A 144,179-nucleotide genomic window follows, 5' to 3' on the forward strand; every position below is an offset into this window, starting at 1 on the left:
CTCATATTAAATAAACACATAGTGATATGACTTGTTAGTGAAAATTCCAGCCAGATGACTAGTGTTAATCTTGTAATACCATTAAACAAATCTACTGTCAGGAAGAGCTTCTCAGGCTATTCCAAACAGTAAAAATGCAGAAGGAAAAACATCCTTGCCACTAAAGAACAGGTTTGTGGTCCTGAAGAACTGACTTCTGTTCCTGACTTTGTCACGTAATGTCTGGGTGACCTTTAATAAAATAACTCCCTTTTAGTGAGTCTCAATTCCTACTTTGTCAACTGGGAATAATGAAACATTTCCTTTTTTCTAAATAGATGAGAGTTTCTTTGGTGGACAAACCACAACTGACATGTTAAATAACACAAGAGGAGCCTCAAAGAAAGGCTGAAATCTTCCAACATCTTACCAGAACTAACTCATAAAAATAGCAAGAAAATGATCACTGTTTCCATCTGGGGTGGAGGGGTTGTTAATTGTGGAAGTCAGTGAGCTGCTAAATGACCCTTTTCTCATTTGATGCATTCCCCAGTGTCAGTGTCTCAGACAGACTGACCCATTCAGCTGCTGTGGTGTTTGCTGCTGCCCTGCTCTGAGATCCAGCCTTCCTTCTCCTTCTCCTTCTCCTTCTCCTTCTCCTTCTCCTTCTCCTTCTCCTTCTCCTTCTCCTTCTCCTTCTCCTTCTCCTTCTCCTTCCCTGCCCTCCCCCAGCTCCTTTACCTCTCTGTCCTCAGCTCTATTCTCAAGATTGTCAAGGCTACAAGAGGTTCACATTTGAGAACCTCTGGCACACTCAAGTCATGAAAAGAGGATGTCTGCCTTCTGCAGAGAAGCAGATAATCTATCATTTTCCTTAGGACAGCAGTTTTAGAAGAACTTGCTTTAACACACCTTGTCAGCTACTGGGATCAACAAATCTGTGCGAGGGAAATTCTGTTACCAAAAATATCTTAGAAAATCTGACTGGCATCCTTTTTTTTTTTTTTTTTAATTTAAGGAGGAGGAACAGAAACCTAGCCAAACCCTTTGCTTACTTGACAGACATGCTGAAGGAAAGAAAAAACGTCTCCAAAAATGAAGTTCTGTTGAAAGGCAGTACAACACCTCGCAGCTACAGCGAGTGGCAATAGGCAGCGTGCAGGAAAACAAGCTTGTCTTGAATTCATGAATTGACAAACTGGTTTCTTATAACAATTATGAATCATCATCAACTTTAAACTTCTACCTCATTATACATTATTAACTGCATATTCAGCTGTTCTCTTTCTTGTCTTTTGTCTCTTGGGAGAAATGGGAAGGTGTTTCAGAGTTTCCTTGGAATCTCTGCCTTGTGGTTGATTACTCCAGTGCTATTCCCAGGAGCACCTAGTTACCATCTCAAACAGGGCTATTACTCTAATTTAGAAGAGTACTAACCATTCTGTTAATCTGTCTGTGCTGAATAAAAAAAAAAAGTGTCCAGATAGCAACTGCACACACTGATAAGGAAGTTTTTATAGAAGAAATATGCTTTCATATCTATTATTCTATTCTGAGCTTCTGAGGGCAGGGCAAACCATGGCTTTGTTATGGTATTGAAATAGGAAATAAAATATTTACTAAGCAAAGGTAAGCCTTCCTGGTACTATATACTGTTAATCATCAAACCTCACCCTTGTTCCAGAGCAGCAATGTCACAGAGCAGTTCAGGTTCTGTTTTAGGGACAGCAAGGCACAGTCAGGGACAGGAGGCCTCCCAGAGCCTCAGCAACATCCATGAGCTAAGCACCACCTAAGCCAGTAAAGTGAACAAACACAAGTAAACAAAAGCTATCCTTTTTACTACAACTGAATGTATTTTCTTTAGAGGATAATTACTTTTAAGCTGAAGTTAGAGAATAACTACTTACAGGCTGAAGTTAGAGTCTGTAATTTTTGTATTTTAAAAAAACTTGTCACAACACGTACACTCACAAAAAACCATTTCCTACCAGTGAAGTGAAGCAATAAAGAAATATTTTCCAGTAATTTCAGAGAAGACAAGCTAGTCCTAAGACCCAGATGTTACATAAATTTAAGCATCTAAGTCCAAAAGGGTTCACATTTGAGTGAGGTTCCTAAAAAAATAGAGCCACCAACAGAAAGTTTTCACAAATCTCGAGGAATATGTTTCTGATGAGGGAAACCAGTCAGGTTCTTTCACTACCGATATTGTCTTGTCATGTTTTGATAGCAATAATTGTTCTTAGTGCAAACCTGGTTGGAAGTTCCCTGGAAGATCTGGAAAGAAATTCATCAGCTTGATTTCTTTGGATCCTGATTAAAAGAAGACAACTCTTGTAAAGTGCCTATTTTTATAAAGTTATAAAGCCTAATTACAAGCATTTATCCTGTACTGTTAAAATGAGTATAAAGTGCTCAACCCACCAACCAGAAAACAAAATTAAAAAACCTCACAAAACCTCGTTAGTTCCTGAAGGCCATTTTGCAAAGTAGCACATGAAAATGTAAAGAATTATTTGGAGTAGAGACTATAAAATTTTAAATTACAATTGAGGCAGTGTTGTCTGGGCCAATGGCATGAGCATGGCCACCGACCTACAGATGAAGGAATGAGGTGGTGTTTTAAAGGCCCCATGACAGGTAATTTCTATTACATCAAGATGAAGATCAATCTCTTTCATATTGTATCCATTAGTCTGTTCAAACAGTCCATAACAGCAAAAAGATTAGCTTCAAGAGAGTGTTACTCATTTAAAAGTGTTAACACAATTAGTCAAACACTTTCATTTCAAACCCTGTAAGTATTTATCTGACCCTAAACATATCCCTGAGACAAGCTAGCTCCAAAGGGATGCAATGACATGTGGAAGCTTGGTGAAACAGAGAGAAACAAAATTCCTTTATCTCATTGTCAGCGTGTGCTTCAGCTGGATCCTGTCACAGCCTTGCCCACCTGTGCCAACATTTCTGTGAGTGATTCCTAAAAGTCCTCACGTGCTATGAATTCCCATTCCTTTTAAATGCAGATGTGAACTAATGGAAGGGCTGCACACTCCTGAACCAAACTCAGGGAACATATTACTTGCCCATTCAGTGATTTGAAAGCTTTTATTCTTTTCCTTAACAGCCTTTATTTTGTTGTGTGTATTTTTTTTTTTTTTTAATTTAAACAACATGGGCTTTTTCCACACTCTGTTAAAAGAGGAAGGGGGGAAAGAGCTAATTATATCTGAACTGAAGTGTAACCATGGCCCTATTAAATAGGTAGCAGTTATGGGCTATTGATCGCAGTTCACAGGAAAAGCTTGTCATGTAGTGTCAAGAGGTTAATGTAATTACAAGAGTGGGCAGCAGGATCAGCTGTGTCCTCCAATAGGCGAATAACTAAAAGCTGCTTTAGAGACACATAATGTTGTCAAAGCATAAATAATTCATCCCAGCATTCGAGAAGAAATTACTGCTCTGTTCCAGCGTATTATTCAGCCATTAAAATCCTGCCCTTGTAAAGTCTTTTGATGTAGTCATATTTTCAGTTCTAAGAGCAGTTTTGGAGCATTCAGCTTTTATTAAGCCTTATATTGTGCAGTTTTCAAAGTAGTAAAAAGGATATGAAATAGACTTACAATTTGTTTAATAACTGCATTGCGATTCAGATAAGAGGGAGAGAGCTGTGCGGATTTATGGAGTGCCTGTGCAGCACGAAGAGGAAGCTGTGGTGTGATGTGATGGAATTTTTAGCTCCCCTAAGCTGGACAGAATTAAAAGGGCTGCAGCTATTTACCAGCACTGATAGCTGCAGCAGTGTTCCAGCATTTGGTGACCCATTTCTCAAGAGCCAGCTAAGAGGAGCCATGAGAAGGATCCATGTGCCAGCTATTCTTGACTCCAGCTCTTTGCTTGTCCTTATTAAAGTCGTGGCACTTTGATGTTGAATGGCTTCCAGGCTACATTCCAATCTGCATTCTGAACTTTTTGTTGGATTCGAGTTGCCCACTTTTACTGTCAGGGGTGTGGTGCTGGTCTATGCTGAATTACAAGACTGTCCCAAGTCATGGCTTCTCCACCAGGTTCCAGGCAACCCCCAAGCACAGGGAGAGGCTGGTGGAACAACAGAGGACACAGAGGAAGGACAGGGTGTCACCAGGGCCTGTGTTCTCCTCAACTCTTCTGTCCTCACACAAAATTAATCTGATGCCTGGACAGTCCTGATACACAGGCAAACCCCCAAAGGGCCCATCACTAATAACTCCCAAATGAAATTCCTAGATAAAATTTACAAGTAAAACACCTTTGAGGTCTCAGCCCATCTATTCACAAACTTAGGCTTGCTGTGACCATGCATGTAAAGGAAAAAAAAGTCAAATCTGAGTATATAATCCTGATCTTTCTGATTTTTTTATTTTTGTGTTCAAAGAGAAAATAAATTACTTGTTTGAGAATGGACTAAACAGCTAAGAGCTTTAAGGAGAAAGGATGTGGCTTGGCAGAGAATACAGGCCATCATTTCGAGCTGACCAAAAGGAAAGGTGCCCTTTCCACACCCTCAGCCTAGCTCTCCTCACCAAAATTATTTATCCTGCTCTCCTCCTATGCTTTCCCTGCCCACAAAGGTGTCTAGAGCTGGAAAGCTGCAGCTGGAGGCATGAGCCTTACCCTCACCTCTGCAAGAATGCTGAAATATCAGGAGTCTATAGTGAGCTCTCAGATAGTGATGGCTGTGCACCACTGTTCACTTCTCATCAAGCACAACAGCAGCCTGTATTTGGTGTACAATTACAGAAAACAATCATGGGAGGAAATATTGCAGCTCTCAGACACTACAGGGATCGGCAGCAATCTGACCAAGAAAGGAATTGAAAATCTAGTTACAAAGTCAGTACAGGAACAAAGGAAAATAAAACAGAAACAAAAGGCAACCTTGAGAAGACCACAACTGTGTGGAGTAAAAGCTGAGGAACAGTTTCAGGGGAAAGGTTCACCAGAAAAGGGAAAAATACAAAGAAAACACCAAGAGGACAAAAAAACCTATCTCTGTTATCTTTTGCCTTATGAAAGTCCTTATAACACCACTATTCTGGCACAGCAGTTACTACTCAGGCTTATTTTCAACACAAAAACCCAGGTGAGTTCCTTCCAAAAACTTATATTCTAATTTTAAATCTACTTTTGAACAGAACATCCCCAAACAGCAGATATTTTGTCAATGCCACCTTAAGAGACCACATTTCTATGACAAAGGGGGTTTGCTTTTACCCAGTCTTTTTCTTCAGCAACAGAAAAAGAAACAAATTTTCAGGAAAAATACTCAGATCAAGCAAGTTACTCCTCCCCAGGAATATGCTCATCTTTGAGCCATGTACATACTGCTTTTCTGTGCCTGTTTCCTGTGCAGCCATGTGCAGCTGTGTGCTGGGCTCTGAGGGAGTTTGTCTTGGCTTTGTGTGGATCTGTGTGGTGTTGACAGTGGGATTTTGATGTTCCTTGCACTGTTTCAGTCAGAGCCTGAGGAACAGAGCCAAGTTTATTCCTAAGGGAAGTTGAATTCAATTTCTTAAATTCAGCATATATGAGTAAGATAATTAGGAATGTGTCAATATTCTGCATACACAGGTTGCAACTTCACATAATAAGGAGGCTAAGCTTGAAACTGCCAAAGCTTGAATAGCAACCTAAAAGCAGCTTTCTGTTCAATGGTTACAAGGCATGGGAAAAAAGTCCACAAAATATGCAAAATAGGAGCTTTATGCTGTTTTTCTGTCCCTTAAGGTTTGTGTGGCCTGTGGCACCTCTGAAATCTCAGCAGTGGTGCTCAGGGACAGCCAAAGGCCAATCCCACCTTGACTCCATCAGGTAGAGATTTCATCCAACCAAGGACTGCATTTTTGTCCTTCCTGTCATTAAATCTCATCATCCCCCATCGCCTGGCCTGGTTTACACTTTACAGTAGTGTTCATATTCCTTGAATTTATCCTCTGATAAGCCAGGATCAAGCACAGTTTCCCATGCACAGCACGCAGTGAAAATGAGATGTGTGCATGTGCTCCCGTGTTTGTTAGCAGGAGGCCCTGTGCAAACACAGCACTCATTGCTGGAGGCTGGACACAGACCCAAACTCTTCTCAGGAAACAAGCCAAAAGCTGAAGTTTTCACCTGGCTTGGATTTGAAAATTTTGCAGTTCAGCAGTTTCGAATAGTAGCTGTGAAAAAAGCACCAACTACTAAGATTAGACAAAGGCTTGTTTGGAAGGTTTTTGACAATTTCTCCAGAGAGCTAGTTCCACATTTCTAGTTCCTAAAGCAGTCTGACCCCACTCCTCCCCCAGGGAAGAGCTGGCTGAGCCCGGTTCTTTTGCTGTTCAGAGATTCACTGGGTAACTGAATAAAATAACACACAGGTTACAATCTTTCTTCTTTTGAAGACAATGATAAAACTCCCAGTGGGGCTGGGATTTAACTTGAGGATTACAACTGCTGTGAATCAATCCTCTACCAACTTTAGAGGAGTTGGACCAATTAACACCAGCCAAGGGCTCAGTCCTTTCATTCTACCCAGAAGGCAATAATATCCATTATTGTTTTCCCCAGCCAGAACTCTGTCATTCTTTTTCATCACAATTTCCCCCTCTATCTCCCACCTTTTCTCATTTCCCAGCTCTGACACTTGACTTGCAGAGCCCCCTGAACCCTTAAAAATATTTGTTCTCTAAAAAGCAACAGAAAGAAAAATGTTTGGATTTTTTGCCTTGTCAGGAATCTGCTTTACTTCTGTCCAATTAAAACAAATATAAAAAAAATCTCCTCATCTTCAGTGAGGAAGGAGCTGGGGCTCTTAAAATATACAAATCAAGTGAAATAACAGCACAGACTGCCAGCCCCAGATCAGATGTGCATGGAGGGACATATGCAATGCATTACAAACATGCACTCCTCAGGCCACACCCAGGGATGTCTTGGGTCCATTGTCTGTGTTCTAAACTCCTTTACACACAACAAACTTTATGTTCTTGGATTGTTTTTTCTTTTGACACTTAGTAAACATAGATATATGATTTTAATTCATCCGAGAAAAGTGAATACTGTTAATTTGTGCCTCCATTTTTCATTGTGACAACTCTAAAAATGAGCAAATTCTCCACTGCGAAGAAGTTTATAATGTGTTTTTTTCCATGTTTTTGTGTTAGAAGTTTTTCCTCTGCCTTTTTTCTCCTCTTCTTTCTTGGCCTCTCTTTTGTTTCTCAGCCTGGCTGCAGCTCTGCTCCAGTTGCCTTCTATTTTCAGACCAACTTTTCACAGCCTGGAGACCAGACTGAAGCAGAGACAACCTCCCCACTCAGGGCTGCTCAGATTTATACCTGCTCACAATGCTGGGACTGCACTGAAGTGCTGTAAGACAAACTGCACTAACTGTGCTGTTTCATGCCAGGAAAACTCCAGCTGACTTCTTAAGCCATCTTTAATGCTGCTTTGCACTCCTAAAAATCCAGGCCTTAGAATATAAATAGGGTTTTTCAGTTTTGTGTGTTTTCTTTTAAATTACAGTTTCTCACTGAGAAAGTTTGATTGATTCAGGCAACATAAAGAAAAAAAAAATTCTATGGAACTCAGTTGATCAGTCACACACTGAATTTCAAACAGCAATGAATCAAAGAGGACAGTTCATGAGCTGAATGCTTGGCTGTGCTCTTCAGCAAATCCATTAAAACAATACCATTTAGTTTACAAAATGATACATAAACAAAAAGAGCAGCGCCATCAATATCAGATATCATCCACAAATGAGCACACAGCTGAAAGGCAGCTGCTTTAGCTGGGTTCCACTTGAAGCAAAACCCCAGGACACAACACTGATGCCAAAGAGGAGGAAAAAGCTGCAAAATGAAACAAACAAAGCAAGGCAGCTCCAGTCCCAGCAGTCTGATATTGCCCTTGGTAAGTACTGCACTGCAAGTCACTGCACCTGCAGGATGGATGCAGGTTCTGCAGTCACCTATGGCAGAGGCACAGGGGATTTTCTGCACGGATTCAGACTTTACAATGAACACAATTTGTTCACAACTAAGACCTTCAGTTGCTCAATTTAAGATTCCATATGCTGTTCCTGCTGGTAATGAGATATTAAAGATTATGAGATAAAGCAACATGGCATTCTGACTCAAAAAGGTAAGCTTATAAGTCCATGGAAATCCCTTTTTAATACAAACAGAAAGGGCTTAGCATTAGTACAAGTTTGTTCAACAATCAATAAAATTAGACCCAATAAGGAAAAGGATGAATGAACAAAAACATTTCTGTTCCAGCAAGAAAATAAGAGGTAGAATTACAAAAATCATCTGGTGACTTCTCTTGTGCTGGGGAGCTTTTGGGTTATGTGAACACTTGGAACAGCCTGGGCAGCCCTGTGTGTGTTGACAATCCCACATAATGCTCCTCAGTCACACAGGGGGGCAAATTCCTCCTCAGGACACGAACCACACACAGCAGAGTGTGCCTGGTGTTTGACAAATGCTTTGTTAGAGAGCAAAGGGAGGAAGCATTCCAGTGCCCAGCAGCACATTGTCTTCATTTCCTCAGTAATTTAAGGAGAGCTGCTTTCCATTTTCTTCCTGAAATGTATCTGTATCCTCAGTAGATGCTGGAGTGATGCCCTCTGCTCATGTCATCCTGACAAGTACAAGCCCCTGAGACTGCTGTGGTGGGGCCAGCCAGAAAATCACAATGGTTCCAGGTCCTGGGGAAACTCCTCGCCAGCAGAGAGTCAAGAGTGAGGGATGAGGGAGGTTTGATGATGGAAAAGAAAAAAGACAGACATAAATGGGAGCTGAAGAACAGGAAATATGATTAATTTGGGATGAATGTAGCAAGGAAGCAATCAGAAAAGCAATAAACCAGGACTTGAGCAGGCAAAGCTTGACTTGATGTTGTCTGCATCACAAGTGCATGGAGGGACTGGAGACCAGAGCACAGGTGAAGAAACTCAGCTTTGGCACTGCTGGTAACAGTGTGGGGAGCAATTAAGAGTTAATGTAATGAAAACATGCAGGTTTCTGGGGAGAGGAGAATGTCAAGCCAAACCTGCCAAGTGCACCTACCGACTCTGCTGCCAGCCCAGCCCAGGCCTGGCTCTGTCTGCTGCTCTATCTGGTTTCTTTGATCAAGGCAACACAAACCAGAGCTCAGGCCCAGAACTGGCTGTGATACTTTTAGAACACAAACAGATCCTGCTCAACTTTTCTTCCTCCACCGTGAGCAACAAAAGCTTATTTCAGTTGGCTCAGGGTTTGACAACAATTAACTTTGGAAGGAGGGAATGGAGGCCGTGTAATTTTTCAACAAAATGCAAAACTGTATGCCAAGGAAAAATTTGCCCCCACTTTCATTTAAAACACACATCCAAAGCCTGCATAATTTCACAGGTGTTTCTGATTTAAGCCACACTTGTTTGTTGTTTGCTCCTTTCCCCGAGCAAATGCCAAACCAAAGGCTTGCTGTGATACAGAACACACCTGCCACAAAAGCAGCAGGACTGTGGCTCCCCAGCACCTGAGCCCAGGAACATCATCCCTGGGGATGGGCAGGACACACAGCACTGGGGTGCACCCCTGGCCGAGCCTGGGAGCACAGTGTGGCCAGCAAGGACTGAGTCAGCTCAGCTGTTAATTCACATGGGAACAGCATTTGCATGTCCTGATACTGTAACAACTCCCAGACCTGCTACCCAGCCCAAAGAGGGAAAAATTGCCTTTTATCCTCAGGGAACTGGCTCCTTGTGAGTTCTTTCTCCCCTTCCAAGCAGCTGCTGGCTGGGGAACCAAGAGCAGGGGAGCAGTAATTGTAGCTTGCAATTAAAAGATGCCCAGCAGCTGAGATACACCTTGGATAATTCCCACAGCTGGCAAAAGCTAGATACACATTGACCACTGTTGATTTTACACCTTGAAAAGGGCATGTTGAAGACAACTTGTTGTATTTTCCACAGATGGAAGCAAAAAAAATGCAGCTGAAAGTCAGGTTAGCAAAAAGATACAAAGTCAGCAGTGTATTTGTCTTTTTCCTTAACCAAGCTACCCCTATTCTCAAGTAAAAAGTGGCCCCAGAGAAAGTATTTTGCTAACTGAATTTCTTTCATTTTAATACATCAACAGTACCACCCCAGCTCTCAAGCCAAGCTCAGGAACAGATTGATGTGACTTATTTACATTGTTTTATGATAAGAAGATATTATTTTTTTATTAAAATACCCCCAAGGAATTTTTTTACTGCTATTAGAAAAAAGAGGTTGACCCAGGAACAATTCTGTGCCTTACAGGTGATTGCTCTTAGGGACTCTGAGTGTTTGTGGTTAAAATTCCCGGGTTCATAAGCATTATTTAAAAAGTTCTCAATCAAGCCACAAGAGCCTTGGTCCCAGCCCATCAGCAGACATGTCTGAGACTGAGGGTGATGACTGAGCCCTGTTCAATGAGGGCTTGTACCTTTATTTGGGTCTGAGTCACCTTCTGACAGGTTGCTCTCTATCACACCAAAGGCATCCCTGTGCACTGTGCACATTCGTTGCCAGCTGGAGTTGTCTTACTGTGTTGAAAATAAAAGAATAATGACATTAATGATCTGCCCTAGAACACATTGCTGAGGGAGTCATACTTCAGGACTTGACAGGTTCATTTTCAGTTGTGCGAGTAGAAGTAGCTGTCAGTGAGGTAAAATACCAGGAAAAATCTGACATTGGTGTTCCAAAGCCTACCTGAATTGTGTCCTAAGGACAGCCCTGGGACAGATCAGCCTGTGCACAGTGAGCTCACAGCCCATCCTCCCCTCAGTGTGCCAGGGCAGTGTCCCCAGCAGTGTCCCCCACAGGGACACAGCTGAGAGCTGAGGAGCAGTGCCCAGAGCTGCCCCGCCACAGCCAGCCACAACAAAGCCCTTCCCATGCACACGTGTGTGTAAAAGGCAATGTCACTGACAGACAGACACAGGTAGCTTTTGTGCTGCTTTGTTGGGGTGAAGGGAGCCTCTTGGTGAAAACTCCATTGCTAGATGCTACTAGGCATCTACTAGGAGCTTTTAACTGGGAAAAACTCCTCAAACTTTTTTCAAGGGATCCATAAACCTATGCCTTCCACCATTTAATTTGTTCCTAATCAGGAGGAAAAACCCACCCATTATTCCAGCAGAGCTCTTGCACAGCCATCTGTATACTTGGCTTATGACACACAGTACTGTTGAAGTCAAACACAGGTTTAACACATCACTTACAAGTTATTCTGAGAATTGAAACACTTGTGTGGACTTCCTTGGGTTTCAGAAAAGCTCCTTCATAGAAATGCCACAGTCAATCAATTAAGAAAGCTAAAAGTAATCAGTCACCCACGGTTGATTGGATTTAATACTTGGTGAATGCTTTTTTGTTCTTGGATCAACTACACCCACTTTCAAAGCTGATTAAAAAATTGTTGATGATCTCTTCCACCTGTTCAGAGTGATAAACTGGCTCCAAAACTAATAATTTCCAAAACTCTGCATAAGTCAAGAGTAGTTCCTAACAGGGTGCAGCCTGGGCTGAAGACAAAAGCAGGTGAAATGTGAAGCAGCATCTGTGGAAGAAAAGTTTACAGACATGACTTTCTGAATCCATGTTAGAGAGAGCAGTGTCTCTGGGCACAGGAAGAGTGGAGTGGTTGCCTGCAAGTGCTCAGCAGCTGCCACTGCTCAGGCTCTCCCCCCTGCCCTCCCCCGAGCCACTCTGCAAGTGCACGGTGTAGGACAGCATCAGTGTGGGTGAATCTCCAAAACTTGAAACAACACTGCCCTGCTGGTGCTACTGAAAACACAACAGGGCTGCTAAGACCCTGAATCCTGGCTCTGCCATCCCCAGGGCTGCAGCAGGCACACAGAACTCCTGCCTCTTCAGCAGCCACAGCAGAACACTGACAGAGTCTGCAGAAATGACAAAAACAGTCTCCGAGGATGTCGTGTTGCAATCCAAATGGTTTGGGCAAATAAAACCCATCTGCCATCCTAACACGAACCTGAAAACAGAAGCTGACAAAGCAGGAGTTGCAGGACTCCAAGGAAACACTCCTGTCTGTTGTTGGATACCATTATTTTGTATTGTTCAACAAGTACTTCAAATATTTGTATGAGTAATGACCACAAAAAAAGAATCAACAGACAAAAAGACCAGCCTAAATGTGCTATCACTGCTTGAGTCACTGCCAAACCACACTTTAAAATATATTTTCTGGTGAAATATACAAACAAAATTACCTAAGTTTCATGTGGCATGTAGATAAGGACTAGATCTTTAAGCTGATGCAAGTCAGGGCACTCCCAGTAAAATCAGTTCATACCACCTGCAGGCTCAGATCAACTCATTTATCCCTATTTCCTTGTCAGTGTCACCTTTCCTAGGCCATTCATTTATACTGCTTCAATCAACCCAGAAGCCACTTTAATTGTGGAAGAATATCAACATTCAATTTTAACCCTTTTTTCTAGAAGCATTTTTTCAGAACAGAATTTTAACAATTTTTCTAAAAGGTGGGAATAAATGATCTTTTATACTTATCACCCATTGTGAATCTGCTGGCTAGGTAAGGTCTCAGACACAGGTTAATGTGCTCAGCAGATGAACCAGGCACTCCCTGGGGACTCCTGTGCTGAATTCTTACATGTTGAGTTCACAGGTAGTTCCATATCCACATGGCAAGGAGGGGGCACAGGCCTCCACAGCATTCTGAAAACTTGAGGCCAGAATCCTCAAAGGGCTCTTGGATTTAAACCTACTGAAAACTGGCACTTCCAATGCCCACTCCCCTCCTGCTGCCTGCATTTCCAGAGCATGAAAGATTTGTCTGCCTCAGCTGCTGAGCAGCCCAAACACTGATAATGTTCCTGAGTGAAGGACCTGATCCCAGCCTTCACAGAATCACAGGATCACTGGGTTGGAAGAGACCTCCAGGACCATCAAGTCCAACCCAACCCTAACCTCAACTAAACCATGGCACCAAGTGCCACATACAATCTTTTGTTAAACACATCCAGGGATGGTGACTCCAGCACCTCCCCAGGCAGACCATTCCAATACTTTTTACCCTTTCTGTAAAAAATATTTCCTAATAGCCAACCTAAATTTCCTTTGGCACAGCTTAAGACCATGTCCTCTTGTTCTGTCAGTTGCTGCCTGGAGAAAGAGACTGACCCCACCTGTCTACAGACACCTTTCAGGGAGTTATAGAGAGTGATAAGGTCCCCTTCCAGTGAGCAGGAGCTCAGACATCTCCTGTGGCCCCTGACACCTTGCACCCTGCTCAGGCCCGGGCACACCTTGGAGGCTGGTGAGGAGGAGGCAGGACACGACATTCCTCCATCCACCATGGTTATGGTGAGGAAGGCCTGGCACAGAGTACGGGAGGCTGGCAGGAAGAAGGGCTGCAAGGGCAGGACCCGCCTCAGGCAGCTCATTCCACGGACTGCAGCAGGATCCACGGCAGGAGGCACCAGCAGCACAGCTGGTCCCCTCCAGCCCCTCTGAGCTCACCTGGCTTCTTGCTGTGATGGTTGTCTTCTGAAAAGCCCTTCCTCAAGGAGATTAGAGTGGAGTTTTGGTAATTTCATCAGCAGGGTGCCTCGTGCAAGGCTGAAAATCCAAGTGGGAAGCGGGAGTTTATTACCTGAGCTGCTGCACCCCTTAGCCAAGCAGCATCATTAAAAATTGGCAGTGGGCACCTACCCACACCTATAAATGCTAATTGACCCTGGGGGAGGCTGGTTACCTGGTCAGAAATGGGAGGGGAGCTGGATTCCTTATGATGGCTTTTTTCTGCTTACCAGCATTTTTTTCATTTTAAAACTAGTCTTCAAAAAATGAATGTTTCAAAATGCCTCAGCCCTTTTAGTTAATTACAATTAATTACAAGATTTTATAGAAGGGAGTAATGAGTAAGTTCAAGAGCATTATAAAAACAAGGATTTATATCATCTTTTTTTGGTCAGGTTAAAGGCTAGTAGTCCATAGCAGATTACTAGAACATAATTGCCCCATATATATAAACACATGTATATGTATGAAAGTAAGTTAATGCAGCATCTCCATCTACCCATGGAGAATACATTTTACTAAACTGATTGGAATAAAATGCTTTAGGTTTTAATTTTACTTTTTAAAGTCAACATATTCATGTAACTTTCTCGGAAGCTCCTATAAACAAAGAATTATGTTCAGGGCCACTGCCAGAAATAAGATATGTCAGGGGTCTGTAACCCATTCAATAGAGGATCAGCCAATGGCCCAAGGGTACTTCCCTGTAAGGGAAAGGGTAAAATAACTGAGGTCAGGGCCTCAAACGCAGCTCTAGTTTTAATCATGTTGCTGATTTAGAGCATAACATGCCTTTTTTTGGGTTTTTTTGCTTTGCAATTGTCAAAAAACATTTTGTTTTTCCTGACATGTCTGCAGTGGCCCCACATCTGTTTTTTGCACTGCTCCATGCTCAGCTCAAGGACAGGGATGTTCACCATCAATGAAATGCAAATATATAGGCTTTATGTGGAAATTGCCTCATGTTACTGTATAAATATGTGGAAAGAATGAGGGGCAGGGCAAGAAAAAATGTCTTTTTGGCCAGAAAATCTTTCAGTAAAATCCATATACTTGGAAGTAAATTAAACCATTGGGGTAAAAAGTTTCTAGAGGATGATTTCTTAGATTTGCGAGATAGAAGGGAAAAGAGCAGAGAATCAGCAAAAGGAGGGGAATGACCCAAGTGTTCAGTCCTCAGTGGACATTTTGAAATATTTGTTTCTTAAAAAAGATATAAAGGTTCTTCTTTCATTTCACAATGAAGCTAAACAATTTATAAAACATCTCTGTGTGGGAAATGGAATCTGTTTCTCCACCCATGACACATTCTCTCTTAATTCCCGACTGGCTGAATCCAGGCACCTCAGAAACACCCAGCTGGCTGCCTTCCTCACCCAGCCACAAAGGTGAACCTGCTTTTCAAACACAGCCACCCACAGCAGCAGGGCTGCTGGGCACCAGCACTGCACAGTACTGCTCTGCTGATACCACTGGAGTCTTTACCAATTAGCTGGGCTCAAAATCATCTGCAAGTGGCTCAAAACCTTAAGGAAAGTGCTACAAGAGCCGCCGTTGTTTCTTTGCCTCCCACGAATGGTGCATGTGTAATTTGGGTAGTTAAAAGCCTGTGTGTCCCAAAATAAGCAGCAGCCTTGCAGAGGTGATGGCTGAGGCCCTTGGCACCCACACGACACAGCCCACGCCCATGTGCCCATCACACAACACCCATGCTCTTGGCTCCTGCCCTGGAGGCCTCCTCAGGGAATCTGTCCCCATTTTCTGCTGCTCCTGACAGCTTTCCCCTTCTCCCTCTCCGGCCATGAGTCTCCAAGAGGAGCCCATTGACACAGGCAAATGCAGCCCCTGAGCAGAGCAGTGCAGGCAGTAGCTCAGCAGGAAAGCCACGGCTCCACAGCAGAGGTGACGGCCTGGCACAAAGGACACTCTGATAACTGCAGGGTTTCTGCCAAGGATATCTGACCTCAGGCAAGGTCCAGGCTGGGGAGCAGGGGAGGGACACCATCCCTAGCCAATCCCAGTCATGAATATGAAAAATGATGGCCCTGTAGGTTTTTCTCAGGCACAGTGCCCATGGATAGCACGTGGTGTCCAAGGGAAATATCACTGATATTATTAACAAGGTGAGCCTGGCTGCAGCACCTTCCACATCACAAACCACAGCTCAGCACAGCAGCAAGGAGCAGCAATGTGATTTAAGGCATGCGCAGGAGCCACACAGCTCAAAGGAACTCAGGCAGTGCACTCCTGTGAAATCTGCTGAAGAGAATAAAACCCTTTGGGGCTAACACCAGGATTGGTACTCTGAATTCTCTGCCTGTATCTGTTGTGGATAAACTCCAAATTAAAAAAAAAAGCAATAATTAGAAATAGTCCATTTCAGGTTTGTACAGCAACTACTTTATTATTTTCAAATGCAAATGTTTGCATTGTTTGCTATTTTACAATTTTACAAACTAGGTATAAAAGACCATAAATAAATGACATAAGTTATGTGTACCTAAAATTCACGGAGGGAGAAAAAAATTACAAATTAAAACAAAATAGAAAAATCTATATATCTAACCCAGAGATCGTTCAAATGCACAAACCAACAAATGCTGTTAGAATTTTTCAGTATGAACTAAATTATAATATGCCTCATACATTCTAATTTTAACCACAGTCCTTGCATATTCCAACATACTTGCAGTGATACAAAAAAATAAATGCACTCTCTTTTTATTTGTCTGATTAGTATTTCAGATTTTTTTTCTTTTCTGGTTATGAAAATGTCACATAAAAGAAAAATACTGCTTTTTAAGTCCCGTTTACTGGTAACTTACCAGCTTTTTTTTTTTTTTTTTGTATTTTATACATATATATTTTTAATACATAAGATCCATCACAAAATTAGCACAGCAAGAAACCCGGACAAACATCAACCACTGGTGTGTGAGCAGAACAATTGAACACACTCGTCGTGGGGGACAAGCCGGCGGTGGCCTGTCCCCAAGGGCAGCAGTGCAGTGGCACTTGCCTTCTTCTTGCTCCAGCTCTGTCTGGAGCAGCCCATGGTGGCCCATGCCTGTGGTGGCACAGCCCATGGTGGCCCAGGCTGTGGTGGCCCAGGCCTGTGGTGGCACAGCCCATGGTGGCCCAGGCCTGTGGTGGCACAGCCCATGGTGGCTCAGGCCTGTGGTGGCACAGCCCATGGTGGCCCGACCTGTGGTGGTCCAGCCCCATGGTGGCCCAAGCCTGTGGTGACCTGGCCCCATGGTTGCCTGGCCTGTGGTGACCCGGCCTGTGGTGGCCCGGCCATGGTGGCCCGAACTGTGGTGACCTGGCCCCATGGTTGCCTGGCCTGTGGTGACCTGGCCCGTGGTGGCACAGCCCATGGTTGCCTGGCCTGTGGTGGCCCGGCCATGGCCACCATGCCAGGGCACAGCCAGCACGTCCTGCTGCCCTGCCATGGCCAGCCTCAGCTGCCAGCACAGCTCCCCTCAGCCCCCTGCTGCTGCTCCTCTTTCAGATCAGGCAGAATTACCGGGGGGAAAGAGCAAACCAGCCCAGACACCATGTCACAGCAGGGCCATGCCTCCAGACTGCCCACATGTCCCTGTCCCACGGCAGGGACAGCTGTGGGGAGCACGGCCACCTGCCCCTGCCATGGGTGCAGGCACTCTGCTCCACTGGGCTCCCTCACGCCACCCTAGGGGAATTCTCCAAACACAGAAAGCTCTCCTCGGTAGCTCAGCACGCTGCAGCACTGCTCCTGGGCCGTGGAAGAAAGAGTGTCCTCTACTGCACTTCAGCTGCTCTTCAACTGCACAAGGAACAGGACACACTTCACAACTCTTGCTAACTGTAACTTTACAGGTCTCGTTGCATTTTTGTTCCTTATCTGTGCTGGGAACCAGGGAAGTGTTCTGATTATTACGTTGCACACAGAGCAAGGTGCTTGTGTGAATGGAAGAACTGCATATATTTGCTAGCATTCAACAAGTCTTTAAAATCCTGTTTTTGCAGATAAAAAAGGCTACGTAAGAATTCAGCTCAGGATTACCAGTGGATGGAGAGGCAGGTGTTGCCTCCACCACCTTGCCACTGAGAAACTGGTTGTTCTTGGTCATGAGCAGGGCACTAGTACAAATAAAACAACACTTAACAAAAACCTTTAGCACCCTGTAGATCCTGCAATCCAGTACTCCAAAACTAACCCGACATTGCCTCTGTTTCAGGCTGCAGAACTACTCAACAACATTAGTGTGGCAGATCAAAAATACACTTACAGATACAGAAATTTCACCACTTCTTAATGTGTGTGTTCTTGCTACCATTTCAGCCATGAGCTGTCGGCCTGCTCTTGTAGGACAGGGGACTCCTGCACTTGCAGAGGTGTTGGGGGCACACTCACAGGCAGCTCCACACACGAGGTGAACCCAACACACGTACACAAGCACACGTACGCACCTTCCGGAGGAGATAATAATCCGTTATCCATTCAAGGAAAAAAATATATTTATATCACTGCAATGGCACCTTTAGTGTGAAATGTCACTTCAGCAATGTACACAGGCAGCTCACAGGAACTGGGTTCTTTGCTGTGGCACCTGGCCTGGTGTCCATGGTAAGATGTGTAGTGCTCTGTCACCTTCACTCGTCCGGGATGCAGCGGTGACAGCCAGGGGAATGAGGAGAGACAACAACAAAATATATAAATAAAACCAAAGGTAGGCAGAGAAAGCAGAAGAGAAGAAAAAACAAAATCCAGAAGTCTGTAGGGCTTTGACACAGTACATTCCTCAAGTGACAACTGGGTGCTGAGTCTTAACGAGTTAGTTATCACTCAGTGGAGAAAAACAATGGAGTGGGTGGCCCAGAAAAAAAAAGAGAAAGCAGAAGTCACACTCTCTTCGGGGACTGATGGCTGTTCAGCATGTGTGTTCCAGAATCAGTGCTATGGAAGACGCAACGGTGGGTCCAGAAGGCTTCACGTCTGGTCTGTGTTCCTCCACGGTCAATGTGATCAACAGGACACGCTACGAGGCTGTGAAAGCAAAATCCATTTCCCTGCACAAAAAGAGAACCCAAATTAAATTTATTAAACCACGTGCACCAGCACGAACACCCAGACCTGCCCTAAGGGCAGCGCTCAAAGGGTGGGAACCCTTCACCTTCCCTGTCCTCCTTCCTTCCCTCACACTATTTCAAAGCCTTGCTTCCATGGCGTACCCTACATACAGATATGTAATCAACCAATCTATCTTTCTATCTATATTTACATGGGCCACCTTTTTTTTTCTTCCATCTGCTCTCTTCAAGCTAAAGTCACATTCCAGTGGATGCCCCTCATTGGCCATATTTTATCACAGGAAACAAAACCACCAGTGGCAGTGCTGAGAAGCCAGCATCTGAGCTGCCTTCACAGTTTTCATTCTATAGGGACACAGTTTTCCATTCTGTGTGGAAAATATTGCACTGTTTTGAATTACCACTACTAGACTCCAAGACAGCAATTTAACAAACTGGCCAGAAAACTGGGTGTATTTTGGTTTTAGATAAAAAGATGATCTCAACAGAACGCAACAGATTTACAGCAAGGATACTTCAAGTATCTCTGCACTTGAGAGGCAGAAGACTTTTTCCTGATGAAAGTACAAATGTCAGGTCTTTAAAATGAGTAACTACTTCTTATGTTGCCTGGCAAAGTGACATTAAAACATGCTGGTTTAAGTAGATTTTTTAAAGAAATCTTAAATTTCTTGAAATGGAAAAGCTTTTATAAGTAATACTGCAGAACAGTTTATACTGAGCTGTCATGACTTGACAGGATCCAAATTTAGCATCTCATATTCAGAACAAGTTGTTCTCTGAGAGAGTTGGGAGTGAGGGAGAGTTAGTGGTTAAAATCAGCAAGTTATTGTTAAAAGTGACAAAAAGTGATATGAGTGACAATACAGTATGTGTGATTTGTCCAACTGAGTGAACTGTTTTGGATTTAGGATAAACTCAATTATTAAGAAAGTTTGACACATAAAGCCACTAAATCATTTCTGAATTTGCTGTCAGGTGTGGAGTAGGACCAAAATATTATAGACTAAGGAACCAGTCTGAGTGCCATTAAGCCATAAATCTCACCTTTCTGACATTGTGCCTGGCACAGCTGAAATGCAATGTCAGTTCTAAAGGACATGTCATGAAAATCCTCCTCCTACTCAGCACAGAGTAAGCGGCCCATCTTTTTTCTAAGGTCATCTCATCACTTTGGCCCTCAGAAGGACTATAAAGGAATCTAACTTACATACTCTGCTCAAAAAGAGTAATAAAAGCTTCATGACAAATAAATTCAAGATCTGTGTTCAAAGCTTTACTGGATAGAACTTTATCCTGTGTGACCTACTGAGGACAACCACATTGCCATAGCAGTGTCCTCCACCTCGCAAGCCAGGGGATGCTTCCAGTCACTCAACCTCCATCTATTCCCTAGAGGAGGCAGAGGGCAGCTTTTCCATGCTCCATCTTGTTGGCCATACCTGCAGAGGGGCAGCTGTGCAGTCTGCACCTGGCACTCACACACACAGCTGCCCTGATAATCCCAGACAGCCACCCTACAGGGCTGGTTTCCAAACACTGCTGCACTGCCAGAGCTGCCACCGTGCCTGACACCCAAACTGCACAAAACCTGCAAGGCTGCATGCACAATCCCATGTCTTTCTGCTCACCTCCCTATAAAACCACTGACACCACAACTAAAACATGTCTTTCTAAACCCCAAATATTGCTTTTACTGCTGTTCATGAGAGTCCAGGTAAAGTCTTTGGTTCTTCTTGGTGCATTTATGAGTATTTGTACTTTACAGTATGGCATCCATTTGTGTTGAATTTTTCCAACCACAGCATAAGGGCATCCCTACTGCTCTCAGTGTGAAGTGGGGTCAAGCTCTCAGCACTGAGCTGTGCCCCAAGACACTCCTACACCTTGTCTGCACACCCTACCAGGCAACAGCTTGAGAGCAATTTGAGATAGTGCAATTTTCACTGCCATCAAATGGAGCAAACAACAGGAAAGGCTCAGCACTTAGTATGGAAAACCAGCACAGATTCTTACAAACCAGTTAGGAACCCCAAATAACACATACCACAGCAACTTTTATTTTCCCCCAACAGTGATGAAATCCTAGCACAGCTTACAAAATAAAGCACCATGAACATGTTGGACACTGTAGTTCCACTGACCTTCCATGAGGCAAAGGGAGAAAGTTTCTTGAAAGAGAAAAGAACTCTGAAAGCTCCACAGCCACGATTGTCACAGCTGACTACTGGCAAGATGGTCACAAAAGTCATTCAATGGTAGGCTTCAGCACGGCACAACAGCCAAGAACCTTCCCAGAAGTCCAGTTTTGCCCAGTAATCCACAAGGTGGGTCACTTCATGTCTCAAGCCCATAAACGGGTAGATCACTAACTGGCAGGCACTGATTAGCCACACGATATTCTCACTGAGGTTTCTGCAAGGTGTTAGTGATGCATCAAGTCTGCAAAGAATATCCTAGGGCAGGTTCTTCATTCCAGTGAAAGATACACAACGGTGGTTTCACCCACAAATAAAACACTATGGTTGTAATCCTACAGGTCACGGGGAGAAGGAAAGTAATGGTGGTGTTTTTTAAGCACAGTATCTGGCAGCAAACATAGCATCAAAACTTGAATGTGACTTTATATTTATATAGATACACGTATTTTACATATCATTGATCAACAGAGAAGTATGTTCCAAGAAACAATTTGTTCCAGGTCTGGTTTCAAATGACGGCTTGTCATTTCTGGAGGCCCCCCTCCCAACACACACGCTCGGGTTCCGCAATCTGTACATCAAGCAATGCTGCAGATCTTTATTTCGACGGGCGAGGAGACGAAGTAAAAAAAGTGCAGTTCTTCAATTAAAGTGCATGGATGAGGTAAACTAATTTCAAGAGTTTTGAGTTTATTCAGTGCTGGCTCAGACGGGAACCATCCTGCCGTGCATCTGTTGCATTTGGGTGCGCATCGCTTGGACGCTGCTCAGGATCTTGTTCTGGTGTGCCAGAGCTGTGATGCCGATCCTGGCCAGGTCCCTGTGGAAAGCAAGAGAACAACGAGGGGCTGAGAACCGTGGATCAGATCCTGGTGCAGAGAAAAATATTAAGAGTCAACCGCAAGCAGCATTAGCAAAAGCAAGGCAGATGTACAGAAATGTTTAATTAAATAAGTGGAGGCATCGTGGAGGCATTTTAAAGTTATCCTCCATCCAAATGAAAGGCATTCCATTCCTTTAATGAGTGTAATGATATGCAGCACAAAGCAAAAGAGGCTGATTAAATCCAGATTTACCAGTTTTTCGTTATATCGCTGAGTACTTACTCCTGGTTCATATGCACCACAGCCTCTAGGGTGGTATAGCCAGCAGCTGTGAAGTTATCCTTGTATCGCTCCATTTTCATGGCTTGGAGCCAGTCACTGACAGAAACAACCGCCGAGAACTCGGGGGAGCTGGGATCCAGCAGGGCTGTGCTAGGTCTGGATGCCAAACAGTGAAAGGACAGAGGAATAGTGTCAGCTGGATCATGAACCACAAACCAGAGTTTGGTCTCTGCAACAATTAACCTCAATGATGAGGGAGAGCAAGAGCAAGAGGCTGTGCCCAGTGAAACTGGTGGCTCTGCATATCAACTCAGATCAGTGCAAGAAAATGAACAAGATTCAAAGTAATGGGCCAACTTTTGCTAAGAATGAGTTTGACCTGAGGTTTCTATTTTTGGTTTGAGATCTAATTTGAACCACAATACAGCTTATGATTGCCATCTCAGATACAACCAAGTTCATAGAAAATTCTTTTACTCCCCAAAACAAAGAAGATGGCAGTGCTGGAAGGCATTTTGCCTGCTGGGTCTGTATCTCAGGGGCAGCAATGCCAGACCTTGCCAACCCTGCATGTGTCAGACTTCAGCTCGGCAGCTATAGAAACACTACTGAAGTATGTGCAAAGAACTGGGAGCTCACACCCTGCCAGACTGGTTTGGAGAGCAAAACTCAGGGCGGGTTCAGATAACTCCTGTTGGTAGCCAGGTCTGCTCAGTGCATTCAATCAAACTCAGGACAGCAGGGAGTTAATCCCCTCTTTAATCAATCCATTCCTGACCGAGTGTGTGCCAGGAGTGGCAGGAATCACACGAGCTTTGATCTTAGTTTGCATTGTGGAATGTGCTTCTCATTTTGCCTTGGACAGTTTTGCCAATAATTATTTTTACAACATTTTCTTCTCGTATTAAAATAGCATTTATTATTTCATATATATCATAAGTCACAGTTTCATTAAAGCACTATAAATTAGTGTTATCTATCTAATCAAAACTATTATCATTTAGCAATTTATTTGAAAATGCACATCATCAAAGACTAGGTGTGCAATAGCATGGTTAGGTCTTGCCTGAGGCATTGAGTACATGCTGGTAATACTTGGTTCAACTCTTTTATTGCATTATCTAACACAAGACCAATGATGGTAACCTATTTATATATAATTATGCTTTATGTATAAAGTCATATATTAATAATGTTATATGCATATTTGAAATTCCTATTCTGAAGACAAGAAAAATATTTATAAACAGCCATGAATGTGAAATGACCTTGAATAGGCTGTTAACTTACACACACACATATAGAATGATAACCTTGAACAGGTTATTAACTATTGGAAGACCTATATATATTTTCAAAGAGCACCTATAAATTGAAAAGAAAGCAAAATGGAGGAGTTCATACTGTGATTCTTCAATCAAATTACCACAGCAGATCATACTGTGATTCTCACCACGTAAATTATTTAAGCCTCAAGGGAGAATATATTTTTGCCAGGCTTCCAGTGCCATTAGGGCAATCTGGAAGAGGCAGTGATAGTGGCCTCACAGGGTTAATGATCCCTCTTCTGGTGACATACATTGTAAGCAAGACTCACAAAGGGACACACAAGTTTAAAAAATGGATGTTGTACTGTTGGAAGCTGAGACAGAATCTCTGTTACTCCCTCACTGATTTTGCATTGGCTAATGCATATTTTTGTACCTTCCCTCCTACTAAAAAACTTTTTCCTCATTTCTTTTAAGCTTTTTTTTCCATATTTGCTGTAAGCAAATCTACCTGACAAAGCACAGACATTTGAGAAAAACAGACCAAAGATGGTAGAGATCAGTAAAGCTCCTATTACCTCAGCAGTGTTTCACCAGCTTAAACAAACTGCTGATCTGTCCCAACAAATGTATTTTGGTTTTACCCTACAACTCTGGGAGTTCCCTTCCTGCTGTACTTCTCTTGCACGTACCAGGTACACCGTGCTTAGCAAACAAAACAAATGTAATGCGGGATTGGTGGAGACATGAAACTGGCTTTCCACAAAATTAAATTCAAATTCACATAAAAATTAATCCACACCTTCCCAATGCCCGGAGGCGTTGGCTGTAATGCTGGAACGCTCATTTGCAAATCCTACACAAATCTAGGGTTTATAAAACTTGATGATGTGCTTTTCCTGCAGAAAACCACATCACTCCTGTTAGCTGCACTGACTGAGGTGACCCTACCCATTCCAGCCCTTTCACCGGGGGGAGAGGGGGAAAGAAGCAGCAAACTTGGCCTTTCAACAGAGCTTGCCTGCGTCAGGACATGCTTCAGGCTGTGCTGGAAACTCGCTCAGCTTTGGTGAGATCCAGCAGCAGCTCTGCTCACTCCCCTTTCCTGCTGGCAGGGCTGGTGAGCCTGCGCACCCCAGGGGCTACAGGGAGCCAGCAGAGCCCTGTGCTCACCTGTGCTGAGCAGTGGCTGCTGTGCAGGCTGGCCCTGAGGAGCTGTGTGCCATTTGCACTGACTCTGTGTGCCACCTGCACTCACTCTGTGCCACCTGCACTCACTCTGTGCCACCTGCACTTACTCAGTGTGTCACCTGCACTCTGTGCCACCTGCACTCACTCTGTGTGTCACCTGCACTCACTCTGTGTCACCTGCACTCACTCTGTGCCACCTGCACTCACTCTGTGCCCCCAGCCCTCTGCCTGTCCCCTCGCACGCAGCCAGGCTGACCTGGAGCTCTCGCTGCCCGTCCTCTTGAGGCTGTTGGGGTTGCGGATCAGCTTGTCCAGCATGTTGACGATCTGCCCGAACTTGGGGCGGTCGCTGCGCTCCTTCTGCCAGCAGTCCAGCATCAGCTGGTGGAGAGCGATGGGGCAGTCCATGGGCGGGGGCAGCCGGTACCCTTCCTCGATGGCTTTAATCACCTAAAAATGGCACAATCAGGAAGACGTTAGACAACATCAGACGCTGCTCAGTCTACCAGCTGAGCAGCATTTATCCTAGGGCCATCCAGACTATGGTGACAAATCCCCGGTTAAGTGATACAACATGGAAAATTGCACTCGGACTCAGACAGCTGGTGGTCTCAGAACTGTCATTTCTCCTCAGCAATTCGAAACTAAAAGGGTACAGCACCCAGAGCAGACATCAGATACGGCAGGGCAATTTGTCACAAAAAAGCACACTGGATACAAGGATGACAGAAAAGGACTGGTTAGAAATAAGCAACAAGCCTCGGTGGACAGAGGGCTGGAGAAGCAACAGCTCTACAGCAAGTCTTTACTATCTGTCAGTTTTGGGTGCAATATGTTGAGACTGTATTTTCCCCATCATTGTTAAGGTACAGCAGATCACTCCCTGCCCCCTGTTCTCCCAGGCTAGCTCATCTCTGTCAGTAATAGAGGCCTTGTAGAGCACCTCTTCTCTCACTGCTGTATGCTCTGAGCCAAGAAATGCAGAGGTGAGAACCCCTTTGTGCAGCTTTACAAAAGTCCAACACATCTTAAGTATGTCTTTCATATTTAACAGCACCCAGAGAAACTCAGATTGAAGTCACTTTAAACCCTCTAAAAAGCACTCCAGAGGCTCTAATGGCTTCTTAGCTCTCTCAGGAGAATGGGACACAACCAGAACTTAATTCTGACATGACAGGGACATGACCCAGGAGCCTTCAGATCTGAATTAATCGATATGACACTGCTGGCAGGACTCACCATGAGACTGCAGACTAGGAGTGCTCAGAGACTGAGTCGCACTAAATTCCTCCTTCTGGACTTGTCCAATTAGTGGCTAAAATCCACTGGGAGGACAAGGTGAGGGATATGCTTGCATTATTAGCAGCTAGTCAGTGACCACAAACGAAGTGGCTCTCACTGCTCCAGAAAGTATGAAGATCCTTTTGATTTCTCTTGATTCAACAGACACTGAGTATAATTTGAAATCCTCCTCTGCTTTGTTGTGAGAAGCACTGCTCTTGCCATCATTAAGGAGGAAAAAAGGCATGTCTATGCTACAGACTGTAAAGAGTGTGCAGAGACAGTAATATTGGTTTTCCCTGTCTTGTTCAAGCCATCTTTTCAGCATGGTCTGGCAGTGCACAGTCGCAGTGAACCCCAGCCCAACACGAACAGCTCTAACAAAAACAGCTGTTTGCTGCAGTGAGCTCCACTGTGCTGTGCAGACATGCCTGATAGAACCAAGACACATCTGGTGTTTTATTTTCTTGCTAAGTCTTGATGACTTCCTGTTAGCAAAAGGAAGGCAAGATTGGGTGCCAGAAGAGACATTTCACATCAGAAGGAAATTAAAATTATATCCCCCATTTAGATTAAATGCCATCCGCATCTAGACACTCTTTGAAAACGTTCAGCTCTACAGAAGAAAGCAGATGACTTGTAAAATGCCTTAACCACTCCCATGGCTGTATATTCAGATTACCATTTTCTTCTTCCTTTATTTGCTTGTAAATCCCCTGGGAAAAGAATTACGGATAATCTAGGCCTCATTTTCATTGGGATTTTTTTTTCATTTAATAAAAATTCTATTAGCAAAAGCTCTTATTAGCATTATTATTAAATACTCTTCTGGAACAGCAGCCATTGTGCACAGTCCCTCTTGGAACACACTGAAGTAGTCCAGATGGTATGGTTAAACAGGACATGCATAATTTAAGAATGGTCATTTACAAAAGCTGCTTTTTAATGCCCTCAGGGGACAGCTATGCCATTGTCACAAGGATGCTCTGACTGATAATCAGAATTGGATATCCTATGTGTTGATTTAGATATCCTCCAAGAAATAAAATCTACTGAAAGAGTTATAAACACAGTAGTGCTTCAAGAATTAACTACCAATAGGAAGCCCTATCAAATTCAAATGTTTTTCTCCTGAAGACATTCAGTAAACTCAAGATATAATAGGAACATTCAAATCTTCCTCCTCTTGACAGTATTACGATTTGACAGTTTAAATATATTAGTTTCCCTTTCCTCCATTTTCCTTTAATTGCTTTTTTTTTTTAATTTAAAAAACCAAACCGAATAAACCCCATGTAAAAGGTGTAGACCCTAACTTGAGAATAACCTATTCCATGAACTTCGACAAAGCTTGAAGGAACTTTAGTTCCAGAGAGGTTCCCTGAGAAAACTGGAGTCTACCACCCATGACATCCTTTAAAACGCCTGGAAATAAACATCTCATGGCCATATAGCAATTGCCACAGAAACACATCAGCAGACATCTAAGGACAAAGACAAAGGCATGGGGAGGGGAAGGGAGCGAAGATGCAGGGGAAGCTCAGAAGGAGACTCACATCTTGGTTGGACATGTCCCAGTAGGGCCTCTCCCCGTAGGACATCACCTCCCACATGACGATGCCGTAGCTCCACACGTCGCTGGCCGAGGTGAACTTGCGGTAGGCGATGGCCTCGGGAGCAGTCCACCTGATGGGGATCTTGCCCCCCTGCCACAAGGAAAAGAACCACAGGCCAGTGAGCCACTGATGCCATCCTGTGTGTGGCTGTTCTACACAGCCCAAATACAAAATGGTTTTTTGTGTACAGCTCCAGGACCCTTCTTAAAAAGGCATCCTCTTTCTCTCCTGCTTGCCATAAAGCTGTCAGATCCAACCAGGAGGCAATGCTGCCCATCTGTTTTCTTTAGTCACGAGGAGGAGAACCAGTAAATTGTTAAATGTATTTCTATCAGCCCTCCAAGAGATCTCTGCTTAGGGCTATGCTGAAGCCTGAGAACGAGCCAGGGGTTTTACAAAGTATACATTAGAGATTTATTTGACAAAACAAATAAGTACATGCTGTTAATTACTATTTCCTTGCTTGCCTGTCTGACCTGTTTGGCCTGTTTCAGAAAAACGGGATTATAAACATTTTACTTTTCAAAAAGGTAAAATAAAGAAAGGATAAACTGCGAAGACGTATGAATACAGTGGTGTTTCCCATGGGCAATATCCCAACTCCTACCAGAGATGTGAGAGGACATGCAAGCCCCGTGGCTCTCCCAGACCCTGGGGGAGCAGTTCAACACCAAGCAAGGATACAAGGCTGCTTTTGATACCTGCTGGAGAAAGCTGCCTCTTCTTACAGTACTTCTTTTTAAACAAATAAAAACACTTGGCCATCTGATTTGGGCCACTGAGGCCCAGTGTTTAAAAAGGAACTCACTCCATCCTGTTTATCTGATTTTGCCTTAGCTGAGTGATCCCAGGCCAGAGATTTCTCCTTTTGTTTATGCTAATATGCAAGGTGTTTTTAATTGAGCTTTTGGTTTCCTGCAGTTCCATCTGGGGAATGACTTAAGCTGAACAAAGGTTTTCGGGGGTTTTTTTCATTTGCTTTTATGCTTTTTTGATTAAGTTTATTTTGGTAGTTTTTTTTCCCAGCCATCTCCTAGATAGCTTTTATCCATAACTGAGTGCAGTGTGTGCATACTTAACAGTATATTGTTCTACTATATCTCTCAAGTGTTTAATATGGACTGGTTCCAAAGCCAAGGGAAATCAAAAGAGGTCCTTCTCCTAGCTGCTTCATCCTTTGCATCAGGCCCTTTGTGAATCAGGTTGTGGCAATATGTTCCTTGGTGACTGCAAGATGCTCTCACTTTAATGAGTTATTAACAGAAGCAGAAGGCATCATTCTCTTAAAAAATGTTGCTTTAAAAATTGCATTCTACTGCAGCCTCTCTACTTATGCAAAAGCTTTATTCCTCCTTTCAGACACAGATGCATCGACATTGTTTATACATGGCTGTCATTCTAAAAACTGTCAATAAGCTCTTTATATTTAGCTGCTTGAGCACAGTGGAGTTAATCCAAATATTCCTGATCCTTCATTACTGATACCAAATGAAGACAATGACTGTAAAGCAAATGTCATTGACTCTCTCTAGTTTACTCCTGAGAGCCAACAATACCGTGTCTCCACTTGCTAAATTCAAAGAGAAGCTTTTCAGTCATTTCTGTCTTGCCCTTGTGTGCTTGTCTAAACTCTGATTTCCCTGAATACAGCTTTTCAGACCTCTGCTCCTGCTTCTTCCACTTGCCACCCTTATGAGTGAAAGATACCAAGGCTGGCCAGCATTTAATAGTACAGGAGTCTTATCCTTCCCTGTAATGAGCTGTGAATCCATTAAAGGATGAGTGTTGGGATTAAACAGCAAGATCTGAGTGCTGCAAACAAACTCAGCACTAGGGAGAACAGATGGAGAATGGCAGATATTTTAAAACGAAGAAAATAAGCAATTAAAAAAGGAGACTTTATAAACCGACATTTTTCTCTTTACATGCATGTTGGTATCAGAGACATTGGTACAAAGGCTGGTAATGGCTGGGATGTTGTTTTGTGGTCAGAGTACTCGCATTAGCCCTATTCCATGTGCAGCATATTAAAATGTCTTTAGCAAAATTACCTAACAGTGGGATGCTGAAATATAGATAAAATGGGAAGGAAATAAAAAATGGGGACACAGGCCTAGCCCCTTTCCCAGTCCAAATAATTTAGGTCAAATTTATGACTGGCTTTGCAATGGGCAAAAGTGGATGCATCTTTTTTATTTTTTTGTGGTGTGTCTACACCTGCCATATCAAATGTGAGTAGGACCAGCCACTTGGAAACCACATTTGCAGATATCAGAAGGAACAGAAGTCCAGGCTCTAATTTCTGGCATCAGATTCCTGTCACGTGCTGTATCATGGTGAAGGAAGAAGAGGAATATACAGGTCACATCCTCAGAAAAGAAATACTGCTGTGGCCACTGCTGTAGCAGCAACAGCGCATCAATTTATAGGAGCTGTGGAGCCCGGGCCAATGTTTACTTTTAGGATGTGATTTGAGGTTTTCACTTGTGACTGAAACTATTTTAAAACAAACCACTGTCACCTCCCACACAGCCACACAAAACCAACCCGAGGCACGACAGCATGGCCATTTTTGTCCCTCCTCACCCGCGTGGTGTAAGCTGCCTCAGGGTCGTCCTCCAGGACCCGGGACATGCCAAAATCAGACACCTTGCAGACCAGGTTGCTGTTGACCAGGATGTTGCGAGCAGCGAGATCCCGGTGCACGTAGCTCATGTCAGACAGGTACTTCATCCCTGAGCCAATGCCACGGAGCATCCCCACCAGCTGGATGACTGTGAACCTGCCATCGTTCTTCTGCATAGGGGGAAAGGAGAAAAAAAGCACAGAGTGTTAAGCTAAAAGCTACATTATTGCCACTGCTGAAATTGGCAAAGAGCAGAGCTGCGGATTCCCATCTTCTCTCAAATAATATGCAATGTTATTTCCTCACTCTCCTCACCAGGTCTATAAGTCACCAGTAAAGCAAAAACCCAGAGGTTCTGTCACAGCTTTCAGTGATGCAGTACCCCATTTGAAATGAATCTGATTTTAATGAGTCTACAGCACTGCAATGCTTTCCAAAATGGAGCAAGTCAGAATTGTTCACATTAAACATGGATTATTTAAGATCCTGCTATTTTAAAAAATAATTTATTTTATATTCTTCCACTTTACATTTATTCTGGTTTTTGCTAGAAGCAACACCAGAAAACAGAATTTACCAAGTACAAACATGATTTCTTTAAAACTGTGCAAGTTTCAGTATCTTTCTGATAAAAGAAATAAAGAAAAGAAAGAAAGAAAATCAGAAAATGTTTCCCGGTATAAAATCTCCTTAGCTTTTGAAGAAACCACGTACCCTGAGGAAGGCATCCAAGGAGCCATTCTCCATGTACTCAGTTATGATCATTACTGGTTTACCTAGAGCGCGCAGAAAGAAAAACACAATTCCTTGATGAACACCAATGTTAATGGGATAAAAATGGTTTGCACATGATTTTACTGCCAAGACACCTGGCTTACACAATCTAATTTAATTTGAAAAGCACCAAGCTTATGCCTCAGCTGTGGGGAGCAAGAGATGAAATATTATAGGACAGAAACATTTAAAGGGCCCATCTGGAAGGTTAACCCTTTGGTTGACTCATTGACAAGGTCTTTAACTAGAGTGGCTCCGGTTCTCTAAGGAATATATGAATTGATAATTGAGAACTAAGAAACAAAGATCTGTCTAAACCTGACAAAAATCTTCAGTGTAATAAATTGCTCGCAGAGCAGAAAATGGAATTTGTGAATGCTTTGGTCTTTCTTTTTTGAAAGATTGATGCTTTAGGCAAGTTGGACGCTGCCAGGAGCTACAAGGTGTTCCAAGACAACTGGATTCAACAATAAAAAATACAGGCTGTTCCTCTCAACCTTCTCTGCCCCAAATTTGTATTCTGTGTCTCCTGTTATTTATAAATGAGCCAAAGCCATTTGCCTCCTGAAGTCAGCCAGGGGCAAAATGATTCAGTGCCCTGAATACAGGGCACAGAACTCAGCAGCACCCAGCTCCCTGTGCTGCAACAGGGGCCAAGCTGGGCAACAGGAGGAGAAATGCAATGTTACTGACAGGGGGATGCTTTCTAGGCACTCTACTGCCTAAAATACAAATACACAAATAAGGCTCGAGCTTGTCTTTGAGAGTTTTAGAAAGGTGCTGAAACAGAACATTCAGGTGCCTACAAGGAACACTAATTATTTCATGGAATTAAATCCTACTGCATATTTGACATAGAGGTATTGATAGAAATAGGTCTGATAAGATCTCAAAAGAGCAATGGCAGAAGTACAGAAGTGACTCATCAAAGGTTGAATGGCAAAAGCCCAGTCCCAAGATGAGCCCTGTTAAGATAAGCACCTGACAATCAGTGCTCCCTGGCACGGCAAACCTTTCTCTCTCTTATGCTTTACCTACAGGAAATATAGAGTTTTCTTCCTAAATAAAAGAAGGTGTCCCAGAGAAACTCAGCTTTTACTTCCTGGAGTGGGTCTGAATAAGGGAACATTAGAGGGAAAGAAGGCTTCAAAGGCTAGGTTACCTAGACTGTACACAGCTCAACCACATCTTGGTATGGGACGCATCAGAACTATTTAGTTTTTCCTTGCTTCTGTCACCAGCAAGGATCTGCTCCAGAACAACCATCTCTAAAAATTACCCTACCATGAAATGTTGCAGCATTTTAAGTTCCCCTAATAGTTTCTACCTCAGTGCATCTTTCACCAAGATTCTTTTCTCTTCATTTGTCAGGGATTTCTGGTTCTGAAGTAACCTTTTTTTAATTAGAAAACCATATGCTATAAGGACTGACTGTAGGAACATTTTACTCCATTTCACTTAGGCCAACATCTATGTGCAATGCATAACTTATTTCACTCATTACTTACTTCACCTTTCTGGTCCCAACCTATCCTTTACAGGCCTTTTACCACTCCTGCTTTTAATTCCCTTCCCTGCTGGTATCCAAATTCTTTCTGTTTTGGTCTCATGCAAGCTGGCATGCCTGTGAAGTGCCGTTATTGAATGCTGCAGAGAAGCAATGGCATTGCATAAAGCAAACTGCTCTGGATGAAGGGCTGAGTGACCTTGGCTGAGCACATCCTTAAGTAAAAGGGTGTGATAAAACATCATCCTCCCTCTATAAAAGCATTCTTTGGTAGAAAGGGGAAAAACTTCAACCAAATCTGGATATGGCACTGTTTCATTTATACTTTGCAACTGCGACAGCAACCCTTCCACTGAACAAATACAGCTAAATGAGTATTAATTAACCTTCTTCAATCAAAAGATACTATGTCAACGTAGAAGGGAAAAAAGGAAGACTCTTTCAGTGCATTAACATGTAATTTCATTACTCATGCACTTCTATAGCAGGGGAGGGGGGATAGAGAGAGTTACCATCAGCGAGTCAATTATTAAAGTACTTGACTAGCAGCCAATAATTTATTCATGGTTTTCTGCTGCCTCTCTCAACCCCCATCTATACCACTATTTATCTCACATTTTAATTTTCAGTTTATTAAATGCATTCATTTATCACAGCATTCAGCCAGCCTATGGAGCAATGGAGATAAATGTGTTCTCCAGCAGCCCTGTCTCCCAGGAGCACAGCACGAGGGGACGGAGCATCGCTTACCGGCAGCCAGGTCACTGCCACCTCCTCCGTGAAAATTCCCAACCTTTCTAATTCACTGACAACTGCATTATGCAAATGCCTACGGTCATTTGTAAGTGCTGGAGCTGTGGCAGCTCAGGGGCTTCCAGCCTCAGTGGGATTTCAACACAAAGATTCCCCTGTTGTCTTTTACTGAGGTGCTGAAAGAATCACTGTCTGAGGCAAACACTGTGGCCTGATCACAACCCTCCTGCCCTCTGCTATAACAATCACCGAGAGAGACACTGAGACCGCCCAAATTTAAACAGAGTACTGGATTTTAATTTTAGTTTTGAGGGAGGCACTCAGTAAAGGATGGCAAAAATTAGTCCAAACTGCTCCTTAGTTTAAAAGCAAACTGCCACACACTGTATGAGCCATTTTCCACTGTTGAGAGAAGGCAGACCAGGAGACAGCAACACAAACAAGCAGGGGTAAGATTTCCAGAAACAAAAGTGGCAGAGTAAGTATCAGCTCTCACTGACATTCAAGAGAGACAGAGTTTTACAGTGGAACTGATGGTTTTGATAATTCTCTATGAGAGGCACTTTGTTCTTCTAGTGATATTTTACTTTTTAAACTTTTCATCCATCTTGAATTTTAATTGCTCCCACTATTAATACCCTGCATTCGTGTTGCTCATGCTGCAGAAGGTGAGCTTCACAAAGTCCACTCTGACAGCAGCTCACAAGATCACTGCCTGCTTTCTAAGCTACCCTGAGCACGAGCCCCAACATCCAAAGGGATTTTTAGGATTAGCAATGAGAGCCAGGCTTTGGCGCCATGGCAGCTGGAGCACAGACAATACCCACACCATGGCAGTGGCACCTCTTCAGGTCAGACTCTGGTGTCTCACAGGTGCATTTTCAGCTGTAGCCTACAGACAGCACCCAGCAAACACTGTCACTCTCCAAAGCACAGGGAACTTAAAAAACCCCAAACCAAGCAAACAAAAAGATCTCCCAGGTAAATTCTGCAGAGTGAAATTATCACACCTGTAAATCAGAGAAAACAAATAAGCAAGTTTCCCACTAAAATAGTCTGCTTTATTTCAAAGGCTTGCTCCTTACATCTGTGCTTTGTACTTTAAACATATGACTGTGGAGTTTTGTTTTGGTGTTTTTCCCCCATCATTTTGAATTCTTCGCTCACCATCTGCTTTTGCCTATCCTGTAACAATCATCTCAGTCTAGCAAAGATGTGAAAGATGCCTGCTTGGCATAGCAAGAAGGGATAAAAAAAAAGCCAACCCCTGCAGTATTAATTCCCTCTACAAAATCCTGTACAAGCTGCCTACAGATAGAGTATCAGCTGAAACTGTAAACCCATTTATAGCTGACAACAAGATTAATGACTTGTCCTGCACTGATTTCCTCCTATTAGCTATCAGTGGATCAGTTCCATCTGTCATTTTACAGGAAAGAGGGTAAGAAGGGAAAAAAAAAGCCAGCACACTTCACACAGACTTAATTTCTCAGTGACTCCCAAATTGGACTTGTCATGAAAATGACCTACTTACATTTAGTAACAACACCTTCCAAGTGGATGATATTGGGGTGGTCAAATTGTCCCATGATACTGGCCTCACTCAGAAAGTCTCTCCTTTGTTTATCAGTGTAACCAGCTTTTAAAGTCTTGATAGCAACACAGATCTCTCTTTTTCCTGGCACTTTGAGACGTCCACTGCACACTTCACCAAACTCCCCTAAAAGAAGAAGGCACAAAAATCCACGGTCATGAGCCTGAAGTGTGCACTTGTGTTGTCAAACTGTTATGTCAGTACATTTGGGAGAACTGTCATACAAAAATCATAGGATCACACATTCCCTAAAAGCAAATTTAAAAGTGTATTTACAGAAAAAAATGCAAAAGTTCTGGCACTTACCCACACCAATAACTTTTTCAATCTTTATGCAGGAGGCATCAATTTCTTTGGCAAATTCCCTCACAGCTTGGTTTGGATCCTCATATGTAAAAGGATCCACATATGTTCTAACACCTGCAAGGCAGAAATGTTTTATTTGAAGTCACTGATCTACATGCTGCTGAACACAGAACATATGAGACTGAAGCCTTAATGATATACAACAGTAAAGAGAGTGTACAATAAAAATGTACTGTAAGCCAGGAATGATTGATAAGGAAGGAAGGACTTAAGTATTTCCCCCCCCCAGTGCAATATTTTAAAGTGTAAACATTTAATATTTCCCAATATTGATGTAAGGAATCAGGCTTTTGCCAATTAATGACCTTCACAAATCACTGCCATTGTGAGCACAGCCTGTCAGGGACCTGTGAGACTAAAACACATCCTTTTTTCCATGGGAGCCAGGAAATTCTGAGCTCAGGTGCTGGGTTTGGGACATGGAAGTAACAACGGGATTCAGTGCTGGAAAAAAGGCAGCAAAGTTCACATTCCCTTTCCTGCAGGATTGCCTCTGGCCCATTCAGAAACTGCTTTAGCAGAATGTTATGGGGAAAAATCTTGCCTAGAAATCAAGTGGCTAAGAACAGGCATCTTTCAATGGCAACAAACAATGCAAAAATTTGCTAAACCCTTCTCCTGTCTGTAACTCCAAAACATTTTACCCAGATACTTCTATTTTCCCTGTTAGTAGAGTAAATTAATTTTGAAGCAGGATGTTTGCAAGAGGAGAAACCAGAAACTGATTTGCCTCAAGAGGAATGCAATCCCTTATTTCCCAAGCAGCAGAACATGAGCCATGTTTTACAACCCAAACCAAAACCCCCAAGCAGCAGGGCCTTTTACCTTGGTTCAAGTGTTTCTCCTCATCTGCCTCTTGCTTTGCCTTGCTGTACTTACTGCGCCTGTCAGAACAAAACACAGCATGTGAGCTCAGAACCAGGACCTCACTCTGAATCAAGCTCGCCCCTCGTGGCCTGCAGAGACTTGAGCTGCTGGCACCTGCCACAGCCGTGACACAGCCACAGCCAGGGCAGGAGGCTCCTTTCTCCTCTCCCTGTTCTTAGCATCAGCAGAGCATCAAAGGAAAGACAATTCTATTTGAATCTCAGCATTTAAAGAAAGACAAAAAAGTTCGTGCTTTGGCTGCTTTTTCTTCAAACTCACTTTCGCAATTGAGGGGCCAAATTGCTTTTTAGCCCTACCACACAGGGATTTAAATGTTACAATGGAGGTGTTCTGGTAGATTGACTTCCAAACATCATTAGGCAAATACCAACATCAATACACTTATTTAACTGCAAATTTAAAACTGGAAACAAGTCTCTTAACACAGAAATCAGGATCTCAGCAGAAAAAAAGAAAAACCACCAACCCTGACCATCAAAAATTAAGATCCCAAGGATTTTGCTTATTCTTTTAATCACTGCTTAATTGAAGGGGCTGAAGAACTGATGGCAGAGCTCCTCTACTAACTCTCTGAGCTGGAGACAATAACATAGCAGAGTGTGTTAATTCTATAGATTACTACTTCCACACCTACACCTGTGATACTGTAATCTAGTTATGTATTTAATTAGTTCAGCTTTCAGCTTCAATGGACAAGGACCACTGTGAAAAGCTAACACAAGAAGTTAGTCCATTAGGGAGGACATTTAGGAGTCTGCTCAGCCAAATGTGCAGGAATTTGAAGCTGCCCAGCATCCAGCATTATGTAGATGCAGAGAAATGATTTGGGCTTTTACCCATCCATCCTTGAATGTTCAGGATCAGGCACAGAACAGACACTGCTGAAGAGATGGGCTTACCCCTACTTACTCTCAGTTTGCCTGTTCCTGGGAAATCCAAGTTTCCCAGTCAGACCAGGAGAGCAGAGGGAAGGCAGAACTGGGGACCAGGAGGTGAGACTGGCACTGCCAGCCATGTGCAGCTGCTGCCTGGAGTGGGGCAGGGGACAACCAGGCCTGCCAGGGACACCATGGTGACACTGGGTTAATTAACAGGCTGAAATGGTGAGTAAGGAGAAGAGGAAAGTGGAAGCAGGTGCAACAAAATCCTGTAAGATGTGAACTAAAAGGGGTCAAGAAACTCTCAGGTAACAGGAAGAAAAGACATAACTGAAAGCCTCATGTGCAGCAAATCTCCCTGAGTCTTACCATACCTCTCCTGTCATCAAAAGCCCTCTGCCCCTTAGCAAAAGGCATCTCACTTCCCACTCTGCACCTGCCCTGTGGGGAATGGCAGCTTCCCACTGCTGTCAGCTGGGAGGGCCTCTCCCAGCCTTTGCCTTTAGAGTCCTTGTGCTGGGTCATACAACCCACTATGACAATAATAAAAAAAAATATAAATTAACCATGAAACAGAAAGAAAAAAATCCTGTTTGACATGTGGAAACAGCCTGATCTTTGAACCAAGCATCACAGCTCCCAACACTGACAGGACTTTTGTTCAGACAGAAAAAGCAGGTACACATCCAACCATAAACCAGGGGGAGCTTCTTTTCTTGACACAAGTAACTGAAACACAATTGGCTCCAGTCACAAGGAGAGCATTAGTAAAACCCACACTGGATCCAAACAGCCATTTAAACAGTTTATTTGCCCCAGAACTTACAGCACTGGTATAACAGAGCTGAGTAAAAAAATGGGATGATGTTCTGCTCCCAGCTTCTGAACTGAGTAAGAAGGAAGAGGCAGTACAAATCTCACCCAAGGCCACAAAAGACCAGGCCAGCTAAGGGGACTGCAGAGATGGGTTCAGGTATTATACAACTTCTCTCAGAAAAAAGAAAAAATAGGAAAAAGAAGATTCTGCATTTTAATCAGGATCCTTCAAATTAATTTTATTAATGTTCAGGCACAGATGGGAAATACAAAATGCAAACAGACTTCGCATGAAAGCATTTTAAGTATGAAAAAAATTCTCTTTATCTTATTTTTTACAAGTACAAGCACCCTCACAACAGATTAAAAAATAACCTTCCCCCACCAAAACTCAAAGACAGCAAAAAGCAAAGGGAAACAAAGGGATTACTGTTCAAGCAATGTAATTGTAGCTTATTAAGTTTAAATAATACCTTCTAAACTAACTACCTACTTCCACCTCTCACCGTGTCACCTGCTGACCTCTCCTGCCTGGCTTTGGGCTGGACACTGCTGTGTGCCATTGTCCTGGAGAGCAGCCCAGGAGCCCCACGCCATGGGGCACAGGGGCTGGGGCTGCCCCTGGGGCAGCTCACCTGAGGGGCAGAAGGGAGCCTTTGTCACAGGCTGAATCCCCTAATTACAGGGATTTGGGCAGTGGTGATTAAGTTGCCAGCATTCAGGAAAAGAACACAGAAGCTTTCAGGAGCTGCAGGGGTCAGAGACAGGCAGAGCTACAGGTGGGGCTGGTGATGGAGAGGAGCTAACAGCGAGGGGAATTAGCAGGCACTGAGGTGAAACAGCAGGAGCTGGTTGCCATGCCCCTGCTCCCACCTCCTCCTTCCCACACAAAGAGGGGCTGGGGGGGCTCAGGCACCAGGCTGGCACAACACCTGCTCCAACACCACCGGCAAAAGATGGGCAAATGTGTCACCAGAGCAAAGATAAATCAATCTGTCAGCTGGAAGAATTTCTGAGAGAAGCTTTCAGATGACCACAGGACTTGGTCAGAACATCTTACTCCACACAAGCCCTTTTAGGTGTCTCTCTCTGTTTTACATTTCCCCAAACCCTTTACAACTCACTTTGAGATGCTGCAATTTCCCTCAGCATTCCTTCAGAGCAGGGTTTGGGAACACCCACACCATGTCCTGCCTGCTGCTCCATGGATGTCCCCATCCAAACCTCAGGAGGTTTAAACAAGCATTAGGCAGATTGGTTCTTGCATCACAGGACAGGGTCAAACAGCTTGAGCTGCCTGAAGGCAAAGTCCTTTGACTAAATCCACTGTAAAAATGAGTTCTGGGATTCAAACAGTGTCTTGAAAAAAATCTGAGGCTAAATTACCAGTAATAACCCAGTGCTCAAAAGTGGAGAGCCACAGCATATGCCCAGTTCCCACATTTGGCTCGTGGATGCAGCGAGGCCATGTCTGCAGGCCAAAGCACAGGTTTGATTGTACAAATATGACTTTCAGGTCATGGTTAGATTACAAAACCTTCTCATGGGGACTGTCTGAACAAAAAAGCTTTTTCTCATCTGAAGTAATTTTGGAACAAAGTATAATTATTTTGCTATTAACTTCTGCTGGCGTAGGAAGATCGTGAAATATCTCCAAGGTCCACACCTCTAAATGACATTGTGACAGTGGTTAAAATCACTAGAGTAATAGTGAATGTTAAAGTAGGTTCTGTTTATTGAGAGCTACTTCCAGCTACTGGAGAGCTGTGTATTGAGGGCTATTAATTAGCAAGGCACCACCATGTATTAGCATGCACAGAGCAGTTTCGCTGTCCTAGTATTTCATTCATCCTGCTGTCTTTCCCCTTCCGTGGCCTCTCTGAGAGATAGCAGTGCAGAGCCATGGGACACTGCCGAGCCCGTGGCCACCGGGATGCTTTTATCTCCACTGCCACCAGTGCCTGGACTGGGCTTTTGTCAGTGCTGCCCAGCTGCTCCGGGGTGCCTTTGTGGGCAGAGATAAGTGAGCAGACAGCCCTGGGCAGACCTGTCTGAGCCCAGCAGGTCTGTCAGCACCTGGCTCCAGGCAGCCTCTCCTCTGACAGCTTTATGGCCGATCCTAACGAGAATCGATACCAGGGCAAGGGGTTGACAGTTCATTTTCTAAAGAGTGATCCATTGAGGGCCGATCACCAAGCAGTGTTTATCAGCCTTGGGAAGAGACATTTTTTTATAGGGGGAGAAGGGGAAGGAATCATCTCAAAGCAGCTCGACAGGCTCAATTCTCCAAGGTGGCGACTCATAATTAGAAATCCAATGCATCCTGCTATCAATCCTACCTTAAATAATAAAGTGATCAATAAAAGCGGAGGGGAGATTAAGTCATCAAGCTCAGTGATGCTATTTTCTGTTGCAATGGCTTTTAATAAACCTGTCTCTACACGCCACATTTTCATATGTTCTGCTCTTCTCTCCTCTTGCCAGCATGGAGGCTTTGAGTTGAACACCCACAGAAAGGGATCACAATGCATGTCTACTTTCCAGATATTACAGCCATAGTCACTTAACTGCTCTCTAGGACAATTCAATGGGAGCAAATGAAGAGGAGTTTGAGCGCATTTACAGCTGATGTCATTAAACTGACCAACAGAGACTGACAAAATGTGCGTCCCTCAGATCCCAGGCTTCAGAGGCAGTAATGATACAACCAGTTTTATCTCAAAATTACACCGAAGCAAGATCACGCTGATCTTTTTAAATGAGATTGAACACAAAGATGAAGACAGAAACACTCACACTGTTTCTGCTACACTGTCCTCCCACTCACAGGATTGTTCCTGATGCCTGGGTTGAATTTGGGAGAATGAACACTCGGTAGAAGATTATGGTGCTGCATTGATGAAATAACCATCTCTCCAGTTCTGCTGTGTTACTGCATCTGATGCTGAATGACTGTGGCTTCCATTTCACAGTCAAATCCCCTCACACAGGAAGGACTAGTACAGACTCACAGACTAACACAAAAATCACCAGCATGGCAGTCTGATGGCTTGGTTAACAAAACCGCTGTTGTTTATTCCCTGTCTATCAGGAGTCAGTCCAAGAAAATCTACTGTACCCATACCCATTAAACTTAACTTCAAATTACACTAACCACAAATCTCTAGCTGGCTTGCTTCTCACTGCCAGTTATTGGGATCAGCTTTGCATTTGAAGGGCAAATAGAGCTGGAACTATTGCCATTACATCACATGCTGCTTGGTGCTAATGTCGAGAAGATCAAAGCTACACGGGAGAAGGCTTGTAATGCAAATGTACTGTTTATGATGCTAATCAAGAATTTAGCTTTGTTTGGAAGAGACAAAAAGCTCTCTGATGAAAGAGAGAGAGGGAGAGAGAAGCTTAAGTTCTTACCTCCTGCTGATGACAAAGGCCGCAATGAGAATGACCACAAGAACAACACTGCCAGCCACTGAAACAAGAAGCACTGTGGGATTGGTACCATCGCCAATGATGGGGGAAGGAACTGGAAACAGAAAAGGGAGCATTTGCGTCAGACAACCTCAGGAAATCAACCTAGGTAGCACTCAATGAGCTTTCTGGCTTGTGAAGGCAGTTTAGAGTAGCACTCAAATCTACTTTCAGGCCTTTATTATATAGTCATTTGACACAATTTTCCAACAGGGTGCTAAGGAGCTGAAGACATGATGTTTGATAATGATTTGGGGAACTTCAGCTCACCAGGAACAAGGACTCCCTCCCCTTCTCCCCTCCAGTGCTGCTCAGAGGGTACAATGACATTATTTTTTTGCCTTTCTAGTTGCTTTCCACACTTCTTTCCAGCTCCTTTTTCTCTAAGGGGGGCCAGATGATCACAACTGAAAGTAGGAGAGTAAGTTATTTTAAAATGTCTACTCTCCTCCTGATGGATTGTTTTCACTTGTTAACATCCTGAATGATATCGCCTCTAACTGGCATGACCTTAACTTGATTTAAGGAGACCTGCATGTCCAAAACAAAATAGTCTTGGTCACAGTGCCTTTCTGCCACTGAAAAGCAAACATTTTGGGGGCTAAATCTGCATGTTTCCTTGAGCAAAGTGAAAAGCCCTACTGACAACACAGTTTGAACATTCTTGTCTTTATATAACTGTCTAAGGGAAAGTGCAAATACGGGAGCTGATGTAGGACACCTAACTGATATATGTCGACAGCTTGTAAAGGGGAGTAACAGAGTTCTACTCATAAGATATTTCAGAAACGTGCAAATGTGTGCTTTTACGGAAAACAAAATCTCTCAAGCATCAACGGCTTCCAAGTGTTTACGGGGTGCCTGTTCCCTCATGCCACAGTGAAGTACTGCCATTGCTAAATCTACAATACAGCACATCCAAATAGATGTCTCCACAGGGTCAGCTTCACGGCATCACCCACAGCCACGTGGCCACGGAGGAACATTTGCTCAGAGCAGACACAACACAGCCCGAGCGTCCAGCGGGAAACCCCGGGCACACAGCCCAGCTACACCTGCGCTCTCTGCTAGAATTCAGTGGGAACGTCCCTACCTGTGTTGGTGGTGAACTCGAAGGGCCCGCTGAAGTCTCCGTAGCCTGCTGCTGTCCTGGCCCTCACGTGGAACACGTAGGAGGTCAGGGGGTTGAGGCCCTTGATGTCGGTGTTCCTGGAGGCCGTCTTCACGATGCGATAGCTGCGCTCGTTCTGGTCCTGCAGGGCGAGGACACGGTGAGGGAGGGGACCTGCAACCCCACTGCCTCCAAGAGAACACTAACAGCAAAGGAATTCTCAAAATACATCCCAAGGGCTCCTGCTGCTGGCCTCGCCAATCCCCCAGCGCTGTGCGCCGTACGGGGCTCTGAGCAAGCCAAAAAAGGAGGATGAGGCAGTAGGTGTGATGCTCATATATCACCGATTATTTAAGAAGTCACACAATGAAAACCTTTGGAAAACAGCCAAACATTTAAATAGGGTCCTCTTGATGAACAAGCACATTTTACTCACACATGCTGGCACTTTCTTTTTCTTCCTACCAGCCAGAAGCCATAGAAAAAAAGGATAAAAATATTTTTAAAAAGAAAAGACATAGAAAACGTCTTCCAGAGAGTCCATTATTAAAAACTGTTCTATTTTTGGCTGGAAAATCAATCAGAAAATGTCATAATCTAGCTTTCCTGCAAATCAGATGCCTTTTTCTGCATATGGAAAGCAAGTAAGAGATTTTTTTATTAAAAAAATTAGAAGTATGCATGTGCATATGAGAGACAGCGCACACAAGCAAGAGCAGGTAATTGTTCATTTTTGCAGAGAGCCTTCAAAGAAAATAGCTCTTTTCATAATTCCCTACTTGAGAAGTTATTTGAAGGAATAAAATCTCCCTCTAACTTGGAAAGTATGAAGAATCTAATTTTCTCTCCTTATTCTCTATTAAAAGCCAGCCAGTCCACACTATCACTCTAAGCAGAAGCTGTCAGCAAACAGATCTTATTATTATGACTCTGTTATATACTTCATTATTATACTTCTGTCTATGAAGTAAAGCTAATGTCTCACTTCTGCCCAGCATTATCGACTCTCATTATAAATGTGATTGCTATAAAAGCTCAGTTTCTAGGTAGGAAAGAAATAACAAAATAAACTCATACCATACAGCAGGAACAGCCTATGAGTCTTACTCTTTCAAGCAACCATTCAAGTGCATGAAATCCTTAATTGGATTTTATTAAACTGAATCTATTTGGTTTCAAAGGATGGAATCCTATCTGGAAATAAACCACAGTGGAATGAAGCAAAAAAGCTCTGCCCAAGCCCAAAGGGAACTCCTTGCTTGTCCATTTTTGAGCAGTACCTTTTCATAGTATTTGACCTCATACTCCAGGATGACTCCATTTGGCCTGTCAGGTTCCAGCCATGCCAAGGCAACGCTGTGTCTTGTTATCTCCTTAGCCTGGATCAACGCAATCGGGGACGGAGCTGCCAGAAGAAAAAATAAACATTATAAACAAGAATTTCCTTTTAATGAGGAACATGTATTTTTAATTGTAACTTTCACAACGTGAGCACTTTCAGAAACCGTGTTTTTCTTGGGGAGTGGGGGTGAGGGGAAATTAGAAGCATTAAAGATTTTTCCTGTTTTCTCTACCAAAATTACATTTAATCATCTCTAACAAAGATTGGGTTTGGATGCTGAACAGTACCAGATAGGTGGGTTTTGAAGTAACAACACAGTTGTCTAAACACTGCAATGTTCATGATGCCCAGGTAAGAACCTTCATAAAGAGATCACGGTACTAAAAGGATCTCTTATTTTTGTCCTGTGTCATTTTGGCCCACAGTCATTCTCTTCTTCGATCTGCTAAAATTAACTGATGTTATTTCATTAGCTATTTACTTTAAAGGAACTATGAAGTTCCTGAGGTCCCAATCTGGTTTTCTATACAGCTGAGAAAATGCTGCCACTGAATTAAGTAAAGCCAGAGTAAAGCTGAATACATATGAATTTGGGCGCTCCCACTAAAACCAGGAAACTTGTATTTCAAGAGTCTGAGCCAATTTGTGCCTCATAACTTGCCCTGCTTATGCCCAAATCTGTGAGCAGTCCCTGGAAAATGCTCAAGAGCCAGATTCTGGCTTTGGTAGCTCCTTCCCAGCCAAAAGATACGAGAGACTGGCCCACTGTGGCACCTCCTGACCCTGTCCCACGTGGCGCTGCACTGATGCCACGAATGGAAAGAGCAGGATTGCACCACCAAGGGCAAGGGCTGCAGCATTTTTGGAAAAACTCTACCTAGCAACCAGCTAAACTCCAAGACCCTTTAAACTGTATCTGTGTCAGTCATAAAGGCTGCCATGAAGAGGATAATGGAAAACATCTCTTTGTGCACGGTGCACTGTCTAAAGAGCCCCTGCTAATGCTGAAGTTCAGGTTTCTGACTGGCTGGAGGACAATGCCTCCTCCCTTTGCTTGTGATAGCAGCAGATTCATGGCTGCACAGGGGAATGGGTTTTCTGAAGATTTATGAACCCGGCTGCCCCTTTCTTGCTGTTGTGTTGCTGTGTGGTCACATCTCTAGCCAGCTGTTATCAAGCTCTTTTGATGCTGACAATAGCTGGTATAAATGGCGGAGTCTCCAGGGATAAAAAGGGACATTCATGAAATTTTTAATCTTATCTAACAAAGCTGTCCTGTATAACTAGAGATTAGAGGTCTTCCTAAATTGAATATATTTCTTCTTTTGTCCCCTGATGCTGTAGCTGCTCTTTTTTCCCCGTTTCCCTTTCTTTTTGTTTCTTTTTCTACCTTTAACTTTGGGATGACAATCCATGAAAAAGTTATAAAGTTTAAGGTACCCTTGAAACAGGTATCCTTGAAAACTACCAAGAAAGCCAAATAAATAAAACAGTCACTATAAATGAAAGGAAAATTGAATGTTGAAAGCCTCAAACCTACTTGACCATATCAGACAGTTCTGATGGAAGTGAAAATAACCGGTAGGTGCAGCAGTCACAAAAGGGTGTCTCCTCTTGATGTGAAACCATCAGGGAGCTGCTTCCCGATTTACTATTTGACAGTTTGGCATCTCTGTTAGAAATGCCTCCAAAACCTTTATCTCTTTTTTCCTTGTCTGTCTCTCACAGGCAAAGGCAAATACTGAATGACAGAGGAGACTATAAACACAGCCAACAGGGAGGATCCAGGTGTGCTCCATCAAATTATATTTGTGGCACGACTGCAAACTCGCTTAATAACCTCACACTTCCTCAAGAGAGAATCAAACCCTTTTTAATTCCCCTCTGCAATAAGAATACTGCTCAGTTAATAAATTAGGAATTGGATTTGTTACCCTAAAACACACACGCACACGCCATTACTGATAAACCAAGCGGAGAGAAATCTGCTTAGTTAATCGCTGCCTCATGCAGGGCAGACAAGCAATTCTTTTTACTGAGAATCCATCACTTATGCTGGTCTGACCTCAAGAACTGTAGAGAGAAAGTTCACTTTCTTTCCTTTACCCTCTCTTTAACCTCCTTGGTTTCCCATTTCATTTCAGCAGGCATCTATATTGGAATTTAGTGAGTCCTTCAATATTGGGCTGGTAAGTGCTGTATGAAAACACATTTCTTTTCTGGTGTAAAATGGCTATTTGCAGCAGAAGAATTTATATTAACTAAGCCTTCTTATGAAAGACTCTCAGCTTTATATAGCTTAACAAGTGCTTTCTCACATCTCTCAAAAACGGACAGCTGATCTTAGGCACTACACCATACTGGAAAGAGCAACATGCTCCTGGCCCCCAGGACACAAAAAGGACTTGTACATTAATGCTTTCTTACTCCTTACACTTTCAAAGTTCGAAGTTATTCCTCACACTTTTAAGAATGGCCCTATTTTTTTCCCCCCTGCCCTTTATATGCAAATTCATCCTCCTTAACTTTTAGTATTTTCTTTTGTCCTGGATTCTGCAGATGAGCTATGTGTTCCTAGCTTTGTTTTGACTGCACATCCGGCCTCTCCATGTGCTGTACAGAAATCCTAAGAATGCCAAAGTCCAACTACAGAAGTGCAAGAAGCTCTTGAGGAGTGACGTCCCTGCAGCACAGGCCTACAACTGTCTGTGCAATAGGATGGTAAGCTGAGACTCTGAGCACCTTGAGGAACTGGACCCATGGGGTACTACAGCCATCCCACTGCATGGATACAATCCTCAGTGACCAATCCCTTCTATTTCTGCAAGCAGCCCTACAGATCAAGTTCATTTTCTCCCCTTGTTTTTCAGGATCCACCATCTGACCAAGACTGGACTGCTTCGAAGAACAACAGTCTCTTGTATAGCACATGTATTATCAAAGGGCGTAAGAGTCTGATCAATATTGTCCAGGACAAAGAGGACATCAGCACTGCCAGTTCAACATGGCACTCCAGGCAGCAGACACAGCCTTCTGAGTGAGCCTGTGCAAAATATTTACATTCTTTGTTCTGCCTTTTGCCTTTAAATTGCCTCTTAGGGATGATGTCAAGATAAACGTGTAACAAGTTGGAAAACAGTGCTTTGATCACAAGCAGAATAAAGGAATATTCTCTTCTATGTGCGTGGGCTAACTGTTCATTAGATGCACACATTCCTACATAAAACAACTGAGGACAGCTTGACCAAAAAAGAATAAGGTACACCATTAAGATGTTCACAGTAAGATCCCATGAAACTTATGGAAGGGAGTGGGAGACCACTTTTCTTTCACTTTTTGCACTTTCCTCTCCCCTGCTCCCTCCTTATATTTGGAAAGGAGCAGTAAGCAATGACTTGTTCCTCAGCCATCACTGCTTACAACAGCAAGCTTCCTGCCACACGTGCACAGACTGCACAAACCAAGCACCAATTCCACCAGAACAGCCCATTTCACAAAATGAGGTATTTTGGTGCCTAAAAAGGGGTCTCCCCTTGAACAAAAGCACAAAGTGTAACTTCCCTGAGTTCAAAGCTCAGCAGTTCCTCTCCCTTAAAAACCCCACTCCCTACTGATGCGAATGTTGCAATTTTCTTTCATCTACTTCCTCAATAACCTGCCATTAAACACCTACTAGTAGTTTTATTACCTCAGTTCTGAGCTTGCAGCCTACAGAGAAAGAAAATGCACAGATGTACTACAAAAACTTCACCCAAATGCCATAAAGCCATATCCCAAGGCTAGCAAGTGCTGAATTGTAGCAGTTTTGGGGCACTTTAAAGGATAGCAGAGGCAGAGTGTCAGTTTTGCATTACTGGTTCAAATTAGGAGAGGTGGGGGGGAATGGAGAGAGGAAAAAAACAGGAAATAAATAGATGCAATAAAGTCTCTGGCATGTAAGCATCCATGAATGAAAACAGCTCTTTATAAAGCTACAGCACGAGTACTCAGATATCAAAGATACACAATGCCCAGTGTTTTATTGAAGATGCCTTCTTACCCACAGCAGGGTTTACTTTCCACTCCCCATGATTTGAATTTAAATGGATCATGTTTACTCAAGGGGTCTTTCACTGACTGAAAAATATACCCACAGTTTGTACATTATCTCAGCTAAATTCAAATAACATATTTAAATTTAATTACTTGAAGCTTAGGGGTTTTCATGCTTTTCTTTATTCCCTCAATTGTACACAACACTTATTTGTTCTTATCAATGGCTATGTGCTTTGTCAAGCATCAAAATTAAATGCTTGAAAGCACTAATGATGTTACTGTGATTAAGGGTTTTTACCTTCCAGGGTAGATACTAAAAGCCTGCTCCATTATTAATTACTTAAAAGAAAAAAAAAAGATTTCTGAGAATCTAACACTGAAGAGAAGTCCTCCTAGAAATCAAAACAAGAAAATAAAAGGTCTTCCATTAAAAAAACCCTCCTGATTACGACACAACATATTTAAGGGAACCTGACACATTTCAGGTTCTCTTTGATTATTTACCTTGTAACACTGTGGGTGTTTATGTGAGATTTTGTAAATTATATTAGTAAATAATCTCAGAGCAGGAAAAGGATATACAACACAAAGAATCAAATATGGTTTTAATAGTTTCTAAAGGCCCATGCTCTGGGGCAGATTCTGTTCATTTTATTCATGTAAGAGGGCATCTTAAATGACTAGCTGTCACATAGGCTTCAAATCGAGGGGAGAAATGTCCAACCCTCTCTAGTTACATATACCAGAATAAATTAAAAAGAAGGCAGTTCTCTTTTTAATTAATCACAGAATTGTTAGGTTGGAAGGGTCCTCTGGAGATCATCCAGTCCAATCCCCTGCCAAGGCAGGGTCACCTGGGCAGGTTACACAGAAATGAATCCAAATGAGTTTGGAATGTCGCCAGAAGGGGAGACTCCATGACCTCCCTGGGCAGCTGTTCCAGTGCTGTTCTTCCTCGTGCTCAGGAACTTCTTATGTTTTAGTTCATGGCCACTGCTCCTTGTCCCATCACTGGGCACCACTGGAAAGAGCCTGGCACCATCCTCTTGGCACCCTTTTGAGTTCTCATTATTGCACTGATGAGATCTCCCCAGTCTTCCCCTCTCCAGACCAACCAGGCCCAGAGCCCGCAGCCTCTCCTCAGAAGAGAGCTGCTCCAGACCCCTCATCATCTTTGTGGCCTCCACTGGACTCTCTCCAGTTGCTCCTCTTTGTTTTGTACTGAGGATCCCAGAACTGGACACAGAACTCCCGAAGTGGCCTCACCAGGACCAGAAAGCATTTTAGCATGACCACAGTTCTGAACATATGAAAGCCTGTGTAGAAGCCATGTATGTCCAAAGGCTCCTGCAGATGTGTGAGGCGACGTGCACTCCCACATTAGATGTCTGTGCACGTCTGAAGAGCCAAGCTGGAGTCTGGCATTCCCATTCCTCGCTGTCAGCATCACAGCTACGCCTTCTCCCAGGGACCTGACAGAGTCTGTGGGCTGCCTGAGCACTTTAAAAACTAACCACATGCATATTTGGGGTTTTTTTCATTATTCCCTCTGTAAAAGTGGAGCAAACATTTGTACTAGTGATGATTGGACCATGTTAGGACTTGGACAAGGATCTAGAGGCCTGATTGCTCAACCAAGCCACTGGAAGCTTCCCAAGACATTCCCGAGTCCTCTGTCTTCCCACCGTCTGCCTCTCCTTCCCCCAGGAATGACGGCTGGCGAGGAACACCTCCCAGCCTGGAGAGAGACACGCCAGGATTCAGGCCAGCGTTTTCACGCCTTCAGCGTTGAAAGCAGAGACTTTACCTCTCTGCCTGTGGAGTAAAGTGCCCCGGGTTCTCCACCCACACGTGACAATCCTGGCCAGCACGCTGAGAAGCAGTGACAGCTGAGCTTGGCCTCCTTCTCCCAACCCCTTTAACAGCCCTAATGCTGCTGAAATGAACTTTCCCTCCTTGTTGCTAGAAACCACACTGCTGAGGGAAAGCACCAACTTGGCCACAGGATACCCTCACAGGACACCTTTGTCCCAAAATAACAGGCACAAGGGATCTTCCCTTACATTCCAGGCTCTGCAACCCAGTCACAGACCTCTGAGAAAAACAAGTGACAGGCTCTCAAACCTAGGGACCAGCTCACATGAGTTGTTTGTAATCATGTGTTCATAATGAAAGGGGCTAGAAAATGAGATTTTAAAGACTGTTAACACAGTATTATTATGTTTTAAACATTTCCTCTGTTTTAAAGTTTTCAATTTTTGCCTCTCCCAAAAGAACCTGTGCTGCAAATCTTGCCAAACCACAAAAGCTGGCTCTGACTTGCATCGACTCAAAAGCTTGAAGGAAAACCCAGGCTCTCAGCAGCAACAAACAGTAGTAGCTGAGGATTATTAGAGTGCTGTACTTCTACCACCTAAGTCCAGCTCCATTTCTTGGCAACTGGCAGTGGCTGCTGAGGATCCACAAAGAGCCCGTGTGTTTTCTGGACTGCACATCCAGTTCTGTGTCTTTTAGCACAGACTACTTCAACATTTCAGAACTCCTCTAATTTAGATCAGAACTGTTACAGGAACTGAGATGTGACCACAGTTCCCTGTGGTTTACATCAGAAATGAAGGGAGGATGAAGAAGATTTTGCATGTCCAGAAGATGGCTTGTTCTGGTGATCAAAGAGGGCCAGCTCTTGACAGCAATACATTCTCAGGTACTGACTACTTCAACTTTGAAGGCCAAATAATGATGTCAGCTTATGCAATGCAGGTCTGGAATTACTCCAAAGATCTGAATCTGCAACCTACAATCCCTAAGATTGCCTTAAACCAAAAGATTATAGCATCTACATAGCATTTAGCAAGAGATTTGTATTACAACTCAAGCATGGGGTCTGTTTCGTCTGAAAACTGCTTGTTTTCTTTCTGCTAGCTTGCTAAGAAATCCTGTTGGCATGTTCTGACAAGGATAACTTAATAGTTGCCAACAGAAACATGGCAGAATACTGTGTATTTCCTGTATATACGAATGCCAGTTTAAAACAAACAGGAAAACAAGCCTTTCAGTTGGAAGGCAATTTATAAAAATCTATCTGAACATCACAACCACTTAAAAACCCCAGCACCGAAACATTTCTAAATGCTAGAATGATTAACATGGAAGGGTGAGCATACTTCGAGCTGGGAGTTGCTCTAGAAACTCTAGAGCTATAAGTAATTTGTTAAGATGGGGAATTAGTCAGCAGCTGTCTGACCCGAGCAGGTTTGGAGCCACTGGTCACAAAGCAGGTCACGTTGCAGTTACTCTTCCCTCTAGTTGAGCTTGGAATCTGACCCAGTATAAACAACAATAAATTTTGTAGCCTGAAGAAGCCAACACTGATGCTCCACTGCATTATATTAGCTTGAGAGAAGCAGAAAAAATGGGCCAGGCAGTCCACACAGAGAGGGACTGCTGTGAGCCAGAGCTGTCACACTTAGAGGTAGGACCCCAGGACCTGAATTTGGGTGGGACACTTGTGGGAAAGGATGTACTGTAATCATCCTCTTACTTCTGAGATGCTGGGGCAAGCAAGCACAGACCAGCAGATGCTGTGACACCATGTACAGCACCCCTGAGGACAGTGGCTCTGGGGGAGCTGAAAGGAGGAATTAGAGACCATAACCCCTAGTTATTAAAGGGGATAATAATGTTGGAAATGGAGCATTCCCCAACTGCTCAAAATAAGCAGTCTGGAGCTTAAATGCCCCACTTAGTATCCTTCCCTCCAGGCAGCTCTGCCTCAGCCACACACCCTGCTGTTCCTCCCAGGAAGCCAGAAGTAGCCACCAGAGTTAATTCCCTCCCAGAAATAGCCTTTCACCCTTGCACTGCTGCACAGGAGAAAGATCTGCTGAGCTGCCTTTTCTAAACCAACTCCACACCCCCCAGCCCCTTCCACCAGGAAATCAAAGCTGCCCTTAAAGGAACACCAGTTACCCTCAAATGAGACCCCCATCCCATTCTCTCAACCCTTTCTCCAGCCAACCACCATCCAGCTACTCCTCCTTCATTTTGCCATTCTCCTGCCCACAGTTAAGACATGTTTGCACACAGGTCATGACTCAACACACAAGAGGGGAAGAGCTGTTCTTAAATTGTACAGAACCAATGAAATAATTTACTGTGTTTGCCCTGCAAACCACTTGTTGTGTGCAGCTTTCAAACCTCTTATAACAGTGTTTCAATAATCCATAAAACAACATAAAAAATATTGACCCTGCTGTTGTAATAGCCCAAAAGGGCAACTCTTTGTCTCACAGGGCATAGGACAGCTCTCACCTGATGCCCCATATCTGCATTAATTAACAGAAAGCTTCATTTCTGGTCCCTGGTCCTTTCTTATACTTACCACCAAGTCACCTGAGCATGTGGTTACCCCAATAGTTATGACATAATTAATCCACTATGGGGCAAATGTGTGATTTGGCACCCAAGGCAACACATCTCCTAATGCTGCTCTCCTTGGTTCTTACACAGCTATCTTTTATTTACTTGAAACACAGATGTCTAGATGATGTATATACGTGTGCTAAATAACGTCCTTGGTCACTTACCTTCAACATTAAGAATATTAGATTTTGTAAAAAGTACTGCTTAAAAGCCTTTTTAAAATCCAGGCAAACAGAAGCCTCTGCCCCATTTGCCACTTAGATGCCTTGGAAACACTGAAGTATCTTCTGAACAAAATAAATAAATAAATGGCATGACTCATTCTGCTAAAGCAGCATTTGCTATTTTAATAAATAGATTTGGCCACATTGCCTCATCCTGGCTTCTGAAGTGCTTCAGTAATAGCATAGACTTAGACTTTGCCATTTGGGTTTCTCAGATCAATCATCTAAAGTCAGAAATGGCAAGATTCTTGGGGAAAGAAAAAGTAATAAAATTATAAACATTTTACTTCCACTGTGATCCACAGCTCCGACAGCAGCTGAGAGCTGTGTCTCAACCATGCCCTCCTGAGCCTCAGCACCCAACAGAATCCAAACCCAGGACTCACTCAACAATAAAAAATCCCAGTTCTCAACACTTGAGAGCATAAGTTGTTTCAAAGCCACCAAAGATAAGGAACTTCAGCCATATTTAGTTTCAGCTCCATCACATGGAAAGAGCTGGTGCAGAAGGTTTGCATTTACATATTACATTTCAGCTGAAGAAGCTATAAATTTTAATTATAGTTGATACGCAGAGCATTCAGAGAAGTACCTTCTGCACAAAGGTTAGATGGATCTGACATGACACCATCACTGTCTCTGTCTGTGCTGTTGAGAAATGCTTGAGACTGAATCAAGGTTTGGGTTTTCTGGGCTCAGGTTAGTGGCACTTTGTGAAGGACACTGCTCTGACAGCACTGGGAGATCCTCATTCTTCCAGGATGCTGCAAGACACTCTGCCATACTCCCCCATCAAAGTATCCCTTCTCCAGGGAACAAAGACACTCTGTGCTTTTGGAAAGTACCACAGAGAATCGGACTGCAGCACACTAAACTCACACTTGGAGCTCTCCCACCAGGTCCTTTCACTGGAGCTGAATTAAACCCCCTTCCCTTCATCCACAACGGGCAGATTTGTTCAGGAAATTAAAAATCATTAATAGACCCGATGAGAGAGCAAAAACTCTGCACACACTGTTGCTGCAAAAAGCAAAATTACCTATGTTTGCCAATCATTAAAAAAAAATAAATGATGAGGTACAAACTGGGGAAGAGTCCTAAGCTTCCTGAAACACATAAACCTTAAAATTAAAATCTTAGTTCATGATGTCAGTAGCCAATTACATCATAGGTGACACATAATTAAACTTATAAAGGGGTTTCATTATTTTGGTTTTATGCTGGATACTGAAAACCAGTGCATTATTTGTTTTAAAATTGTGTCAACTGGAAAAACCCCAAGTGGAATCAGCAATTAAATATTAAAGGTGACGGCCTCAGTGTAAAACACTCCAAAGAATAATTGGTTTCCTGTGCAATGCAAGTGCCATTACAAAGTCTGAAAATTTTCAATTCTAAAAATAAATAAATAAAATTAAAAAAAAAAAAAATTAACCTTGTGAGGTTATGAGGATGTTGAGCTGTTCAAAGAGCAGCCAGATTCACGTCCTGGAAGAGTACTGAGCTACAGTCTGGTCAGATAAAAGCCCATGAAAACAATAATTTGTGCAACAGTCGAACAGACTGGTGTGTGCTCTGAATTTGGACCTTGTTTCCAGTCCCACATTCCAGCAGACAGGATGACACTGAGGGGAGCCCATCCTGGCTCCTGAGGTGATTTCTCCAGCAGGCCTTTCCTCCCCACTGTGGCCAGGGCTCCTAAGGGTACTGGAGGGTGGAACTGAGACCTGCACAGGGTATGCACTGAAAGTTAAAACAATCTTCCTTCAAAAGCTGCAATTCAAAAATAATTTCTTCTTGCAACAGCACGCAAAGCATTTTTCAATTATTTCTCTCCTTCCTGAAAGGTTCACTGTTACAATTTTAGTTAATTTTTGTCATCAAGGTCCAATTATTTTAGCATCATCTTCTCATTTAATCCAGGTGAAGCTGGTACCTTCCCTTTAAGGATCACTCAGACCAAAAATAAGCTAGGGAAGTCCTGTGCTACAGAGCCCTTCTAACCTGCAACAAATATGAATAAAAATATTCTCTAGTTAAAGCAAAATGCCGCTTGTGCAAGCAGGGTTGAGAAGTCTCCTTTTGAGCCAATCCACCCTTTTCACATCGTTTTTTCCCACTCCTTCCACAATTGCAGCTTTAACCTTCAGCACATTCAGCAGTGAAAAGCAAGAGGCTCCTGCACAGGCACCGCTGGGTCTGCAGCCCTGCCTGGAGTGTCACAGGGAGCCCACAAATCCCTGCAGCCCACCAGGACTCCCCTTGGCTGCCCCATCCCTGAGCGCCCAGGGAGCTTGAAAAACACGGGATTTAACACTCAGCACTTACACATTCCAGTCACTTTCTGCCTTATTTATGTGCATGCACAATATCCCGATAAACTGTAAGGGAGGCTGCGGCTACTCCATCTGCATTCCCTTTTATGCTGGAAAGATAAATTGGGGCTGATTCAGAGGACAGATTTAAAGAACGCAGTCTGTTACCGAGACAAACGCAATCTTCCCAGGGAGCCCTTGTAGCGGGTTGTCTCCAGATCATGCCTTGATTTGTTTGCTAAAATAAATGGGACAGCACACAAAACTCAATTCATATACCAGACACCTCTTCCAGCCCACTATACTTTCCTATTTTGCTTAGTCAAAACTGTCTTGTTCTGTTATCTCTCGATAAAACCACTTAACGGCAATGTAGAAAATTAAAAATAATAAAAAGCTAATTAAAAATTTCAGTGCTTTCCTTTTAGCCATTAGTAATCTGTGGAATTGGAAGACATTTATATCGAAAGCACTTTACAGTTTAAGGGTTTTTCTGACTGTAATAAGCCATGTATACTTTCAATGGATTTTAATACAGACAAAACCAAAGATATTTTATGGAGCAGTAGAAGAATTTAATAAAAAAATCAGAATCAGTCAATCGTCTTTTTAAGACTAGGTGATAGAATTCAATAGCAGGGATAAAAGTCCTAATAAACTCTGCAGGAACAGTTCAGAAGGCTGAGACAAAAGCTATAATTTCCTTTTAAATTAACTGTAGGATTTTTCCGTAAGGGACGGTTTGAAATACAAATGACCACAGGAATAAAATACAAATGCTTGAGCTTCCTACATCTCTTTTGACTGCATTTAAAAAAGTAAATACAAAGCCACGGTCAACTTTCATTATCACCAGTTTCCAAACCACAGCTTTCAGAGACCCTGAATCCATTCCCAGAGTGCATTCGAAGTTCTGGGGCTCTGGCTCTTGAATTTAGTAATGAAGGCAGATTACCTTAATCTAAGGAGACGCCATGAAATCCTCCAAGTGGGTGCAGAGAGAGGCTACGCGTTTGCCCACTTTGTTTGGGAGGGGAAGCCCACTGGAGCCCTGCCACAATAATAAAGCGCTCCCTCCACACCAGTTCACATGTGGGGCTAAATCTGAAGTGACATTTCCCAATGAAAGAAGCAGTATTCACTCGTGTGCTCAGCATTTTGATGTCCACCAGAATCTGGCAAACATGATTACAGGGAGCCAGCAGGCATGCCACAGCTCTATTTAGCCCCCACGGTTTCGCACAACGCTGTGCAACATATAAATAAAATATAACGGGCTGCCCTGGGATGGCATTCTGGGAGTGGGATTTCATCCATATGGATGGACTTGACACACATTTCGCAAGGACGGAATATCTGAACCAGAATGGACTGCCTCACCCACCCTTTGGGGTCAGTTCAGCATCCTGCCCTCCAAACTATGAGCCAATGCAGAAACTTTTGGGCTTCAGGGACTGGTGATGTTTATTTGCGCTACTCTGCATGGCATTTTAATTAGTAACTGTGTGGATTTCAAAACTGTGAATGGACACACAGGCTGCAGTTGTGCAGCCTAGCTTTTGTGTTTCTACTCTCTCAAAAAAATCCTGTTTGAGGACATCAGCAGGGGGTTAATGGAAGCTTTGATAAAGTTCTCCGAAGCCTTTTATTGTTGCTGAACTACCGACTGGACTCTGCTGTCTGTCTGTCTGTTTTCCAATTTATTTAGTCAGCTGCAAAAACATCTAGAGAATTTAGACGCCCATCTAAACATTCAGTAGCCACAAACATTTTTGGGCAAATTTTCCTTCCACATGAAAATATTTCTGTGCCGCTTGTTTAAGGGAAGCGCTCACACCGATCCTCAAGCTCCTGAATGGGAAATGTCAGTGTGCTGCCAGGGAAGTGAGCACACAGTCAAACAGTCCAGGGCAAATAAAAGCTGCAGGACTGCATCTCCATCTCTGTCAGTAACTATTCATCTGTACCAACATCACTGAGACCAGAATTTTATGCCTCCTTGAAGTAAATTTATATGACTTAAATATGATCAACGCTACCCAATGCTGAAATTAAGCATCTCTTTCCCTAGGAGGATGTGTAACTAACCTCCATTTTCCATAGCAAACCACGAGATCTTTTAAAAAATGTGACCAAACTTTTATTTAAATGCTGCAATTACATCTTGGCTCTATCTGACATGCAGCTTGTCTAAGCTGTTCACTGAACCCTGAAGCTGGTTATTTACTAAGGATCTTTAGAAAGCACTTTTTTTTTTCCTTCCGACCAAGACTTGTATCCCCCACCTTGAATACAAATTCATGGAAATGGGTGGTGCAGACAGCTTTGCCAGAAAGCAGGCAGTTGTTATTTTAATTATTATTTCTTTGTGGAATGCTGCAGTTACCTTAAAATAATAATTTAATCCTTCTTAACAATAGTTTTCCCAGTTTTGTTTTTAAGACCGGAGCACGTATGCCTATAACTACACATTTATTACAGACCATCAGTTAAAGCCTCTGCAAGAACACGGAGTTGTTAAGAAGAAACTCCCACTTGCATCTGCTAGCTTGGAGAAGCTCCTTACTCAGACACTTAAACTTACATACGTAATTAAACGTGCAGCAGAAGAAACCTGAGGCAGTCAACACATGACATCTTCAATTCTCAGAAATCTCATGCTCAGTGCTGAAATTTGCCCATTCAAAAGTATTCCCCACTGTTCAGTTCCACACAATTCCCAAATTTCTAGTGCCAGGATCACTTTTCTTTCTGGATCTCCCACTGCATTAATATTTGAAAGATCTGTGGTTTCCCAAAATACATCATTTGGTTTGCTTCAGAAGTCTTTCCAGTAACTCCTTGCAATGTAGATCAGATGTCCAAAGCCAAAACACAAGTGCCTTTGTAAAGCCAAGCAGGGGAAGAAAAGGCAGGTGGCTGTCCTGCCCATCCTGGCAGGTCACCTCAGCCACCAGGGCAGGTGACCTCAGCCACCAGGGCAGGTGAAACCCAACAGCAGCGGGCAGCTTGTCCCAACCCTCCTGCTTGTACAGGTGTGTGTGGGGGGGATCGCTGCTCGTGTCCAGCAGAAAAGTGTGAAACCCCACTCATTTAGATTCAAAATGAGAAAGTTGCATATAATTACCCTGGAATTCCGCTAGATGCTGTAAGAAATCACTCAGTGTCACGCTCATGGATCACCACATTCCAAGACCTTGCTTACTAGTTTTGATTTTCTTTCCTACAGAATTCAGGCTTGACACAGCTCCATTTGGGGAATAAGGAGACTGCTGGTCTATCATCCTTCATACAAACATCTTTAAGCAAAGTAAGAACACCCCTCTGCAACTCCCCTTTACCATTACCCTGACATTTTATAGAAAAAAGAATGCAGCCAGTAGTATCACACACACTTCCCATGCTCTGGACAGCTGGCACGCATCCAGATGTTTGCCAAGGGATTATTTTAAATCAGGCTTGTTGGGAACTGGGTGGCCAGGGTGCTGTGGCTGTTTATACACACCCAGCTACGTGCATGAGTTTCCTCATGGGTTTGTGTGCCTGAAAAAGGACCTCTGGAACAGGCTATTTGTATCCTTTGGCTGCAGGGAACAAGTAACTGGAAAGGGTGGGACTGTGCTGGTAGTAAGTACTTAGAATAAAAATAAAAAACTAAATTGACTCTTGGATGCCTGCGAAAGCTACAGCCAGACCAGCTGTGCCCAGCATCCGGAGTGCCACTCGCTCCTCCGCTGGGGCAGAGACACAAACTCACTCACCCTCCTGCACCTCTCCCAGGCTGGGCCATCCTGCTGGATGTCACCTCAGCACCCTCCAAAGGTCCAGAGACTCCTGAGGAGCAGCCTGTCCCAGCACCTTGAGCCACAAAGCCCTAAAGCCCGGCAGCAGGGCGCCATCCCCACATCACACACGGGAACAAGGCAGGGGCTGGGCTGAGCCCATCCACCGAGGAAGGGGAGCTGACATCCCGACAGCCTCCCCAGGCTCCAGGGAAGGGGGATGCCAGCACAGAAAATGACTTATTTTGCCAGCTTACACTATTTCACAGGGTCTGTGAAACTGGGACACGAGAGCATGATGAATTCTGTCTTCACAATCACAGAGCTCCTTTGCTGGCGGTTTGGAGATGAAGTCTTCCTTCGGGTTATACAGCCTTTCAAAAATTATGTTTCAACACAACAATAAACAGCTCTTCACCAGGACTGCATTTAAAAAAAAGAATGTTTTTTTGCAAGAGCTGAGCATAAAACTAGCAGCCTGAATGACTACAGACCTTGCAATTTTTAAAATCAAGATTAACTTCTTCCAGCACCTCCCTATCGATAAGAATATTAATATGCATATAAATATCGCCACACAGAAAAACAAAAAATGTTACATTCACTCTCAGCAAACAGAAATGATTTACTATTACGTATTGAAACCAGGATTACACACAAAGAACACTAGGGAGCTTAGAGAATTAGATGGATCGATCAACCTTCAGAGTAACTGTTAATTTTATTTTCCAGTAGCAGTTTAAGGGTGTTCATGCAGTCACCTAAAGAAAGCTCTGTGACTGAAATCTACTTAACAATATCTTTTGATGTTTCACTACAGAGCAATTCTTTATAGGTAAGTTATAAATATCCAGGAAAATAGTACATTAAAAAGAAAATACTAAAATCCTTAGCTTTTCTGGCCTTGGCATGCATTGCTTTTGATCTGCCTGAGCAACTATTATTTTTTTGACACGAGAAGTGCACACTGACCAAGGGCAATGTGTGCCCACGAATTTTTACTGACTGCAAATGTAGCTCAGCACAGGCTAAACCACACTGGCATAATGTAAGACCTTATATGCATTTTCTTTGCTGTTCTGTACAACACGTGAGGAATGCTAATCAGCATTTGAAAGAAAACGTGGGCTTTCAAAGAAGACCAACCAAAATGCAAAATGAGAATATATATTCCCCTGTCAAAAAGTCCAGTAAAACTTATGAGTCATAACTCCCACTTCTTTCCCCCCTACCTCTGCCATTTCTGACTTAAAATACCATCATCCTCAAAGGACTGGGATCTTTCAGGTTTGGGGTGTTTTTTCCTTTTAGTAAAGGAATTAAGAACATAAATAATGAACAAACCTAAAGGCTGAATAAAACTGAGTAACAGCTGACACTTGCCTTCCCTGCACTGAAGTCAGTATTTGGGTTCACAGCACCTGTCCCAGAGGAACACTCAATTCACATGGATCTTCTCGGGGGTGCTGAAATCCTGGTGGCACCGTGACCCATTTTAGCTCCTGCCTGGAAAGGGACACTGCAGCCCTGCAGGGCTCTGAGTGACAGTGTGGGACTGGGGAGCACACAGGAGAGGGGAAGGACTGCAGCCACCCCAGGGTGAGGCAGCTCTGAGATGGGGAACACACAGCTGCACAGGCCAGGAGAGGGGCTGGGCACAGCAGTGACAACAGAGGAGGAATAACCGGGACAGAGAGCCTGAGATATGCTCAAGAAAGATCATTTCTTGATCCTGAGAACAGGCAGCTTGAAAACATCCAGGGTGATGCCAGAGGAGTAAGTAAGTAAGTAAGTTTATTTATACTGTATTTTCATGGTAATTGGCACATCCTGCATCCATCTAGCTCTGCCGATCCATTTAAGGAAACACAGAGCACAAGGTAACCTAAGAGGGTAACAAATCACCAGGCAGTTTATTCAGAAATATCAACTGCTTTAACCCCAGCAAGCAAAGGAGAGAGCAGGACACCCATCCCTCAGAAAATGCAAACAAAACAAAGGGAGCCAAGCAAGCAGGATAATAAGTCTGGATGTTAAATCTCAGTTAAGCCTGTGTAGGCTTTGCCCCCCACACCACTCCCCTGCCTTACCAAAGCCTTCAGCATCCCTGCAAAAGCCTTGTCCCTGTGGCACTGCCCCCTCGGACTGCACACAGAGGGACTGAGCAGGGAACCTGCCCCCCAGGCTGGAGACCCACACAGCTCAGCTGTTTAATCCTTAATAAAAATATAAACTGTTCAGCGCCTCTTCAAAAAAAACCACAAGCTTCCCGCATGCTGTGAACAAGATCTCTTTATTGAGAGCTTTACTTTTAATTTCGAACAGCTTCACAGCATTATCCTTAGCACAAAAAAACCACAACCAACAAGCCTGGAGATTTCTGAGCTGCTCAGTCAACAGCCTGATAGAGTTCCTCATTGAAATTAGCTTCTCCTAGCAGCATCACATGAGAATTGCTGGGCTGCATCTCTTCCACAGATCATTTCACAATTTTTTAAAGACAGACAAAATGCTGACTTCATTTCATTGAAAGCCCAAAAGCCAGCACTGCTGGTGGTGAGACCCCCAATATCAGCATTTACAGTACTCATTGTGCTAAGGACACTGGCTCCAAGTTCCAGCAGCTCAGTGTTCCATCCTTGCTTTCTGTATTTCTTTTTAATCTCATATGGGAGAAGAGTAATGGTTCCCAATTCAATTAAAAAAAGAAAGAAATTATACTAAACATGCAAAACAATGAGCTGAATTCATTCAAAATTCTTAAAATGTCACAACACTGAAGTACTTCACTAGAAATTTTTACTTGCTTCAAAGCCTGAAATTCAGCTTTTTTTTGGGGGGGGAAAAAAAAAACAATACCTTTTCCAAAGAAGCAGAAAAAATACTTTTTCAAACTGTTTTTGATCTTACTTTGAATGGCAAATCTTATTTTCATTTAAACACTTTTCTATAGTATTGGAAACTGAAAAGAGTTTCTAAACGAAGAGTGGAAAGTAAACTGCCTCGTTTCATTATCTCCGGAGTAAAACAACAAAAGCAAACAAAAACCCACCTGTGCTTTGTAACTGCACCTTTTAAGTCATTGCAATACATTCCATCAATTTTGTGCCGGGTACACCAGCAGTGATTCCTCATTGCTTTGTGCCTGTCTCCAAATGCACACTTTCCACAGGGGCTGGCACCAAGCAAACACACAGACACCAGGACTCCTGATTCTCACATCAAAACCTGCTTCGAAAATTTCTGCCTGCTTTCTGCAGATTATACCACTGCATATTTGGAAGGTCAAGTTGTTATGAGGAAGAATTCCCTGATCCTTTGTGTACTTATCATTTCTACTGAATTTAACTCAGAGATGCACCTCTTGCAAAGGGTTCTAGCAAATTCTCTGGAAGACAACCCAGAAGCACGGCTTATATGTAAAGAACTAAAAAACACTCCCCATATTGACAACATTTTTTTTTCAAGTGTTGGGAAGCATGAGCATAGAGAGAGCAACCAATGAAGTAATTTAAAAATTTTCAATGTTGGTGGCTTCATCTTTATTAGTAAAACAGGGAAAAGGGGCTATTAAGGGAGGAGCTTGGCTCTACTCTGAATTTAGAATTGCCTTGAAGAAACCAAGGCAGCTTTACATTAGTGTAAGAAAGGTGCAAGATCAAAACCAAGCCTGTGGCAGTGCTCCATCATGAGATGATTTCTTTATAATGAAATATAGTGAAAGAAAATTAGTGGTACAAGGATTTTAATGCACCCCAGACACACATTTACAATGATTAAACAGATCACTACTTGTAAAACCCAAGGGTCTAACTTTACAAACCTTTACTCAAGCAAGCAGTTTCACCAAAATCAATGGGATTATTTGCATATGTAAGGCTATTTATCTCAGCTGGGATCTGTAGGTTTAGGCCACACATTTCTATTTAGATCTTCTATGCAGCAGAAACCACAAAGTTGTATGAAGAACGGGAGAACACTGCACCTTGGAGTTAATTTTCATTTACAGCAGTATAATTTTCTCTGTCCCTCTGACGCATTTGATAAATTGGGCATGTTTCAAAATTGGAAATGTTGGCAAAAATACAAATTTCCTGATGGGAAGAATACTATTCATGGATAATAAACAAAATCAATTATTATTTGCATATTCAATCAGATTTTGGTTTGCATATAAAAGCATAAGATGGTAGAATTTTCACAAGGTAGATGGATCCTGCTCACTTATTCATGCATATATGCATCCACTAATCCTTACACATGCCAAAATCAGTCAGAAATACTCTCCTTGCTAGGCACTCATGGCACAAAAACACTGTCCCTGCTGCTGCTCTCAACCTTCTCTTCTCGTGTAGCGTATGACAGCAGTCTCCCAAGGCTTTCTCCCAGGACTCCCTAATAGCCCTGCTCTCTATTAGTCTTTTTTCACTAGGCAAAGTGGTAGCTTGAATTTTTGAATCATAATTTAAAAGGGATGCTGTCAACTCTATATGAAGAACAAAAACCACAGGACCAGATTTCCAAAAGCGCTTCAGCACGGACTTGACAATTTCGCTTGTAACTGTCACTGCAAAATTGAATGTATCTCTCACTAGTAACACTGACATGTCCAGGACTACAGCAAAAATCCACAGATTTAGACTATACCGACCTATTTTTCTCATACATCTACCAGGAAACAGAATTCAAAATATTTATACGGTCTGGTACTATCAAAATATGCAATATTAATATTGTCTCATACACCGTAAGGCCGGTAATAAATGATACCCTGTAAGCGACGCTCCGGGGTGCTGAATGCCTGCAACATCTGTGGGACCTGAAGGCAATCAGCACCCTGAGCCATCAGATAACAGGTTTGACGGTCCTGCAGCCAGTCTGACAGTCTGGATATCTCATTTGCATTTAGAAGAGTGTCATATTCAAATGTATATAATTTTGTGCATTAAATTAAAAATTCAACTGGAACCCCGTGTGTTAAACCCTAGCTGGCTGCAAACTAAGAAATGTTTTCATGTAATTAAAGAAAAAGATCCAACAAATTAGCATCAAAATGAAATGGCAATCTGCTTCTGCAGCCTTTGCCCTTACTAGGTCAAGCATGGGTACCAAAAAACAGAGCTGCCCAGGGTATCTGAAATAATCTCGTACACACAGAAATAGTATTTCACTCTCCCAGATGAATGAAACGCAAAAATCAGTCAGCAAAAAGTTGAAAGCTCATATAGGATTTCTACAGCAATGCCAGCTCTGATCAATCAAAACATTATCAGCAGCAGGTTAAAGAGGCATTTATTTAACAAGGGGACAGAATCTAATTGACTTTCCGGGAGAGGAGAGCGAGCAGGCAGGCGAGCGGGCGCCCACTCGTTCCGCTCGTTGAATCTTACGCAGCCCTTTTTCAAGGGGGGCAGGAGCACAACCCTGTGCTCCCTGAGCACGTATTCTGCTCTCTGCAGACACCAAGGACATCCTTGTGTCCCTGTACAGGGTGCCCCCAGCAAGGAGCAGAGCTGCTGGTGGGCCAGGGCAGGAACAGGGCAGCCGTGCTGTTGTGCTTCTGCAGAATGCCTCCCAGCGTCCTGCCCGCATGCTGCAGCACAGCCTGCTCCCAGACACAGCACACGAACCTCCACTCTCTCCCTGCCTCTGAAGCATTAAAACTACCCATCTAAATCACCAGAAAATAAGGGTTTGACCCAGTTACACATCTTAGGGCTCCTCGCATTCATTTGCTAATGGCAAGTGCAATGGAAATCCCAGCTTTCCCAAAAAACAGGTAGCAGAGATCGGCAGGGAACTGCTGTTTATGCTCCTACCTGCTTGGTTGGTTGTCACAGTGACCGACACAGCCTGGTCCTGGCTGGGGTTCTGCTTGGACACTCCGTTCACGGCCCAGACCTCGAAGGTGTAGTTGGTGTGTGCCAGGAGGTCTGTGATGGACACCTTGGTGGCCTTGAGGCCGCTCTGCTGGGGGCTGAAGTGCACCCCACTGCCGCAGGAGCGGCAGCGGCCGGGCTCGCCCGCCCCGCACCGCTTGCACACCACGTTGTAGGAGATGTCCTCACGGCCCCCTTTGTTCTGCGGGGGGCTCCACTCCAGGTTCACTGAGGTCTCATTCACATTGGAAATCAGGTGCTGGGGAGCAGAGGGAGGGCCTGAAAAGACAAAGTCCACGTGTTTTTAGTCAAGGAAAAAAAAAAGTTTACATAGTAACATCAGAGTTAAGGGTCCCAGACCCTGTGCAACACCCATTCAAGTTAAGGACAGCAGAGACTAAGCAGAATTTTACTTCTCTATGTTTATAATGGAGGAAAAAAATTAACTGGTAAGTCAAACTCTGATCTCTTCATCTAATGAACTAACAGTATTTTCCAGCTCTAAATGAGCCTGAAAGCTCAGTACTGCAATTAAAGGAGGAGTGGGACTTTTTCCCTTTCACTGTTTATGCTTGTTATGAAAAATGTTAAATTTACATATCTTATACTCTTTTTTTTCCATGATCTGCTAAGCAAAGCATCAAATGCACAAACTTCTGCTTCACATGAGATTTTCAAGGTCTCCCATTACCTACAGGCAGACTCTCATTATTATAGAAATATCTTATGGTATCTTTTTCTGAAAAAAAAAAATTGTCTGCAATATTTTCCAGACACGTTGATGTCAAATCAAATTCAGCAAATACTGAAGCCCATCAAGCAGGGACCTGAACATGACACTTCAGCATTCAGGATGGAGATTTGAGTAGAAAGCCAGACACAGAACTAAGGCTTTGAAGGATGGAAAATAAAGTTTACAACAGGAGAGTGTTGGAGAAAGTGAAAGAACTGGAGAGGAAAATATGGTGAGCATCTGAAGGAAGGGCTGATAAAAGAAACCTGGTCAGAAACAAGAGACCAGACGGAAAGCTTGGCAGCAAGGCTGGATTTGAGACACAAGGTCAGCTTTTCCACCACAGGGACAGGAGACTTCAAGACTCATAAACATGCTGCTCCCAGAGCGGCTGGTTCCAGCACAGGGACTATGGGATTAGAGCACAGAGCCAAAGGCAGCTGGGCAGGAACTCCCTGGGCACGAGAGGGCAGAGCCCAGAGGCAGCAGCTCCTCCTGCACCTCTCCAGAGGTGCCTTGGCCAGCCCTGCCCAAGCACGGGCACAAACCCTACGGAGGTGCACAAAGCACCACAGCCCCAAACCCACAGGCAAACTGAAAATGCACAAGAGCTAATCCTGCAGCTCTTCATCTAATTTCAATATAGTTGAGACACGCTTTTCATACCCTTAAATTTAAGACAGATGATTCAGAGTGAACCCACGAAAGAGATGGGTATTTTATCCATCCCGAAAAGCCTCCCTGACCCTGGCCAGGCAGCCTGCTCTGGGGCAGAGCACACAGCTACTCTGACACACACAGTGCTTTGGGATAGGGCTGCAGGTAAGCACTGCACCAAACAGAAATGAAACAGAGTGAGAATGGAGATTAAAAATTTATCAGTCCAAACAGGAACACAGTAAAAATAGCTGTGCTTAGTAACTACAAGCAGCCAGAGCTTTACGTGCAAATATTATTAGCAGAAAAATACTGGGAATAATTTTGTAGAAAGTTACAAATTCAAGAAAGCTCATGAAAGCTTCTTAGATTTCACCAAAATACATTTGATGGTTGCAATTCAAAAGAAGTTCAACTAGATCTCCTTGCAGAAAATGAAGGAAGGGAGAAAGTTCTGGCAAATTTGTCAAACATCAAACTACGAACCAGGCAAAAAAAGAATCAGCCAGCACCAACAGTTCTATTAAGTGTATAAATAAATAAGTCATTATCTCTCATATGCCAAAGGTACAAAAACAGTCATCATGGTAAGACAGGAACCAAATACATTGAAAATGTGAAATTCTACTGAAATTACAAAGTGACTCATCAAGCGTAGCAGCAAAAAGGTTAAGCTGTTAAGGGATGACTATGGGGAAGATTAATTGTGGCTCCCTCCTCAATTCCTCAGGTCCATCTCAAAGGAAGCCTGAGGCCTGAACAGGCTGTGCAGGACAAGGTTTTGAGGGCTGCATCACCTCCTCAGGTCTGTGCTTGAAGCCACCAAGATGTAACACACACTCAATAGGAGACAGGACTTTTATTTTGAGAGAGGTAGGTAGGTTAAAAAAAGAGTCTTAAACGACACAGAGGTCAAATGGGTCTCCAGTACCTAAATGAAAGGTCTCTGTTGCAGGAGTAGCTAAGCAAGGATTGTTTGTCTGTGTTTACTTCAAAAATACAAAATTAATATATTTATTTTGAAAAGAGGGAAATCCTCCCTTCTTGCCAAACCTTTGAAACAGTCTCTGAGTTAATCGGGGTTGACAGGTAGAATTACTGCAAGAAGAGAGAGCCGAGTGCAGCCCCTGAGCCAGGGAGCCCTCCTGCCTGCTGCACCACCAGGCTGCCTTTCATGGCTTTCATTTAGGCACTGGCAGCATTTCGGACTCCTAAGGACAAAACCCTCTTACTCAAAGATCAGTTACTGCACACAGTAAGAGACATTTCTTGATCCAAAAACTAGATGAGAACAAAAAATGAAAGAAACTGGTTTTAATTTCTATTCATCATATGGAAATGGAGGCAGAGAGAGATGTGGTGAGACAAGGGCACAGAAGACACGCTTTGCACACCTGGGCAGCAGTCAAAAGTGTCCCAAGTCCCAGCCCACTGCCTCTGTCCCATAGCTCCTCTTCCCCCAAAAGCTGGCTCTGCCAGCTCCCCTGGGTACGAGAAAGTGGTCTCTGCTTAGCCTGCAAATACACAAGCTTTCTTTCCAAAAACTCTGAGTGCAATGAGGTGGAAGACACTCCTGAAACTGTGAACTCAAGCAGCAGCACGGGAGCTACTGAGCAGGAACTGAACCAAACTCTCTCCACCCCGGACTTCCCCAGACTGCCTCACACCTGGGCTCTCTTCAGGGCAGGCAGGTGCACAAGGTGACAGCACCTGCCCCTCTGCACTGGCAAGGGAACAGGAAAACCAACAAAAGCCTCTGGGGGGAACAGCAGCCTCAGCAGGCTGCCAGCCCAGGTGCACACTGTACAGTGAAGGTGTGCCCTGGCCAGAGTAGCTGGCCAGGTACCGAGAGCTGAGGCTGTGTGTCCTCCCAGAGACTGGTCAGGACCTGGCAGCAGCGAGAAACAGAACAGAAACTGCTCCTGTGGGAAACATCAAGAGCCTGATAGAGAGCAAAAGCAAAAGGCATTCTCTTACTGCAGTCACACACTCGAGAGCATCGACTCGGAGCACAGCCAGCTGAAATGAGGTGGTGCCAGTGCAAACACCTCCCTCCCCAAGCAGCACCAGCTCTGCCAGGGCCAGGAATATCCCCAGTTCAGGGGGGTATTCCTGAAGCAAAGACCTCCATGAGAGGAGGGTTCATACTGCCACAGCTGCGGTCTGAAAGATGTGCCTCTTAGCTCAGATACAGCAGCCAGTTTGGGGTTAAACTCAGACTTCGTCTGATGTCCATTAAGATATTTTCCAAGGCTCTAGGTCCAGTTTCACATGGGAAAATGTGCCAGAATGAATCAAGCTCCTCAGAAGCAAAAAGTCAGTAATTAGTATGTGGGACAGGGCAGTGCAGAGTCTAAACAGAGATGCGATGAAGCGGAAAACCGGGGAAGCAGATGCTTGCAGGTCACAGAGATGAGCACACCACCTCCAGCATGAAAAGGAAGATGGGGGAGTCTCCAAATGGTGGGCTGACATTACAGTGAGGGGAAAAGCAATTTCTTTTCTTCCTGGAGCACAGTCATCAATGGAGCTGTTGGCACAGGGAGTGGGGAATAGCTTCAGATTGATGGGCCTGGTTTCAGATGTTGAAACACAGGGCGTATCTGTGCCTTCAATGGTGATCAGGATTTGCTTTGTTTCTGACGACAGAGCTGCTGCCGATAGATGAGATAAACCCTTTCAGGGCCATGGCAGGCTGCAAGGGCCAGGACAGTACCTGGATGAACGCAGCTAGCAGGATCCCACAGGAACAGCATCCTGACAGCCAGACCATCACCCTCACACAAACCTGCATCCTCTGGCAGAAAAAAATCTAGCTGCAGGGCATATGAGAGAGGAGACAGGGACCTGTGCCTCTGAATCACCACCACCATCTGTAATTTTGTCACAAGTCCCATGATCTACAGCATTTTTGATAAATCTCCTGCCAATGGAAGCATGCTATTGCATGGGCTATTTGGCACTGTGGAAGAATGGAGCTCACATTGCCACACTGCCTGGAACAGTTTGAAAATGTGACAGTTCCTACAGGAAATCAAATTTAAATCTAAACATTTTAATTCTGAAAACCAATTAATTTTAAAATTCATTTTATGATGTTGGGAAGGCAGGTGCTGTTGTTTTCCCTTGCACAGGACAACAGAATCTGAGGGATGGAACTGCAGAGCCACTCAGTCCTCTCACGTCAGCGACTGCAAAGGGGACAGAGTTTGATCATGGGGCCTGAAAGCCGGATCCCCCTCCAGCCCCTTTAACCAGAACCCTGAACGGATAGGGGGGACTCTGTGGGAACACAGGGAACGGAAGTTTTCAATTTTATTCCTTCCTGGGGCTCCATAAATCTTGCTTCACAATAAACCCATCAAAATCAAGTCAGCCATGAAGCAAATGGGAAGGCCCTGGGTGGAGCAGTTCATTGTGTGTGTCAGGGCTGAGGGAAACACTGAAGAGTCTGTTTAGCAACAAATAATCTTCATCAAGCTAATCTTGCTATCTTCCTCAACCCTCCCATTAGACTTCCTTAAATGTATTGGGCAATGCAGATTGTTTGGCTTTCTCTTGCTGCAATAGGCTATAGCCATTCCAGCTGTCTGTCTTTCATCCACGCATAACTCTATCTGTTTTAAGGATAATATTGTACCCTACATCAAACAAACATTCACGGAAACAAGAGTTTTTAAGGCATTAATAGCATAAGCACTGCTTGTACTAAAAGGACTGATGTATTTTAGCACTCCTTCTACAACTTCAGGCAGAATTTTAACTTTTCATCCATCAACATTTCTCTCCCTCCCTTCCTACACTCAAGTCTCTCTGCAGTCAGAAGCCTCCCACACGCGCCTGTACAACTGACAAGGACCTGGTGAAAACCATGACAAGGGCACATGCCAACACCTGACTGTCTCCTTCCTTCCTTCCAGACCACAGGAGATGGCTGTGTGCCAGCTCTCTGTGGGTTACAGGTCTGTGTGGGCACACTTTAGGAGCCCTGATGATGCACACCAGGGCTCAAGCCTGGTCCAAGCCTGGGGTGACTCAGAGAGCTTCTTCAGCAAGGACCCGGCAATGAACTTGCTCTCCAGGACTGAAGGGTGCAGGTGGCAAGGGGACAGCTGGGAGTGAACCGGGCTGCACACTAACACTGGGCATAATGCCTCAGTAAACTGTTCATTTGCAAGGACTACAGTATTTTCCATTTAAATCAGCTGCCCTAAAGACTAAGGGGCATCAGAGATCATTGAGCCAAACATCAACAGGTTGTTTGACTGTTGTTTGGATGCCATCCAGCTGAGAACTGTTACCCCAAAGCCCCTTTCTTCCTGTCCCCAAAGAATAGCAGCACAAACGTAGGAGGCTCAGCCTCAGGAATCTGGCAAAGTCATTCTGCCAAGGAGAAAGAATATCTATCCGAATGCAATGGATGATTTCAAACAAAGATAGTACAAAGGGGATTAGCTAGGACTGAGTGAATACTCCTGCTGCCCTGAGGGAGCAGCATGCCCTGCCCTTCATGCACACCACAGAAAGTACAGAGCTCAGGACTGCAGCGTGCCAAGGACGGGGTCTAACCAGGGCAGGCCAGGACTGCAAGTGCAGCACCACCACAAAGGAACAAGCAGGGAGGAGAGAGCCCTTCCCCTGACCACTGCCATACACGGCAAACCCACACAATGACACGGCACAGGACGTGCCTGGGCTCCAGGGAGACAGGCAGGTGGGCACGGCTGCTTGGGTGTGCAGGGACACCCCAACCAAGCCAGCTCTCCCTTCCTCCCTACAGCTGCAAGCCCGACAGATCCACACAACCAAAAAATATCCCTGAAAACCAACCCTGGGATTTGAAGGTAGACTTGTAAGTGCACTGTGCTGGGGAACTGTATTTAAATGGTTATGACAGAGGTTTTAATATCCCTGGTTTTACATCTTCCTTTTTTATTACTGATCTGCCCAGCAAAGTGTTTCTCTAAAAGTCTCTGTGGGTGTATGCGGTAAATTCAATTACAGTTTTCTACAAGGAGACCAGACAGACTTGTTTGACATCAAGAATACTGTCTTCACTAAACCAGTTAATTTAGTTCAGCAACAGTGTATGGTTAGGAGGCGTGGATTAAAGCACAGAGAATGGAGATGAGAAAGAAATGATTCCCAGCAAAACAGCTCCGAATGACCTTGTCCCATAAAATGAGAAGAAATAAAGACCTTGCAGCTTGGGTCTCTGCTGCCACAGGTTGACAGGACCCCAGGATCCCACTTGTAGACAACTAGCAGCTCCAAATTTTGGGCAAACAACTTTTATTCACCAAAGGTAGACACCAGTAAAAAAAATTCCCCTTTCCTTTTCTCAGAGGTTCCATGGCCACAGGACTGAAGATAAAATTGAAGGGCTTTGGTTTAGCCAATTTTATCAGATACAAGTAGCCTTTTTATATTACTTTCTTATATTGAAAAACAAAAACATCACAAAGCAAACCAAAAAGCACTTCTGCACAGGGTTCTGACATTTAATTCCTTTAAAGTGAATTTAGCACTTCCAAGAAGCCCAGTCTGGTGACACCCAAAATAAAGCTCTCTTAGCCACAAATAGCTGCCTGTCTGCACGTTTCTGTCACAGCCTGGCACAGAGGGCTCCTTCAGGAGCTCCCTTTTTATACCAGCTAAGCCTTCAGCCACCAACAGTGGTAGTGAATTACTCTGGCAGCAACATTAGCCATTAAGGACTGAACTGATACTATCAGTATTAGGACTGTAACCACATCTGTTTACTACTAGCCTATGTTATAGTTAAGATTTATTACCTTGAAAGATCTGGCTGTGGGAGGAGATCTATTAAAAACGCAAACTGAAACCCACACTCTCCATGGAAGTGCTAATGGAGATATTTCAAATCTATACCCTCAAGAAGGCAAGCCTTTGTTAGGAGCATCCTGTCAGTCACCAGATCAGTGCATTTAAAATGTACCTTCTTTAAAAGAAAGATACTTTCTAAAGCTATGTATGTGACTAAGTAACTAGCAGAATGAAACTTTTGAGCCCTGGAAGGAGAAAATGATTAAAAAAAATAATTTACTCCATCTGCGTGGGCACGTGTGTAAAAGCACATTTCTCCAGCAGGTAACGGATGTCTCTGCAGCCAGGGCAGTGGATAATTATTTTCAAGTGGGTTGTCACACTGCATTCAGCCTGCCTTCGCCTGACAGTGTGAAATCGGAAGGAAGCTTCATTGGCAATTCCCACCAGACATCAGAAAACCTCAAGCATGTAGAAAAGACTTTAATCTTCTTAAACCATTCCCGCACTCTCCTTGAAGAAAATATCACTTCTTTTTTGAGGCAGAAAAAGCAGACCTTAGCTTGAGCAGGATTCAATATTATTTTAACAAACAAAAAATATTAAAATACTGTATTAAAAATAATACAATAACCTACAATAACAGTTTGAAGCTTTCCAACGTCACCCTAAAACTGTGAAAGCCCCACAAAAACACTGCTAAATGCAGCTGTGTGCCAGCTCTGGGTGTTTGCTAATCAAAGTCAATCAGGCAGAGCAGCAGGCCTCAGTGGGCTTTGGACCAGGACTGACAAAAGGATCCTCTTTATGAGCCTGCTCCAGAGACGCTGACCCTCTTCATCTGCCGTGCTTTCAAAGGGAGCTCAGCGTATTCAGAAATCTTGAGCTAATTTGCTACATAATAAACAAGATTCATACAACAGGGAAGGTTGCTATGACTCACCATCGTTTAAAAGCAGCCTAGGATGAACTGGCCTGTTTTGAATCGGCAGCTTGGCCTTGGCTGCACTACAGAGGAGCAGCAAAGTCTTTGATAAGTTAAAGGAGCAGCAGGCACCTGGGAGCAAGCATCCGACTGCCTAATAGCAAGAAAACCTAACTAGAAACGCACTGCCAGACCCAGGGAAAAGTTTAGCACATCTGCCATACAAGATCTGAGGGCCAGCTTTTGTGTGTAACACAGCAAGAATAAAGAGACCAAATAAAGAGGTGTACAAAAAAAAAAAAGATCCATAGAATGAACACTTCCAAAGCTCTTTGGAGCATATCTGCAGAGAGCAATGAGATGCCAATGGAAGCAGATCAGGTGCCTTTGGAGGGGCTGGCTCAGGCACAGAGGAAGCACTAGGGTTCTGCTAAGGGTGGTGGTCGTGTGGCCAGCCTCACCCATGGGGTCACACTGCTGCTCTCTCAGCAAGGCCTCACCACGATGGTACTGTGTGGATGGCCTTTAACAACTCTAATCAATGCTCTTTAATTTGATCGTGATCCTAGAATCATCTCCCTGGGGGCAGGGCTGAGCGTGAAATAGAAAGTTTACTATTTTCAGAGAGAATGCAAGGAAAGTAATTATTAAATAATCAATGTCTTTAAACTCCTTAAGTTCACTGACTAAAATGTCTGGCAAAGCGGTGGCAGGCATTGTTCAAGAGGAAGCACTTTGGCCTCCTCTTTCCATCTCATAAGGCTTCATTGAACCTGTACAGCAGTGGAGCTGTCAAGGATGTTTCAGCATCTGAGCTTTGATGCCCTTCAGATATGCCTTTGTTGTTGATCTCTGACCATCTGAAAGGAAAGTTCTAACGCAGAGTAAATACCTGGGTCCTGTATGTTTAAGCTTGCAAATAAAGCCCACACTTTCCTGTGACAGTGGTATATCTTGCTGCCACTAATTGCTTCTTTCAGCAGTTGTGGACAGGTCCCCTGTCGTTGTGGGCTAATTTACACAAGCAAAGGCAGCTCGGACAACCCTCACTTCTTGTCTGCCTGGCTATTCCTGACCATTTATCATTACAGATCATGTGGCTTACAACTGGTGAGACCAAAGCCAACAGGCCACAAGATGCAGCAGCCACTTAAAATACCAGTCATCTGCTCCATTTCCACCCTCTCTCCTCTCTGTGCATAGTTAGCTTTACAACTGGGTTATAATAAGGCAAATGATTTGGTAAACAATTCTTCATTTATGTACTTGGGCAAGATTCCTTTGACTTCAGCGGGAGTTCTGCCAAGCCAGGGATCCTGGACCATCGCCAGTGACAAAAAGCCCATTTCACTGGAATGTACGATTTCCTATTTACTTGCCAAAAGTACCCTGGCTACCGGCTTCACAACAGGCTTTGTTCCTTTCACCCGGAGAACAATCCAATTAATAGCTCCTCTCCTAAAGAGGCTAAAGAAGAAGCAAAGGGGTCCAGTTACCACTGGCAGAGGTGTGGGAAAACTGATGCTTGCAGGTACCACTCCTTTGGGCTCTAGGCTTCTCTTCCAAGAACTGCCATGTAAGAACATTTTGCATTGTCACATATGCTAAGACATGTTATCACATCTACGCTAATGCACTGTGCTGCAGACAATACCACCTGTGTTCACTCACTCTTTCGAGATAAAAAGAATTCCACTGCGGAAACAAGAAAGTTATCTGACAGCCTGACAGGAAAGAAATCCAACCAGAAAAATAAGTTGTTCTGTAATTGGCCCAACTGCTGAATTTCTTATTCTGTTTGCCCTTTAATTTACTTCAACAGCTCTACAGAACTGGGTCCTGACTAACCAAATCAAAGCCCCCACTTAATTGAGTAAATGTCTCTGTTAATTTAAGGCTCTGGCCAGAAAATCAGAAGACGGCTAATAAACAGTTGCTGTATTTAAAGGAGTGATGATTTCAAGTCTACTGATTATAAACACACACTGTCAAATTACTGCCGTCTCTTCTCTTCAAGCCATAACCACTCCTCATTCAATTCCTTCAGCCCATCACCACACACAAGGGGAGACAGCTCTCTCCTTTGAGATTCCCATCACTCACAATCCCTTTCTCTCACTCTGGCAGCGATGCAGCGATGGATGGTCTATTTTCCCAGCCTACGTGGAGAAGAAAAATCATTCTCTCCTTACAGCCTACCCACTGTTCCCTCTGCTCTTGTAACTGCTGTACTACAGCTTAAAAGGCATTCTGATGCACTATTTACATAATGAACAATATCATAGGATGTTTTAGGAACAAAATCATTTATCGAAGGTGCGGACATGTATATATATAAAGATGTGGAAGAGTTATTATGTCATAAATTTAAATTCTGAAGATCACAGACTCTACTGGCATATACCTCATGCTACAGAGAACAGGCTCCATCAGCAGAGGACTGCAGTAGTGCCAGCACAAGCGTGGAAGTGTGGCAAAGCCAGTGCAAAGCCACCAACAATGCAGTAGCCAGAATGACTGTATGTGTATCCTGCTTTCTTTTTTCCTAGCAGCCACAACGGTGATAATCCACATCTGACTGGAAACACAGAAAAGGAACAAGTTAAGTTGAAAGAAAAAGAGCACATTTGCTTATTTATATTGTTTATAGTCTAAGTAATCATTATAAACATGTGCTCAAATAATCAGCTCCTATGTAATTACTCATTTGCAGCCACAGTTACTAGGTAGGTAAATTCACTCTTTTTTGAAAATGCAGGTCAAATATTTATCTCTGAGATATGTTAAATGTAACACAAGATTCCCTTAAGGGTATATATTAGACTGCAAGACTAACAAAATTGAACTGTTTAGACCTTTCGGACCTTTTTTAAAGCCTTGACCTTGGAAACAAATAAGGACAGTGTTATTTTAATGTGCATTCAAATTTCAACAGCACAGTCACACAGCTCTAGTGGAATTCACATTGAGTTTCCACTGTAGATTGCTCATCATTTCATTATGGTTCATTATGCTGATAACTGTCAGAAGGCATTAGAAGCAGGAGCCTTGAGTAATAGCACTGAAATGGTAATTTAAAAACAATATACTTTCTGAAGGAAATACAGCAGTGCACTAAATTCAATTAGAAGAGGGGAATGTAAAGACAAGTAAGTGATGTTTGCTGTTTGAAGTAGGCTATTCAGTGTCTTGATAACCTAGACTGGAGAAGGTTCTTTTAAAGAAGGCACTCTTCTCTTGCATCTCACTAAATCTGCCCTTGTTATCTCCAAGCTTCTCCGGTATAAACTGTCTTAAATGCAACCGTTTTTGAAATATTTCAGGCCATGACAAAATATCAATCAATCCATCAGTTCCTGTTTGGGTGATACAACTAACTAAATTATTCAGGGTCATTTACTGAGGCAGATTTCAAGCTGGACAGTCCATGATGGTAATCTCTCTTTTGTAAAGGGCTCCCAATTAAAAATCATTAATAATTTGAATCAAACAGACAATATAAACAACACAAAACCGTCCCATTCTTGCCCATAATGTGAGCATTGTTTGTTAAGAGTTAGAGAGCCCAGCTCATTAATGGTGGGGACACAGGAGCAACGCCCATTAATTTGGGTGGGAACTGCACCTGCCTGCACCAGGCTGCAATTCACAGGGTATCTCCTTACAGAGAAGGGAATTCAGGGACAAGGGCCATGACTGAGACTGATTTGTCTTCCTGCCTCATGGATTCATATATGGCAAGACTATTTATTATCCATTACATTGCTAACCTTATGAAAGACCCTTCCTCTCTGCAAATACTGAAATATAATGAAGGTCCATAGAGTTGCCTTGACATTACTTCTGCAATGCTTCCAAAAGGGAAAGGCATCCGTGTTTCCCATGGTTTGGGCTCAGGTGTATTACAAGTCCATCATCCCATCTCCGTGCCCAGGTACACAGCTGACAAGCCCAGTGTGCTTCAGAGCTCCAAGTCTGAATTCCCAAGTCTGTCCAAAGTGGCAGATCCAGGGTGGCTCTGCCCAGTGCTGACAGACACAATGATTATCCCTGGGAGGCAGGTTTGAGGGGAAGGATGCACCAGAAAACACGTGTATGTCAGGGTCTGCCTGGCCTCTGACACAGCCCACCCTGCTGTCTCTACACCCACACTGCCACATTCTGCTCTTACCTGCACAGACTTTACACCAGACATAATTACTCACTCTAGCAGAGCTGAAATAGCTCTGAATAGAATATAAACCCAGAGTTGGAGTAACTTGGTTAGGAGCATGATGCCTGCCTTACCTGAAGTTAGACACAGTTTTTACAGCTCAACAAGGCATGGCAATGAGAGAGTAGTATTATGGAAGGGTAAAACTCTGGGGCACCTCTCCTGGCCAGCACATCAGGAAGTAGCTACTGCTTTTGTTACTTATCATGGGAATTGCAAGAAAGGAAAAGGAAGGGGAATTCTCTAATTCCCTTTCATCCACTAGCACAATCAGGCTAATGGAAAGTCCTAACAGTCTTCCTCCCCCAACCTAGAAGGCGAGATAAGTGACAAGGCCAGCCAGTTTACTACTAAAGGAAATCAATAGCCAAGGGTCAAAGCTTTATAAAAACACATCTTAAGAAGGCTGAAGTTCTTCATCTTAAAAAGTGTTTAAGAATAATAAAGAAGGGATCAATCCACAGTCCATTCCAGGTGTTCTTTCCAAATTATCCAATGTTACTTTTATTCACCTGGTCTAATAGCTCTCCAAGTGAACAGAAACCTGATTTTACAAGCCAGTGGAGCAGAGTCTATCCTTTTGCTAGAAGAATGGATCTCAGATACTGTGTTTTATTTCTTCATTAGTGTGCCGTCACACTGAGCGATTACTAAATGCAGGCCCGAATGAGAATACCAGAGTTAAAGAGAGCATAATGAACAAAGAAGGTGCCAGATTATTATGGCTGTCAGCACAAGGGAATTGGGTTTGTCACCTGGTTTAACCGACTGGTAAGAACTGATTACAGCCTGAATCCGCCTGAAAGCACCTTTGATGTTTATGCTCCCCCTTCTGTATACACATCTTGTCAGGCAAGCCAGACAAACGGGGACCTTCTCCTGAAGGGTCTTCCTTCAGCAGAGGCCCTTGGAATGCTGTCACTGGCCTCAGATACACGGGCAGAAGGCCACCCAGGGGGAGCGTGGCAAGGGAGAGCCCGCAGAGCCCTGCTCTGGGCCTGGGCAGGCACCACCCTTCAGCACAGCACGGCAGGGCCCCAAGAGGGGCTGCGGCTGCCCCACAGCAGCACCGGGGGAGCACTGGGGTGACACGGCTGCCCCACAGCAGCACCGGGGGAGGCACAGCCGCCCCACAGCAGCACTGGGGTGACACGGCTGCCCCACAGCAGCACCGGGGGAGCACGGCAGCACCAGGGGAGCACGGCTGCCCCACAGCAGCACTGGGGTGACACGGCTGCCCCACAGCAGCACCGGGGGAGGCACAGCTGCCCCACAGCAGCACTGGGGTGACACGGCTGCCCCACAGCAGCACCGGGGGAGGCACAGCTGCCCCACAGCAGCACTGGGGGAGCACAGCAGCACCAGGATGGCACGGCTGCCCCACAGCAGCACTGGGGAGCACGGCTGCCCCACAGCAGCACTGGGGAGCACGGCTGCCCCACAGCAGCACTGGGGAGCACGGCTGCCCCACAGCAGCACTGGGGAGCACGGCTGCCCCACAGCAGCACTGGGGAGGCACAGCAGTACCAGGGAGGCACGGCTGCCCCACAGCAGTACCAGGTTGGCACAGCTGCCCCACAGCAGCACTGGGGTGGTACGGCTGCCCCACAGCAGCACTGGGGTGACACGGCTGCCCCACAGCAGCACTGGGGTGACACGGCTGCCCCACAGCAGCACTGGGGTGGTACGGCTGCCCCACAGCAGCACTGGGGAGGCACAGCTGCCCCACAGCAGCACTGGGGTGACACGGCTGCCCCACAGGCAGCTCAGAAACAACTCCTGTGTCATCCTTCACTTTGCATGGCAGAAGAAGAGGCCCTTCAGCTACAGGAAACTTGGAAGTTCCAAGCCATGAAACAGGACCTCCAGAGACAGGCCTGTTTTCCAAGAGCAGGTGTCCATAGGATTGTAGTGTTGGCTTGCCTCTGCAGGCAGAGTCCTCCTAGGCTGCTGCAGAAATGAAGACTGAGGCCAGCACCACAGCCTTTGCCTTTTCTCCTTCCCTCTTTGTATTTTTGGGTAAAAGACCATGATCAGGAACTTCAGCTTTGCCTGACCTCCCAAGACAGGAATGGGGAAGAGTGCCTGCAGTAGGCCCAAGACTTGACAAAAAAGGGCTAAGCTTGCAGGGGTACATTTTGCAATAACAGCAAACATACATATCATTTGCTTACAATTTCCCCATCTGGAAGTGTTTTGCTCTTTCCTCATACTTCACTAACTGCACATGCCTATTTAAATTCAACCAGTTGATTACTAATTTGATTTCAATTTGGTCAAGGTATCACTCACAAGGACCAGGGCTTTGAAAACTTTTGCTGGTATAATGTTATTTAGGGTGTACATTCCAAACAATAGTTTTGTTGTTGCAGAAAGACATTTTTCCTATCAAACTGGTCACGTTTGAGATCTAGTAGTGTAAATTATATTACAGAAAGCATGTTCTTGCCCATTTAGGCAAGGTTTCACAATACAGTTAGACTCCATTCCCAGTCAATACTTGGCAAGGGATATATGCACCACTCTGCTTCCTGCTAAGCAAAAGCAGCTGCTCTTGGCTATGCTCTGGCCTCCTCAACCACCACCCAGCAAAACTCACTGCTGAAAAGAAGGAAATCACTGGAGAACAGCTGGAATCAAGGGGGTGTGGGCAAGGGATGTGTGCTAACTTAGTTATGGACATACTCTGTTTCTGCCTTGTAAGGGAGAAATTAAAGTTTAAATAAATGTGAGTCATCTCTCACAAAATTAATTCTCAATATATTGAAATGTTACAAAAGAAATATCTCGGCCTTCCCTCACTGAGACACACACACTCTCTACATAAATAAACAGCTGAACTCCAAAAATCTGGAAACACTTCCAATAGCTTTCAGGGAAAGCCACACATGGATATCCCCTCTGGTAAAACACAGCCCTTTCACTTATTGTTTTGAACTGCTCTGCTAAGAAAGTGAAAACCAAAGGACTAGATGATCACAATTCAACACCAGGACATGCCTGGAATCCCAGGTCTTCGACTGCATGAGCCATTAACCAACACACAGGACAAGGAGTTTATCCAGCAACCCTGTGACTGTGCTCACAGCATCTCTCCTTCTCCCTGATGAAGGCATTTTGGGGGAACTAAAGCAAATTCCATTTGCTGCACATGATGTATTTACCTACACAGGATAAAATAAACCATGCACTGGGTGGTTGTTTCATTAAAGTTTAAGATTTATTATTACCACCCTTTTCAGATGAACAATTAGGCTCTCAAGGGTCACCAGCTATATTTCAACCAAATTAGAAATATAATGAGATTACAAATATCACCTGTTTACCTGAGGTCATAGAATTACAAGGAAAGCTTTCAAAATCTTTACAAATATCCATATTTAAAGAGATGAAAGGTGATGTGATCTACTGGCCAAGAGCTCAGACTAGAACTGAGGCCTGTATTTTACTTCTACATGTGTTACTAAGGTGTGCAAGTCCCTCTTTTGTGTCTCCTGATTTATTTATACTGCAAGGGTCAGCACAACCATTAGGAACTGAGGGACGAGAACTAACACTGTCACTCTGAAGTGTGAGCCAAAATGCAAACTGCATCTGCAAAGGGCCACAAGAGCTACTGAACGCTGCTGTCAGCAGCAGAACGTTTTTAGAGACACAGAGAAGAAATGGGTGATCAGAGGGGCAGAGACTGTTCTAAGGCCAACTTACGAGTGCAGGGCATGGAGGCAGCGTCGCTCTCGGCACGGAAGAAGCCGCGGTCGCAGGTGCAGGACGTGGAGCCTTCCCAGATGGAGTAGCTGTGAGGCGGGCATTTGGCACAGGCAAAATCTGTCGAGAGAGCCTTGTAGTATCCGATTTTGCAAGCTGGATGGAGGAACAGGAAGGGAGAGTGTTACTGGCCTGGGCTGTGATCGTAAATTGCTAGCTTACTCATTCAAAATCAAGTCAGGAGACATTTCAAAGAGATATAATGATGTCCTCTTAGCCCCAGGTGAAGAATTAACAATCATCACACTCCTAATGAGGAGTCCCTATGTCAGGGGATACTGATTTCTAATTCCAACAAGAGCCATTTTAAAAGCTGGCTTAGGCATGGCAAAAAAAAAAAAATTATACTCTTCTGTTGACACTGCCAGAAAATCAGCTGCCTCTCTGTGCTTACTGTGGAGTTGCATGTGGCTTAACCCATGTCCACCTGCACCCCACACACACAGAGCGTGACAAAAGGGGTGCAATTGGTTTATTCTGTGACCACTTAAGGAATGGCAGCTGACAGTCAGACACTGCCAATTTTTAAGAGGGAGTGGGACAGGAACCCAACATGCCCGGAAATGGCACATCTCCCTCCTGGCAAGGCAGGATTCATTTGGCTCTTTGTCCCCAAGGGAGGAGATCAGCAATGCTCTCCCCTGCTCCAAGCTGGGGCACAGCAGTAACTGCACCACTGCTGCCCAGGCCCACGTGCAGTTGGCAAGCTTTCGGTGACATCAGCTTCATAAAAACAGAACTTACACAAAAGGGTACTTTTACATCACTTGGAAAAAACTCATTAGCATCACTAATAACACATTTTTATGGTGGCTAACAGGTATGTCATCCTAGAAATTTCTCCCTTGGCTAGAGAAAAAAGCCCACCATCACCACTGGCTTTTAGCACTGAGGAGGAGAGAGAAAACTCCCAGGCATGCAAACCAGTTAAAAAGAAAGGCTGTTCCCAGTATTTACCATGTGACTCACTCCCACATCTTGTCATTTATCACCTACACTACCTTTAGGGTTCCCCTGCTACACACAGGCTCCTGTTGGGAGGGCATAAGCCCCTGCACAGCCAGGGCTCGCTCTTGCTGTTTCTTCCCTTAGTCCCCCTCACCCTCTCCCTGCTTCTCGTACAAAGCCCTCCAGTGGGAGATGGAGAGGAATATTAGTAACACATTTCTAAAGGAGCAAGTTACTTCATTCCTATTAGCCAAAGCCATTTATGGAATGTCCTTAACAAGTCCTGACTTTACGATGTGCCGCGCGCCATCTGTGAGAGCGCTGGGAGAGCAGCCTGGTGTCACCAGCCAGGGCTGTCACAGCACCAGGGGACCTTGTGCAAACACACTGCTCAAGTGACTGGGATTTACGCTTCCAGAGTTCACATGCGTCGTGGTATTAGATAAAATTCGACTTGCAAGGTGTGTTTTGGCCATGCTTCAAACAGCCTTGGGGTTTCAATTCAAATCCGCAGCCACTGCTCTGGCAGGGAGGATCGCAGGGGTCCAACCCAGCCTGCCCACAGCAGAACTCATTTTGGTCCCTGAACACAAAGCTCAAACCCAGCACCTCTGGCCCATCAGCATGCAAAGGCAACACCTGGAAAGCAGCTTATTCTGCCTGGGATGGAAACTGCCCAGCAAAACAAACAAACAAACAAAGAAAATAACATTCCTTTTTTTTTTTTTTTTTTTTTTTTTTAATAATATGATTTGCACTATCTGGTGAGCAAGTTGCTGTATCACGACATGTCCTGGGTTTAACAGCAGCAGTCAAGTAGCAGATGCTGGTCTTAGATATTGCTCCTGGTTTTCACTGTCACAGCTCAGATGAGAAATATGCCTAAGTCTGTATATGACCCGGACAGACACCCACGGGAAGGGTCTTGCTGCCATATATAAAGACAGGGAATTGAAAAACAGAACGCAAGAGGAAACCAAGCTAACTGCTTTTATCCACAAAATTCTTTCTATTATTCATGGGTTTAAAAACTAAACATGTAAACTCTGTTATTACTGTTAATATGAACATCGTAATCCACAGAAATCATTAAACAGTGAGCCATCTTTAGCATATTTGGGGTATAAAAATACTTATCTATTCAACAATCTAGCCCAAAGCTGAAAATCCTATTTGGGTTATAACACGCTTCTAGGAAGACAAGAAAATGTCACAGGTAAAGATTTTTGTGACCATTCCTCCCCTCTTTTCATACTCTGTGGTTTAGAGGGAATAGATTTATTCAGTGGGTACTGCAAGGTCAACACTCTGTAACTCAAGGATTTTTTTTCCTCCTCGTTTCATGCACTGTATTTTGTTTTCTGCTATATTAAGCCAAGATCATTAATATTTCAAGACCTGAAGAAAGCTCTCCAAACACAGTGGCTGCTCCTAAAGCACACACAGCCATTTTGCTTCAAAAATCAACTAACCACTCCTGAAGACACTTTTCTTCATTTTAGTGTGCTCAGAGATTCACCAGATTCCATAACAGACATAAAAGGGCATTAGAGAATGTGCTGCATTAAACCAGGAGTTCTTTGCCCCCAAGAGCTCCATGGTACCGCCACTCAAAACCTCAAACCTAATCCTGTAAAAGCTGTTCTTAGCATGAAGTGCTGCTGACACACCCACTACAACTACGGATGGACTTTTTTTTTGAAGGGTAATGATTTAGTAGGCAAACAAGGAGCCTGTACAGAACTCATTCCCTGGAAGTCTTTATTGCTTGCTCATGACAAATCTTCACGCTGCTGCTTTTCTAGGACGGATTTGCTGGGTGAGACCCAGCATGAATGGGGTTCTTACACAGTTTTCGAAAGATGCCTTTGTAAAAAGATTAGTTCACATGTGCAATGCAAACTTTGACTTCAATTTCTTAGCTTTGCCTTTAATTAGTTCTTTCTGTTAGGTTTCTTTCTTTTTTTTTTTTTTAAGGAGAAAAAGCTTTTCCCACATTCAGGTCACCCACAATGTTACACGGTTACAACCCACTGCACCACATTCAAGGGAAAGTCTCAGACAAAAATATTTTCAACTCACAGCTTTTCCTCAGAACAAATCAGGTTAATTTAAATGGACATCAGCTTGAAATAATCATGCTGATGTCTTTGAGTTATAATATTAAAATCTATTTGATTTCTATTTCTCTTATAGCAAGACAAGATATGGCGAACATTTCTGGTCATTATTACATGCCTTTTTCATTCTTTTTTCCAAATATATCAGAGTGATACATGTCAAAACTGCAAAAATTGCTCTGAAGAATTATGGAACTTCAGTCAAATCTAGATGTAAATTTTCTCAAGCTGTTTTTGCAGCTCCGTTTTCACATTAAAACTTGATTTTCAGACTTAAAGTCTCCTCAAAAAAAAAGAGAAAGAATACATGTGTGGGCTGCAAAGTCTGCTTGCTTGGTCTCTCCAAATGCTGAATTTTCTACTAGAAAATTTCAGACAGCAATTTCAGAATTTAAAAATTCATAGTGGATGAGGCTCTAATCACATTCTTTTTAAACACAGCTACAACAAAATACATGTATTAAATTGGTTTTAACTATTTTTAAATAAGCTATGTTGTTGGGAATTTTATTTGAGGGTGGGGGAAATATTTAAGAAAATTATTCTTTCAAATTTAGAGTTGTTTAAAAAAAATCACCCAGTACTTGCTCTTAAATTGTTCCTTTATCCTTGTGGAAATGGCAATAATTCCTTTCATCTGAATTTGGAAAAGGCTTGACATACCTAATAGTCCTTTTTAAAAAAATAAAAAAAATTCTGCAATGTTCACAAAGGCTTGGATAAAGAAATCATTCCAACCTCTTTGCTGACAAGTTCCTAAACCATTAAAAATGCAGTGCATATCTTAAAAACATCTCAGGGAGCTCCAGGCAGAGGCTCTGGCAGTGCCTGGAGGCTGAGGCAGGGCTGGGGTCCCCCGAGCCTGGCTGGGATCTGAGCAGTGATGGGATGGGGAAGGCCCAAGAGGGCCAGCCCTGAGCTGAACACTGCTGGGCAGGAGCTCTGGCAGCAGCCCTGGGCACCAGGGACCAAGGGCAGCAGAAATCCTGCCTGAATCCTCAGCCTCTGCTGAAGAGGAGGACTTGTAACCAAGAAAATACTGATTTCTGATTAGGACCTAATAAAGTGAATAGGGAGAAAAACAAGCACAGAAACATGGTTTTGCTCAAGTAAATCTAGTTAAGTCAATAACCTGGTATTAGAAGCAAATGTGACAGAGATGTTCTGAAGTGTTCATTCACAGAATCCCCGTGGGATGCAGTCCTGCACGGGCCAGCAGCACTGGAGATGCCAAAGGCTGAGCTCTCCACACAAGCACCACAAGGAGAGGACCCCGAGCAGGACAGGACCACAACCAGACCATGCTCCTGCTGCACCCTCCTGCCCAAAAGGAGCCCTCTGTACCAACAAGAACATTTATAGTCAGAGCAAGTGAGCGACGCCGATAAAACCCCTGGATGCAGCTCAGTTGTCAGAAGCTATGCATTTCAGTTTCCACTTTTTGAAGCAGAAAAATATGTTAGCTACATACTCAAGGAAATGTCAAAATTCCTTGAGAAGCAATTTTGAATCAAATCTCCCTCTGCAGACAACAGAAGAGGGAAAACTACTTTTAAGTCAACGATTGTAGACAACTTTAAAGAAAGACTCCAAAATCATATTCTTGGTGAAATGAAGGACAAGACAAATAATTTAATAAGAGATACTTCAATGTCACGTTTATCCATTTCGGTAAGAAAAGAAATTTGTGTTTAAAGACTTGAAAAAATACTTTGATAGCACATTTCATGTGTTTCATGATTGGTTACTTTTTCTACAGCTCTTCTATCTGGAAATATTTTGAGCTCTTGTTTTAACTACACCCTTAGGAACAAAAAGTTACTTTTACTTTTCCCCTTGAATGTTGTTCTTAGTCTTTAAGAGGATGGATTTTCTCTTTCACATCGTAACAAAACTACAGCTGCCACAGAAGAAGGCAGCATCTTCTCAGCTTTTACTGTTATTACCATTTCTGAACAGATTTTTGTGTGTTAATTATAGAACTCAATTGTTTGGATAGTCTCTTTTGATGAGCTTTCTGCCCCGCACCATGAACCCCTCCGTTATTGTACAGCTGTTTTACTTCCAAATGCTCATCAGGGTTTTCTAATTGTCAAGCTGTCGCAGCAACTAGGTCTTTTGACCTAGAAGTCAAAGAAAGGGAGTCAACCCTTGTCTCCCAGACATGAATACCCCAGCAGTCCCAGTGGCCCCCCCCATACCTACAAGACAATGCCTTTCCAGATCATTGCCACTACAAGCATAATTGGGTTTTGGGTGAAATGAGAAGATTTAAAATAGGATGAATTAATGAGTTTCTTGTAAAATTAAGTCGTTCTCCTGGTCCAATCTAATTACTCACTGTAATGCCCCTGAGGGTGATAAATAAAGATCCTTAGAAGCCAAGCAGGAGGGGAAAAAAAAAGCTTTCTCTTGAGCATTTCTTAAAAGTCAAGTTGTAGAATGTAATGTGATGTACCAAATGCTCTTTCCAAATAACGTCAGATTCCTTTGATGTTCACACTGTAAGATCTTTGCCTCATGTTAATAATGACTGCACTATTGCCACACATAAAAAGGAGCTCCCAATCTTTAACTCATATCTGTGATGAGAAAACCAGTATTTCTACACACAAAGCATGTATTTTTGATGCATGAGTGACACAAGGAAACACAAACAAAATCCCACTGGGGAAGAGTCTAGACTATTTGACTGCAGAGCACTTTTACTCTATGATTGGGTAAAAACTCAGGAAGTTCAAAACAGAAATAAAGGGACTTTGGAACATAAATGTAGCATGATTTGAAATCCAGACTGAGTTCCAAGCCATTGGACCTGTACATGCAGATACTGTGGCAGGTTAAGCACTCCTTTGCAAAGCTGCAGCATAAACCAAGTGGAGGAGATTTTTACACACCCAGTCTGAACAACCATAAAAAACCCTTAAAAATCTTTTGTTATTTTTTCCCTAGTATAGCTTCTTTGGCTACAGGTCTGCTTCTAGAGCTGTGGTTTGCTGATTTTAGGCTGGGGACTGATCTCATGATGCCAGCCATAGCAGGATCAAACGTCTTTGGCAAATCTGAGTGTACCTTGCCTGATGTGCATCCATGGAAACATGATGATCACCTCATTGACAGGTGGCCAGATTTTTATTTGGCTCATGGGAGACTGGAAAGTCAACTGCCTGCTTTGGTTAAAAAGTTAAGGAAGTTAAGGAAGTTAAAAGAAGTGAGGAGATAGAGTGATCTTTGGTGTGGAAACAAATCACCATCACCATCCAAGGTCTCGTACTGAATCCTCAGGAGGGAAAGGGATGAGGCACTCACTGCTAACTGCAAGGTGCCCATTGCCACAGCCTGTCAAAGACAGCAGGGACTGGCAGTGCACTGACATCAGCCAAATCCTTCTGCACCATCAGGCACAACTTTACTTTCATTCTTCTGTACTCAGTCCTCTCTGGTAACACTTCACTTTCATAGACTCTGGTGGACCTGGAGGGCCAGCAGCCAGCACTGCCAGTGAAAGCCAAGACAAAAAGGCATTCAGTGCCTCTGCCAGGTCCTTGTCACTAGGTCTCCTCCCCCACTGAGCACTGGGACCGTGTTTTCCTCAGCCCTCCTTACTGTGTCTGCAGGAGCAGGCGTCCTTGGTGTCCTTCATATCCCACACCAGACCAACTGCAGCCAAGCTTTGACTTTCCCAACACCTCCTCTGCATCCTCAGGCAGTGGCTGGACTGTAGAATCCTCTTTGGTGCTTCTCTTGTGTGTCTGAGCTGTGCCAAGGGCTCCCTGCCCATCCACCTCGGCCTTCTGCAGCTGCTGTGCATGTGCTTGCAGCAGCTCGTCCTTTAAAACCCACCAGTCCATGTGGGCTTCTTCACTGCCCTCCTGACAGAATTCCTCAACCAGCCAAAATCTTCTGACCTGAATTCCAGAGCGCTTTTTTTTTTTTAATACACATGAAATCCAGGGAAATAAACCACGAAAAACAAAGTCTCCAGCTCAGCAAAGGGCACAAGCACAACAGGACAGAACATCTGACACAGCAATCTGTTTGAGAGAGCCACAGGAACTAACAAAACTCCCAGGTGTGTGATACAAGAACCAGAATGGCCTATTAATCCCAGCCAAGGAGGTCCTGCTCACCTGGGTATCATTTTCTTTGCACAGCCTTCAGGGCCAATTGCCAGACATTATTGCCAAGCACTTGGGCACTGCACACCGTGGGCACTGCTGCCATGGCCACACTGCCAAATCCTCTCTGCAGGGACAGAGTTTGTGGGTGTGGAGTGCCACTCCCAAGCAGCATCAGTTCTCCTGTGTTTTACACAGAGAAATGCTTTGTTTGTCTTCTACAGAAATATTACAAATCAACTTGTACCTCACGCAAGAGAAATGTAATTATGCTGATAACAGAATCATTTCAAAAGTCAAAATCTGCTTCAAAAGTCCCCTTTTTCTAAAGAAACTAGATAGTCAAAATCATAAAGCAAAAAATTAAATACATATACAACTCGTATATTAAGTTTAATAGGTACATACATAGAAAAGTCAAAAATGAAAAATTAGCTTTTATTCTCAAAAATTATTAAGAATTATTCTAACTTGGCTACATAACTGATAGATCACAACTGCTAAAAAAGCTCTTCTTAAAAATATACAAATTTGAAAATGTCACATTTCTGTGTATTAATAACAATAACAGCTTATCTATGCAATCCTCCTCTGCTACAGCGGTGGTAGCTGGGGGGAAGAGCTGGGGATAAGCTTTACATTTCCCACATCATGCTCACTCCTGGTCTCTGACAGCACCCTGATCTCATATTAGCTCTGTCAACCCTGCCAGCACACAAAGCTTCCAGTCCTGCAGCAGAGGGGAGAACAGCTGGAAAATCTCACCAAGGAAAATCAGGCCCTGGACAGGACACTTGCTGCACTGGGGTTTTGTCTGAAATTAAAATAAAAATAGAAAGCTAAAAATTCAAGGATGAGGTGAAAAAAAATCGCGACTGAAAATAACCACCAAAAAAATACCACCAAAAACACACCTTTCTCAATGAGAAGTCAGCACTTTCCACGAGGAGTGAAAATCCCAAGCTGCTCTGCTCTCTGCAGGAAGATATTTGCTAGGACTGGCAGTGGCCAGCGGAGCAGCCGACGAAGCACTGGGGACACAGGACAGCACCAAACGCATACACAGCTCATGTTTGAGTGCTTTAATGAAATGGAACTTGCTGCTGAACTGGGGACTTGGCAGGTCACTGTTTAAATACTTACTTAAAAGTATTTCAACAATAAACAGATGGTATGATAAAGGTCCCTCTGCCCAGAAAGCGCTGGAGCAGCCGTGTCCTTTTTGGGAGCAGGGAGCAGCAATGCTGCCAGCACGCTGACCAAGTGCCAAGGGCATCTCTGAAACACTGACTGCTGCCCCGGCCAAGAGCTCAGATGTTCTGCTCTTCAGAGTGCTCGGGCTGTCACTCTGCTCCACCACAGACTGCATCTAACTTTGAAAGTTTAATCACCTTTATACAAGCTGTGAGATTTAAGGGATGAGTCAACTAATCAGTTTCAAATAATTACTCAATTAGAAAAACAAGTTGATGGATTCCCTTGAACAGAAGCAGCACAAGGAGAATCACACAATTGACAGATTTTCAAGCAAACCTAAGATAGTAAGGTGGGGGTTTTTTAAAGAAAAAAAAAGGAGAAAATAGTGGGTTTTGTTCTTTAGCAACTACATTTTACAGGGGAAAAAAATCCCTACTGAAGTTTTCTGATATACTCCAGTGAAAGCTGATTAATTGGCCTGAATCTCCACATTAACAAGCCCTAATCCTCTTGTCAGGAGACCTGCTTACAAGCTTCTCTCCCCAGTGGTGTAAGAGCACTGATGAGAACAGAGATCTGTATCTCAAAAGCACTGTCCAGCCAGCCTGGGATTATCTCTCATCTCCTAAATCTTAACAGCTCTTAGAAAGGCAATTAAACCTCCAAAGTTAGATAAGCCTGTGATAGAGCACAGTATCAGCTTGAGCACTTTAAGAAAGGCCCAACACAGAGCTCTAACGTCACTGTTTAAAATGTCTATTTGCCCCTAATACAAGCATCAGCTCAGGGTCCTGGGCTTTGCAAAGATTGTACTCATAATGTTTTATAGAGCATCTAACACGTTATTCCCAGTTACTGTAAAAGTGCTTGTATTTTATACAGGCTAATGAGACATTACAAGTTGGCTGAAATAATTATTACATTAATACCCCTTAACAAATTGTCTATTGTTAAGAATTTGAGGATTGATCCTGCTCTTAAATCCCTTAATGCTGTCTCTTTTGTGCAAGTGGAATTTCACTCTGCAGCAGAACCCGGCATAGCTGTAATGTTTTCTGCTACTGTTTGAACTTGTGTCATGAGTTGTGATGGAGCCACGTCATGCCAGCAAACTAAAAACTACAGTGTTTTTCTAGGCTTTTTTTATTCTTGCTTTAACTGTGAGCAGCCTGAAACACAATTAAACCTATCTCCAGAGCTATAGCAAGATGTCTTAATATGGTTTAATCATCACATCCTCTCTAGATGGCTGTACAACATTATATATAAACAACAAAAAAAAAAAGTTATTTTGGTCTCCCCAGAGAATTGCTTAACACAAAGGTTTTGGAAGATGCCTAAATATAGACAGTTCTGGTGAGATCCGGGTCTATGCAAGATAACAACTCTGCACTATTTTTGACTGCTTAACAAAGATGCTGGGAACACAATGACTTCAAAAAACCACTGCTTTGGCTCTCCCCAGCACTAAAGAAAATAGACGAGGTGCTTACAGAGTCATTTAGTTAGGGAAAAAGCCGAGTCCAACTGCTAACTCTGCACTGCCAAGTCCACCACCAAACCATGTCCCTAGGTGCCACATCTACACATCTTTTAAATACCTTTGCTGCTGAGAGACTCCCATCAACACCACTGTAAAAAACTATCAAACCTCTACTAAGTAGTACATCAATCAAAATAGTGGCATGCAAATCATGATCCATTAAGTACTTCACACTTGATTACCCACGACACTTTAGAGAGGGTCATACATTGATGAGTTGCTTCTCTCTTCTTTGCCCTTTACTATTTGGAGCACACGAGCACTCTTAGTTCATTACCAATGCAGAATTTAGCACAAAGCTCAACTTCAGCAAGAGGAAAACAGCAGCTCAGCTGTTTGTCCTTTTCTCCCTAAATCTGCTCAAGCTACATGTTTCTCTACTCTACACAGATCCCACCTTTCAGAAGAGCTGGACTTGAGGCACATGCAGGGGCACCCGTGTTTAAACGTGGCACTTGCTACCAAAGAGCTTCTGAAAGAGGAAGATTCAAACCACCCAGGATTTCCCTAGATGCCTTTTTTCCCCCAACTCTCTCCTAGATGTGAAATCAAACCAAAGCTTCACGGTGTAAGACTGGAAGGGACCACTGGAAGTTCTCTACTCGAACTTCTCAGGATTGTGTCCAGACCATGAGTGTGTCCTCTGAGTGTGTCCAGGGAAGGAGATTTGCCCCTCACTGGGTTAACCCACAAACCACCCCCAACTATGCCAGGAGCCATCTGGAAGCTATTTGTCCACACTTGGTCTCCCTTACAGGCTGAAGCTTCACAACGAGGTGCAAGCTCACACCTACATGGGAGACCAAGGCAGGTGTAATTCCTGCCTCTGCCACAGAGGCTGAGAACAGCTTGCCTGACCTGCCTCTGGCATTCATGGACTCAACAGTGTGTATCACTGTCTTAGAGAGGAAAAATGATTCATTTTCCTCCTAGCTGGTCTGGCCTCACTTTCCTCTCACTAACTTCCAGCTCATCTCTACAGATCATGGGAGATTCCCCTGTTACAGATAACCCTCTCACAGAAGTCAATGGCATGAAAGAAGCAGGTAGCAGAGGAAGAGAAGGCAGGGCTGTTCCTTTGGGGCTCCCTAAATTGAGGAGTGTAACTACACAGACACCTGGAGTGTATGCTTCAATATCCCTGCCTCAGTTTATCCACTTCGCAAGTGGCAATAAGATTCACAATAGATACACCTAAAAGCTGTTGTGAATTTAATTAAGCAATAGAGCACTTGGAGATCTCTAGATAACAAGATGCCCATAAAACAAGAGGAGGTGATTATTTCTGATGAAACAAATCATGGCAACAATCTTGCTCAGCAGGGAATACTCAGCCTGTCTCAGCTCTCCTTTTACAGCCTTGATGGAAGAAGTTTGTAGAGATTGTTTACCCGCTCTTTTGCATCTCAGGCTTTGGCAGGACATTCAAGAGGATGTAGCAAAATGCCTGCATGGGCTGCAGTCTCAGAGATGTGAACTACAGCCCGTATTTAAAAATCAAAGAGCTGGGAATCTTCTCCTGTCAACAAGCCTTTCAATAGAGAAGAATAATTTAGCAAGAATAGCTGAAATCTCCCACCTTAGGGTGATGTGGTTGGCTGTGAGGAGAAACGCGTTTTGGCAGTTCCCGCATTCTTTTGTCAAACTTCTGTTGTCTGGGAAAGAGCAAAGTGCCAGAAGCCCTTGCAGGTGAATACCTTGGCTGTTTCATGCTCATTTGATTCAGAGCAATAGCGTGTTTATCTAGATGTTTGGAAAGTTATTAATGAGATCAGCAAATCTTTTCCATATATAAATTGTAAATCACCTTCAGCAATGCCATGTAAATTACAAAGTCAAGTGAGAACATGCCTATTTATCTGTGATAGTCTTTTATCACCAATAAATAAAAGAAGACAGGGAATTACCTGAGGAGAAAATAGCTGTGAAGCAGAGTCTGTTAGGTCACCAACAGAAACACCAGCACAGCAGAACCCCTGTCAAGCTGTGTATCATGACATTCTGAAGGACATGCCAGGAGCGGCACTGCACCGATCCAGAAGGAGAAGGAAAGCAGCTCTCGCTGCTGACCCCATTCAGGTGCACTCAGAATGCCTTCCACCACTCTGTTCATCAGCACTTGCTCTGCAGAGAGCAGATGTCTCCCCCAAGCCTGCACTCAGTGCCTTTTTTCATCCTCACACATCCCTGCAGAGTGAGGGAAAGGCACTTGATGTACAGAGGCTGGTTTGGAGGACCTGCTGTCAGCCCCAGCAAGCAAGAGGTTCAGAAAGAGAACAGCCAAAGAGAGACCAGTTTTATGAGGGGCTGCTGGGGGTTCTGGGTAAGAAGAATTACAATTTGAGCAGGACTCAGCTTTTAAATCTTCTGCTACCCTGAATTCGTAAGATGTATGGTATCTTTAAATCACAGCTCTGCCCATCCATCTTCCAGGTCCAGGCAACCTGGAGATTTACAACACAGCTGCTCCTGGACTATAGGATTTGGCCCAGTTGTGCAATGGGCATGTCACCTAGTAAACCTTTAAAGTAGGGGTTTTTATGGAGGCAGATATTTAATGAATGCTTTAAGAACTTTTCAAGGGTCCTGCAGAAAGTCTCCCTTTTTATGAGAAGGTAAATTAAATAAAGTCCTGGGGAAAAGAAACTAGTGTCAGGCATGACCAAAAATATTTGAGACTGGTCTCCTCTCTCCCAGCTTAGTCTTTGGGAGGCAGCTCCAGGGAGACTCTCAGCAGACACACCAGTGAGCAGTAGAAATGATGAATTAAAGGGGGATGGCAGGGCCCTCTGACTTGCTCCAGGGGAAGCCTCTGCAGCTGAATCCACCTGTACCAGAGCAAAGCCACAATGGCTGAAACCTGCATGGTGGAGGTGCCTGTTGCTCCTGTGGGAGACAGAGCTCACACTCTGGGCACTGCAGGAGGCACAAACATGGCATGAAAACACCCTCTTGAGACCAGCTCCAGCACGAGGAATGAGCCCACAGCTGAGCCAACTGCTAAAGCAAATGAAGACGTCTCAGGAGACTGGGTTAATGTCAACCAGTGCTGATGAGGGGTTTTCCTCCCTCTCTCCATACAGATCCCAGGATGCCAACCCCATACCCAGCATGAGCCATTTCCAGGGGGGCTCTGTCCCACTGCCCTGAGCCTCCTGGAGCCGTGGTCACCAGAGCAGGCACCCAGAGGGCACACACAGTCCCCAGGCTGGATACAGCTCAGGACACAGCCCAGCCCACAGAGCCCTCACTGCAGCAACGGTGACACATGAGAGGGAAAGCTTCCCTTCCAGTTCCTGCTGGATGCCATACAGCTGCTAATCAGGAGAAAGTCACAAAACACACACAGTTTTGCTCCTTCATCTGGAAAAGCATCTGTCTCCAACAAAACTACTGGCAAACAAGCTCAACAATAACATTCCATTTTGGCTCAGAGGCCCCTATGGTTGACATGATAGAGCTATTTATTCAAATATCTACATGATGTGTAAATTACTGCACGATAATAAAGAAATTAATTGTGGTAACCATGGAGCTATTTAGAAATGGCCAAAAGCACCACTGACTTCAGTCCAGGCCACAAAAGTTTACTCCAGCCAAGAAATCTGGTGTCAGGGCTGGAGCTGGCGCATGAGTCGCGCCCGCCCCGATCACCTCGCGCTCTTCCTGATCCGATAAGCTATCAGCTCAGGGCTCTCATGAGCACTGCTTTATCTGCTCTCACTAAACCATATCAAGACTTAATTTTGCCACAACAATTAACAAAATGCTATCACCAACATCCCAGTTGGATTTAAGATAGCTTAGGAGAGCGAGGTTTTAAATGCTGTCGACACGGTGATCTTACAGAAGTTAAATAAATTTGCTTGGGTATGCAAGACAATCTGTTTTCAGCATATATTTTTGTCACTTTTCAAGAGATGCCAGAGTCACACAGAGTAACCTTCACTCCCACCTTCAGCCAAGACAGCAGACCTGAAGCATAAATGGATTTTTCCCGCTTTTTCTCTCTGCTCTGTCAACTACCAGTAGGGTCTTCCCAAAATAGAAAAAAATACCTTGCAAAACTGCATTGCCTTCCTGGTGTTCCTTTGACTGTCGAGTTTCATACAGTGAGGCACCTTACAACTATAGAGGGATAATCCTCTAATACTCCTGTGGCCACCAGAGCCTTCTCCCTTGCACTCTAACCACCAAAACTGAGTTCCCAGAGGATCTGTTAGGTTGCTCCAGCAAGGAGTCCCTCAGGGACCACCATCTGCTAGAATTTGCAAGCACTGCGTCACTCAGTTACCAAAATTTTTATTAGACTATTAAAAAACCATAGGAGAGCCTGTACTTTCAAAAAGTAATGCCCAGCTCAGCATAGTAGTTTTCCATGTTCCTCACTTGTAATTGCTTAGCGCTTTCTCTTGCATGCATTCATTAAGAAATATAAATTTAAATAAACAAACCCCAGATTTTCTAGCAGAACCAAACCATTAAATTTGTACATAATCAAAACTTGAGGCAGTTAAGCAGAACAGGAGGAAATGTGCTGGCTGCAATGAATTAGTTATGGCATGTCTGATGTGCCAAGTTTATTTTCTAGACATATTTTTCCTATGTGAAGGTGCAGCCAAACAGCAGCCACTAATGGATCAGTAAATCTGCACTGTGCCAGGCAGAGCCCCAAATACATGAGATCAGCAACCAACTGGGGAAAGAGAGGAGATGAGGTTTTTTGCTACATTTTATTCTTATGCATTTGCTTATGTTTTGTGAATGTGACACTTGGAGCTATTTTTGCAGTTGTACCCAACTCATCATGGGAGATAAGCAATCTTTTATAAGACCCATATGAATCACTTTTGCCAACATTAAGTGGATTTTGGTGTTGCAAACACTTACTGACTTTATTCAGGCATGCAGCGAAGAAGCCAAGGCCAGAAGACAGAGCAGCTGCTCTGGTATATTAAAAGGTTTCCCAGAAATGCTGCCAAGGAGCAGCCTCAGCATCCAGACACCTCAGTGGTTACCTGAACACTCACAGAGCTGCTGCTGACTCATAACCTAATTGCACTGGAAATTCTGCAACTGGGGAGCACAGGGCTGCCTCACAGAGCCTTGTTACACACACAGAGCCCATCACAAAGAGCATTTGCAGTTCAAAGCACTCACAGATTCAGGGTCAGAGTTTCCAAGTTTTAGGAATTCTCCCTAAGTGCAAAGACTAAAGCACAGACACCAACAGAGTGATTTTTTTAGCGTCTACCTGAAGAATGCAAAGAGGAAAGCTGTCATTAGTTCAGCTTCTTTAGGGGGTCTCCCCCATCAGTGTGTGTTGGTGACTCGTTAAACAAAATGTTCTGCAGTAAATCACACGGAAACGTGAACTCAGCAAATGCCAGAGGCAATGGCAGGCGGATATGAATGACAATCAGCAAGGCGTGTCCGGATGCTTGAGGTATGAGCCATGATAAAGTGCTTGTGAAATTTCACCTGGCCGGATTGGGACAGGAGGTTGCGGCCATCAGAAAAAAACAAAAAAAACCAAGAAACCGGAAAAAAAAAAGAAAAAAGGAAAATAAGCACTTGATGTGCTAATTAGAAAGTAAACTCTGTGTCTGAACAAACATCCAAATATTCCAGCCTCAGCAGGAAATAAAACCTAGAGTTTGTGGAAATTAGTCTGAATCAGACCTCACTAAATGGTCATGACAAGGCTGGAAGAAGACAGTGCAAGCCAAGCGTTACTGCAAGCACCTCTTCAGTCAGAGGGAAGACTGAATTTTTTTCACATAATCATTCATTTGTACTCATGAGCTTCTCAAATAGATTTAGCAGACCTCTGTTCATCTTCTCTGAGCTGCTTTTGACTTCTTAGAAAATACACGGAGCTGATAACAATCCTTACAAATTTCGAGAAAGAAAAGCAGACAGACACATAACTTAGCTGATTAAATGTTGAACATTAACAACATCCATTACCATCACCAGCAGCTAGAGATAACCAACAAAGAGGAACATGAAATCACATTACTGCATTCAGCAAACCTTCAGAAAATGCTACTTTTCACAGTCAAAAATAGCACACCTTACCAGCCCAGATTTCATCAGCCCATTCAGTCAGCAGTAAAAGCTGTTTTCTAGGCCACAGTATTTTCCATTAATGCAATCTGATTTACCATTGCATTTTGAGAAAGCTAAGGTGAATGTGTGATACTGAGAGGAGGGTCAGTAATCCAGAAGTGAAAGCCTGAAACTCCTTATGTAGGGCAAGGTCAAAGAACAGCTGCCCATGAAAACCCCTGCACAGAGAGACTTGCATACCACACTCTAACTTAACTGGTATTCCCAGGAGCTTTGTACTAAGGGCATTTTAAATAAACAGCAACATACATCTCAACAAAGGATTTTAAAAATGTGGAGATAATGACTTCTTATACGGCTTTACTACTGCTTGCACTTACAAATATGTCACCTGGGTGGTTTTATCTCCCACATTAGTTGATATTTAAGAAGTTCTGATTATTACTCACGCTGTTCTGAATGTTATATCTGTTCCTAGCAACTGAGAGAGGAAAACAAGCCAAAATAAAACACAATGGTAGTTTTGAAGCCACAATGTAATAGCCACCTGGGATAAAATCCTGCCTGGTGTTTCTAAGAACTGTGGTACCATAGAGAAGTAGTGATGAAAGAGCTGGTGGAAGTTTTTGATAAAGACAACTACCTCTTGTAAATTACGAGCAAACGAAACAAAAATTAACAAGCTCCATAAAGCAATTAAAATCCAAAGTGTAATGCAGATGTAATGACTCAACAGCCTGATCATTGCTCTCATAAAACCACCCTCATAATGCATGGCCTGAGTCTCCTCACCTTGATATCACCATAAAATTAAGCAGCAAATTGAAATTCTCATAATCTATCAGTGGGGTTTCACTGATAGAAGAGCTGTAAGGCAGGAAAAGCAGAGCCAAGGGCTGGGCACTGAGAAGCCTCACAAGAAACCAGATCTGTGAGCCACAGGATGTCTGAGTTTGGCTCCATCGGGTGTCCCTGTACCAGCCAGAGGCCAGCTATCAGCACTGCAGTGTCTGCACACTGTGTGCTGCTTCATCAATCCCACCCTCTAAAGACAATTAACTGGGCACTGTCACTCACATCCTAGAGGCAAAGCACATCCCTCCTGGCAGTGTAAAAAACTCTGGAATAATTCTCCAGTGGGGTTTAAAACAAACAAACAAACAAACCAAACAAAAAACCTAAAAAAAAAAAAAAAGTCAAACAACCCTGCCCCAAACTGCAGAAGGGAACAAACACCATGTAAATCTCTAATTTCTGCATTTTAAACCCGTCTCATTACTAGACAACCCTCCTTTTCCCATCCAACCCTCTGCACTGCCAATAGAATACTGCTTACAACTGGATGTGATTCAGCCTTAAGAGAACACTCTCATTCTAGACTTGCACCCAGCTGAAAAGTTTCAAAGATGTTGTAAGACTCAACACAATAAAACAACTGTCCATGGTCTCGCAGATAACAAGGCTTTTTTAGTGTTTAAAATAACCAATACGCATTCCATGCATACTTAAACACATCTTTGTATTATTTCTTTATAAAGACAACTTTGGTCCTCACAAAAGAAGCTGTTCATGGTCTTGGGTAATGCAGAGTATATTAATTGGGCAGTACCTCACACTTATTTTGGAATGCTAATTTGGACAGAGCCCAGCTCTCACTGCACCCACTGTCACTTGCTGACTCTTTACAGGGGTGGCAGTGAATCACAGCACGTTTGTGAGGGGAATTTCAAGCACACTTGGGTGTCACAGTATGGCTTGAGCAGTGCCCCTGCACCACCAGAGCTGATGGGTTGAGATTTAACTACCTAGTTCTAAGTGGTAGATGTCATCGGCGGTTTGGGATCAGCTTTTAACTTTGGATGGAGTAAGAGAGTTCAAAAATTAACTAGATAGCCCCTGCCAGTATCCACCACCAAGCCTCTGCCAGGAATGAAGCAGCTCTTACTCTCTGCTTATGCAGCTCATATCAAAGTTAGCCCTCAAACTGATGACATTAAGGAGTCCATGCCACAATAATAACTTGGGACCCCGCCTGCCTGCAGAAAATACAAGCAGCATGTTTAAACAAATGGAACAGCCCATGAAGCACAAACCTCCCCAGCTTGGAACAGAGGAGCCCAAAGCAGCCGAGGATTTGCATAGATGCCACTGCACCCCTCCCTCGAGCTCTCCTGAAGCCACTCCTGAGGCTGTGCCTGAGGAAGGCTGAGGAGGGAAAGTGGAGCCTGGCTCAGGCACCACCCTGCAGTGCAGCTGGAGGCACCAGAGCGGTGCCCTCTGAAGCTGGGGATTGCTCAAGGAGCCTGGAGCTCCAGGACTGAACGGGGCAGCCTCGGGCTGCTTCTGCTCTGTGCTGGTTGGCACTGGCTCCCCAGGGCCACAGAGCCTGCTGAGCCCTCTGTACTTGCCCTTGGGACTGCAGGGCTGGCTCAGCAAGGCTCTGGGTGCCTCAGGCTGAGCAGCCCCGTGGGAAAGGCACGGCTTTACAGCACCTCCAAATCTACTCTTTAGCAGAGCCTGGTCCACAGCCCCACTCCTTCCCTTCCCATCAGTGTTATCTGGACCAGAACTAGTGTTAGTCAAACCCTTGCTATCCTCAGCAGTTGAGTACATCACTTTGCCAGAGTTACTTTGTCCCTGTAAAGCCACCAGCAACATGACTTGAAATGCTGCCTCCCCTTATGCTTCCTTAAGGCACCCTTACATTGCCTTTCCTCTTTCTCAATATGCAACTTGGTTAAGTCGAAGCAAGATTAAACACAGAGAACCAGAAAGACCCTTCTTTCCTTTAAAGGCTTTCCACTGACAACAGACAAGTATTTTTGGTGATTGGTGTTTTTTATGAGCCGGACAAATGCAAACAATTCTAAAAAAGACCCTGTTCAGTTTATGATTATTTATGTGCTTCTTACACAAAAAGATGCACTGAAACACACAGAAGCTCCCACAGCCATGAGCACCATCCCTGCAGCTCAGGTGAGGACTCTGGGCACTGCCACCTCTGCTCAGGTGACGCATCCTTTCTCTCTGCTGGGTAACGTCACTATTGACCCCAGCCCTTATTTCCTGCTACTCTCTCCCTGTTGCAATGACATTCCCAGCAAGAGCTTCAAATAACAGCCTGGGGTACAAGAAGAGTGACTAACTCTTTACATTTCCAGTCATACATGGTGATCTCCCAACAGCAACAGCACTGACAAGCCCTTCCTGCAATATTCTATTTAGCAGACATTTTTTTTCTGTGGAAAGATGCTCGTAATCATATCTTAGAGCAATTAGAAACACAAATTGTTTTCCCCTTTCTCCTGCCAGGCACTGGCTGGCTGTGCCCTTGAAGTACAGGCAGCCCAGGCAGGACAAGCAGGGCAGGCTGCAGGGGAGCAGGGAGGGCTGAGGCCCCGGGGGATGAGAGCTCGGCTCAGCCTGCTGGGATTCAGCAGCACTGCTCTGCAAATGAGGGCTCGGGCAGGAATGCCTGGGTCGGGATCAGATGAAACTACGGAGATGAGCAAGGAAGGATGACTTTTAAATGGGGAAGAGCATCCCAGTGGCCAGGGCAGGTGACAGCTCATGATGAGAAGATGCTGCCCTCATTAAGGCTCAGTGTTTTGCAAACAAGGTTTACTGGACAGGTACTGGGGAGCAAAGCACCCACCTCCCATGAGAAAGTGAGCTCCTAATATGAGGTAAACAAAGGCACTATAAACTTGTCATATTTTATTGCCTTGGTCTCACACTCACCCATGAGAACACTACAATAGTCTTTATGACTCTAAGAAACTTCAAAATGCTTATACTAAAATCAGCATGATCCCTCAGCTAAAAAATTACACTTCCAATTTTATTAAAAGCTAAAAACCCAGTGATTTGCTCACATTCACATAATTCAAAGGAACAGTCCTTCTCTGGCACTTCCCTAAACTCAGGAGTTTATACTAGCAAATAAAAATGAGTGCTGTAGGTTGAAGCTACTCTTTGATCTGCTAAATAAATCCATAGTAAATTCAGGTTCAATTACAGTATTCAAATTTATGACATCCACAGTGCTTTATGAAGTTAGTGACAAATGCCAGTTTCATATAGAAAACATGTATTAACCTGCACAAGCCACAAAAAAAGGAAAAATCAATTGGCTCTATACAGATGTATCAAAATGTACTTTGACAGTTTTATACAGTCTTTTACTGCATAAAGTAATGTATTTACAGCATTTGTCGATACATTTGATTGCAGCTGTAGATACTGTGAAGAACTCACTATTACAAAAAAATTTCTAGTTTGATACACTGAAAAGTAAAATTTGCTTTACTGATACACCTACATGCATATATTCACCAATGCAGTCATTGTTACTGCCAAAATTTCATTTGCATGCAAAATACCTCTGGTGCAAATTACCAATAACATAAGGGAGCCCATGAAATGTTAAAGACTTCAAAGGATGAGAGAAAAAACTATTTGCATATTGGGCCTGATCCAAAGCACATTAAAGTCAAGAGGAATCTTCCCACTGGCCACAACAGATGTTCTGACTTGAGGAAGTTTTGATGCAAGTCATTGACATAACAGCAGACCAGCAAGACCACAAAATCCACTTTGTAAAGAAACCAAAAGTTAACTTTGCTAAATACTGGTTTACTATGTGGCAGTTGTCTCTCAGCTTCTCCCAGAACAATCTCTGCTGCCTCTCCTGCTGTCCACAGCACATCATTCTGTTTGATAGCTCACATTCATTCCATTTTTACACCTACACTTTATTCTCCCTTGTTCATGGCTTTTAATTTCTTCCTTGCTCTGCAGATACATAACTTCACAATAGTGTTGTTTAATTCCACAAAAGTGACTTATGAGACAAGGATCTAGGCAGGACAATACAAAAACTGTCAAAATATGTTTTGATAGATCACTACCTATAGAGCATTAACTGCTTTCAGTCCTTGAAAAACAGCTAGTGGGTCTCATAAAAGATATAAGATGCTAGCTGCTCTCATCTATTTGAGAATAATCAGCTTAATCAGTGTTGCTTCAGCAATCTCTGTTCTATTCCACCAATGTTTTACATGCAACTTTTCATATGTCATGAACATCATAATGGCTCCTGCTCCAGAAAAGAACCTGTGCACAGAAAGGACAGGAAACACAGCATGGTAAATGAAAACAAGTGTTTGGACTTGCAACAGTGCAGGTACCAGGTAGATAAATGACAGCATGTTTATTTACATAAACTTGAATAATTTATTCCTTTTAGGAAGGAACATTTTTCCTAGCATAGCCCAAAAAAGAAATTAACTAGTAAAAAGAGCATTTCTCTAGCACAAGCATTATTAGCAAATGCCTTATCTATTCTATGTGCGTCACCAGTAAGCAAAAGCAAAGCCCTGCAATAAAAAACAAACAAAAAAAACCCCAACAAAAACAAACAAGCAAAAAAAAAAGTACTAGGACATAATGTACATTTTTCTTCCTCTCTATACTTCAAAATCATAAGCACTCCTCATATTTCACTGTAAAAGGTTTTATTTCTTGGTTCCCGCAGCTCAGGTAATGATATCGTAACTCAAAGGTGGTGCAAGGCTCACTATAGCTCTGACCTCGTAAACAATTTTAATATCCCTTCTCCACATCCTAACAGATATAGGACTGCACCTGAGCAGACAATATCTCCTCAGGAGTTGCTTGTTTATTCAAGTTGTAAGTGAGCACATGTGCTCCCCATTAAAACCAACCTGGATGCAAAGAGAAAGCTTCTGTTGGTGTAAGGGCACCATCTTTCAACAAGCTGAGATACATCTGCCAAGTATCTCAGGTGCATGGGGGGGAATGCAAAATTACACCAAAATACAGCCCCGACCCACGAAGCAAGGAGTGCAGCACCTCTTCTGCTGCACACATCTGCTCTGGGCTGTTCCGAGTGCCCAGGACGGCTCCAGAGTGAGGAGAGCAGTGCTGCTGCACAGGGCCAGGGAAGGACCCAGTGTTTCTGCTCCTCCAGGTGAGCCAATACTACACAGAGCTCTTCATGGCTACTCCACAGCACCCCTGACTTTCTCTATCATTCCCAGGGCTCAGCTGCTCAGAGGAGATGCTAAGGCCAGTAAAATGAAGCTATGAATCTCATATGTAGAGCTATGATTCACTGGAAAAGCCAGAGCCTGTCCTGGATCCCTCTGAGTCCATGAAGGACTGGAACAAACAGAGTTATCCAAGGCACCTAAAGAAGGTTCTGTTCAGCTGGTAGTTCTGGAAGTAGCTGGTTAAACTGGAAAGCTGAACAGCACAGCGAGAGCTCTAGTGGCAAGAGACCTCTTCAGACTGAAAAAGTTTCTCTTGAGGGAAAGAAGTCAGGAGATAGTAAGATCAAATCTCTCTTTCTAGGTCAGACTTCAAGAGCTGCTTTTCACCTGTAAGACAATGGTGATCCCATAACAACTGGACAAGAGCACTTACCACAAGAGACGTGGGTAGAGATGATCCCAGTCAGCCTATTCCCAGCCCCACAGGATTCTGAAAATCCTCTGATACTGAGACTCCCCCACATTCCTGGACAATCTGCACGGGCACTACAGAGCTCAGTAATTGTGATTTTTTCAGGGGAGGGTTTGGGGGGCAGTCTAGCATAATCTTTTGGGTTTGCAGTTAAGGTCCATTTTTTCTTGCCCTTTTTATCAGCTCCATCTTTACTGCCAAATTCTGTGCACTTCTGGTTAAAGAAGAAAGGTGAGAGACATTTCAAGATATCTTCAGCTTTAAGCAATTCCAACCTTTGAACTCCTAAAAGTGAACCGGACAGTAAGCTCTAACATAGGCAGAAGGGATGCCTTAGTCTCTTAAACCTGCTTAAGGGCTGCAAATCCATCAGTCAAGCTCTGGACTACTTAGAAAGCCAATGCATAGTGTTTCAATTATTTCCTTCTGGAGTAAGGCCAAAATAAGCTTGTTGATGTGAATAGGTAAAACAGAATCTACTACTTTCTGAAAAATCTCTTTGAGAAACAAATTGAGAAGTGCTCTCAAAAATTTATTTCCCCTTACCTAACAAGGAAGACTTTGTTATTGAAAGTCTGCCTGCAAGACTCATGATACTGAGCTCAGGGCAATAAACAATTTATTTGGAGAAATCACAGACAGACTGAATGAAGATATAGGAATTAGAACCTCATGCAGAAAGAAGACACAGGCCAAATCAGCACTGGGCCATCTTGATAGTGTCTCTATAAAGCATCAGTAATGATTAATAAACTTGAATTTATTCCATACTTCTGGCTCTTCAGAAGGCTTTTACATAAAAAACAGCAAGAAAAAAAATACCTGGCAGAGGAAAGGGACTATTTTCCAAAAATAGTAATGAGGTCTAATTTTCTATGTCATTGGCACAACTTATCCATAGCCTCACTGACAACCTCCCTGGACAAAATCAATCAGAGCAGGGGCACCAAGCAGGGCCAAGTCTCCAGACTGTGGAGAATACTCCCAGGAAACATTAGGAGCCTTTTTCCAATTCCTGCCAACACTCTGGCAGGGGAGAGGAGGAGCTTTCATCTTTTTAATCATAAGGAGTTGTAGGGGAATTGTAAGAGTATCACACCTTCATATACATTTCCGATTTTTTTTATAATGGGCAAATTCTGCCCTCTTCTATGCTCTGACAACCCCTACTAGATCTGAGTGACATAGATATAGTATTTGACCTAATTGCATTTTAAAGCTCAACTAAGGTTTTTGCACTCTAAGCTGAGACAGACAACTTTTTTTCTACCCACGAGTCTCTGTGACACAATACTTCTGACACACTGCAAGTTTCTGAAGAATTACTCCTTCCAAACAAGTATCTTCCTTGTTATTTAGCCAGGCTGAAGGGCAGTTCACTGTCATTTATGGCACAGGCACAGAGAGGAGCGAATAGCAATTACTCAGCATTTGTTAAAGCAAAGGCCTCACCTTTAATAATTGCACAGTCACATTTCTTTCCACAGGGTCAACCAGAACTCTGGAAAGGAGACTTGCTGATTGACACAAATATGTTTGGATTTCAAAGGGCAAACTACAAAGTCAAATAAAAGGCAGTGTTTGCACAAGAGTTAACTTTGTCATTCGGCATTCTCAAAGAGCTCAACAATCCTCATGGAAAAAATGTCTCTCCTTTGCTACACTACATTTTTGAATCAAACTTTAATGCAGGTGTATAGAGAGGTCAAATTAGCATTACTGCAAAAGACTACTAAACACACAGCCACAAGAAAGAGAAGTTAGTGGCAACCTTTAAAGAAGCAGAGGAATATGGTGGGCAGAACTCCTGCTCCCCACATCCCCACAGTGAGTTGGGAGCTGCTAAAAACTCAGCACAAATTAGAGCACCAGGGTCCTCTGATTGCATGGACAAAGCAATGACCAACCAAACCTGAAAGAGGGAGGAGATCTCCTTTTGCACACTCTCATACCCCAATTACAGTTCATCTTGAACTAAAAACACCAGCTCTGCACGGTCACCGCCTCAGTGCAGCCTAATGGGAAGGAGATGAGATAATAAGGCCACATACTGCTCTTGGGACTGCACCACTCCTGGTAAGACAAGGGCAGGTCCCTGCCCACAGTGCACCTCCAGCAGCCTCTGTCACAGCCAGTGCTGCTCTCCCACAGTGGACAAGGGCTCCTGCCCCTTTCTGGAGCTGCCCAGCCGCCCTCCTTGCCAAAGCTGTGGCCGTGCTCCTTTCCCTTCTGCTGCTGTGACTGTAGGATTTTGTTCTCCTTTCTCTCCCCAATTAAAGAATCCCAAAGCTAAAAATGGGTGCTTTCACAGTGCCCACAACCCTTTGAGCTCACTTTCCCAAGCTATTGGGTGTGTTGAGTTCAAGGTTACCAAGTGCATTAATTCCGGGCACATTAAAACTGGGCACCAAGAGCACATCTTCAAAGAGCCACTGAGAACTTTAAGGTGAACCAACTAAATGGATAAAGGATATGCACAGGGGTAGATTCAGACAAAAAGGATGGAAACAGTCTTGGAAACAGGTAATTAATGATGCACCTTCAGCTATATACGCTGACTTCACCCCTTTAGCTGATTGCTTTCAACTTTCTTCCCCACGTAGAGAAGCCTTTGAACCTCACAGCATTACAAAACTGTACATTATCAGCCACATGTATAGGCACATGTGCTGCACTCGGCACCCACTGAAATGTCATGTCCAGCCTAAATACTTGGAGCCAGTATTTCCATCTTGTGTGGATTTTTGGAAGTAGTCCAAATTTGGGCCAGCCTGACGGAACTGCACCTGGGAGTAGCAGAGGTTTCTAACGTGCCCTGGGAATGACTTCAGCAACAAACCGCAAAAAAAGCTCTTTCACATTAAGTGTAACTATTGCTACTCTAAGATTAAATATTACCTGGAAATTAGACTCATTAACTGCAGAGTCCTTGATTAATGAGCAGGTGGAGTGCACATAGGGACCTGGTCCTGATTTCAGCTGTCTTATTAGCTCTACCCTGGACACTACTGATCACCACAAAAATAAATGAGGAAATCCAAGAGCTAATTATGAGTGGACAAAATGTGTCAACCTAATAACCATGTTAGGGCACTTCAGAGATTAAGGGAAGGCTGGCAGATGTGCAAGATGCAAATACTGAAGCCACAAAAAAGAAACAGCAACAAAACTCTGCTATCTTCTGGTATCTCTGGTAAGTGTGACCACAGGAAGCCTCTCAAGAAATAGCCTCCATTTCAGAACAGCTCCAGAGCTGTTTTGATTACTGCAATCATTTGTTCATTGTTTCAACAGTGGTGGACTGAGGAGGAACTTCTGGTGCTCCCCCCCACTGCCAAGGCAGGGGTTGTCCCTCCTCAGGGAACACACACTGGGCTCTGCCAAAGGCCCAGGGAGGGAGGGAGATGGGTTTCAGTGAGCAGGAGTCTGGCACAGAGAAAGCCAGGGACAGGAGAGCATCCCACGCCCGCTCCCGAGGGTGCTGCTGCAGGTGTGCGGGCACCCGGGGAAGGCAGAACCACCTCCTGCAGTTTGTCGGCAAACACAGCTGGATCTAAGCATCTCCAGAGCCGCTGCCTCCAAGCACTTCTGTGAAACAGTAGGGACTGCCCACACACCCTCTCTTTAATTTGTGTTTACTTGTCTCTTCAAAAAGCCCAAAGAAATCTTCTGCACACAGCAGCTAAGTACAACAAAACTCAAGCATCAGGAGTTCAGCCAACTTGTGCCCTATGATTGATCTCCTGTTTCTCCCTCCACCTTCCTTCTAATCCTGTTTATAATTACACAAGCTGTCTGATCTTCCCAAAGCTATCAATTCCCTCAAATCCATTTTCAAATCGCCATCCCTGAAAGAGCCTGGGCACCAGATCAAGCAGCCTCAGCTTGACACGACCCACGCCACTATTGACGGCTCCCCCGAAATGCCGGGGTGCTGCTGGCCAGACCCCGAGCAGGGGCTGCCAAGACCCAGCCCCAGCAGAGACCAGGCGAAGAGAAAGTTATTGATCTGCCCCTTTTAACATGCTAATTTGCCCAGTGGATGCTTCACTCATTGCCAGGCTGGACACTTCAAAAGGAAACTGTTTGCAAAGCGGGGATGTCTTTTTCAGCAGCAGAAAAACTTAAACTGAAAACAAATGAATTTAAGCACCAAGTTCACAGAAGCACTCGCAGGTATTCTTCAGCTCCCCAGACAGATGTTTGATGTGTGGAAAGACAGACTTGTTAATTAGGGTTATTAAAATGTGGCCTGGCAAAAACCCGCTGGGATTTAAAATAAGAAAATCCACACCCAGTAAGTGCGCATTTTATTTTTGACACAAGTACAGGCTATCTTTATATTATTCAGCCATAACCTCTGGAAGTGTTCCATTGATTCCCCCACACATGCACTTCTTAGGAGAAGAATAAAATGTATTTAAAATTAAATTTTTGTAATTCAATTTCTGTAATTCAGCATCAACTACAGAACATTTTGGCCTTTCTTAGCATTGATAATGGGGGGAAATAAAGGCAATTGTTCAATCCCTTCAGGCCGCTGAGAACACACAGCGAAGGGCAGACAAAACCCTGGTGTGACAGAGACATTATTAAAGTTTTGGGAAGCAGCAGCGTTATTGACTGACGCCTTTGCTACCGACACTCGCCTTTCAATCAGGGGCTAAATACACTGCGAGGAATGGATACAATGGCAGGGTTAATTAACGGCCTGGGCAAGCACTGAAATATGTTACATTACACAAGTTTTGCGGGCAGAACAGAAATCAATTCAGTGTTTTGCATCAGTGTTTGTGGCTCGCATCATGCTTCGAGGAAAACCTGCTATGAACTATGAAAACCAGGAGGGCTCTCCCAGCTAAGGGAGATAACGAGCTGTAGTTCAGACCCACAGCGTGTTACCCTGTTTGCAAAGATTGAAGAGACAGATTGAAATTTGAATTTCCCTGGAAATATGTCTTGATTTCCAAACGCAGGAAGAGCTTAAGTCACCAAGCTCAGCCTGCTCCCTCAGCTCTGGACCACTGAGTCCAATGCTGGCCACACCAGCCGCCCCCTCTACACTCACATGCCCTGGCAAAGGAGGGAATTCGGGATGCTGCTGACCTCTAACCCCTGGCTGCAAAAAAGGGGAGACAGAAAGCTGCAGGAGAGAACAGGCAAATGGGGAGAACTGACTATCAGCCTGGTCTTTGGGCTGGAGCAGGCAGCAGCATCTCAGCAAACTCATTCACAGAAACAAGGCATGAGGAGATAACAGCAGAAAATACAAGCAAAATGGAACTTGCTTCCTTGCCACTAAATTGTCAGCTTTATGGGACTTCATGCTGAACGGTATGAAAAAAAATCCAATTTGCTTTGAAGCACATTAGTCTAACATCCTAATTATTGTTTACATTGCCATTTGCCTTCTATTAAGAATTGAATAATTACCCAGCACTCCATAGTTTAAAAATACAAGCAAACAGGATTATCTGGGTAATTAAGACACTGTACTGCAGCTTTGTAGTGTGGCTGTACAAAGCTTTCCCATATACAAGCAGAAGCAATAGGTTGTGATCGCTGTAGCTCAGAAGATGTTTGAAGGATGTGTAAGATGGGTCCCTCATTAGGAAAAGGTGAGCAAAAACTTGACAAGCGAGGAGGGGCAGAAGCTATCTGCAGCTAGAACACTACAATCAGCCTTCACTCTGGTCTTATCTCAGTCACAGACATCCTGTGTGCCTCTGGCAAAGTTACCCAGGCTTCATTGCTCCATCCTCTGGCTGCTGCACAGGGGAGCATCCTTCCTCCTCCTCCTCCTCCTCCTCCTCCCACCCAGGACCCTGCCTCTGCCCAGGCTGCTGAAACTGCTGCCTCTCCCCAGCCTGAGCTGTGCAGCACCAGGCCCCCAGCGAACATAAAGCCTGTTTCCCAGCACACCTCCTTCAGCGGGTTTGTACAGATTAACTCAGCCTTAGTGAGATTTAAACCCACCCATCTAAGGGAAGTATAAAAAGCAGATCAGCAAATGGGTTTTTTCCTAGGTATCCATACTAAATGAGCCAAAGCAAATACCAACTGTATAGTATAGCTTTTTTTTTTTTTTTTGCCTTTTTTTCCCTCCAAACCTTAATAGCCCATCCATATTGTACTTTGAACAGCATGACCTCCCCTTCTGGGTGACTGTTAGGACAAAAGCAAAGTTTTTGCACGTTCCTTTGTTGTTTTAAAGAGCCTTTCCTCCATTTAATTATGCCACCAGGTTTCACACTGCGCAGTTTACTACCCCTGTGAAATTACCTTCAAGTTAAACACTAATTGGACATCCAACAAAAACGAAAACCCCCCACAACCATGTTTTTCCTTCTGGTTTCTTATAGGATGTAGGCCCAACACGATCGGGGTCCCAATTTCATACCACTGATTTATAAAGACACCAAATGAAAACCAGTCCTTTAAAGAAATACAGTACATTCATGCAGCATGTGTTCTAACTTATATCAATAAACCTTTCAACAAATCCATTCTGAACAAGCCTGTGTTTTGGGAGCATTTAATGAGCCTCAGCTTTATTTCAAGCCAAAGGCAATTTTAAGTAAAGTTGAAATAAAGAGAAGTTAAAAAGAAAAGAAAGCCACTAAAACCAAAAATAAAATATGGCTTCTCATATAATCATGAGTCTTAAGAAAGCAGAGCTTTTCTCACAGATTATTTTCATTCAATAAATGAAGACAGCAGAGCATTTCTGCATGTTTACTTACCCAAGTGCTGGGAGCCCCTTTTCACTACACCATAACCACGGGCCAAGGCCAGCCCAGACAGCAAAGGGAAGGGCACTAGCCCAGGCCTGAGCAGGTACTTGGCAAAAGGCATAGGAAATGTCAAAATGTAATGCTGCTTTTTCATGCCCTAGGTGCACACTTACAGCCCAGAGGGGATCCCACCTCCTGAACATCACCATCTCCCCAGCTGAGGCTGCAGCCACAGCAGAGCTTGGTGATGGCTGGTGAACATCTGGAGGAGATGTCCCCCAAGGGCCTGCAGCCCCTCCAGGCACGAGAAGTGTCCCTTCCATGGTTCTAGAGGAGTCAGGCTTGGGCACAGCACTGTCCCACACACCAGCTGGAAGGGAGCTGCACGTCGGGGCAAGAGCGACAACCGGCCATGGTCAAGACATGAGGAGCACGCTGGGCAAATATTACACTGTGTCTTGAACAAAGAGGTCAAAAAAATCAAAACAGAATTCATTTGCATAAAATCCAAATCTTTTGAGCTCTGCATAAACAGAAGAAGATTTTGGCTGGCTTTTCCAAAGGAAGCTCTTATCTGCTTTGTGAAATGGGGAAATGGGTGTGCTACTTTGCATGAGGGTGTATACAAAAGATGTAAATGAGGAATTTGCTGCATGCAAAAGGCAAAGCGGGCCGACAGCTGCCAATCCCCATTCACAGGGAGAGCTTCCCTAGTCCCTAGCAGGAGCAAGGAGAAGGGAACCAACATGTTTGCTTCCCAGGGAGGTGAAGCATGCTCTGAATATTCATAAAATGGCCGTTTAGTCATGGGAGTGTTAATTGTCTCTGATTCACAAAACTGTGTGACCTCACCTGCTCCCTGCAACACATGAAAAGGATGTCGCATAATGGGACAAAACTAGATAAGATATTTATCTCACAAGTTTGGGGGGCTTTTTGATGCAGTCCCAAAAGACCTTAGAGTACTGCAGAGCATTTCTTTAATCACTACTCACAAGCACAATACAGACCAAGCTCAGTGGAGCATATTATTAGACAGATAATAACCCTTACCCAGCCAAGATCTAAATATTGAATTAATCACACACTGGTTGAGTTGTCTGGAAAGTTTTGGGTTGCCTTTTTTTTTTATCCTAAAAGAACACACAAACCAGAAGATGGGCTGGAAGTTCCGCAAAAGACTACCCAGACCTACCATGAAATTCATTACCACCACAGAGCTCATCTGGCTCTGATTGTGAGGACTGTGCTTTTCACCACTAACACACGGAATAAGGACCAGATATTGCTCCCCTGTGTACTAGCAGAAGTCTTGTCAGAAATTCAAAAGGAAGCAATCACAGCCTTTCTCCAAGCAATACATGAAGGGACAATTGTTTTTGACAGCTGTAACTTGACTTCCGAGGAGGCCAGGAAGGAGAAAAGCAACGACATTAAAATGGAGATTTTGAAATGCACCAGGTGGTACAAGAAAAATCACAGAGGGAGTAAACCTTGGAAGATCTATTGAGCTACATGAGAACATAACCAAATCAGCAGAGAAGAGGACCAACTAAATTTGGTGCAGACAGACTGTGTTTCAGTATCGCTCCCAGGCCCCGCCTGTAGCTTCCGTCTTCTCAGCTCCTTTTTAAACGTAACATGTTGAGTCTGTGCATTTTTTCCCCTGCCAAAAATAATCAACCTGAAAAAAAATCCTTCTGAAATTTCAAATCTGCACAGTCTTAGTCACCCTTCTGATCACCCTTTTGTGCAGACAGACTGTACATCAGTGCTATTTTGACAAAAAAGTTATCTATGACTAAAACGGGAAAGTACACACAAATTACTTTACTTCCCCATCCTTAAAAAACCCACCATCCAAGAATCTTATCACAGAAAAACATGTAATTAGACTGTACACTTCTGATGTAAACTCAACTGCTGCTTTCAATGATCACAGCCACTCTTCAAAGCTTCCAAGATAAAAAGAATCTTATCATTCAAATTATTACTTCTTAGGGATGCTCTTATCAAAGTTCGAAGGAAAATTCTAAAAACAGCAGTGATATGAAACCAGGACTGAGCCATATTTCAAATGACACTGGATTTTCTGCCAATTGGCCAATTCACAACTCAGAAAAAGCAAGTGTAGATGAAGACAAAGCTGTTGGCTCTCATAACCTTTACAATATCACAGTAAAAATCTCAACTGTCTCACATATTTATACTAAATGGCAGGTCTAAAATTGAGATTTGTAATTTCACAGCATCAAAATCATCACAGATGGCTACAGTCTATTGCTTCTTTAATCTGTCTTTTCTCCCTTCCTGCTTGTTTTACCCCCTCCTCCTTTGAGTTAGAAAGATATGTGTTTTATCATAAGGAAATCGTAACTAAATCCAAACCACATTTTATTAATGTGTAACAAAACAATTTACATAACAATGATGTGTACAAGTGAAGTTTAAAATTACTTTATGTCTCAGCTTTGCCCTGAAGCACTAATTGCCTTAGCCTTGAGATCTGCCACTATTTGGGATAGCCAACTTCCATCAACAATACACCACATTCATATTCTCCTAAATGGATAGCCACTAAGAAAGAACATTTTAGAACATTTTAGGGAGAATAAACTGTAATAGAAATAGCAAATTGGATTTTTTTTTGGCATCTAATTCACAGCTACAAGTTCATCTGCAAGCAAAGAGTCAGAGTTCACCTAAAATCTCTACTGATCAGGACCAATTCTGCAGAACCACTGCTATGACACTCCTGTGAAGCTTCCCAAATAAATATGGATTAAGTACTTAGCTCCTTTTCCTTCCTGTCCCAGGTTTTTGCATATATACATATACACACACACTTATGGATGTTCAGTAAGACAATCATCATCAATAAAGTCAACTGGGAAAAGAAGTAGCAGTCAGAGAAAGGACAGTTTTTTGTCATCATATTCAAACACCTCCATACCACCGACACAATTTTTTAAAAATCCCATTTGAGGTCAGAAAGTCATTAACTCCCACTACAAGAACTTTAGATGTAAAAAGGCTTTCCATTACGCTTCCCACACACACATTAGAAATTAGACGAAAGAATCAAAAGGAAAATGTATTATTTAAAAATCAGGAGGGTGAGCGAACTTGAAGCAGCTTGCAGGACAAGCCAAGGGCCAGCTGGTCTGTCCCAGCACTGAGAGGCAGGGAGCAGGTCCCAGGAGAGGACAAGGAGCTCCAGCATGAACTGAGGATCTCTGAACAAGTGCAAAGCCCCAGTCCACTGTCCCAAACTATTCCTGCCCACTGAGCTTTTGTTAAACATTCAAGATCTTAATCAATCCTAACTCTGACCCTAGGATCACAGGGGAAGATGGATGAGGAAACGGACAACCTCTGACCTTTTGTTGTATTTGTCCTGCCACAGTCAACCTATTGAAAAACAACTGAGGTGGAACCTGCTCACCAGCTCCCGTCCCAGACCAGCGCCCTTTCACAGCCCTTCCCAAACTCAGTCTCTTCCCCCACCCCCAATCCTCTATATCAAAACCACAGGAATCCTCTTCACTTCATCCTCGTCCCCTCCAAAACCCCCTGTCAGAGCAGAACATTAGCTAAACGATTAAGTTAAGAGTGGAAAGAAAAGGGGAAACCTCATTCTATAGTGTCAAAGGCCAAACTGCTTTAACAGCCTCACTGGAAACCAGAGAGAAGCTGCACAGTTCTGGTGAGCTTCATTAATTCATCAGGAGGAGCTTCCCAGTTAACTGTTCTGGCAGGAGAATGGCAAATGTGAGAAAAGGAAACCACAAGTAACAGCTGATGAAATGGGTTTAGCACTTTCAATTATGCACTGGCTCGAATGCTCTTGGAACGACTAGCACAGGCCAACTTCATTTTGGAGAGCCCAAGAGACAGAATATTTCTAACACCTTTGTCAATATGGCATCACCCGATCTTCCTTTTAATTGGAAAATGCAGAATTTGGTTTCCTGAGCCCAAACATCCCCAGATGCAGCTGAGAGCCTTGAGGTAAGCTGACAGTCATCCCCAAGGTCTAGTCCAACACTACAAAAATAAACTTAAAAAGCATGCCACTATAACCACAGCCCATCAGCAAAACCTCAAGCGAGTTCCCCTGAACAACACAGGATTTGCTGGACAATTAGCTCACCACGTCTGGGCCACTGACACTGAAAAATGGATAATCTGTGTCAGTCAGAGTGACCTAGTGCTGACCTAATAGGCCTTTAGGAGAAGGTGGAATCATCTCTGTGCAATAAACCAATAAATGCTTCCCCACTTCACTTTCTCCTCTCACAGCCCAGGCTAGTAAGGTGTCAGGAAGCTTTGCTCAGAATTTATTGAGCTGTGAGAGTAACAGCATCTCCCCAGCCAGCAAGGGCTCCCCCAGCAGCACCCAGGCAGTGCCACAGCCACCGGTTCACACACTTCGTGACAAACAGGCTTTCAAGTGTCCACCTCACAGGATGGAAAAACCAACAGAAAAAAAATCCCAGAAAAATCAGTATTTTACCCCTGACAGGATGCCCTGTCATCGTGCAGCTCAGCTTTCAGTCCTCTGGCACATTTCAGCCCATGGCAATTTTGTTGCCACTATGCCACCCACATTAGGCTTCTGTCATAGAGCAAAAAGCCAGGAAATCAAGGCTGAAGTTCACATTTAGCAGTGCCTTCCTACAGAAATTTAATTTCAGTGCATACTAATGAACTTCATATTGACTGTAAATTACCATTTAAAAGAAATCAAGTAGGACATTCAAAAGACACCATTCTCTTAGGAGTCCACCGCAAAAGCAGCCAGTTACTTGCTTTGCTAACTTGTTCTCAGTCTCAAGATGATAAAAATGCTCTAGTAAAAAACACACTAAGATGAGGCAACTGACTCCAAAGAACCTTTTCTAAAAACATGGTTCCAAATCCCGGAAGAAGCTGAGCACCTTCAATTCAGCACCCAGCAAAATTAAGCTCACTGACCTGTGCAAGAATCCATTTAAGTTTGATCTTAATTTATGCTTACATGAGCAAGACTTTCAAAGCAGAGGCTAAAGATATTTTATTTATAAACTCTCTTCTCTCCTTCCCTAACCTTCTACAGCTTCTTTATCCAGAAAAGGAAGGCAAAGTGAATACAGGTATTGAGGTTTTTTCTTTTAGGCAAATCTGTCTTTTATACAAACTTTAATCCCTAATTCTGCAGCACACAGGATGGTGTGTGTGTGTGGGAGGGTGGGGTGGAGACCTTTAGCATTTCTAAGAGTATCCTAGCACCTCTTTTATTTGACTGACAATAGAGACTCTCTGAGAAATGAAAATATTTAACAAAGGCAGCAGTGTCAAATATCAAAGGGTATTTAGTGCTAAAAACTCGCAACAAGTAAAACACCGAAGATTTCCACTTCCTAAAGTGGGAAAATAATCCAGCTAGAACTCCTGTCCTGCCTCCCAGCCTGGTTCTTAACCTACTGCACTATCCGAAGTCGACTTTGCCAGAATTTCCTATGTTTAACAAAGTTTCCCTGAAAGATTTGTCTCTTCAAATAATGGTAGCTCAACTGCACTGCTTTGCAGTCATCCACATTTTGGTGACTGTCGTGAGCCAAATCAAATTTGGGCGTCTGTTAGAAAATGTGTTTCACCTTCTGCCTACTACAGCAGTTTCATTTGTTTTGCATTGTATAATTCTTAGCCTTGCCACCTGGAGCGATTGGAGTTCTTCATTAAGCCCCTCTGTCCCACCACATCCCACAGGGCTGCTAATGGCTGGCTTTGGTCCATTTACTCTCGTCTCCGATTCAATTCCTCATCGCACCGAGCCCTAATGAACAGTACAATATGGCTCATCCTACCTTGGCATTCTCCGTTGCGCTCCTCATAGCCAGCATTGCACAGGCAGTTGCCAATGGGCACCAGCCACTCGCCATCTGCCCCACAGTACATTTTTGGCACATCCTTCTCTTCCGAGTTGTTGACACAGGAGCCGCGAACCTCCACCAGCGAGGAGGTGTCAGCCCCAGTGATGGTGTCGGGAAACTGTGCCAGGTTCCGAACCGTCAGGGGGCACTTCTTGTAGAACACACGGACAGAGACCAAAGCAATGCAGGCACCCACGTCCTGGAAAGCCAAATAAAACCCCTTCTTGCTGAGTGGCCCCACATCCCGAATCTCTGTATTCAGCTTCATGATCCTGTCACCAATGTCCACCTGCGTGAAGCTCTCATCAGCGGCAATGGTGTCGATCTTGGCAAACTGGCTCTCGCGAATGAAACGCTCTTTGTCGTTGTTTGATTCGTAGTAATAAAGGTTGAAAGTCTCTTTGCAAGTTCCCATGACACCTGGCAGGCTGTTGCAGTCCCTTAGCGTGAACTTGATTTCAATATAAACCCTCTGAGCCCCCTCACGGGGAATCCAATCAGTTCGTAACCAGTTATTCTGACTGGGCTCCATCACGTTGCAGACTTGATAGGTGCGGATCGGAGTGTTCTTCTCATCCATGATGCTCACTTCCTCCCACTGCAGGGAGGGAAAGGGGGAGAAAAACCCATCAGTATTAAAAGAACAACAGAGCTTCACAACAAACAACATGCACTTGTTCCATTACAGGGAAACAAACAAACAGATTAAAAAAACCACCCAGCAGACCAAGCCATAGCCAGGACTTCAACTACTTGGACATTAAAGGAGGCATCTGTTCAGGAGAAACAAATTCCAAATCCCCTCATGTCTCGAGGAATAAGCATGTGTTTTAAGGGCCCTCTGAACCAATCCAAGAGTGCTCCCTCAGCTGACTAGGTTTATTTGCAGTACAGCTCAGTCCACAGAACACTGCCTAGAGCAGGGTTACACACAGAACTGCACAGACTCACCCAGCAGCTCTGACCTGCAGAGTTTTCTCTGCACCAGGTATCTCATGGACCCTGCCCTGCACCTGGGAATATCCAACAGGGGACACAGCACAACTCAGTCACACAGCAAGAGTGACATCCACATTTCAGGCATCACTACCACTTATTTTAAAAACTCTCAAGCCATCCCTCATTATTTCTCCAAGCTGCCAACTACTTTCCTGGGCTACCACTATCCCAGACAAACTCAGTAAATTCTACTTTGGAACAGAAATAGCTGTCTACAAAGAACTGGGTCCTTGACCTGGGTAGCTCTTAGAGAAGAAAAAAGAGACCACATCATCAGTCCACCAGCAACACCACCATAACTTTGCTATCCAGAGTTTCTTGCTAGTGGGAAGGTTCAAAAAAACAGAAGAAATACTACACATCTTTTTTGTGGAGGAAATGTAAGGGAACAACTAATTTCCATATTATCAAAATCCCAAAAAGGTCAGCAGAGAGGGAAAGTGCTTGAAGATCAGGATAGCAGCATTCTTCAGAATAGTTACACCCCTCAAATCAAGTTCAGGCATCTTCAGAAGTGCCAACCAAGCAACGTGATTATGAAACAACAACAACACATGTAATCCAAGGTGAGTACGGAAGGAGGAGATGCAGGAGTTCAGCACAATGAACTCAGAAAAGGAAAGAACACATACTTAACATTTCTGAAAAAAATTGGTCAAAGTATTGTCATAGACAGAAGAAAGTTTATCACAGGGCTCTGCTGGCAGGGAGAGAAGGCAAAGTAGGGGCATTAGGAAAAGAAATCTTCCCAGGAAAAAAAAAATCAGCAAAACCATAGCACTTCAATTTATATTATTCAATTTATACTTCCCTATAAAAATATTAGATAATGATATGCTGACTACACTTGCAGGCAATACAATGAAGCATATAAAATTATCCTTAGAAAACAGTAATAACTTTAAAGAGACTTCTCAGAAGTGCTTTTCAGAACTACTGAAGCCATAGCTTTGATAAACAGAAACCTTCTAAAGATGAAGGGGCTTTCTCATATAATATCCTGCATTCTTCTCACAAGGATTGGTCTTATGCAAGTGATTTTTACTTAAAAAGCTTCCAGCTTAGCTGAATCCATTTACAGAATGACAGCAGTTAGCACCATGAGTCACTAGGAGCAGAAAGAATAATATATTATTTGCTGCCTAGAGATAACTGCAAATTAAAATGAAGGAGGGGGGAAATCAATACTCAGCATGTCACTCCTTTCCAGAGAAAAGGACGAAATAAATCTTAAAAAGTCATCTATCAATGTAAAGTGTAACATGTTGTTAGTAAGAAGACAGACTTGTTTAATTTAGAGTTCCACAGAGCTAGTTTACTGTTACAATATTGTCTTTATGATCCATCACTTTCCATTCTGCTTATCTTCAGATTGCCTATGCTACCAATATTGTGTGTGGTACAAGAGAAAGGAAGAAGCAGAGGGAAATAATACTTGTTGATGGGATTTCCTTTAGTGCATTTACACAATGGAGGATGCTGCTCGAGGATTCAATAGAGAGACCGCCGAGGTCAACAGACACACAGCAACTGAATTCAGCAAGTTTTTGGATTTTGTTCTCAATACACCCATCTGCTGACCAATACAAAAATGTACAGAGTTGGGCTTCTTATTTCGTTAACACAGAAATACAAAACAAACCCAAGTGCATCTTTCTGACAGAGCTGAAAATCACTACAGCCCAATATTTCCAGCCACTGTAAATGACTTGTAACTCGAAGTATGTGGTCAAAGCTGTAACTTTTTGCTTTCAAGCTAAAATTAAATTTTATAATTCAGCTCTTCCCACAGCTTAATGATGCAGATTATAACATTCTGGACACAAAACCTGCTTTTCAACTGTGAAATGCAAAAGTAAATCATTAATTACACTTATAATGCAATTCATTAATTCCTCCAAGACTACTATATAGCTAGTAAGTGCTAAATGACTATCTCCAGCCCTTCTTATCCACACAATCCTCACACCCCAGGAACAGTGTGGTTCAGATCTGGAAAAATGCCTTTTTTTAACAGACAATAAAGTATACACAGTTAAAGAAAAACACTGAAGGACAAATTCTTCCCAGGAAGACAAAAGAGTTTGTTTCTGCTGCTTGACATAAATCTGCAGCATATAAAGTAAAGTAAATGCTTTCCAAGCACTGTATCTCAGAGACAGACCATGTACTCTTAAATTTTTCACTACAGGCTTAAAAATAGAACACACGTATGTAGGTTTAGTGAAACGAGTCACGTCCACAGTAAGAGCACACATTTTTCCTTCTCAAGCTTGCATGGCGCTTTCAGAAAAAACATGTGGAGAAAGGGGGAATCCAACAGCCATTAATAATACACAGCTGTCCTCTGATCATTGATTCCACTGCTGACCTATTAAAACTTGTATTTGAGGCTCTGTTTTAATGCACGGCGTAGATATCCCTTGGAGAGCCGTCCGAAAGACCCCGTCTCATTAAGCGACCTTTCCCGGGTGCGGGATTAACAAGAAGCCCGACTCTCACCGAGATAGAGCTGTACCTTTCCACGCTGTCAAAAGATGAGGGCAATTGCCTGCAATCAGCACTCAGTGTGCACCGTGGGCGCTGCCAGAGGCCTGCCAATCACATCCCCACTCGCTGAAAAACCAAGTTTCGGGGACAGCACAGTGTGCTCAGGCAGAGCACAAGCCAAGACTGTAGTCAAGTTCACCCAGAACAACAATGGGGGAGCAAAACAATCCCCCATTCTCCCATGTTATGGTTATTCAGAGCTTATGCATAATGCATCACCAGCCAACGCAGCCTCGGATTCCTTCCGCTCACTGCTGTTTCCTTAGCTCTGCTTCTTCTAATTACGAGCAGGAACGCACACAAAAAAAAGTAAATTTGTAGGTTTCCTGAAGAATCCAGTGCTTTGTTGTGCACAGGTCCTGATCTTTCAGCACTTTCCTTTTTCAAACACTTTGACTTAGTTACTTCTGCTTTAGGATTCCAAGCTGCTTTTACTCATTTAATACTACAAGGATTTAGGATTTTTTTTTTTTTTTTACATTCATGTTTAGTGTGCAGTGCTGGCATTTTTGCTTTTATTGTTCATATGAAGAAACAAAAAGCCTTTCTAATTGCTTATTAAAAGAAAGTTCCATGAAGTACAGTCTCCTCCAGATCCCAGCAACTCCAGAGTCCAGCATTCGAAGGAGTTTCCCAGAGAGGCACTGGGCACCCTGCAGGTGGGGGCACAGATGAGGGAGCAGCAAGGAGCATCCAATAATATAAAGCTAAACCAAAAAAAAAAAACCAAAAAACAGCTACTTTGTGTGCAGCTCTCTAAGCCCAGCAATGAACCTCTTAACATCATCGCATCACCACTGGGCAGTGCATTCGAGCAGCCTTCTGTTCAATAAGGTAATTGTAAAAGTACATAAAAAGAAACTCCAAGGAATCACAGCCAAGCACTGGGTGCTGCAGTTTATTTGTTGAGAAACCGAAACACACGATGTTTACACCCTGAAACAGACAACCGGCCCATCACAACAAAACGTCCATCGTGTATATTGATCCCTACTCCTTCATCCAGAAATAGAACGGCAATTGCCCTGAACATCTCCCAGCCGAGACGGTCCGCAGATAAAATAATAGCAGTCAAGAATGCCAATTCAGTCGACAGATCACATTTCTTGTTGGTATTTCAGTTTTAAATAGGCATCTAAGCCCATGCCTCAACCAATCTCTTAATTCTGAAACCTCTTTTCTGCTCTTTTGGTTTCCACTTATTCCATGACAGAACTATCCAAAGGGAGTATAGAGTTTCTCCAACAAAGAGTAATTCACTTGGTAAGCCAGGGAAGAAATCTGACCTCCTCACCACAATCAACAATAATCGAGCCATTAGGACTCTCTGAAAGTTACTAATCACCCCCTTTACCCTTTTGATCAGATAGCGGTTTAAAACTTACCCCTCCTTCCAGGGGACTTGCTATCCACCCCAGTTCTCCCTGAACTGATCTGGAATCCAGCAAGGTAACTGCAGAAAGGTACAAATAAAAGAGATTAAATTCCAGCTGCCAAAAGGCAATATTAAAATAAATGGTTTACCTGAACGTTTCCATATGTGCGGAGCACGATCGCATCCACCTTCCACTTGAAACAAAATGTTATTTCCGACCGCGCCAGTATCTTAAAAACACTTCGAAACTCCCTCTGAGGAAGGGCACGCTGGTTTCCCGGCGCACTGGAGCCGCTCAGGGGCGCGGAGGGGAGCGGCGGAGCCCCGGCACACCTGCGAGACAGCGGAGCGCCTCCCGGAGCGCTGGGCTCCGCTCCGCCCGGGACAGCGCGCCCGCATGCCGCCCAAAGCCGGCACCGTCCGAGCCCCCGGGAGCACGGCTGGCACCGAACATCTGGAGGGATCCCGCGGCGACGGCGCCCCACGCTCACACCGCGGGCTTCCCCCGCGGGGCCGCCGCCGGAGCGTCCCGCAGAACGGGCTGAACCGGGGCCCCGGGGAACGGCGCGGAGCCGCCGAGCGCTCCCGGGAGAACCGGTTTCATGAGCCGCCCTCCGATCCGGGGCCGCCCCGGCGCCGCTCAGAGGAGCGCTGCACCTCGGCGGCCCGGCCCGGCCGGGGCAGCGGCGGCGCGGGGGACGCGCGGGGCAGGCGGCGGCCGCTCCGCTCCGCGACACCTGTGCCGGCACCGCGGGCAGCCCCGGAGCGCCGCTCGGGCAGGTCCGCGGCCGCCGGACGGGCAGCGACCGGCCGGGGCAGCGCGGGGCAAGCGCCGTCCCGGCGGCGAGCGGAGCGGCGAGGAGGGGAGAGGACCGGACAGCACCGCCGCCCGCCCGGGGACACCGAACTTTGCCCCCGGCGCCCCGCCGGGACAACGCGCGGCCCGGCCGCCGGCGAGCCTCACCTTCGTTGGCGGGATAGACCCGTGAGCCGGTGACGGCGCCGCAGACGCCGACGAGGAGCGGGAGGAGGGCGCAGATCGGGACCCCGGCCATGCCGCCGCGCTCCGGCCGCGCTATCCCAGCGGAATAACTGCCTACATGGGGCGCGCGGCGCGCGCTAGACATTGCCAAGGGGGCGGGGCCGGGCTGTCCGTCAGGCGCCTCCGCCAATCGCCGCCCGCCCCGCTCCGCGCGCCCCGCCCCGCCCCGCCCCGCCCCGCCCCGTGGGCGCTCAGCGCGGGGAGCCGCGCCGGGCGCTGAGGGCGCTCCCGTGGGGCCGTGAGGGAGCGGGCGCTCACAGCCAGCGGCCGGCGGGCGGTCCGCGGGGTCTCCGGCCCTAACGGTGTCCGAACTCCGACAGACGATGGGAAAGGCGAATAGATAAAGTTAGGAGAGGCAGAGTGGCGGGGGAGCCGCGGCCGCGGCGCGCACACGGACCTGCCCTGCGCCGAGCCTGGGGCAGCTCCGCGTCCCGGGAACGTCCCGGGAGCCGCCGCCCCGCCCGGCCCGGCCCGGCCCGGCGCCAGCGCCAGCGTTGAGCAACAGCGCCACCTGGCGGGAGCAGCGGCTCCCCGGGCCGGACAGGGACAGGCAGGGACGGACACGGACAGGCGGAGATGTGCGGGGCCGGACAGGGACGGGCAGGGATGAACAGGGATGAACAGGGACGGACACGGACGGGCAGAGATGGGCAGGGATGAACAGGGACGGGCAGGGATGGACAGGGATGCGCAGGGACGGACAGAGTCGGACAGGGACGGAGCGATGTGCAGGGCCGGGCAGAGATGGACAGGGATGGGCAGAGATGTGCAGGGACGGATAGAGTCGGACAGGGCCGGGCAGAGATGTGCAGGGCCGGGCAGAGATGTGCAGGGCCGGGCAGAGATGTGCAGGGACGGACAGAGATGTGCAGGGACGGACAGAGATGTGCAGAGCCGGGCAGAGATGTGCAGGGCCGGGCAGAGATGTGCAGGGACGGACAGAGATGTGCAGGGACTGGCAGAGATGTGCAGAGCCGGGCAGAGATGTGCAGGGACGGACAGAGTCGGACAGGGACGGACAGCGATGTGCAGGGCCGGGCAGAGATGTGCAGGGACTGGCAGAGATGTGCAGAGCCGGACAGCGATGTGCAGGGATGGGCAGAGATGTGCAGGGACGGGCAGCGATGTGCAGGGGTGGGCAGCGATGTGCAGGGACGGACAGCGATGTGCAGGGACGGGCAGAGATGTGCAGAGCCGGGCAGAGATGTGCAGGGGTGGGCAGCGATGTGCAGGGATGGGCAGAGATGTGCAGGGACGGGCAGAGATGTGCAGGGACGGACAGCGATGTGCAGGGCCGGGCAGTGCGGGCGGCCGCTCGCAGCGCCCTTCCCATGTGAGCGGCCCTGGCGGGCCCGCGAAGGTGCCGGTCGTTCCCGCTTTTATGCACCGGGACAGCGGCCGGGCGGGGCGGGCCCGTGGGAAAGCCAGGTTCGGAGCGCTTCCATGTAATGTTAAGATCCATCGGGACGTACAAACCCGTGCACATCCCCTCGTCCACAGGCGCACACGGGACGCGTCCACCGAGCCGTGCCCGGGGACACCTGTGCTGGCTGATGCCCTTAGGCTGTCCCTGGGAACCTGCGCTGTGCAGCCACAGCCCCGCTTTGCTCTGAACGCTCCGAACATCTGACTTCTGAAAAAATACTCCCTGAATGCGCCTTGACAGCAAAAATCGTAGTTTTTAGAAGCCCACTAAGCCTTGGGTGGGTCAGGCAGCGTCAGTGGGCTGAGCATCGTCCTTGAGCAGTCCGTACTCACTCACAGAGCTACCCCCGGACCTGTCTGTCTGTCTGTCCGGCTGTCCTGGCCGCCTGCCGAGACAGCGCTGCGGGTCGGGGGGAAACCAAGCAGTTCCCCCGCTGCCCTCCCCGCGGTGCTCCTCCGCCCTGGGCACCGCTACCTCGGCAAGCTCCAGAACCGCGGCTCCCGCAGCGCCTCCCTCTTCGGGCACCGAGTCCCCCGGGCTCGCACCCGCCTCAGTTTCCCGCAGGTTCGGGGGCGGTACGAGCCCCTGCCCCTTGGGAGCAGCTCCCTGGCTCCTGCAGCGCTCTCGGCCCCCGGCACTGCCCTCGCTCCGTGCGGGAGCTCCTTCCCCCGCTGCATCCCAGCACCAGGGCTCGGGGAATCGCGCCCAGACTCTCCGAGGATTTTTCCTCCGTCTGGGATAAAACGAATCCTTGCCAGAGTTAGCTGTAGCTTCCGCACAGAAGCCCTTTACAGGCTCGATTAGCTAAAAAAAAAAAAAAAAATATTTTGAAAGTGACTTAAACTTTGACTAACAATTCTGTGCGTCAGAAAACACGCCTGCTCGGAATCTGCTGTTTTCTCTTTAAATCACTCTACTTTTCCCCAAATTCAAATATCTGTGAAACATAAGACTTACAAACACACCCTTACTGACACTTTTTTTTTGCTTAAAACATAGAGTATCTTTCACCTGGTTTAATTTCAGGTCAAGATCTAGGAAGGATGCATTTTTAGGCTCTTAAAACTGCTGTTAAGAAGGTTTATTAACACAGTATTTACAATGAGGTTCCTATTTCTGAGGCTTAGATTGTTTTCCTTAGCCTTGAACATTTCTTTTGGAGCTCCCACTGGCAGAACCTTAAAGATAACCCTGCAAAGATAGCTGCTGTGTTTTTCTCTTTCCGTAGAAATAAATCTTTTAAGCGGCTGCTTGGATAATGGGCGTTAGAAAACAGTGTAGCACAGTCAATGCAACTGTTAAAACTTGTACTTCCTGACTTTAATTATCTACAAGAATTCTTGGCCTAATGAGAAGGAAGAAAAGGTTTAGTGCCTTTTTTTATTACACAGGAATATAGGCAGTCCTCAATTAAAACTATCTGAATGTTCTTCTTTTCACATCTTTGATGCCTCTGACAGATCTACTACTAGTCAGGATAAACTTTATGGGAATGGTGAAGCATCAAAACGTCTTCTTTTTTTAATTAAAGTTATTTTTGTGGCAATGCCAGAAGAGTCAGTCGTCATTAAAAATATATAAAATGCTTTGAAACCTTAATTTTTTTTCTGTAATTTAATGCAATTTTAATTTGTTTTTTAAAAGTCACATAAAATAAACACAGACAATGTAAAAAAGGCCTGCAAATGTCATAAAATAAAATGTTTGCAATCCTACCAAATCTACTATATTTTGGCTCCAGTATGTGGGGGTTTTTTTAAGAAGTCTTGCCAAAATAATCACAATTTCCTTACTTTGTGTCATTTCAACGAATCGTAAAAGCCCAGCTTGGTTTTAACAGATGTCATTGATACTTGGACTAAATCCTGTTCTTGGCTTCAGCCAGTAACTCCACCCTTCAACAAAGTATCTGACATCAGAATTTATTCCTTAAAATTTTGTTACAGCCGCTGGAGCTGCTGCATTTGTCTTAAACGCCTATTACCTGAGCAGCCTGTGCTGCTGCCAACCTGACAATTTATGTTATTGTAACTCACTATCAGGAGTGATTTGGCTTTGATGGGAATGATCATGTTTGCACCATCATCGAGTTTACACCATTTAAACGGTCAATTATTGCAGCTCAATAAAGCACAGCCAGCGTCTCTGGTATTTGTCTCAGTTCCTCGGTGAAACTGTACTCGCTTGCAGCAGACACTGTAATAATTATGACGGTGTGTTAAATGTTTGATCCTGTCTGCTTCAGAGAGGTCAACCCCAGCAAAATTATTTAGAGATTAAGACTTGAGTGGTACAGACAAACAGGCACATGAGCACACAAACACGGAGCCTCTGAGAAACTGTAAACCATCTTCAAATGTAAGGACTGAAATACTTTTGTATTTCCTACTCACTCACAATTTGTCCTCCTCGTATTTTAAAGCGCTGAGGGAATATATTAGTGTATAAATAATTGGGCATTGACACAAGGGCGTTGTCTTGGATGTATCTCTGTAGTTAATATAATTTCTAACAGAACACTGAACGGATATCAATGTCTCACACACATATGCTTACACATACAGAGTTGCTTTATATTTTTTCCAATCACAAACACAACATTTATAAGTTACATTAAGCCCCTGAAAGGGCTGTGATTTTGGATCAACATTCGGTTCTATTTTTACTTTATCATTTCATTCTCCATTTTTCTATGTCCACCTACTCATGCTCGTCCATCTCCCCAGAAGCTTTTTGCTGTCAGTCAAGTGACAACCTCAGTAGGAAGCTATGTGTGTTCATGGGCCTCCTGAGGCCCAGCGCTACATTTAGATGGGGGAAAGGAAAAAAAAAAAAAAAAAAAGAAAAAAAAAAAAAAAAAGAAGAAAAAGACAAGGGGGAGGAAGCACAAGCTCTTCCTTTAGTATGCAATTCCACAGCCTGCAGGAAAAATTCACCCGTCTCCTCTGAAAAGCCTTTTCCTACAAAAATTCAGTCCTATTTACTCCACTCCCACACAACTTCCACACTACTTGGCTATTTGCAAAATAGTGTAAAATAACCCCAGGAAGTGTAAGGCTCACACACAGAGTCTCATTGTCAAAGGAAATAATGCCCCAAAGGTGCACCTTTATCAGGCTTGGCACCAGAGAGTCACTGCTGGCTCCTTCCCAGTGCGAGTGCTCAGATGTGCCCAGCCCTTCCCTCCCTGGATTGACTGATTCTTGTGGATCTGTGAGTATTAAACATTTGCCAGTAGCTTACTTGACAAAATTTATTGCTAGCTATTTCAGAATAACAGCTTTTTATTTGATATGAGTAAGATTTCATTCCTCAGGTCATGTTTGCTTTAGATGAAGTTGCAGGCTGTAATACAAAAAGCCGTAGCGGGAGATTCTCCATGAAGGTAATATGCATTTCTATAAACATCAAGCTGGCAGAATGATTTTGTTTCAGCTGGGATTAGCAGGAGTTTTGCTGCTGACCTCAATAAGAAAAGGATCAGGTTTATAGCTCACTTGCAAATCCACTCTGCAAAAACTGTGAGCTTTAGGCACTGTAGATTATTTACACTTCCTTTTGTTAATCGTGATCATCATCACAAGATTTTCCTATTCATTACTGCCTTGATGCTGATTACAGGACCTGTGACAGTGTCTTTATTCAGAGTAGGCACACAGCGTGACTTGACAATATACAGACAGACAGATGCATAGATTTTTTGCCTTTTCTAACCAGCAATGCTAAGGGAAACTAGAGAAGTGTAAGTGAAATGTAACAAGATTTTAATGACAATTGAAGTCGTATCTTTTATTACATTGGTCCTGGCAACACAACTCAAATCTCATAGTTAGTCTAAAATTTATAATACGCCATTATCAGGTCCATGAAAGGAAATCCTATCAGCAAAGCTATTTACAAATCCAGGAGTGTTTACAATACGGATTATGTTTCCTAAAATAAATAAACATGAAAGGGCACTGGCAAAGGGTAAAATCAGTATGGACGAAGCAGTGAAATAAATGCACCAAAATGTCAGAGCAGGTATTGCTGCTTTCCACTGAATAAGCAGATCAAATGTAACCAATGCAAGCTCCCACCTCTGCAGCAGAGGTGTCGGCTCAGCTCACGGCCGCTCTCACCCCCAGCAAGGCTGGGGGCAAGCAGAGACCTGCAGGTTTTTCCTGTGAAAGTGTGACCAATAAACCAGAGCAAATAACTGTATGAGGCTGCAGGTCGTTTGCAGTGCACAGATGCTCGGCAGCCTGGAGAGGAGTGTGCTTGGCCACATTTCACTGGAAGGTTATTTAAAGCCGTGGAGGTTAACAGACACCCTAATTATTACAAACTGCTTTCGAATATCTCGGTGTTTGTAGTGCCTGTCCGCAGCAGCTGTGCTTCTTAGTCAGGATCATTTGGGAGTGGTGTCAGCTTCCAGAAAGGAAAAGTTCATGGGATGAAGATGTTGGGCTGGCACAGGAGCGGTGCCAGTGGTAGGAGAGCTCTGGCAGGGCCAGGGCCACCTGCCAGAGGGGACAGGCAGGGGACATGCCACCTCCTCGAAGGGCTGCTCGGAGCCCGTGCCATTAATAATGGAACAAACACCAGGCACAGAGCCTCTGCCAGAGAGCGGGGGAATCTGCTGTGGCAGCTTCAGAGGAGCCTCAGCTGGACTGGAAAGGTAAAGCTAAAACCACAAACTGCATCCAGACCTCCTTAAGAACATCCACCCATTTTTTTCTGCACTGGGAAAAAGAATCAGTCAGGCAGACTTGGATTTTCTCTGTCAAGAATAGGGTTATAGTTTAAGATTCTGAACCAGATGCTGGCCTGTTCTAAAGTAAAGTTGAATTTTACCAGCAACTTAGCATTAATAGGTAGGCAGAATTGGGCCCTTCATGTGAAAACAGAATAAATCTAAAATAATATAAATTAAAACAAAGTGTTTCCTAGACTTTTTTCATACTGGAATTTTAGGTTTCCTGCCATAATTTACTGCAGGTATTATTAAAAAAAAATAAAGCATTACTTTAATTGCACCAGTAAAATTTCAGTGTAAACAAAGATAATTTTTGTGCAAAAATCTTTGAATTGTCTTTTTTGTAAAACTGTCAAAAGAATAGAGTGTCAGAGCTCTAATTCATTTTTATTGTGTGTTCAGAGACAGCAATCTTTTCAGAGATTATTTATGCAATGATGGTACCAATCAAACTGCACCAGAGACAGGTTCCCTACAGAGCACTGAAGCTTTCTGGCACTTCTAATAGAGCGTAAATCCTAATTAACTCAGATTAAACCATCCTATCTGAGATAGGTCCACCCATTATTATGAACAAAATATTGGCAATCATATAGGAGAAAACTGTGCAAAGTAGGAAAAAATACCAACCCCTCCTTCTTTTTTAATATGTGCTATTTTTAATAGTAGGGCAGCCTCTTTGCCCTTCTTTACAATTAAATAAAAAAATCATTGCTTTTTGTTCCAAAAAGTGGAAAGTATTTGTACATTTTTTTTTCTATGCATGCAGGCATGACTGATACATTCACAGGACAGGAGAAAGATTAATTTTGTGAGTTTACCTCTGGGAGAAGGGCTCTGCCCCAAGTTCTGCACAGACCTCCTGAAACAGCCACTGCAGCAACACTTTTGAAGCTGGATGTTTGTGATTGCCCACGTGAAAACAGTGATGCTAAATAAACATAAAGTCAGAGAGAGCTGCAGGTTTCTAGTGCCTGTTGTGCCACTGTTGCCAAGAATACAGAGAGGTGCAGTTCCTTGTGGTAACATCATAAGGGAGTGTGGAGCTTGTGGTCTAGAGGTTGGCCAGCCTTTAGGTGATGGTGAGCTTACTCAGGATCTGAAGCATTGCCCGTGTTTCTCTGTCCTGATTTCAGATTGCCTGTAGATACAAAAGAATGATTGTTTATTAGCTAAGAAACTACTTGTGCTGTTTTAGGGAACTACTAACTGGAAGAAGTGAGTAAATGTTCATGCTTGTGCTCTAGTTCAGTATTTACACTGGTTTTATAGCAGAATACTGCAAATTCTGGATTAAATTCATGTAAGCAAAATAGCAGGCAGAGAGATGAAAAACTACAAGGACAATGGAAAAAAACCACCAAACCCATCCCTCGCTTTTATATTAGAAAAGTGGCAGCCATTATTTTCCTCAGTGCTGTCACTGATATTGGGACAGTTCAGAGAATAAGGTAGTTTGTTGTGCTGGGTAATGCTGCCAGAGAATTTCCTTGTTCTCTTTTTATTTATACCCATCTGCTGGGTCTTGTCATGCACTGAGATATTCTTGTACAGATTTTAGCACAACCAGACCTTAAATCCACTCTCAAGGAGCTGAACACCACTGTTGCTTTAGAAAAAAACATGTTCACAGGTCTTATACCTGCATCACACATTTCACAGGCATGGACCTCATTTAAGAATTCTAAATTTCTAACATGTAAATTAGTTCCTCCTATTTCCTACACCAAAGGCATCATGAACATTTTTTTCTCCAGCTGCAAACATTCTTTGTGTGTCCCGTCTCCCTCTGAGTTTTCCTTCAGCAGTAACCATCTCATTCCTTTAATGGAAGTCAGACCCAAACCCTGAGCATATTTTCTTGTACATAGATTAGCAACAACAATAAAGAGAAGGGACATATCTCCCTAAATTCTACCTTAAGGCCAGGTTTCCATTAGAAATTACTCATTGGTGTTGTTTTACTGAGACAGTTGATTGTCTTTCCTAACATGTATGCAGCTGATATTTCCAGTATTTTTTTTTTTCCCAAACAAGTTGTCTTGCAGTATTCTGAGGTAAAGAGCAAAACTATTAAGTTTGGGGAGAAATGTGCAACGACTACAGCTTTTACAGGCACAAAAATGCCCCCCCTTCAGCTACCTCCCATGCCCACTCACCATTACTAATCCTTATTCACACAACCACACTGGCCACAGTTTCCAATGCAGACCAAAATTAGTAGTGGAAGACTTGCTTGCCTTGCTTGGACAATGGGTTCAATTCTGAGAGAGAGTGTGACTAACTATTTGCCTTGACCCATTCTGATCCCTTGTCCCCCATTTCCAGGGCTTGCACAGGACCAGGAAAACAGCAAACAGTCATTTGCAGTGTGTTGGAAACAAAAGGAAAGGATTTTGGTCTTTTTTTTTTTTTTGTCCTCTCCCTTCTGCACAAAAGGAACACCCATAGCAAAATTTATGGGTTTTCTTCCCTTGATTATTATCTGAAACTTACATCAAAATATATCTTTGGGAGAAATCAAGTAAAAGAAAATATGGATTTGTTTGAGTTTCACACACATCCACACCCCATTCCAAAATATCAAAAAATGCCAGCAAGATACTAAAGCAAAGAGCTGTAAAAGTAAAACAGATTCCCAGTGGTGACATCTGTTAGTATAAGGATTATTCAAACATCTCTAGAGTTTTCCAAAGAAATGCCAGGATGGCTTCCTACCAAAAGGCAACTCGTTCTAATATCCTCCTTAGCTAATCTACATACAAACCATGTTTCTGTATTTCGTTGGCACTAGAAAACCCACATTTGCCTTGACATGGAAATAAAAAGCAATTCAAAGGGAATCTGAAAGTGTATATACTGGGGAATCAGCCTAAACTGACCTTGGGATTAGAGAATTATCTTTTTGTGAAGCTGAGCACAATTGTCAATGCGTGGTTTGCTAAGAAATACGTTTCTTCTGAAAGTAACTTTATCATCTAGTGCAAGACAGTTTCAATTTAGGACACCAGCATGAGAAGGTGGTCTGTAAAGAAATATTTTCAGTCTATTTTTGATAACATATTTTACCAAAGAACACAAACAGGCACGCAAATGTGCAAAACCTGAATAAACATGCTGCCAAGCATGTGGATGGAAGGAAAAAGCAACAGGACCCACTGGAAACTGTGCTGTAAACAGAACCAGAGGCCGTAAAGCTACTCCAGGGCTGTCCCAGACAGGGCATTCTCCATTCTCCTCAAACTTCTCAGGTGGCAGAAGCAGATCACCCACACACACTCCTGGGGAGAGCTCTGAGCCAGCTGGGGCACCACTCCCTTTGCACCAGTGTGACAAGTGCCACAGCAGTGGAATTGCACCAGGAGTGACGAGAAGTGTGATGCCAGCAGCTCCACGCCCCACGTGGAAATACCTGATGGCCTCGTCACACTGGGAAGTCCCTAGAGCTCATAAACTGAGGAATAAATTTTACCTGAGGATTGCAGCAACATTTATACCACTGAGAATGAATCCATTGGAACCTGAAGTTTCCAAAGCTTGAGCATAGAAATTTAATTTGGGAGACATTTATCAATACACCAATGAAATCAAAGAAGACAGCATTTAGCCTGATTCCAATGCATGGTGTTTGTGAGTGCTAATGATTTTTTTTCTCCTTTAATTAAAATTCCCTTTAAGGTGTTCTCTAAATAAAACATTGCTTAAAATGCATCTGCTTCAGAGTCTATCACTCACACTAAGCTTTCAGAAAAAAATTGTCGCAACTTAAAAGGCACTATAGGATATTTAGACTAGAGTTATCTCACATGTTCTCTGGCTGCTCTGTTATTTGAGCTCTAAATGTTAAACACGTGAAAGCAACATAAAAGGGTCTTCCCTTTAAAGCACATTTTCCAAATTCTCTCTATCTGTTATTTGGAACCCCATAAAGATCTCTGTGTGTCTACCCATCTGCAGCCACATTTATTTTTGCATGTTTTTGAGTGCATATCTCTCAGTGTCATAAGGTCTTCATAAATAAATCAACCTACTTAGATCTGTATGCTTTGAATAACAAGTCAACCACCAGCAGATGGATACATTTTTAATTAGGTAAGCAGTCAATGCCTGTTGGTTTGAAAACTCTCTTGTTTCTCTTAAAAAGACGGAAACTAACCAAATTAAATCCAAAATTGCAGTGGGACAGCATAGTGGTTTTAATCTGCATGTAGCTGCAAATCAGCTTAGGTCCCAGCCTGTGAGACAGCTTGAACAAATGCAATATTTTATATCAAGCAAACCTCAAAGTGAAATATTTAAGGATCTTGCAAGAATACATTGTAAACAGTATGTATTTTTCAATACCACATGCGGTTACTTATGCAATCCTCTCACTTGAGCAAGACTCTCTGATCTTAATTCATTTACTGTGTTGCCTTTGCAATCTCTCAAGCAAAATATTTTTAAGCAGCAACTTTTAATTTACATAATCAGACATACTTTCCCAAATAACATGGAAGAAACTCAGCATTAACATCTTGTACTGCTTAAATAATCCATGAAAAGAAACTTCATCAGTTCCAGTTAACTTCTTCCCACAAAAAAAGTTTTCTGTTTTGGACTGAGAACAAAATTCAGCTTGACAGATACACTTCTTACTCGTACCAAACTTTCCATACTCCTCTGAACTTTTCCAGCTCCTGAAAGTGCAGGTAAATAAATGCTCCTGAAAGTGCAGGTAAATAAATGCTCCAGGGAGCACCAGGGCAGGGGTGAGGGCTGGCCCATGGCAGAGAGCCCCAAAGGAGCCTCAGTGTACCAAAGATTTCCAGGGCACCTGGCTGCCTGCAGGCAATGGGTCAGCCCAGAGCCACCCATCCCACTGCCCACCTCACCTGTCCCAGAGGTGTTCTCCCCACTGGCTCCCGTTAACCAAAACAAGGCCTTTTGCCTCTGTTTGGTTCTTTCTCCTGTAAGAATTTGGAAGTTTTCCTGTAGTTTTGCAGTGTGTTCTGTCACTCTATGGAGCCAGTGAAATGAATGGAAGGAAACAGTTCTCAGCCCAGGAGGGCAGCAGAGCTGGCAACAGGCTGTGGCCTCAGGGGGTGTGAGGGGACACATGGCACCTCTGCCTGCCCAGACAGCACTGGCACTCCCAGTGCTCCTTTCCAGACAGAACAGTGACCCAGAGACAGCGTTATCCCACACAAAATTCTCCTGTCTCAATGTGACCAGGCAGTGCAGACGATTGTCCTTGGAACAAACAGGAGAGCCAGGGTTCCCCATGGGCAAACAACACTCTCCTGTTGGCTACCACCACCCTGCACCACATTTCCCACTGACCCCAGAGTGCAGCTGCTCCGTGCCCGACACCCAAAACTGTCAAAAGAATTTTAGGGGCCAACATGAGGGTCTTATGTTGGTACCGAGGCGACAAAATAAATTCTTGATCCTTATTCAGTTTTATGCTTACACAAAGGAATAAAATTCACAGAGTAGAGAAAATCTCCAGACATAAAATCTGATACTTAAACAAAACAGTTTAAAAGTAAATGGGCCAGGTTTAATCTTTGATGTCACTTCCTTGGATTTCATGATACAGCACCTGAGGTGAATTTTTTCCATTTTACTGCAGCATGCTCTTTTTACTCCGTAAGCTTATGGTAAAATAATAACCAAGTTTCCCATATGTTAAATAGTAAAATTGAGTTCTATCATTTCTTTCTATACCTTTACAGTTCTCTTCAGTTGACTAAATGGAAAATACTGTATCGGTGGAGCAGGCTGGAAAAGAAATAAAGGTCTGACTCTCATCCTAGTTTTACGAAGATTGAACTGATGTAATTGTACTGATTTCTAGGAAATTGCTTCAAATTTGTGCCATTAGTTAGATCAGAATCTAGATGTCAGTGCACCTTGAAAATACCTAGCTCTGCAAAAAGGTTCTGGATTACTCTGGGTTTTACATCCTGAAGTCTAATTGCACTGTGTAAAATAACATTTATTAAAGATCAGATATGAAATGTAAAGATGCAAATTATTTGAAACTTTAGGATGTAATATTTGCCCACTGATCTACAAGGGCCATTATGCTAAAAAACTGTAGTTGTACAGGAAATAAAATTTCTCTTATATGTGGCATGACTTTATATTCTTAGTTGAAATGAAAATACTGCAAGATGGAGAATATTAGTAGAGCACACTGCAGCCAACTTGTATTGTTTAGAAAATCTTTTTAGCTGATAGTTCCTGTCCTGTGCTACATTTTTCCTTGTGCTTAGTCTGAGATATGTGCTGTAGCTCACAATTGAGAGGAAAGGAAAACGCTGTAATTTAACAGTTGCTGCTGATGAGAACTCACCACATTTATTTGAAAAAGCAGAAAATTACAGCAGGCTCTGCAGAGCCCGACTGCTCCCAGGTACAGCACCAGTGCTGAACAACCCGAGCACAGGTCTGGGAGCTCTGCAGGCTGGAAGGCAGGAGGAGGAAAAGGGCAACGTTCCCATTGCTGAGCTGGGGGGAAGAGGGGTGGCAAAAATGGGTTGAAAACACCCTTGCTTTATTTCAGCTCTACATTAGCAAATTAAAGAACAATATGACAAAGTGAAGGATGATTTGAGTCCTATGCGTTCAAGTATTTTTGTTCTGGGACCTGGAGCCTTGTGCTCAGACTGCCCTGTAGACCATCCAAATAGCATCACCCTGACTTAGAGGAATAGACCTCATCAGACAACCACCACAGCCTTTGTTTTACCACTTTGTACAGTTTCTTGGAAGGAGCTAGGCAGCCAAAAATTCATGAGGTTTTTTATGGGCAACAGTAGAAAGATGGAGCCTTTCTATTGAAATAAAGGGATTTATGATTTATATGGATCTGATAATCAATATCAGCATAAGTTAAAGGAGGATTATGCTTGTTCCATTTAACAGGACTTCCAAACCAGTGTTTTGAAGAATAAGAAGAGTTGGTGTAAATTTCAAAACAATATTTTTTTGTGCTTATCCTTTAATCCTGCTCTAGACTCCTCTCCTAGAGTGTCTCTAGTAAAAGTGTATAAAAGCCTAAAGAATACAATACTATTGCTCAATTTTGTCTGCCTTTCATTAACATTTATATGAGTTTATGCCACGCTTTTTACTGTTTTCCAGCCGATAAACCTTTTTTTAATATTGTGCACAGATCATTTTTCTTCCAATCAAGGAAGAGAAATGAAGTTTGACGTCTGAGAGCTTTAGGCAAAAAAATGTCAAGCGTGGACCAGATGACCACATGAGAGCTGCAGCCTCTCTTTGTGCCCCAGATTGGCTGGTGTTGTGTGGATGCTGCTGCACTGGAGCAACAGAACTAACGCAGTTGTGGGATGAAGCCACATCTGGCGGGTTGGGCTCACAATGCGCGTTCGGCGGGGTCAGGGCATGAATGCGCCCCAGCTCACGTTGGGGCATGAAATAATAAAGCTGCACCAGCCTGCACAGGGCAGCCCCACATTCCTGAGTCTCATCCCCCCACAAAGCTGATGGCCCTCAAAAGAGCAGTGGCACAGCACACAAAAGTGATGATGCCAGAGAGGCGGATGCGCCGCGGGCGGTGTTTGACATCGCCGGGCTGTGGGCTCTTGTGTGCTGTGATTTATGTCACCCTAATGATTGATTACTTTCAGATCATTCCCATTCTACCATATCTCTGAGAATTTCCCTCTTCTTCAAACATCTTTTTGTTCCACCAGCCCTAGGCTGCAGATGGCATCAACCCACGCATCTCCATTGTTTGAAGCCTGTGAGAGCTCCACCATTCTTTGGGGGAATGCTCATAGTTGAGTAGCTAATGTCCAATTAAGTCCTGAAACTGTGGCTGTGGGCACTTTAACCTCTCTATTTCCTTGCTCTCTTAGGAATTTCATTGCCCATGACAGCTGCAACTCAACAATACCTAAAAAAGTCATCAAGAAAGAAAATCAGAAGGAGACACATTTTTAAGGTTATGAAAAAGTGCTTCAAGTGATGGCTACAGCTGCATCTGTCACACCTCCGTAAAGGTTCTTCTGATCATGTTTCACAAAGTGAATTATCATCTCTGGCATGCAGCATTACAGCAGGCTCTGTGTGAAGACAACAGGCTAAAGCTTCTGCATGCCGGGAAGCCAAAAATGCCTCTGGGATGCTTATGCAAATCATTCATTTTCTCTGATATCTCAACCATCCTGTGTGACACATAAAATATCAATGACTCAATAGTCATATGACAGAAAAACACAAGAATTCAGTGTACCAAGAAAACACTGAATTTTAGAAAACCTTTTTAATTTTGGCAAACCTAATAGGGCACAGTGTCAGGGGAATTGGTACAGTGGATAGTAAATATCTTAACTTCTTCAAATCACAGTAAGCAACTACAGCAGACTTTATTAGTTTGCATTTGCTCCTTTGCTAGAAAGCAACACCACCAAAAAGAAAATTTTTGCAACTACTTAGGTCACTGACAAGAAGATATCCAAAAGAACTTCAAGTTCCCACAGAAGGCTTTTCCTGTCACTGTGTACATGCAGTACTGCTACCCAGTGCTCTCTGGAACTCTGTGTACTCTCTTTCCCTTCTGAGAGCCCCAGCACACAGAAAGGGATATACCACAACTCCCAAGAAAACCTTCCAGCCTCATGTTCCTCAAATACCATTAACTACCTTTAGTCAGATACAATACCAAGAAGTAGCAGAAAGAGCTTTGCTTTTTGTCCCTCAAAGCACAGACTAATTTGGGGTTGAGGTAGGATGTAACAAAGTCTATAACACACTTCATTTATCAACAATATCTATGGAGCGATCAGCTCCTGCATACACCTAGTCAGGAATCAAGCCACAGGGCACTCTGAAGCCCAGCAGTTTCAGAATAAATTGGGCTCCTGTCTAACAAGCACCACTGTATGTCCAGTGCAGAATTTCCTACCTTCCGTCAAAAGCCAGTGAAAACTTTCAGCTGGACTGGGGAGTGCTGGTGACACCAGACAAAATACTCAAAGGACTCACATTGTGCCAAAAGGGGAAAAAAATAACCAAAGAAAGAGGGTAAGAGCAGTAGGCCAGCTTGTGCTGGCCAAAGTTACAACTGATTGTGCCTTTTCCTAGAACAAAAAAAAAAACCCAACCTTAAACTATGGCATGTAATAGTTCCATGGACAAAGCTAATTTCTCATCCAGTGCTGCTCATCTCTTGCTTTGTTTAATTTTTGTACAGGTAACAAGGGATGCAAGATATCTGGCAGTGGCTCCAAGCCTGGATGTGTCCTCAGAGTGAAGATCAGAAGCACTGATCTGTGTTTTCCTTTTTTTTTTTTTTTTTTTTTTTTTTATATAAGTATCTGAGGAGTTCCTGTGAAAGCATTTAATGTAACTGGGTCACAAAGAATGAAAGCTGTCCTTGGGCAGCCTTTGAACAGGCACAAATATGTTTCCTTTTTATTTCTTTTTCAGCAAAGTAGAAAACATAAGCTCCTTTCCATAAGCTTTATTTCATTTTTAACAGGTTCTGCAACTCCTGAGAACCCATAAACAGTGCTGAATGTAATTCAAATAGTCTTCGATGCATACACTCTGGGTCTGATTCCCATTTAAACTAAAGTTTGCATTATCTTAACACCCACTGTAAAACTGTTTTCACTGCTGGAACTGCAAGGAAGGGTTTAATTTTCGGGGAAGGGCAGATCAAAATATTTTGGTGGTGCCAGTTCAAACAGGAGGTCCAAAGCTGCAGAGACAGCACTGCCACCCATGAAACAAGGGCCTGACCTGTACTGGTCCTGTACTCAAGCCCAGCTCTCATTGGTTTGATTTACTCATGTGCTGTGGATGTGGAGAACTTTTTAGATGCAAGAAAAGACAGCAAATATGCTTTGAGAGGGGGCAGATGTGACAATGGTGAGTGATCCCTGTCCTGGTTTCCCTTGCAGGGGTGGGACAAGCCCACAGTCTCCACATGCTTTTACTGCTTCGGGACACAGTAATCTTAATTTCACAATTTGGATATATTCAATATAACCTGGGTGTAATGAGTCAAAAAAAATCTTAAAAGGGATATATATTTGGAGAGTTGAGAGCATATCTATGGCTTTCTTTTGCCATACTGCCTTTAAGCTGCCTTGTGATCCCCTGGTGGCTGCCCACAGTTGCCATGAGCTACAGCAGCTCTCAGGTAAGAATAAATTATTTGAACTGACTGAATACTTGCATAACAGGGTGAGATGATGGGGAGGAGAGCTTCTCTTCAGTCAATATTAGCCCAGAAAATAGGTTAGACAGCTCAATCCAAAAAAAAAAAAAAAAACCAACAAAAAAACCAAAAAAAAAACAAAAACAAAAAACCAAACCTATTTGGGCAAGATGGTGTTTGTCCAAAATCTAGTTTACTGCATTGCTAAGCAGTAAATTGTGTTTTGAGAGATAACTCTGCAGCAATGCTTACAGTTAAGCATGAGAATTTCAAAGGCTGTATAAAAGGTAGAGACTCACATGCTCCCACCTCTCTGCAGCACAAACTATGTGCTTTTCTCAGTACTGTGTTAGTGAAAATCAGGAGGATGGCTTTTATGCAGCCAAGCACTTAAGCTCAAATATTGAGTATAAAAGGACCTCTCTTGACTTCCTCAAGATTATTCGTGTGCCTGCCATTGACATTTAAGCACAAAGTTGAACCAAAATCCATAGTATTATCTGCAGAAAATTCTTGAATATACTAGACTAAAACACTTACAATGTTTGTGAGCACCATTGCTGTGGGGAGCCTATTTTGTAGAATAGGTAATATTTATAGAATAAAACAGGACAGAGGTTTCTATTGCTCTCTCACCTGAATCCAAATGAAGAGACTGAGAAGTCACAAATAGAGAGCAAACAAACAAATAAAAACCAAGACAAACAAAATAATAGAAATTCCCACTATGAGTAAGTTTAAAGATTCCTGAGAGAACTGAAGTGAAAGCAAAGACTTGCAGGAGAACAGAAACAGTCATGAACATCACAAAAGTAACTCTCCTCAGTCTCCAGTCTGACAGTAACTGATGCTCTTAAGATAATACATCATACATCATTTTGGCCTACAGACTGGAAAGAGCTCTTTTTCTGAAGTAACATCCCCTGCAAAAGGACAGAATGTTCTCTCAGTTCAATCTCTACACCTCTAGTCTGCATCCCTCTATTTCATAAAGAATTGGGGATAAGACTGAAGGCAGAGTTGGGTCTATCCTCCCAAAGAAAATAAGAGAAGCTGTACATTTTTTACCAAGAAAGCTAATTTTTTACCTGCTGAAAACTATGCAGTTTTCCATTTATTGTTGTACCTTAAAAATTCTACAGTACCTGCAAAAGTACCCATAGCAGAATCAGCCCACCTTTTTGTCATGGAGGAGGAAATGTGCCTTGTGCAGAAATGGCCCTTTGAAGGCATTAGAACCACAGCACGACTGCTGATGGGGATTTTGCAATGGGGACAGGAGGTCCATGGTCATGGAAAAGCAGGATCTCCATCACAGTTGGGCAGGTCACAGATCCACATGAGACCTGACACAGACAATGGTTGTACTTCCACTGTTTAACTCACAGACAGCAGAACCTTTGGACAGCAGTGGGCTCCTCCCAAAAACAAAGCAGTCAGAAGAATGGAGTGGAAATACACATTTCTAGAGATTGCACATGCATTTCAGGTTCCCTTCAGCAGGTATTTCTGCACAAGGATGACTAGGTTACTGTTGAAATCATCTACATGCTAAACACAGTTCTAGTAATGTTTCTGTGAAAATAAGCCTTGACAGGATGCTCAGCATTCAGGATTTCCTTTTTGACCTCTCTCCCTAGTGAAAATAAGCCTGGTATGTAGACCTGTGTCTGAATTTCTGTTTCATACCAACAGAAAGAGAGAGGTAGTAAACCAAAATTTACCCGTAAAACTTTCAGAGTTTCCATCTTCTCATCAGGTTTGGGATACTCATGGCAAAGGCACATTTTATCTGGAATGAGTGATCAGTATCCATATCTGCTTTATCAGAAAAAGAAGAAGAATTATTTCTTTTTTCTTTTCTATTTTTAATGACATTTATTTGGTAACTCCTTTAAAATCAAACAATATTCTTGTATCTGTGACCAGCATATAGCTCATAAAGAAGAATCAGCAGTTTGCAATTTCAGCTCAGTCACTGTAACTTTTTTTTACACTCGCTTCTAGACTTCTCTTATTTATTTATTGCATTTCTAAGGATTTTGTGTTAGGGCCTGTGGATACGTGTACATAACAGCCATAAAAATCAAAAATACTATCACAATCCCAGACCAAACAGGGTTAGTGAAAAGAAATTATTTATGCTCTGCACTATTCCTCTATGTGTTAAGCTTAACAGAAGCAATTGTTTTTCTTCCAACCGCACTCGTAACACAATCACTACATTTGTCCTTGAAAATGTCTGCCTAGGAACAACACATCTCCCACAGTTAAAGACCTGGGGTTTGGGGGTTTTTTGCCCCAGATCAGAATCTTTTAACATAAAAGGTTCAGAGATTTCTTTTGAGCTACTTGGATGGCAGCAGCCCTGCACAGGGTCAGGCAGCAATGAGCAGCCCTGCTGTAATGGTGGGGTTTCTGCTGTTCCCCCTCCAGTGCAGAATAAATGTCCTTTCGTCACTCTGTGATTTCCCAGAGAATGGTTTATTTCTGCAGAATTCTCCAGGCACACAAGCCATTCTGTTCTGGTGAGCTCTGCACGTCGTATTCATGGTAATTACATTCACATCTTTGATCTCGGATGAGATCTCTTGTGCATATTTTGTTCTATTTATGTCTTTGATCTTGTTACTTGTTTTTCCCCCTTTTTTTCCAGTTGCCCGTCTTTCCATCTGAAAGATATTCATCCTACATCACTTTAAAGACAAAAGGTGAAACACAGATACATTCACTGTGTATGTATCCTAAGTAACCTTGCAGAATATACAGGAGTACTGAGCAATTTTGTGGGCAGAGCACATCAGGGTTTTGTCTCCCAGTTTAAACGTGCAGCATCACATCATGCTGCTGACACCACGAGTGTATCTAGGCAGCTGAAAATGAGCTGTGGTACAGAGAAGAGTATATTAGAAAGAAAAGAAAAAGCTCAGTTATTGTGATGACCCTGTGACAGCAGATTACCCTGGCAGAGAAGAGCCACACGGGACCCATGAGTGTGCAGGACCAAATCTGCTCTCCATGGCAACAGGCAGGGGACAGGGGACAGCGTGGCAGGGGACAGCGTGGCAGGGGACCCATGTGGAGCAGGGCACCCTGTCCCACAGCCCCCACTGCCCTGGCCAGGCTCTGCAGCTGGGTCAGTGCTGGAAGCTTTGGTCTCCAAAGCACCTTTGCAGCACACTTGCCTCACAACAGGCATTTACAAATAAATCAAAAGAAGCAATAAATACTTGTATCTTTTCAGGTGCTTGTACTGTTAATAGTAAAACAGTGAAAGCATAGCTGTCCTGCAAGCATCCTGCACAGTGATGAAAGCTCCTCAGTGGGCACACAAGCAGGGGACAGCTCTAGCACTTAAAGTCAACAGGATCTGGACTTATGGTTGAGAGGAAAAATGCAATACTGCTTCACTAAAGCTGGTTCTTTACTGGTTATCAAAGCAGAACAGAGGAGTAACATTTCCAGGGCTCAGAATTACCATAGTAAGATGACCTGAATTTACTGCAGCATTTCATGGGGATTAAGCTGAAAGAGTAGCTGGATCTCCAAATATGAAAGAAAACGCATGGATAGGTCAGAGCTACTTAAGACAACTGTCTCAACCCCCAAATTCAGGCAAAACTTAAAACCACTTCACTGTGAAACAGTTGCATTTATCATTCCTCTCCACTGTGCTGGCTTGGCTGAAACAGCAGAGAGCTGACAGCAGATCTGTGTAGTGACACAGCCATGGAAGAATCCTCTGCTCTCCTTTATGGCCTCACAGACAACATTTCATATCAGTAATAAATACAGATTCATCACAGAGGGCTACCGGGCTGGTTAAGGGTGAATGACAGTTTTAATCTGAGAATTTATATAGATTAATCAACATTTTAATGCTAGAACTTCCCAAGCTATAACAAGCATGTAGATTAGGGGCAGAATAGTTCATTGGGCAAGTTGTTTCTAAATGCCTACGTTTATCTGCCAGATCTCAGAGGAATTCTCAAGCAGCCAATAAGTTCATCCTATGTTGTAGCACTGAGAAACTCGTAAATCCCTGTTTGTCTTCCTGTGAAACACAAAGTAATGCTAAAGCTACCACGTTATGGTAACACAGAGCTACCAGGGCCAGAGCCACTGCCTGCAATGTGTGTGTAACTAATTTCTCTGAGATCTCAATTACCTCTCCACTCATCCTGTTGTGAAAGTGGAGTTATTATCTCAGCAGGGAATATTAGTGTCACATTGCTTACTTTGCACAGGTTCCTCTCCACATGACTAATCCTTCACCCATGGATATAAAGGTGCAGAGATTAGTTGCTAAAAGCTGTGTGAAAATAGCAGACAGAAGCTGTAACTCCCAGGTCATCACTAATCCAACGGATTAGGTGTCACAGAAAGTAAGAGCAAAATGTGTTCTTCAGTTTTTTAGTTATGTGTAAACAAGAATTCGTTAAACAATTAAGATGGTGAACAAGCTTTTCATTAGGATAGAGCTAAGAGGACACAATATTATTAGAATATTACTATTTTAAAAAAGAGAAGACAGGACCTTCAAATTATTTTGTCTCTGTTTGCCCTAATTCCAGCAAGACAGAGCAAGAGTTTCTTTGGAATCTCCTCAGAAGCTATGCTTATATTTTCTCCTGCCTTCCAAAAACAGCAGAAATCTCACTTCCTTATTGTGGACAAGCATTTCCCCAAGCTACTCTCATTTAAAAGCAGAACCAGTGAATACTTTGCAACCAAAACCTCTCTGCTGGCAGGATCCCTCCCCCTGCAACTGAAGTGCCTTCTCAACCTGAGCCACAAATTGTGCAGCAATTATGTCACTTGCTGTCTTTGATGATGTGCAGACATCCCAGCCTTGTGCAACCCAACACAATACTCCATGGGAAAGTCCTTTCTGTGTAAACTTAAGGTAAATGGAAAGAAACCTTCATGTGTGTAATCTCATTTTAAAAATAATTCTATGGCATGGGAGCCTGGAAACCCCCACTTGAGCTGAAACTAAAAAGCAAACAGACCAAGACATTTTAAATCCTCCCATATGGGTTCTTCCATGATCCCAGTAACATGGATTACACTGCTGCATGTCAGAAACTTTCATTTTCTCATCCATTGCTTGGTTGGACTGGTTTCCCTAAATCAAAACATCTTGTGCTGTTTTAATCACTGAAATGTTAAAAATAAATAAGACAGATCACACAGATACATCCATGAGTGCAGCATTGGTCACGTGGAGAGGAACCTATGCAAGGCAAGCAACGTGACACTCACACTCCCTGCTGAGATAATAACTTTGGGGCAGGGGTCTCAGAGGAGAACTCTTGATTTCTCTGATTTATTTTTAACAATTCAGTGATTAAAACAGCACGAGATGTTTGGATTTATCCAACCAACCTGGAATGGCCAGCACTGGGACAGGGAATGGCTGCAGGGTGCCTTGGGAAGGGACAGGGACAGGAGTGTGGCAGCAGAGATGAGTGTGACCAGCAGGGTGGAAAACTGCCAGGGAGCCTCCTGACTTCACAGCATTTCTGCTGTCTGGGGAAATTGCATAAAACACATTTCAATTTTTATTTTTGTTGTTTTTACTTTTGTTGATATGTGGAGAACAATGCGCTATTCTAGCTGAAAGTATTTGAACTTTCAACCATTTTTTGCCTGTATTCAAGGAATATACTCATATTAAAAATATATATTCCTGCTTAATATAGATGAAGAGATATTTTATATTCATCTATATATTCTATATTTGCCTGTAAAATGAAAGTTAAGACACAGCCATAACTACCAAGTGTTTCAACATATTTTCAGAATTTTGCCATAATAGAATATTACCTAGAAACTGAACTCTCATTCAGATGGGAGTTAAAATTCAAGTCAAGCAGCTATGTTCTTTTCCTTCCCAGGAAGAGCTGTGGTCATTTTAGACAAGATCAAAAAGTTCTGTCCCTCCAACACCAAATTTTGTGATTTTTCTTCTCATTTGCAGAGATACTCAGTCAAAACATTTTGGCTGCAAGGAAAGGGGTTAACAACTGTTAACACCTTTCAACTGCAAAGATTTCCATCATGATAATTTCTTGACTATGTGAATTTCATGTCTTAGAAAAGTATCCTAATTTCAGATTGAATACAATGGTTCAGCACTATAATTACACCCTCCCCCCCCTTTTTCCTTCTCTTATGGAAATAAAATTCATAATTCTTCCTGTCATTTTTACATATTATACTCATGTCACCAGGAGTTTTAAAGTTTCTTTTTTTAAGGTAGTTACTGGTGGTATAATAAAAAGAGAGAAAATTAATTTCCTGCAGTTTGAATCAAAGTGCCCCAGTGTCTCAAGATGCAATGTTATAGTAAAACTGTAAAGTTAATGGAATATTAAAATCTGTCAGTTGAGCTTCACAGGGAAAAATAGTTCATCATCTAAAGATTGAGAGTGTGATAGTAAAAGGGGCTATGTATTGCACCAATTAACTGCTCAAAATTAAAATGAGAGAGGACCTGTCCTTTCTGTTTGCAGAAACAAGAGCTGTATTGCAACAATTAAAAACTCC

At 43.7% G+C, this 144,179-nt stretch overlaps 1 protein-coding gene across 3 annotated transcripts; it reads right to left on the bottom strand.

Moving 5' to 3' along the window:
* Positions 1-15,956: 15,956 nt before the first annotated feature.
* EPHA4 (EPH receptor A4) lies at positions 15,957-121,426 on the bottom strand. Of its 3 annotated transcripts, XM_063408167.1 has the most exons (20): positions 121,203-121,426; positions 120,249-120,316; positions 115,249-115,912; positions 80,122-80,277; positions 64,039-64,377; positions 43,380-43,504; positions 42,082-42,241; positions 40,932-41,043; positions 35,761-35,819; positions 34,876-34,989; positions 34,510-34,695; positions 30,656-30,717; positions 29,902-30,111; positions 27,256-27,405; positions 24,675-24,868; positions 21,960-22,115; positions 20,797-21,673; positions 16,902-18,631; positions 16,785-16,826; positions 15,957-16,692 (listed from the first exon to the last, which is right to left on the bottom strand). In XM_063408167.1, the coding sequence occupies exons 1-17, from the start codon at positions 121,363-121,365 to the stop codon at positions 21,559-21,561; spliced, it is 3,033 nt and encodes a 1,010-aa protein (XP_063264237.1). In that variant the 5' UTR covers positions 121,366-121,426; the 3' UTR covers positions 15,957-16,692; positions 16,785-16,826; positions 16,902-18,631; positions 20,797-21,558. The 3 variants fall into 3 exon arrangements, with proteins under 3 accessions (XP_063264237.1, XP_063264236.1, XP_063264234.1); XM_063408166.1 differs by having other exon boundaries at positions 15,957-16,826; XM_063408164.1 differs by having other exon boundaries at positions 15,957-18,631.
* Positions 121,427-144,179: the final 22,753 nt, after the last annotated feature.

Source organism: Prinia subflava, chromosome 11 (genome assembly GCF_021018805.1).
Source record: "Prinia subflava isolate CZ2003 ecotype Zambia chromosome 11, Cam_Psub_1.2, whole genome shotgun sequence".
Lineage (NCBI taxonomy): Eukaryota > Metazoa > Chordata > Aves > Passeriformes > Cisticolidae > Prinia > Prinia subflava.

Excerpts from the sequence above, each read along its gene's own strand:
- EPHA4 (XM_063408167.1), bottom strand. The coding sequence starts at position 121,365 with ATGTCTAGCGCGCGCCGCGCGCCCCATGTAGGCAGTTATTCCGCTGGG. Across the intron at positions 120,317-121,202 it reads GGTCTATCCCGCCAACGAAG|TTACCTTGCTGGATTCCAGA; the intron begins GTGAGGCTCGCC and ends ACCTTTCTGCAG. Across the intron at positions 41,044-42,081 it reads CGAGTTCACCACCAACACAG|TTCCTTCCCCCATCATTGGC; the intron begins GTAGGGACGTTC and ends TTCTGTTTCCAG.